The sequence below is a fragment of the Taudactylus pleione genome, unplaced genomic scaffold (genome assembly GCF_031769625.1).
Source record: "Taudactylus pleione unplaced genomic scaffold, aTauple2 ptg000746l, whole genome shotgun sequence".
Lineage (NCBI taxonomy): Eukaryota > Metazoa > Chordata > Amphibia > Anura > Myobatrachidae > Taudactylus > Taudactylus pleione.
The window spans coordinates 349491-471386 of record NW_028285148.1 but is presented as its reverse complement, the minus strand read 5'-3'; the positions used below and the strand labels follow the sequence as shown (position 1 = coordinate 471386).

Sequence of the window (121896 nt, the reverse complement as noted above, 5' to 3'; positions counted from 1 at the left end):
TAGTGTTCCCTGTAGTAATCCCCCCCTGGTAGTTCCCCCAGTGGTAATCCCCCCTTTTAGTGCCCCCTGTAGTAATCCCCCCCTGGTAGTGCCCCCTGTAGTAATCGCCCCCTGGTAGTGCCTCCAGTAGTCCCCCCCCCCAGTAGAGAGAGACGTAATAAGAATAAAAAAAAAAATCACTTACCTGAAACTCCCGCTCCTGGTCCCGCCGCTAACAGCTCCTCCGGCCGCTTTGCATGGGAGAGACGATTATTCATGACGTCTCTCCCATTACCCACTGCGGGAGCTGGAAGATGGCTCCCGCAGTGGGAGCAGCAGCCGCTGAGAGTCTGACAGACTCTCAGCGGCTGCTGATTACAGCAAACACACAGCTGCTGGCTCCGGTGGCTGTGTGTTTGTGCTTGTAGCGCTGACCAAACTCCGTCCGGTCAGCGCTACACTTCACTCGAGTATAAGCCGAGGGGGTACTTTTTCAGCACAAAAAATGTGCTGAAAAAGTCGGCTTATACTCGAGTATATACGGTACCTGTATCCACGCTCCTGCTCCCGCCGCCGTCCGCACGTCCATCTTCCCGGGCCGGGCTGCTCTGCATTATGTGAGAGATGTCGTGACATCATGACGTTTCTCTCATTACCACTGCAGGAGCCGGACGGAAGCCCGGCTCTTGCAGTGGGCGCGCAGCAGTTAATGAGAGTCTATCTGACTCTCATTGGCTGCTGATTCACACACATGTCGCTGCCGCTCGGCAGTGATGTGTGTGCAGCAGCAGCAGCCAATGAGAGTCTGTCTGACTCTCATTGGCTGCTGATTAACACACACATCACTGCCAGTGCTGGTGGCGATGTGTGTGTTATGATATCACTTTCTGACACAGATAAAGACATTTACTGACACAGACACAATTACTGACATCCACCCCTTACTGACACAGATACAACTTGCTGACACAGACAGTACTTACACCACTTGCTGACACAGACAGTACTTACCCCACTTGCTGACACAGACAGTACTTACCCCACTTACTGACACAGACAGTACTTACAGACACAGACACCACTTACAGACACCACTTACAGACACCGACACCACTTACTGAGACACAGACTTATTTATTATGCATTCACATAATGCATAATAAATACCAATGGCACTCACCTTTCGGTCAGCATTGAGGGCTCCTCTCTGTGGTCACACACAGCACAGAGCAGTGGAGAGGAGGGCTGGCTGCGAGACAGAGCGGTAGCTGGCAGCTGTCCAACAATATGCTGACACTCGGCCGGGGCTGGAACTATGTAAGAGAGCTCCCCTTCCCCAACCCCAGCCCCGATTGTCTCCTCTCCTGGCTTCTCCAGGTTCCCCTCTAGTTGTACTAACTAGTAACCAGGTCCCTGAGTCTCCCAGGCAGCCAGCCCCGATTGTTTGCTCTTCACTCTGTCCCCTCCCCAGGCTGTACGGTTACAGTTTAACTTCGCAGCCTCGATAGCTTATTCACATCTCCCCCACAATCACTATCTCTCTATCCTGTGCCCTCCGGAATGCCAGGTCAGTCTGTAATAAACTGGTCCCCACCCATGACCTATTCAACTCCAACTCCCTACATCTCCTAGACATTACTGAAACCTGGATTTCACCCTCTGACACCATTTCTCCTGCTGCTCTCTCCTCTGGGGGCCTTGCCTTCTCCCATACACCCCGGCCTGGGGGTCACCATGGGGGTGGTGTTGGGGTCCTTCTATCTGCTAATTACTCCTACCAGCTAATAGCCTCTGAACCATCCCTTACATTCCCCACATTTGAGGTTCATGCTATACGCCTCTTCCAACCAGTAAAACTCATAGTAGCTGTCATTTACCGTTCTCCTGGCTCTCCCTCCAAATTCCTTGATAACTTCGCTTCCTTGCTCCCTCACTTTCTCTCCTCAGATCTTCCCTCCATTATCCTAGGTGATTTTAATATTCCTATTGACATTCCCACAGAATCCTCTGCCGCTAAACTCCTTACCCTCACCTTTTCCTTTGGTCTCGCCCAATGGACCTCATCACCCTCCCATGTGAGTGGGCACTCACTTGATCTGGTCTTTACTCACCATTGTGATATCTCTGATTACTCCAATTCCCCATTCTCCCTCTCTGACCATCACCTTCTCTCTTTTAACTTATCCCTCTCTCCTTCCCCTCCTATACCTCCTAAGGCCACCATTACTAAGTGTAACATTGAGGCTATTGACACTGTTACTTTTTCCTCTCTGCTGGGCTCTCTTCTCTCCCCTATCCTTTCTCTCTCCTGTCCTGAACAAGCTACTTCCCTATACAATTCCTCCCTTACTTCTGCTCTTGACTCTGTTGCTCTGGCAATAACTACTCACCCTCACGGATCCACACCACAACCCTTACCATCTTTCTTTCCTCTCACTCCCTCCTTGACTCATTTTAATCTGGCTTCCATTCTCTCCACTCCACTGAAACTGCCCTCACGAAAGTCAGCAATGACCTCCTTGCTGCCAAATCCAAGGGCCACTACTCTCTGTTCATTCTCCTTGACCTATCTGCTGCTTTTGACACTGTAGACCACCCTATCCTCCTGCAAATACTTCACTTTCTTAGTTTCCATAGCATTGCCCTCTCCTGGCTGTCCTCCTGCCTCTCTGATCGTTCCTTCTCTGTCTCCTCTCAGGACTCCTCTTCCCCCCCACTTCCACTCAGTAGGAGTTCCCCAAGGTTCTGTTCTTGGACCTCTCCTTTTCTCCCTATATGCGTCCTCTTTAGGTGAACTCATTAACTCTTTTGACCTCCAATATCATCTCTATGCTGATGATACTCAAATTTACCTTTCCACCTTTGCCCTCTCCCCCTTGCTTCTTACCCGTATCTCCAACTGTCTCTCTGCTATCTTTTCATGGATGTCCCAGCGCTTTCTTAAACTTAACATGTCTAAGACTGGGCTGATCATCTTCCCACCCTCTTCCATTACCTCACTTCCCACAATTTCTTTATCTATTGATGGCACAACTATCTCCTCCACCCCCAAAGTGCGCTGTCCTGGAGTTATCCTGGACTCCTCCCTCTCCTTTAAACCAGAAACTCAGCACCTTTCACAGTCCTGCCGCTTCCACCTATAAAATATTTCCAGGATTAGACCCTTCCTCACCCAGGATGCCACTAAAACCCTCCTTGGTCATCTCCAGATTGGACTACTGTAACCTTCTCCTAGCTGGCCTCCCAGTCTCCCACCTCTCTCCACTACAATCAGCCCTCAATGCTGTTGCTCGGCTCATCTTCCTCTCCAGACGTTCTACATCTGCTTCCCCTCTCCTTCAAGCCCTACACTGGCTCCCCTTCCCCTTCAGATGCCAATTCAAGGTTCTTACACTCACCTACAAAGCCCTCACCAAATCCTCTCACACATACATTTCTGACCTTCTCTCCCTTCACACTCTCGCCCGTCCACTTCACTCAACAAATGAATGCCACCTCTCTTGTCAACTGACTACTTCCTCCCACTCCGCCTCCAAGATTTTGCCTGTGCTGCTCCCTACCTTTGGAACTCTCTCCCTCTCCCTATCAGACTCTCCACTTTACTGCATATCTTCAAACGGGCTCTCAAGACCCACTACTTCATCAAGGCCTTTCAGCTCTCATCCTAACCCACATAATACACTCTCCTCCCTATCTTCCCCTTCTGTGTCACGCCTGTCTGTCTGCCCCTCCCCTTCTGTGTCACGCCTGTCTGTCTGCCCCTCCCCTTCTGTGTCACGCCTGTCTGCCCCTCCCCTTCTGTATCACGCCTGTCTGTCTGCCCCTCCCCTTCTGTGTCATGCCTGTCTGTCTGCCCCTCCCCTTCTGTGTCACGCCTGTCTGTCTGCCCCTCCCCTTCTGTGTCACGCCTGTCTGTCTGCCCCTCCCCTTAGAATGTAAGCTCTCACGAGCAGGGACCTCTTCCCTCATGTGCTTCTCATTACACTTTCTTATACTCCTTACTCCCCATTAGGGCACCTAACACGTCTCTGCCAACTCCCGGCTGCTTATTGTGAGTGTTTTAATCACTATTGCAGCAATGTATATAATGTCCTTCACTGTACTGTAAGTTACTTGTTTTTCTTTGTTCACTTATTAGTTTATGTACTATGTAAGGCGCTGCGGAACACTTGTGGCGCCATATAAATAAAGGATTATAATAATAATCCCAGGAGGGTGACAGTAGATGCCCTAGAGAGGGGAAAATGCTGTATTATTATGGGTTTTTTCCATTTCTTTTATTCGTTAGAGCAATAATACATTACACATCATATATCAAAAAAATAAAATAAATAACAAATAGAACAAAGACCTATTAAAGTTTTATGTATAAAAATAATAGTGTATTATTCAGAAAAACATTTCCATTAAAAAACAAAAGCCAAAAAATGTCACATTATAGCCAGTACAATCTACACATGGCAGGTACATCCCCTTGAGCAAAAATCTAAATTAATTAATTGGCGGTAAAATAAACAAATAAAAAAAGAAAAAGGGGACCAAAATGCTGGATTACAAAAATAAAGCAATTTTTCATTTGCAAATTATATTAAAATATTATTTTTATATTTCAGAATTGCTTTTTACAATTTTTTTTTTTTTTCACTTATGGGCAAATCTGCTAGTGGGAGCCTGTGTCCAGACATCCAGTGCAGTGTACATGTGACAGTCAGCGTAGCATGCGCAGAGGGGGCCAGGATTGCTTACTACCACCAGCCAGTATCGCCGGGGAGCTGAGCTATGCAAACTTTTATTGGCCATTGTGGCTTCTTCCAGCGATTACTACAACTGCACTTCAAAGTTTTGCTTCTGTTACATAGTTGCTGTTAAGAGTATTCACTTTACCCGGTGATCTCAGGGACGCTGTGGTGAAAATACAACTTTTTTCATAGAGTTTAAAGTCAACGTTAATGAGTGGTAACATGATGGATGATTAACCTCCGACAGCAAAAAGTCTGTACATGTGTGAATTACTGCCACTCCCTTATATTACTGTCACCCTCAGCCCTTGACTGGCAGGTTGCTGATTTCTTACACATTTCATTGCATCAGACTCGTCTCTGCCAAATAATAAAATAAATATAATAAAAAGGCCTGCCCGTCACTGACACTGCCTGCAATGACATTGGTACAGTAATGTAGGGTTCTCATCACACTGTGGCAAAGTCTGTGGGTTATTAAACAGCATTCAACACCGCTGGTCTATGTATAGGCAGAAGAGAGTGCTACCTTGGGGGTGAAGCTGTACTAGGATCCTGATTCAGAGACGCTCGCTATTTGCGAGCGCTAATCAGGGTGGATTTTTTTTAAACCATTGGGCTTGCGACGAGACCCTTGTGGTAGGGTCTCGTCCACCGCAAGCCGCAGTGAACTTCCTGCTCTAATAGAGCAGTAAGTTCACTACTGACATCACGAGTGATGTCAGTAGGGCCGCCCACAAACGGCAGGCGTTCCTTTGGGAACGCCTCCGTTTGTGCAGCCACCCGACCCGCCTACAAAACGGGGCGAGCTGCCGATCAACATCGACAGCCGCCCCGTCTTGCTGCGAGCCCCGAGCGAGTGAAGTTCTCACTCGCTCCAGGGCTCGCACGTGCGCACTGCCCGTCCATCGACCTGCTTGCGAGCGCTATGCGCTCACGAATGGGTCTGAATCAGGCCCTAGGTCTTCTTAGGTTCATTTCTACCTTTCAGTACATTCTAAAAGGGGAATTTGCAAAGCCGCTAAATTACAGGCGATCCGGCCGATATCCCGGGACAATGGATGACGATGCTTAGACTCCCGATGCTGGCATCCTAAAAGTAAGAAGTGGTGTTAGGGGGTGGGTTAGGCACTAGGGGGCTTGGGTTAGGTTTAGGGTGCAGGGAGGGGGAAGTTAGGTTTAGGCACTACGGGGAGGTTAGGTTTAGGCACTAGGAGGAGGTTAGGTTTAGGCACTAGGAGGAGGTTAGGTTTGGGCATCGGGGAGGGAGGGTTAGGGATAGGGGTGGAAGAAGGGTTAGAATACCTACCGACAGGTGTCAGTATCATAACCCTGTGGGGATGCCGGTGTTGGGATTTTGATGGCTGGGATCCCGAGCCGCTGGCATCCCATACCCACCCAAAATACAGTTCTACCTTCCCTTACACTATTATAGTGTCCTACTCCTGTCTCTGTGCCATGCTGCCTATATATAAGGGCATGACTCATGGAGCAGAGTGATGCAGAGCACTACGCCACTTGGCTTATATCTTGAGTGTTGCTGCACTGCACGTGACCAGAAAGGGAGCACATGTAAGTGCTGAGCCAAACACACCTGGCACATAGATGAATAATACAGCCGGGGAGAAGGAGCTCTTGTGGGAAGGGGCAATGTAACGCAGTACAGTAACGGTGTATTTAATCTATGGAGACCTGCTGAAATACGCAGCAGTTAGGTGGTGTATGTTTTACACGTTACCGTACATGCTAATGAAGGTGACTGGTCATATACCAGGAGCTTGTGCTGCCAATGTGTATGACTCTGTATACAGGCAATAATATGTTCTGTGCTCTTTTTTTTTTTTTTTTTTTTTACTAATTACGTTCAATTTATTCCAAATGTATTCTTCATCAGACTCAGGGGTCTGTTCATCATTACATAATTATCAATTGTGATAATTATGGTTTGAACCTGCTCAAAGAACCATTTAGAGGCATTCATCATGCCTCATTCATCATGCCTCATTCATCATACCTCATTAACTAAAGTATCACTTCCGAAAAGCTGCTCTTTCTACGGAGTCATGATACTTTTCCCTTTTATCTATACTGTCTCCACTCCCAGTCTGGGCCCCTGCCCCGTGTCTCCCCTCTCCCAGCCCGCAGCCCCTGCCCGGTGTCTGCACACTCACAGCTCGCAGCCCCATGTCTCCCCTCCCCCAGCCCACAGCCCCTGCTCGGTGTCTGCCCACTCACAGCTCACAGCCCCTGCCCCGTGTTTCCCTTCTCCCTGCTCACAGCCCTGTGCCTCCTCTCTCCCAGCCCGCAGCCCCTGCCCGGTATATCCCCTCTCCAGCCCGCAGCCCCTGCCCGGTGTATCCCCTCTCCCAGCCCGCAGCCCCTGCCCGGTGTCTGTCCACTCACAGCTCACAGCTCCTGCCCCGTGTCTCCCCTCTCCCTGCCCGCAGCCCCGTGTTTCCCTTCTCCCTGCCCGCAGCCCCTGCCTGGTGTCTGCCCACTCCCAGCCCGTAGCCCCTGCCCCGTGTCTCTACTCTTCCAGCCAGCAGCCCCTGCAGGGTGTCTCCCCTCTCCCAGACCACAGTCCCTGCCTTGTGTCTCTGTTCTCCCAGCCCGCTGCCCTTGCCCCTTGTCTCCTCTCCCAACCCACAGCCCCTGCCCCATGTCTCCCCACTACCAGCGTTGGGTCTCCCCTATCCCACCCCGCAGCCCCAGAGCCATGTTTTCCCTCTCCCAGACCCCCACCTCACCGCTGGTGTATGTCCCAGCTTAATCTTCCCCCTCACTGCTGTGTATAACCACTTTCGCCCTTCCACTGCCCCAACACCCCCCCTGCGGTCACCACTGCCACTGTGTGTAACTATCCCCTTTCTGCCCATGTCTGTCCCAACCCCCCTGTGGCCACCCTTCTTCAGCTGGTGTCTGTCCCACCTCCCCTACAACACCCCCGCCTCCGGCACTGCCTTTCTGAACCCCCCCCTGCTGGTGTCAGTGCCAGACACCCCCTCTACATCTGTCCTACTTGCATCTGCTGCCACTATCTATAGTAAAAGTTCCCCCTGGCGCCCTTGCAGGAGAAGTGAAGCACAGGATTACCTATTTGAGCCCAGAGCCGTATGAGGTAAGAAAGAAGACACAGCTGGAAGGATCTGAAAAGATCCCTCTGCTACAAAGGCTGCCATGTAAACGACAGCCTGTGAAGATTATCGGGGGACTGTACGCCATCTCAGGGTGGTGTACAGTAACACCACCAAGTTCCACAATAAATGCTGTTTTGTACCTTAATGAATGGCCCTGACACTTAATTTATACAAAAGTAGATCAAAATGTTAATTTTCACTTGGTTTTGTAAAAATTACTGTAAGTGAAGGTCTGGGAGTGGGGAGACACAGGGCAGGGGATTGCAGGCTGGCAGGTGATGAATAGACCCAGGGGCTGTGCAGCTTCCGTTTGGGTCCACTCCTCTCTGTCTGCGGCTCAGCGGCACTAAGCTCTGTAGAGTCTCCAGGAAAATGGAGGCCGCGGCTACTTTCATGGGGACATCTTTTCTGCGCATGCGCAGATCACTGGGAAAATGGCCGCCACCATTTTCCCAATGAGTGTTTGCTGCTCTGCCCTGGTGCTGATCTCGTGCTGTCGAGCAGCATTTCGGGAATCGGTGGAGAGGTTAGTATAATTACCTATGGGGGCTGGTTGTGTGGTGCACTGCACACCTTGCACCCATTATAATGACGCCTATGAATAGACCCCATAATGGTGGTGACTGTGGGCTGCAAAGTTTTGCTCCAAAGGTAAATTCTGGGAGGAATGGGATGCTGCTCTCTGAATGAGCGCATGTCGCTGGCAGAGACACACTGGGTCAGCGGGAAGTGTGAGTGTGTGGATTGTATAGAGGGGAGGTAATTGAGTAGGTTTATGTTTATTTAGATACTGGATTAGATTCATCTTGCAGCCTTGAGTCATAACAACCTCTGTGATCTGGTTCAAGTAGTTTTGTTAGGAAAGGATGATTTTGGCAGGTGTGGTGTCCGCATAGAACGGCTCTGCTTTCAGGCCAGCTGGCTAACGGAACTTTTACAAATATTTTCTAGATGGTTGTACCAGGACTCAGAATGTTAGTGGGTGTGTAATCAGATCATTTATTCCTAATCAATGGTATAATAAAATATAAACTAGATTATGGATGCTGATACAAAGGTCTGGATGGTATCACCACATGGAGGATATAGTATGTAGCTATTCAAACAGACAGATGAGGTAAATGAACAATGTAACACTAATGACAGCAGTATGCAGCCTGCCAGATGGTAAAGTCATGAGCCAGGATTGCGGCTAAAGTTGCTGATATATTGGAAGTTTAAAGGTAGTTCATTCTCGGTCATAGATGAAATTGCGCGCTCTCGTTGGTGGGTGGACAAATCTTTCAATGGGAGCTTTGCCGCTGAAGAGTAACTCACAATTTATGTGATGACAATATAGCGCTGGTCCAGGTCACTATTCACGAGCTACGTGCAGGATGTTTTTATTTTGTTTGGAAGTACCGACTGGTGTGTGGATATGTAGTGAAGTCATTCATGTAGGTCCAACGCATTTCGTTGTGAAGTACAACTTCCTAGTGTGTGTGTATGTATTTGTGTGTGTATGTGTGTGTGTGTATGTGTGCGTGTATCTGTGTGTGTATATGTGTGTATGTATGTGTGTGTGTGTATGTGTGTGTGTATGTGTGTATGTATGTGTGTATGTATGTGTATGTGTGCATGTATGTGTGTGTGTATATGTGTGTATGTATGTGTGCATGTATGTGTGTGTGTGTATATGTGTGTATGTATGTGTGTATGTATGTGTATATGTGTGTATGTGTGTGTATGTATGTATGTGTGTATGTATGTGTATATGTGTGTATGTATGTGTGTATGTATGTGTCTGTATGTGTATGTATGTGTGTGTGTATGCATGTGTGTGTGTATGTGTGTGTGGGCTTGTATGTTAGGGAATTTAGACTGTAAGCCCCAATTGGGCAAGGACTTGTATGAATGATACATATTTGCTGCACAACACTGCATCAATCGGTGGTGCTGTATAAAATAATAATAATAATAATAATTATTATTATTATTATTATTATTATTATAATAACTGTGTATGATAAATGGTGCTCCAGCCAATCAGCTCCCAACTGTCACTGTGTATGATAAATGGTGCTCCAGCCAATCAGCTCCCAACTGTCACTGTGTATGATAAATGGTGCTCCAGCCAATCAGCTCCCAACTGTCACTGTGTATGATAATGGTGCTCCAGCCAATCAGCTCCCAACTGTCACTGTGTATGATAAATGGTGCTCCAGCCAATCAGCTCCCAACTGTCACTGTGTATGATAAATGGTGCTCCAGCCAATCAGCTCCCAACTGTCACTGTGTATGATAAATGGTGCTCCAGCCAATCAGCTCCCAACTGTCACTGTGTATGATAAATGGTGCTCCAGCCAATCAGCTCCCAGCTGTCAACTGTGTATGATAATGGTGATCCAGCCAAACAGCTCCTAACTGTCAACTGTTAGAAAAATGACAGTTGGGAGCTGATTGGCTGGAGCACCATTTATCATACACAGTGACAGTTGGGAGCTGATTGGCTGGAGCACCATTTATCATACACAGTGACAGTTGGGAGCTGATTGGCTGGAGCACCATTTATCATACACAGTGACAGTTGTCACTCATTTTGGAGATAAAGCTCGTTAATAAATGGGGGCCAAGTGTGTGTTGCATCTACCCCTCTCATAGTGGCACCATGCAATTCTGCAGATATTCCGTAAACCAGCCGCAAATGGAGGTCTAGCACCTGCGCATGGATCAAACCGCCCACAACTATCCATCCATTAGCACAGTCGCCTTCACTAATATCGTCACTTATACCTACCTCATACATAGTACAAAATGTATCACTGGAAATGGCGTCCGCTCGGCACTTGTACAACACAGAATAGGCTGAAACTCTAGTTACACACCCATGACCCAGATATTACATCATGGCTACTGTTCACCCAAGACATTCCCCAGGAAAACGTTTTTCATAAGAATCCTGCATTCAGGATAGATGTAATCCTGACACAGGGGTCTATGTACTAAGCAGTGTCAGGAGACAGAGTGAAAAGTGATAAGAAAGGTGCCAGCCAATCAGCTCCTAACTGTCAGCTCACAGGCTGTGTTTGAAAAATGACAGTTGGGAGCAGATTGGCTGGCACCTTATCACTTTCTTATCACTTTTCACTCTGTCTCCTAACACTGCTTAGTAACTAGACCCCATAATCTGGTGCCATCAGTAGTATACATGCAGTCCTGTTTGGCTTCTATACAGCTCATCCCAATCAGGCTTGTTCATTTCTAAAACAGCTACAAGGTGTAAATCCCTCTTGTTGGAGTGCACAGCTCATCTCTCATTACAGCAAATGACCAGTCCTATTAAGGATCTAGACAATGCAAGTTAAATTAAACAAGGACAATGACACATCGGTGTGCCAGGACGTCTGGTGCCACTACAGAGCAGGGATTAAACTGCTCTCGCCCTCAGTGAAGCCCTCGCTGGGAATCTCGCACAGTTTCTCAGATAAGTGCCAGTTAATAATTCTGCTAATAAGTGACCATCTTCCCCTGTAATGTACAAGACAAGTGATCATTCTGCCACAGTCCAGTCAGCACCCAGCAGTGTGGCGTCTGTTTGTGTCTTTCTGCAGCTTCAGCAAGATGTATCTCCAGCTGTGGGCCGTCGCTGTTCTGGGAATCCGGATCCTGCAGGTGCTGGGCATGAAGATAAACTGTGACAGGTAAGGATTTATATCCTTCTCTCTGTTGTATCTCAGATGGGAAGCATTACTAGGGGGTCTATTTACTAAGCAGTGTTAGGAGAAAGAGTGAAAAGTGATAAGGTGCCAGCCAATCAGCTCCCAACTGTCATCTCACAGGCTGTGTATGAAAAATGACAGTTGGGAGCTGATTGGCTGGCACCTTATCACTTTTTACTCTTTCTCCTAACACTGCTTAGTACATAGACCCCTAGATGTTTTATGCCATAGATATTCATTATTAGTCGTGCTTGGGATGGGATGGGGGGGGGGATCAGGGGTGCAATAGCAATGGAAAACTTGGAACCTGTTTTGTTAAAGTTTTCATTTGTGGTATAAATCCTGGGGGAATAGTAACAAACAAATGGGGGTCATGTCATTTTTATATAAAACGATTATTTATACACCACTGGATGCACATTTCCAAATATGTATACGGCTGCATGACATGTATGTCTAATACCACATTACACTTCTGTCCCAAACCATCTGTCACTATGCTGTCATGTGCGTCCTTGGCAGCAGGTTCCCCTGGCAGCTAGATAGTGCGTGTGCGCTGCAATGAATATTGTTGTAACCTGTCCAATAAGAGCACCATACGTCGCTTTCAATATAGATATTACACCATAAGTCGCTTTCAATATAGATATTCCACCATACGTCGCTTTCAATATAGATATTCCACCATACGTTGCTTTCAATATAGATATTCCACCATATGTCACTTTAATTATAGATATTACACCATACGTCGCTTTCAATATAGATATTCCACCGTATGTCACTTTAATTATAGATATTACACCATACGTCGCTTTCAATATAGATATTCCACCATATGTCGCTTACAATATAGATATTCCACCATATGTCGCTCTAACTATAGATATTCCACCATATGTCGCTTTCAATATAGATATTCCACCATACGTCGCTTTCAATATAGATATTCCACCATACGTTGCTTTCAATATAGATATTCCACCGTATGTCACTTTAATTATAGATATTATACCATATGTCGCTTTCAATATAGATATTCCACAGTATGTCACTTTAATTATAGATATTACACCATACGTCGCTTTCAATATAGATATTCCACCATATGTCGCTTACAATATAGATATTCCACCGTATGTCACTTTAATTATAGATATTACACCATACGTCGCTTTCAATATAGCTATTCCACCATACGTCGCTTTCAATATAGATATTCCACCGTATGTCACTTTAATTATAGATATTACACCATACGTCGCTTTCAATATAGATATTCCACCATATGTCGCTCTAACTATAGATATTCCACCATATGTCGCTTTCAATATAGATATTCCACCATACGTCGCTTTCAATATAGATATTCCACCATACGTCGTTTTCAATATAGATATTCCACCATATGTCGCTCTAACTATAGATATTCCACCATATGTCGCTTTCAATATAGATATTACACCATATGTCGCTTTAATTATAGATATTACACCATACGTCGCTTTCAATATAGATATTACATCATACGTCGCTTTCAATATAGATATTCCACCATACGTCGCTTTCAATATAGATATTCCACCGTATGTCACTTTAATTATAGATATTACACCATACGTCGCTTTCAATATAGATATTCCACCATATGTCGCTTACAATATAGATATTCCACCATATGTCGCTCTAACTATAGATATTCCACCATATGTCGCTTTCAATATAGATATTCCACCATACGTCGCTTTCAATATAGATATTCCACCATATGTCGCTTACAATATAGATATTCCACCGTATGTCACTTTAATTATAGATATTACACCATACGTCGCTTTCAATATAGATATTCCACCATACGTCGCTTTCAATATAGATATTCCACCGTATGTCACTTTAATTATAGATATTACACCATACGTCGCTTTCAATATAGATATTCCACCATATGTCGCTCTAACTATAGATATTCCACCATATGTCGCTTTCAATATAGATATTCCACCATACGTCGCTTTCAATATAGATATTCCACCATACGTCGTTTTCAATATAGATATTCCACCATATGTCGCTCTAACTATAGATATTCCACCATATGTCGCTTTCAATATAGATATTACACCATATGTCGCTTTAATTATAGATATTACACCATACGTCGCTTTCAATATAGATATTACATCATACGTCGCTTTCAATATAGATATTCCACCATACGTCGCTTTCAATATAGATATTCCACCGTATGTCACTTTAATTATAGATATTACACCATACGTCGCTTTCAATATAGATATTCCACCATATGTCGCTTACAATATAGATATTCCACCATATGTCGCTCTAACTATAGATATTCCACCATACGTCGCTTTCAATATAGATATTCCACCATACGTCGTTTTCAATATAGATATTCCACCATATGTCGCTCTAACTATAGATATTCCACCATATGTCGCTTTCAATATAGATATTACACCATATGTCGCTTTAATTATAGATATTACACCATACGTCGCTTTCAATATAGATATTACATCATACGTCGCTTTCAATATAGATATTACACCATAGGTCACTTTCAATATAGATATTCCACCATACGTCGCTTTCAATATAGATATTCCACCATACGTCGCTTTCAATATAGATATTCCACCATATGTCGCTTTAATTATAGATATTACACCATCTGTCACTTTCAGTATAGATATTACACCGTATGTCACTTTAATTATAGATATTCCACCATACGTCGCTTTCAATATAGATATTCCACCTATGTCGCTTTCAATATAGATATTACACCATACGTCACTTTCAATATAGATATTCCACCGTATGTCACTTTAATTATAGATATTACACCATATGTCGCTTTCAATATAGATATTACACCATATGTCGCTTTCAATATAGATATTCCACCATACGTCGCTTTCAATATAGATATTACACCATATGTCGCTTTCAATATAGATATTCCACCATATGTCGCTTTCAATATAGATATTCCACCATATGTCGCTTTAATTATAGATATTACACCATATGTCACTTTCAATATAGATATTCCACCATATGCCGCTTTCAATATAGATATTTCACCATACGTCACTTTCAATATAGATATTCCACCATACGTCGCTTTCAATATAGATATTACACCATATGTTGCTCTAATTATAGATATTCAACCATACGTCGCTTTCAATATAGATATTTCACCATATGTCGCTTACAATATAGATATTACACCATATGTCGCTTACAATATAGATATTCCACCGTATGTCACTTTAATTATAGATATTATACCATACGTCGCTTACAATATAGATATTCCACTATACGTCGCTTTCAATATAGATATTACACCATACGTCGCTTACAATATAGATATTACACCATACGTCGCTTACAATATAGATATTCCACCATATGTCGCTTTAAGTATAGATATTTCACCATATGTCGCTTTCAATATAGATATTATACCATATGTCGCTTACAATATAGATATTCCACCGTATGTCACTTTAATTATAGATATTATACCATATGTCGCTTACAATATAGATATTCCACCATACGTCGCTTTCAATATAGATATTACACCATATGTCGCTTACAATATAGATATTCCACCATACGTCGCTTTCAATATAGATATTTCACCATACGTCACTTTCAATATAGATATTCCACCATATGTCGCTTTCAATATAGATATTCCACCATATGTCGCTTTCAATATAGATATTCCACCATATGTCGCTTTCAATATAGATATTCCACTATACGTCGCTTTCAATATAGATATTACACCATATGTCGCTTTAAGTATAGATATTTCACCATATGTCGCTTTCAATATAGATATTCCACCATACGTCGCTTTCAATATAGATATTACACCATATGTCGCTTACAATATAGATATTCCACCATACGTCGCTTTCAATATAGATATTACACCATATGTCGCTTACAATATAGATATTCCACCATACGTCGCTTTCAATATAGATATTTCACCATACGTCACTTTCAATATAGATATTCCACCATATGTCGCTTTCAATATAGATATTCCACCATATGTCGCTTTCAATATAGATATTCCACCATATGTCGCTTACAATATAGATATTACACCATATGTCGCTTACAATATAGATATTACACCATATGTCGCTTACAATATAGATATTCCACCATATGTCGCTTTCAATATAGATATTCCACCATACGTCGCTTTCAATATAGATATTCCACTATACGTCGCTTTCAATATAGATATTACACCATATGTCGCTTACAATATAGATATTCCACCATACGTCGCTTTCAATATAGATATTTCACCATACGTCACTTTAGTTATAGCTATTCCACCAATAATCCATAAGAAAACAGCACTTGGGATGTGATGTAAAATCAAAGATAAAAATAAAAATATATTGAAAAATAAATTGGAATGTCTGCAGACCAAATAAAATGTAGCAATAGTTAATCATACATATATTGAATAATAATACATAGCAATTGTATAAATGTGGATATATCACAGGAAACGCGTTAGTTTGCTGTACAGGTATACTCCCAGGATGCACTGCTTTCACCACCAAAGGCGTTTAGTTCACTAGCTACATTGGGACTTTTATCCAGTTTCATCAGTCCAGGACTAGCTAAGAGCCCTTCTTCAGTGAGGGACCTCTTTGCCTATGGGACTCAACCTGGACACTATCCATTAAGCATCACCCATTCCTTATAGCTGGACATATCATCGTCATAGTTGAGGTGAACTGACTATATCTGTCTTTAAGGGCACTGCTAATTCCTGTCTTGGGTATTAAAACAGAGTACCTGATAGTTGTTTTGTTGCCATTTGTATAATTTCTATGTATTTTATTTTGTTCAATTTATGTACAATTAAATATTACTACATTTTATTTAGTCTGCAGAAAGTCCAATTTATTTTATTTATTTTTATTTTATTTAAGTTTTTTAGTATTATCTTTGATTTTACGTACCATCCCAAGCGCTGTTTTAATTTTTATGGTTGTTTGGTTTATCCCCAGTAGATAAAATAGAAGGTACCACACTACATTCTTACAGCTGCTGGTGGGTGTGCCTGGAAACATCCCTTTTTATCCCACCATACATCGCTCTACTTATAGATATCCCATCATACATCGCTCTACTTATAGATATCCCACCATACATCGCTCTACTTATAGATATCCCACCATACATCGCTCTACTTATAGATATCCCACCATACATCGCTCTACTTATAGATATCCCACCATACATCGCTCTACTTATAGATATCCCTCCTTACATCATGTAAATGTAGATTTTTACCATACATAGCTTTAATTATTTATATTCCACCATACATGACTTTAGATATACTGTAGATAGTATAGATGTTAGTGATGGGCTGGCAGTTGGCCCCCATCTAGGCATTGAGTTGTTGGTGATGGGCTGGCAGATGGCTCCAATCTACACCTTTAATTGGATTATTTGGAAAAGATGGCAATGGTGTGTGTAGGGTCATTCTGTTTTCGCCATATTACATTTCCCTCCGTTTAATAAGCTGACCTCTTACCTTCATGTCTTTATTGTAGATAAGCTTTTTCTTTTATTCACCTGGTTTGGAGATATCGGCTGACACCAGCCAATAGGAACACGAGCCTGGGTAGTGATGTAGTATCTCAAAGCCAGGAGGGAAAGGGGTGAAGATTGCAATAAGTACAGTATAAGACATGGAAATCCAATAAGATGAGTAAATAACTTTGTGGTTTGAGAAAAGATGAGTGTTGTGGAAAGAATACAAAGAGGGAGACCAAAATTAAAGGATGAGCAAGTCAAAGAGGGAAATCAGAAAGGGGTGTTCACCTACTTAAGGTGCGGGAAAGGAATGCTAACTACAGTACATTGGGCCATTGGAGAATTGGTGGCGGCGAGAAGTAACTGTAACTTCTCTACCCTTTGTTACTTGTTAGTTATGAAGCACTCACATGAAGAGACTTGGAGTATTTATAATAAAGTAAGGTTAGTTTAATCTTATGTACAACTACTAAATATCTGTAGTTAGGGCAGTGTGTATGGGAGCTGCAGCAGACTGTCATGGTGAAGACAGTACATCCATATTTTACAGAACCTGTCTAAAGATGCTATAAAATCTTTAATTTGTAAAGACCACTTAAACCGTATTCTCACTGGCAGATGCCTCAGATTTAACACTAAACTTTAGTGCTGCGTATTAAGCACTTTAATTGTTCCCTTAGAGGGTTAAGGACTCTTCTCTTTTTTGAAAATAAAAATCAATTCAAGCAGAGATTACGGTGCCTGAGAATTTAAGATCTGAGGAGAGATGAAAAGGAATCGTGTAGAAATTCTCAAGGTCGTTAGAATTATTACATAAGTAAGGCATCATTCATAAAGGATTCGCTATCATTAGCGGTTACTGGGGAGGATCCACCATAAAGTTCTTATTCAGACTATGGCGTTAAAGGACTCTCATTAAATCCTTTCAGTACAAATCAGCTTTCCATGACAAAATGCGTAGATGTACTAATAAATAGATGTATTACCTCTGCACTTACAATGACTTTTACTTTTTAGGGACCAGGTTTTACAAATCATCCCACAGAACAAGGAGCAAGTTCATTGCTTACAGCAGATATGTCAGTCACCACAGGTCAGTAGTAACAATAACAGCTGGAAATTCAAGATGCAAAACGTAGACATTTACAATCGACTAAGAGGCTGCTGCAAAAAATGCTAATTGGTTTTGCATATACGAATATTAGGTCACATCTGACACTTGCAAGAGCTTGAGAGGTGGGATAGGGGAGAGAAGGGACCTTATAACTAGACCGAGTACAGTAAGGGGTGTTTTCATAATTGCAGAACTGCACAGAGATGCATATATGTTAGTCAGAACTATAGCAATAGCGGGTGCCCGAGGGCAGGTGCAAATACGTGCTACTGCTGATTATGATGATTGGCCAGTGCAAGTTATTGTTGCCCTACGCAAAGCCACAGCCTACCTTCCGGACCCTCGCATGCCTGCTTTTTGTAAATGAAAAGTAATGATCTTACCTGGCTGATCTAAATGGCTGCAGTACGATGCACTGATGTCTGATGTAAAATGCTGTACAGGTTCCACTACTGCCCAGGGGCAAACACATGATTGCTAGATGAGGGAGAACCAAAAGTTACATTTGAGAATAAAGCAACAAAAATACTTGTTACAATAAGCCAACACTCTTTGTGTTGAGTTGTTAGATTCTTGTGTATATAATATGCATTTGTTTAACGGCACTGTGAAATGCCTATACTTGCACAACCCATAAAGTGCACTTCCAATTTTCTTTCGCCTCTGTTCTCATGCGGAAGACTGTGGGTGCAAGATTGGCTTCAGGGGACCATGTTTACTGTTTGTATGTTCTTTCCAGAATTGTGGGAGCTTATTACAGGTGCTCTGGTTTCCTCCCACAATCCAAATACATTCTGATAACTGGATTCTGAAAAAACTTAACTCCAATGTGTGTGTGTGTCCATGTGATAGGAAATATTGATCCTGATTCACTACGGATCGCTATTCTGCTTATACGTACGCAACGCAGTTGCTAATATCAGCAGTTATATGTAAAGGTTTGCATTCGCATTGCGATCGCAGCCTAACATAATGACGCCCACTTCCCCTTACTCACATCCTTACACTTTAACAATATAGAGGAACAATTGGTAACATCGAGAAACATCGGACAGTTAGAGAAGCCCAGACCTTAGTCGGGAATTGCTGAATTCAGCGCACGCTATGAGTCTTCAGGCAGCGTATGGGTTTCGCAGCGGCTAATTTATGCACACCCATGCAATGCCGTTGAAACGCACTGGCACGCCTGCGTTCGCCCGACCACCCCCCCAAAACCACCCCCATATGGAACATGGGACTTCCTTTCAATAACTCTGCCATGCATCTGCATATCCTCTGCATTCGCAGTCCCGAGCGCAGTGGCTACTTCACGCACACTGCGATGCATTTACATGCGCAGTACGTAACAATTGACCACTTGCGTGCGTATAAGCAACTGCGTTCCCTGCTGAATCAGGCCCTTACAGTGTAAGCTCTGATGTGAGTGATATACAGTAAGCTCTGATGTGAGTGTAAGCTCTGATGTGAGTGTAAGCTCTGATGTGAGTGATATACAGTAAGCTCTGATGTGAGTGTAAGCTCTGATGTGAGTGATATACAGTAAGCTCTGATGTGAGTGTAAGCTCTGATGTGAGTGATATACAGTAAGCTCTGATGTGAGTGTAAGCTCTGATGTGAGTGTAAGCTCTGATGTGAGTGATATACAGTAAGCTCTGATGTGAGTGTAAGCTCTGATGTGAGTGATATACAGTAAGCTCTGATGTGAGTGTAAGCTCTGATGTGAATGTAAGCTCTGATGTGAGTGATATACAGTAAGCTCTGATGTGAGTGATATACAGTAGGCTCTGATGTGAGTGTAAGCTCTGATGTGAGTGATATACAGTAAGCTCTGATGTGAGTGTAAGCTCTGATGTGAGTGATATACAGTAAGCTCTGATGTGAGTGTAAGCTCTGATGTGAGTGATATACAGTAAGCTCTGATGTGAGTGTAAGCTCTCATGTGAGTGTAAGCTCTGATGTGAGTGATATACAGTATTCTCTGTAAAGTGCTGCGTAATATGTATGTGCTATACACAGAACCAGTGAGATAGCACAGATACTCATTCATTGCTTGTCATGTAAACCTATACTGTATGCATGTACATTTTCATTTTGCAAACGAATGAACATTAACTGGCGGCATCACGTGCTGTGCGCTGCGCTCATTTCATACACTGAGTATCGTGTGAGTCATTAATGTTATGACTGTTCTTTAATAACAGCTGGACCTTTGGAGGCCACTGCAGCCGGAAGAGATCACTGTCAGGCGTGTCGTACATGTCAGGATCCCATCCAATGATTTACAGTCCGTGAAAGAGGACCTGCTTCACTGTGCTCTATCTTTTCAGTAAGTGGACTGACGCCAGCTCAGTGTATATAGCAGTTCGCTAGTTTAAATGAGATGTCAGTCATGCGGAGTGACACATTGACGTAGAGAGATTATATCGCTGCTGTGCTGGCTGTATGGGGGCTGTATGGGGCTGCACAGCACACAAGTCACTCTTACAGGCTCTGCAATATTGTGTTACTGGGTGTCCTGTGTTGTTCTTAAAATGCATAAAGTGAAATATTAGAAGGTTTCTCATTACATCCGATTAAAAAAAAAATTGGACGATTTGTTCCTACAACACAATTTATAATTATCCAAAATTATTATTTATTATTTTTTGTTCAGAGAGACTGTGGGCCTAATTCAGACCCGCTCGCGAGCACTGAGCGCTCGCAAGCGGGTCGATGTTGGCCAAGTGCGCATGCGCACGATGGAGCCGGCTCCGTCGTGCGCATGTGCGAGACCGGATGGGTCTCGCTAAAAAAGGGGGCGTGCTGTCGAAGGTGAGTGACAGCACGCCCCCTTTGGTGGGCGTGCCGGGGGCGTGGCTGCCCAGACGGAGGCATGGGAACGCCTACCGAAAGCACTCCAGGGCTTGCGGCAACGAGACCCTACCACAAGGGTCTCGTCGCAAGCCCGAAGGTCGCGATGGTCTTGACCATTGCGACCATCTATTTGGCCGCTCACTATAGCTGTGGGTGGTCATCCACAGCTATGCGAGCGGCCAGGAGGCCGCTCTAAAATTAGGAAGGACGGCCCTGATTCAGAGCAAGCGCTCTGTCAGAGCGTCCGGCTCTGAATCAGGGCCTGTGTGTGCAACGAGTACCTCTCATGTACGCTTATACGAAGTACGCTAATCAAACTATCAGCCTGATTCAGGGATTTACGCTTATGCAATCGCAACTGCGATCTATGACGGATTGGAATTTGCAAAAAAATATGCTAATATCTTCCAAAGTATAATCCAGCATAGGGACGCCCACTGCTGCCTCCTCATATCCGTACAGTGTAAGCACATCCCAGCATAGGGACGCCCACTGCTGTCTTCTCATATCTGTACAGTGTAAGCACAGCCCAGCATAGGGACGCCCACTGCTGCCTCCTCATATCCGTACAGTGTAAGCACATCCCAGCATAGGGACGCCCACTGCTGCCTTCTCATATCTGTACAGTGTAAGCACAGCCCAGCATAGGGACGCCCACTGCTGCCTCCTCATATCCGTACAGTGTAAGCACAGCCCAGCATAGGGACGCCCACTGCTGCCTCCTCATATACGTACAGTGTAAGCACATCCCAGCATAGGGACGCCCACTGCTGCCTTCTCATATCTGTACAGTGTAAACACAGCCCAGCATAGGGACGCCCACTGCTGCCTTCTCATATACATACAGTGTAAGCACAGCCCAGCATAGGGACAGCCACTGCTGCCTTCTCAAATCCGTACAGTGTAAGCACAACCCAGCATAGGGACGCCCACTGCTGCCTTCTCATATCCGTACAGTGTAAGCACAGCCCAGCATAGGGACGCCCCCTGATGCCTCCTCATATCCGTACAGTGAAAGCACAGCCCAGCATGGGGACGCCCACTGCTGCCTTCTCATATCCATACAGCATAAGCACAGCCCAGCATAGGGACGCCCACTGCTGCCTCCTCATATCCGTACAGTGTAAGCACAGCCCAGCATAGGGACACCCACTGCTGCCTCCTCATATCCGTACAGTGTAAGCACAGCCCAGCATAGGGACGCCCCCTGCTGCCTCCTCATATCTGTACAGTGAAAGCACAGCCCAGCATAGGGCCGCCCACTGCTGCCTTCTCATATCCGTACAGTGTAAGCACAGCCCAGCATAGGGACGCCCACTGCTGCCTTCTCATATTTATACAGCGTAAGCACAGTCCAGCATAGGGACGCCCACTGCTGCCTCCTCATATCCGTACAGTGTAAGCACAGCCCAGCATAGGGACGCCCACTGCTGCCTTCTCATATTTATACAGCGTAAGCACAGTCCAGCATAGGGACGCCCACTGCTGCCTCCTCATATCTGTACAGTGTAAGTACAGCCCAGCATAGGGACACCCACTGCTGCCTCCTCATATCCGTACAGTGTAAGCACAGCCCAGCATAGGGACGCCCACTGCTGCCTCCTCATATCTGTACAGTGTAAGTACAGTCCAGCATAGGGACGCCCCCTGATGCCTCCTCATATCCGTACAGTGAAAGCACAGCCCAGCATAGGGACACCCACTGCTGCCTCCTCATATCCGTACAGTGTAATCACAGCCCAGCATAGGGACGCCCACTGCTGCCTCCTCATATCCGTACAGTGTAAGTACAGCCCAGCATAGGGACACCCACTGCTGCCTTCTCATATCCGTACAGTGTAACCACAGCCCAGCATAGGGACACCCTCTGCTGCCTTCTCATATCCGTACAGTGTAAGTACATCCCAGCATAGGGACGCCCCCTGATGCCTCCTCATATCCGTACAGTGAAAGCACAGCCCAGCATAGGGACACCCACTGCTGCCTCCTCATATCCGTACAGTGTAATCACAGCCCAGCATAGGGATGCCCACTGCTGCCTCCTCATATCCGTACAGTGTAAGTACAGCCCAGCATAGGGACACCCACTGCTGCCTTCTCATATCTGTACAGTGTAACCACAGCCCAGCATAGGGACGTCCACTGTTGCCTTCTCATATCCGTACAGTGTAAGCACAGCCCAGCATGGGGATGCCCACTGCTGCCTTCTCATAGCTATACAGCATAAGCACAGCCCAGCATAGGGACACCCACTGCTGTCTCCTTATATCCGTACAGTGTAAGCACAGCCCAGCATAGGGACGCCCACTGCTGCCTTCTCATATTTATACAGCGTAATCACAGCCCAGCATAGGGACGCCCACTGCTGCCTTCTCATATCTGTACAGTGTAAGCACAGCCCAGCATAGGGACGCCCACTGCTGACTCCTCATATCCGTACAGTGTAAGCACATCCCAGCATAGGGACGCCCACTGCTGCCTTCTCATATCCATACAGTGTAAGCACAGCCCAGCATAGGGACGCCCACTGCTGCCTTCTCATATCTGTACAGTGTAAGCACAGCCCAGCATAGGGACGCCCACTGCTGCCTTCTCATATCTGTACAGTGTAAGCACAGCCCAGCATAGGGACGCCCACTGCTGCCTTCTCATATCCGTACAGTGTAAGCACAGCCCAGCATAGGGACGCCCACTGCTGCCTTCTCATATCTGTACAGTGTAAGCACAGCCCAGCATAGGGACACCCACTGCTGCTTCCTCATATCCGTACAGTGTAAGCACAGCCCAGCATAGGGACGCCCCCTGCTGCCTCCTCATATCCATACAGTGTAAGCACAGCCCAGCATAGGGACGCCGACTGCTGCCTTCTCATATCTGTACAGTGTAAGCACAGCCCAGCATAGGGACACCCACTGCTGCTTCCTCATATCCGTACAGTGTAATCACAGCCCAGCATAGGGAAGCCCCCTGCTGCCTCCTCATATCCGTACAATGTAAGCACAGCCCAGCATAGGAACGCCCACTGCTGCCTCCTCATATCCGTCAGGTGATGTGCGACAGCATAACGCAGATCGGGCAGCCACTGAGCATACATGTCTACCCTCCCGGAATTCACGGGAGGCAACTGATTTTTCGGGTAACCCCCCGCACCCCCTGTAGAGTAGGCATTTCTCCCGCATTCTGCCCACTTCCTAGTCAAGTGGGCAGAATGGGAAGAATTTCCGCGGTGATCGCGGGGTCCCCGTGTAGGGGGTGTGGCTTAATGATGCAATTCTTTATTAATCGTGTCATTTAGTCCCATCCCATATTTAAGTCTGCACCAGTTCACCATGAAGGGGCAGGGCTTAATAACGCAAATTTAATTTTTGACCCTATGGGCCAAGTGCCCGAACTCAACTCATCCCATGCGCCTAATGCCCTAACACTATTGACTCCTCAGGCCTAGTGCTTCAATTTTATCACCCACGGGCCTAGTGCCAGTTATGGCAGCCATGGGTCCAATGCCCGCCTACCATGCCCATGGGACTATTGCACAACTACTGTACATAAGGGCCGAGCCCCCATATTATTATACTCCCTTAGGAGCTTGTGGTGTATGGGGGTGACTGTCAGTCACTGACTGATAATAAGAAAGATGGGCTCTAGTGAGTCTTTTCTTATGCAGAGAGTTGTAACTTCTGCGCTGGCCGTTCCCCACCGGGATTAGCGCCGCTCCACAGCTGGGCCTTGTCATCTTGACAAGTCAGGGCTAGCGGGAGATCTTTTGCGCGAGCCCTCCGCTGACCACAGGGCTTAGGCACCAACCACCCCTTTGCTTATCTGCCACTGAACCGCCCTGGCGAGCAGCGTCTTCCATCGTCATTCTTCCCGTGGGACTTGTTCCTCCGCTAGCTCGTCTTTCTTCTTTTCTTTGGCAGATCTTCTTGCTCGCAGCTGGTAATACAAACCGCCGTGAGGGGGCAGAGCTATGACTCAGCAAACAATGGGCCTGATTCAGACCCACTCGCAAGCGGCTGTCTGCTCGCAAGTGGGTCGATGGTGTGCACTGCGCATGCGCACGACGGAGGGAGCTCCGTCGTGCGCATGCGCCGGACGCGACGAGCGAAGGACTTTCCTTCGCTCGTTGTGTCTGATCAAAGGGGGCGTGCTGTCGATGGTGATTGACAGCACGCCCCCTTTGGTGGGCGTGCCGGGGGCGTGCCTCCCAGACGGGGGCGTTCCCAAGGGAACGCCTACCATCAGAAGCCGGCCCCACTGACATCACTAGTGATGTCAGTGGGAGTGATTTTGGCTCTGATAGAGCCAAAATCACTCCAGGGCTTGTGGTCGAAAACCCTGACCACAGGCTTCTGGTCGCACTGGCAAGGGTCGCGATGGTCAAGACCATCGCGACCATCATCCTGCACGCTCGTATGTGCTGTGGGTGGTGACCCACAGCTATACGAGCGTCCAGGAGGACGCTCCATTTTTATGGAGGACGGCCCTCATTCAGTGCGAACGCTCTGCTCAGAGCGTCCGGCTCTGAATGAGGGCCAATGGGCGATGAGTCCCTTGAGGGACACACCTCTACACCCCCAAACGAAGTGTCATCGACTGATTTGAAGGAAGACTCACCCCTGATTATTCAGCTCAATGATGAGACTCACCCCTGGTTGCATTGCCCATATGTACCATGCTCCAGAATGCGATACTTTCCAGAGTTTGGACCCTTTAGGACAATGGCATATATAGGGGCATATACAATTGGGCGCAAGGTTCAGCGAGTTAAAAACCTCACACAGCTCGCGCCCAATTCGTATGAACTGCTCGCTATTCTTGTGGTTGGTTTTTCCTACCACAATTTTGCGAGCAGTTCTGACTATAAAATAACCCAGTGACGTGGTCAGTGACGCTGCTGTATAATTATGCACACCCATAAAACGCCCGTTTTGACCTTTAATCACGCCTGCGTTCTGATCTCCACTCCCCGTTTTCAAGCACCTTCCCCTGTTACCACCCACATACGCCTCATCCTGTCACTCAAAGTAGCAGGCATTCGCTATATAGCGAACAAACGTTTTTCGGCCGCACTGACTGGTTCGCGCATGCGTATTATAAACTGTACGCATGCGCAGAAGTGCGAACATCGCTCGGAACGAGCGTACAGCCGCTTACGAGCGGCTCTGAATCAGGCCCTATGTGCTTCTGTTCGCAATGTTCATTGATCCGTCCCAGTCTCTCCCGCAGTGCTTGCGTCACCCGGCGTTTGTGTACAATGTTTCCCAGGGAGCTTCTGCATAATAAACCCAGACATCCTATCATCGCAAAGGAAAGCTCTTTTCGTAAGAACTGTCTTTTGAGATTTTAATCGCAATGCTAAGTGCATACCATCTTTATTAACGCTGATATGCCCCCGATAAGTGGTGAGATGTACCTCATCCAAAATGCAATGTGTACAGTTAGAACATCCTCTTCAGTGAGGTGTTTGCTGCAAATTAGTGTATTATTGGGCTGATTCAGAGATGGGCGCAAATCCCTTTGCGACTGCAATTCAGTATGCAGCGGACCTACGAAAATATGCAAAGCTGCCGTCTTGGACACCGAGACGCCCACCGCCGGTGTCTTGCATCCACCGCTTACATGCAAAAGCAGGAACATGGGATACATTAGTCGCACACTGAACCTCTAAATAAGCCTACGCTGTCTCGGACAGAGCGATCTCCTAAGACGTCGGGGCCGCTGCTAGCTCACTAGAGCGCGCCCAGACAACGGTCCTGACACGCCTGCGTTTTTCTATCCACCCTGTAGCCTCCCCAAACGCTGACTACCTGTCACTCACTTTGCAGAGAGATCATCTCTGCGACCACCATCGCCACGCGTTCGGCTTTGACGCATGTCCAGTGGCAAAAAGCCGCTCCGCTACGTCCAGCATCAACACTGCGTCTGTCTGAATCAGGCCCTGCATTCCACAGCGAAGTTCTATGGTGAAGACAGGAGAATTGTTACATATTACGAATGCTCATGAAAACAAACGATGCGTCTGGGAGCAGGATCCATGATAAATGAGATGTGTAAGATTTATCTGAATGACACGTATAAACGGAGAGCCGCGAGGCAGGCTGGGATCTTACTCGGGCCCAGGAATTTTTGCGCGCACATTACACGGGGTGTCAGGGGAAAGCTTATGCTAGATGGAGCATTTTCCATTTAACAAGCGCCACTCATTTTAATAATAACAGATTTCTGCTCCTCGGTTTCTGGGAGGCATTTATGAGCTGAATTATTGCGTAAATTAAATAAAAAATAAAAAAATGAACCCTAGAAGAGAATAGACATTCGTATTATACAGCAAATGCCTCAGCAGCGCCCATGAGGATGAAGGGGATGATGATGATGAAAGAGTTAAAATGAAGCCAGTGCAATCTTTCACAAGCTTGTGCTTTGCTGAATATATAAACATTTATTTCATTAGTTTCAATTTACTTGTCAGATCTTTAACTGCGATATAACTGCAATATAATCGCTGATGCTCAAACGTCGCTACCTCCCGTATTAGGAGAGGCCATAAAGCAATTCAGAACTAACGGGCACTGAGGGAATTACCCTGTATATAAACGCTGGCTCTAGATATTTATGTATGTATAGCATGAGAGTAAGGGATGCATTGTAGAGTCAACTGAGGAGTCATTACGAGTATATGAAATCTCAAATCTGTTATTTCTCTGTATGTACTGAGCTTTGGGAAGAGGCTGCGGAATTTAGAACCTTGAACAATACTTAAATGTTTCTGCAGCATTTACATATTTCTTTACAATATACTGTATATATATATATAATATATATGAATATGTGTGACAGTCGAGTACCACTGTCAGCACTAGTACAGAATCCCGGTGGTCTGGATGCCAGTGGTTAGAATACCGACAGCGGCATCCTGACAGAATCGCGACACAATTAGGTAAGTGTCCTAACCCTAACCCTCTCCCTAGCCCTCCCTAACCCTAACCCCGCCCCTCCCGCACCCTTATCCTAACCGCCACGCAACCTAACCCTCCCTCACCCACAGCCTAATCCTATCCCTTCCCCTAGTGCCTAATAATTACCGCCGGGATGTCAGCGGTCGGGATTCTGGAGCCAGTATTCCGACCATTATGCTGGGACAATGTTGTTGAGATTGTATAGATCAGTGGTTCTCAAACTCGATCTTCAGGACCCCACACAGGTCACATTTTACAGGTCTCCTGGGCAGGAGCACCGGTGTATTCATTACTCACTGACACATTTTTTTAAAAATCCACAGGTGGAGCTAATTATTTCACTTTTGATTCTGTGAGGAGACCTGAAAAACATGCACTGTTTGGGGTCCTGAGGACCAAATTTGAGAACCTGTGGTATAGATGAAACAAGTTTATTAAGGACAAGATTGTGGTGGACATGGGGATTATGGCCGATTGAGTTTAATGAGCCTGAGTGAACTTAAACACTTAATAGACAGCAGAGACTAATAAAAAAACGGAGAATCTAGAGGAGAGGTCTTCATCTATAACAGCTGCTGTTCCCAAAGAGCTATATACTCTCACCAGTACTTGGATGCCGCCAGGACTTATAGTAGGAGCTTATGTGGAAAACCAAGTGGTTATGGAGGGTGAGGCTAGAGTAGTAAACAGGCAGCAGGACACTTGAGGTAGGTGGCTAATGGTAGGAACAAGGAGGAATTGAGACAAGGAGCAGCATGCAGACTGTATCTACCAGTTGCTGCATACTGTATTGATAGTTGCAGTGGTAATGGAAGAAATCCTAGCGGGTATCTGAGGAGCAGGGTACAGCCAATAGACCAGCATGGCAGGAAACTCAATAGAGAAACAAGGGTCCAGCAGTATACAGAGATTGGCACAGACCAGACTGGAAACAGAATACAGTGGTCAAGAACAGAAGCATGGCAGGTCAGGTCAGCTGCTTTCAGGGCAAGGACACTAACTGGCAGGGAGGCTAAGTTCTCCCTGCCTTCTACCTTTACAGGGGCCAATCAGGTTGTACGCTGGGACAAGCCCCCTAGTTATGGAGAATGTGCAGCAGCTGCTGGCGTCCCGACTGCCATGGCAACCACCGGGAACAGAACCCCCACGACTGATAAGAAGCAGCATCACGTGGTGTTCCGGTTGCCTAGCAACGTCCGGGACCGGGCAGGAGAATATGAGCTGCTGCAGCCAGTGCGGCGGCTCGTAACAGAATGTACCCAAATGTTGATTAACTAGGCACTGACTCTAGCCCTGGATCCAAAGCCCGTCACACTGGGTGTTAAACCTCCTCACAATGGAGCTCATTCAGACCCACTCGCTAAGATGCATACTCTCGCTGCTATCGATGGTTTGCAGTGTGTATGCATTTTGCGCATGCGCATACCTTAGCAAAAGTTCACAATGCGTTCATTCGCTGTGTATAGTCAGTCCAGCAGAGTGAGTGACAGGAGAAGCTTTTTGTAGGTGGTAACAGGGGCTGGCCATTAAAAATGGGGGAGTGGAGGTGCAAACGCAGGCGTGCCTGAGCATCTCAGCGGCGTGTTAGAGGTATGCATAATTATAAGACAGCGTCATAGTACATGTCACCTGGCTGGTTTTTACACTGAAGTACTCGCAGTGCTTGCGGCAGGGTGTGGTCAACCTCAAGCGCTGCGATAGCATCCGATGTACCGGTGGTTGCATACACTTCCTGGACATGACGTGCACAAGTGGGCGTCTTATAACAGGCTGGTGGGTGTCTGCATACACTATGTGATTGCTCTATAAGAAATACTGGGCATGCTAATGCATTGCTGTGCGATAGCATTGCCTACACAATTTGCGAGTGGCTCTGAATCAGGCCCAATGTTCCTTGACCTGGATGCATGGAACTGGATGCTGGATAGCCTATTGGAACCTGGTCTCCACTGGAAGTTGAACATCCTTTGGACACCACTTCTATTGAGACTGTACCCCCACCAGACACTGAAGACACTAAACACCGGATTCCAGATTTATGCTAGACATGGACACTGGATACTCCCTGTGCATGGGCGTAGCTATAGGTGCAATTGATATGGGGCCTAGAGGCTTAGGGGGCCATAGAGCCAGCTCATGTAGTTGCCTACCAAGTTCCCAAAATTGCTTGCTAAGAAATTTGGTTTGGCCTATTGCCCATGCTGTAAAGGGGGATTCGTCAGTGGCGATCTCTTTCTCTCCCGATCACTAAAGCTTCACAACGTCGTTATCGTTCAATCACGTGCAAATCGTGCATGCATCAGGCACATTTATGTCGGAAACAACCAGCGATGCATGCGCCCACTGGTCATTTCCGTCATCTATCATCGCCCGTACAAGCGGGTCAACTTGACGATCACGTCAGGTTCAGCAAGTACGGGGATGATGAATGTACCTACCCTGACCGACTGAACGTTCAGTGTAGGCACATCACAGACGGAGAAACGACAGCACGATTACAATGTCATAATCATGCTCTCGTTCCTCCGTCTAGTAATGGATACGCACCTTAAGTCCAGCACTGCCGGAGAGTAGGCTTCTATCCTCCAAATTTACAGCCATTGTGAAGCTGTGGAGGGGCAATTGAGCTCAGAGATTAGGACTGTCCCATAAAAAGACAAAGGGCCTGATTCAGAGCCGGACGCTCTGACCAGAGCGCTCACTCTGAATCAGGGCCCTCCTCCATTAAAATGGAGCGTCCTCCTGGACGCTCGTATAGCTGTGTATAGCATATACGCTCGTATAGCATATACGAGCGTCCAAAAAGATGGTCGCGATGGTCTTGACCATCGCGACCATCGGACTTGCGAGGGAAACCCTGCGGTCGGGTTTCCCAGCCACAAGCCCTGGAGTGATTTTGGCTCTATCAGAGCCAAAATCACTCCCACTGACATCACTAGTGATGTCAGTGGGGCCGGCTTCAGACGGTAGGCACTCCCATGGGAACGCCTCCGTCTGGCAGGCACGCCCCCGGCACGCCCACCAAAGGGGGCGTGCTGTCAATCAACATCGACAGCACGCCCCCTTTGGTGCGAGACCCGGAGCGATGGGAAGCCCGTCGCTCGCCGGGTCTCGCGCATGCGCACAACGGAGCTCCCTCCGTCGTGCGCATGCGCAGTGGGGAACATCGACCCACTTGCGAGCGTACTGCCGCTCGCGAGTGGGTCTGAATGACCCCCAATGTGCCTAAATTAAGAAGATCTCTACTCGAGGTGGAAAGTCCTTCATTAGGAAGTATCCCCATCAGGTAGGTGCTGGTTGGTCCTTGCCCCCTGTGTGGTATAATGTGAACTGGAGACACTGTATGGCATAATGTGTACTGGCAGCTCTACAATGGGGCATATTGTGAACCGAGGGGAATACAGTGTGGCATAATATGAACTGGTGACACTGTGTGGATTAATGTGAACTAGAGCACTTCTTTGAAGCATAAAACGAACTAGGGAAATATTATGGGGCATAAAATGAACATCCACTGTGAAGAGCGGTGACTCTCTAGAAGCATGGGGAATAGGCCCCTACAAAATGTTGCTATGGAACCCACAAGGTTCTAGGCACACCCCTCCCTACGTACGGGATAATCACTTGACAGCACAGTCTGGATTAAGGCTGATCGCTTGACATTGGCAATGGAACCACTTTGGCCCTGGACATCGTATGCATTTGATAAACCATCCACTAATTGCTTCTCCCCCAGCACTTTCTCCCTCATCGTCCATCTACCAGGACCAGCCACTCAGGGGAATGTAGTCTAAGTTATCTAAGGTCAGCCAGCACTGCCCGAAGAGTCTAGCCCCTTCTCCTCTTGTAGCCAGCCCTGGACAGCCTCCACCCAGTGCAGGTGAGCACCGGACTCTGGGTTATATATGGAAAAGGTTTTACAGCTGAATGTTTGAATTTCAGAATATTTTTCGATATTTATGAAAAGTTCTTCTTCCAAGTGGACAAACAAGAAATGAGGCTTGAAAAATGAAGGAACCACTTCTTCCATTTCCCAACTTACGCTGTAGATGATTATACCATCATTGCTTCCTCCTGTTGGCCACTTTACACAAACCTCTTTGCAACCATCTTGCCCAGACTGGGGTGTGGTATGATATGTCGACAGTCTTCATGTGGACAGCAGTGAAATTTTGATACGTTAGAATGTTGACACATCGTTCCTGGTGGTCCAGCAGTGAGGTGGCTGCAGTTGCTCTAGCACGTCTTCCTGGTCCAGCGGTCATGTGGTGTCATTTCCAAGACAGACCTGATTTAGCAACCGCAGGGGGGTTAGGCACCCTAGGGGAAGTTAGGGTTACACACTAAGGGGGGACGTTTAGGTTTAGGCACTAACGGGGAGGGTTAGGGTGCAAGAAGGGTGGGTTAGTATACTTACCCGACCCCTGTTGGGACACCGAGCTTTGGAATGCCGCTATCGGCATTTTCACAGCAGGCATCCCGACTATACCCAACCCTATAGAAAGTGTTATTCTTTATGTTGTAGAAAGTGTTATCTCAGTGTTTACATTGTTGCAGCAATCTTAAGTTGCGTACACACTGGGCAATTAAAGTGGACGACTGAACGATAACGATATCGTTATCGTTCACTCATCCACTTTATCGGCCATTTTTCAAACCAAAACGATGAACGATAATGACGATGCGCGATCCCGATTATCGTTCATCGATATCGTCAGGTTGCTGCATGTTGGGGAATGGGGGAGAGAGCCGGCGCTGAACAATATCGTTAATGATATCATTCAGCGGGTGTGCTCAATGTCATGAATGACATAGAGCACACCCTGCCGGGGACACACTAGACGATATCGCTCAGGGAGCATATCGTCTAGTGTGTACGCTCCATTATGTATTGTTTATTGCTTGTAGTTGATGTTACCATTTGGAAGATGTACATCACAAATAAAATGTAATATTTTTAATATTGTGCTGACATAATGTATTCACCACGTCATATATGTCACTTGTTCTTGTAGGCTTTTGTTGGACAACGTAACTCCGTTTATGGGCAATGCGGATGGAAGAACGAGAAGACGAAGTAAGCGATCAACAACCAGCTACAACTACACCAAATATCATCCAATGGAAGATGTAAGACAAGGATTTACTAAATATTGGTACTACATTATAAGAGTTCATACAGAGTATAGCATGAAATATGCATCCATCTTATGGGCACAAACAGCAACAAGACTATGGGGCTTATCTAATAGAACGGCAGGTGCAAGCAGGGACAAGATTCAGGAGAGTCTGGAGCTATTTTTGAAGCGACAATGATTAAAAAAGGCAAAACCAACATCACCACCATTAGAGACATAGGGGTCTATTTACTAAGCAGTGTTAGGAGACAGAGTGAAAAGTGAATCAGCCAATCAGCTCCCAACTGTCATCTCACAGGCTGTGTTTGAAAAATTACAGTTGGAAGCTGATTGGCTGGCACCTTATAACTTTTCACTCTGTCTCCTAACACTGCTTAGTACATAGACTCCCTCAGGCCCGTATTCAATTAGGGAGCATCAGAGCTTTTCCTGGGATAAAGTATCGGGCGCGCCCGATTTATCCCCGTATTCAATTAGGAAGCAGCGAAAACGGGAGCCTGCGGAAAGGTATCGCTAAAAATTACGGAATTTTCGGGTTTTGTTCCTAGGACCCCCCTAAAGATATCCAGGCATGGGGGTTCATTCTGGGTACCCCCGTTTAGCCCTGCAGAATGTGTTCTGTATTTTTAAATAGCCGCAGCAGGTGTTTTTTCCCGACATTAGAACAAGTGATGCAGAAGAGCGCTTAGGTTTTTGTTTTTCATTTTTTTAAGTGGTCCAATCAAATTTGGGATACATGAAAATGGGTACTAGCATATTTTTAAGTCCCTAATGTCATTTTTTAAAAATTCTGCAAAAATGCACCTGCCGCTAATAGCCTATTCTAGAATACACCTGCCGCTAATAGCCTATTCCTGAAAACACCTGCCGCTAATAGCCTATTCCTGAAAACACCTGCCGCTAATAGCCTATTCTAGAATACACCTGCCGCTAATAGCCTATTCTAGAATACACCTGCCGCTAATAGCCTATTCTAGAAATCATCTGCCGCTAATAGCCTATTGTAGAAAACACCTACCGTTAATAGCCTATTCTAGAAAACACCTACTGCTAATAGCCTATTTTAGAATACACCTGCCGCTAATAGCCTATTCTAGAAATCATCTGCCGCTAATAGCCTATTCTAGAAAACACCTGCCGCTAATAGCCTATTCTAGAAAACACCTACCGCTAATAACCTATTCTAGAAAACACCTGCCGCTAATAGCCTATTCTAGAAAACACCTACCGTTAATAGCCTATTCTAGAAAACACCTGCCGCTAATAGCCTATTCTAGAATACACGTGCCGCTAATAGCCTATTCTAGAAAACACCTACCGCTAATAGCCTATTGTAGAATACACCTGCCGCTAATAGCCTATTCTAGAATACACCTGCCGCTAATAGCCTATTCTAGAAATCACCTGCCGCTAATAGCTTATTCTAGAAAACACCTACCGCTAATAGCCTATTCTAGAAAACACCTACCGCTAATAGCCTATTCTAGAATACACCTGCCGCTAATAGCCTATTCTAGAATACACGTGCCGCTAATAGCCTATTCTAGAAAACACCTACCGCTAATAGCCTATTCTAGAAAACACCTGCCGCTAATAGCCTATTGTAGAATACACCTGCCGCTAATAGCCTATTCTAGAATACACCTGCCGCTAATAGCCTATTCTAGAAATCATCTGCTGCTAATAGCTTATTCTAGAAAACACCTACCGCTAATAGCCTATTCTAGAAAACACCTACCGCTAATAGCCTATTCTAGAATACACCTGCCGCTAATAGCCTATTCTAGAATACACGTGCCGCTAATAGCCTATTCTAGAAAACACCTACCGCTAATAGCCTATTCTAGAAAACACCTACCGCTAATAGCCTATTGTAGAATACACCTGCCGCTAATAGCCTATTCTAGAATACACCTGCCGCTAATAGCCTATTCTAGAATACACGTGCCGCTAATAGCCTATTCTAGAAAACACCTGCCGCTAATAGCCTATTCTAGAAAACACCTGCCGCTAATAGCCTATTCCTGAAAACACCTGCCGCTAATAGCCTATTCTAGAATACACCTGCCGCTAATAGCCTATTCTACAATACACCTGCCGCTAATAGCCTATTCTAGAAATCATCTGCCGCTAATAGCCTATTGTAGAAAACACCTACCATTAATAGCCTATTCTAGAAAACACCTACTGCTAATAGCCTATTGTAGAAAACACCCACCGTTAATAGCCTATTCTAGAAAACACCTACTGCTAATAGCCTATTTTAGAATACACCTGCCGCTAATAGCCTATTCTAGAAATCATCTGCCGCTAATAGCCTATTCTAGAAAACACCTACCGCTAATAACCTATTCTAGAAAACACCTGCCGCTAATAGCCTATTCTAGAAATCATCTGCCGCTAATAGCCTATTCTAGAATACACCTGCCGCTAATAGCCTATTCTAGAAAACACCTACCGTTAATAGCCTATTCTAGAAAACACCTGCCGCTAATAGCCTATTCTAGAATACACGTGCCGCTAATAGCCTATTCTAGAAAACACCTACCGCTAATAGCCTATTGTAGAATACACCTGCCGCTAATAGCCTATTCTAGAATACACCTGCCGCTAATAGCCTATTCTAGAAATCACCTGCCGCTAATAGCTTATTCTAGAAAACACCTACCGCTAATAGCCTATTCTAGAAAACACCTACCGCTAATAGCCTATTCTAGAATACACCTGCCGCTAATAGCCTATTCTAGAATACACGTGCCGCTAATAGCCTATTCTAGAAAACACCTACCGCTAATAGCCTATTCTAGAAAACACCTGCCGCTAATAGCCTATTGTAGAATACACCTGCCGCTAATAGCCTATTCTAGAATACACCTGCCGCTAATAGCCTATTCTAGAAATCATCTGCTGCTAATAGCTTATTCTAGAAAACACCTACCGCTAATAGCCTATTCTAGAAAACACCTACCGCTAATAGCCTATTCTAGAATACACCTGCCGCTAATAGCCTATTCTAGAATACACGTGCCGCTAATAGCCTATTCTAGAAAACACCTACCGCTAATAGCCTATTCTAGAAAACACCTACCGCTAATAGCCTATTGTAGAATACACCTGCCGCTAATAGCCTATTCTAGAATACACCTGCCGCTAATAGCCTATTCTAGAATACACGTGCCGCTAATAGCTTATTCTAGAAAACACCTACCGCTAATAGCCTATTCTAGAAAACACCTACCGCTAATAGCCTATTCTAGAATACACCTGCCGCTAATAGCCTATTCTAGAATACACGTGCCGCTAATAGCCTATTCTAGAAAACACCTACCGCTAATAGCCTATTCTAGAAAACACCTACCGCTAATAGCCTATTGTAGAATACACCTGCCGCTAATAGCCTATTCTAGAATACACCTGCCGCTAATAGCCTATTCTAGAATACACGTGCCGCTAATAGCCTATTCTAGAATACACGTGCCGCTAATAGCCTATTCTAGAAAACACCTGCCGCTAATAGCCTATTCTAGAAAACACCTACCGCTAATAGCCCATTGTAGAATACACCTGCCGCTAATAGCCTATTCTAGAATACACATGCCGCTAATAGCCTATTCTAGAATACACGTGCCGCTAATAGCCTATTCTAGAAATCACCTGCCGCTAATAGCTTATTCTAGAAAACACCTACCGCTAATAGCCTATTCTAGAAAACACCTACCGCTAATAGCCTATTCTAGAATACACCTGCCGCATACTTACAGAATACCCCTGAACTGAGGGTCTCATTCAGATCCGCTCGCGAGCGCAGGACGCTCGCAAGCGGGTCGATGGTATCCAAATGCGCATGCGCACGACGGAGGGAGCTCCGTCGTGCGCATGCGCGAGACCCGAATAACGATGGCCAAGCCGTCGTTATGGGTCTCGCACTAAAGGGGGCGTGCTGTCGATGGTGAGTGACAGCACGCCCCCTTCAGTGGGCATGCCGGGGGCGTGGCTTCCAGACGGAGGCGTTCCCATGGGAACGCCTACCGTCTGGGTCCGGCCCCACTGACATTACTAGTGATGTCAGTGGGAGTGAATTTGGCTCTGATAGAGCCAAAATCACTCCAGGGCTTGCGGTCACCGAGACCCTACCGCAGGGTCTCGTCGCAAGCCCGATGGTTGCGATGGTCTTGACCACTGCGACCATCATCATGGACGCTCGCATAAACTGTGGGTGGTAACCCACAGCTATGCGAGCGTCCAAGAGGCCGCTCCAAGTTGAGGGAGGAGGGCCCTGATTCAGAGCGAGCGCTCTGGTCAGAGGGTCCGGCTCTGAATCAGGCCCAGATTTCCCTATTTTTAAAAACTGTTTCCCCCTTTTTTTTCACCCCAAATTTTGAACTCATTTTTTTGGGGTGTCCCTATTTTTTTAAAAACTTTTTTTTACACAGTTTACTTTTAAATGGCATTCCCAGGGGTGCAGGCTATTTGTTTTAAGCCTGCGCCCCAAAACCCCAATTCTGCACTTTTTTTTGCCATGTAAAACATGGTGAAAAATTATCCCCATTGTTTTTCAAAGACTTTTCGAACCTGTGAAAAGTCTTTGAAATTGAATACGGGGATAATTGAAATAGGCGAAAATGATGTCATCGGCGATAAATTACGCGACTTTTCGCAGCCTAATTGAATACCCCTCTAAGGGGCAGATCCAATCTGCTGCGTTACAGTGCCGGTCCAATTCAATTGCCTGGGGATTCCTCCAGCGGGAGTCCCCGAGACCACCCGCGTGCGAATCCCCGCAGTCGGACTTTACCTGTCGCACCAGCGGGCCGCAGTGCCCCACAGTGGGGGGGATGTTGGGGGGGAGCACAAACCACTGCTCTGCTGCGTACGGCATCTGTTCACTAGTGTAGAGAGAGCCTGGGGTCTGCCCAGAATCTCGGGGTGCTGGGCATGCCCCCACAGTGACAAAAATGGGGGTGCCGCGAGGCTCCGTCCCGTTTTCCCACCAGACTCCGCCCCATTTTCATTAGTGTCCGCCCCTTTTGTGAAGTCCCACCCACATCATAAAAGTTGGGAGGTATGACAGATGTGAACTTGGGTTTCTGTGTGTCATTGTGTGATCGGGGGGCACATTTGGGGTGCTGGGAGTATTTACACATTATACTTTTTAACTTTTATTGGTAGGAGCCCCCACAAGTTCGTTACTCTGGGGCCCCCAGAAACCATAACCCAGCCCTGGAGCACAGGCTAACAATTCTGTGTAATTGGATGATATAATCCACCATAACTTTTTATTCTTGCAGTCTGTCTGCACCAATTTGCAATATGGGGAACCTAACCCCATGTACTAAACGGTTTATATCCTAGAGATAGCGAGCAGGGCCCTCTTACCTCCGTCTGTCTATAATACCCGGTCTCTTTTAATCACTTTGTTCCCAGTTGTAAAGTTATATTAGAGCTATATAAATAAATGTTATTAATGAATAAAATATATCCCGTCCCCAGAAAGGGCCTAAAGTACTTTCCCTTTATCCATTTCTTTTACCCCCCCAAACCATAGTTGCCGACTTTCTGCCTGCTCCTTCCGGGAGGGAGCAGCCAGATCGGCAGGGCAGCAGGGGGGCGTGGCCAAAAAAGGGGGCGTGTCCGGACGGGTGCCTGACGTTTGTAGGCGTCACAGGGGCAGGATCACGCGATCGCGTCATTTTGGCCCCGCCACCGCTACACAATGCCGATAATACTGGCATTGTGAGGCAGGGGGCGGGGCCAAAATTACGCGAATCGCGTCACTGGCTGCCCTCGCAGCGGGGGTTAGGAGTAAATTGCAGGGGATGTCAGGGGGATCGGCGGCCGCCGGGAGGCTTGCCTGCCTTTCTGGGAGGGCGGGAGCTGCACCCGATTATCAGGAGGCTCCCGCCCAAATCGGGAGGGTAGGCAACTGTGCCCCAAACACCACGTGTCAGTTCACCCCATAACTACCTATTACATATATTTGGTAGTTTTAAGCCTCCTGCCCCAAAAAATATAATAGCAATACAAAATAAAATAATGGTAACTATAACTACCCAGTCACAAGAGAGTCGGGTGCCCTCCCTTCTATAGCATGGCATCACCAGGCACTGACTCCCTAAACTCATTAGTCTCGCCACACTCTTATCCGTCTATGGCAGGGGTTCCCAACCACGGTCCTCAAGGCACACCAACAGTCCAGGTTTTAAGGATAGCCATACCTGAGCACAAGTGTCTTAATCAGTACTGCAGTTATTTTGATTTGAACATCTGTGTTCAAGCATGGATATCACTAAAACCTGGACTGTTAGTGTGCCTTGAGGACCGAGGTTGGGAAACACTGGTCTATGGGGTCTACAGTATGTACTAAGCCTTGGAGAGATAAAGTGGATGGAGATAAATTACTAACCAATCAGCTCCTGACACTGTACATGCTGTGACAGGACAGGAGCTGATTGGTTGGTACTTTATCTCCATTCACTTTATGGGCGGGGTGTACTAAGCATCGCATTTGTGACGCTGCTCATTCTGCCACTTATCGGGTACATACTGGCGGGGTTAAGGTTAGGCCCTAGGGGGAAGTTTAGGGTTAGGCACTGAGAGGGGAGTGTTAGGATTATGGTGCGGGGAGGGGGGGGGTTAGGTTTAGGCACATGGGGGGGAGGTTAGGGTTAGGATAGGGGTTAGGAAAACATTTACCGTTAGTTCCTATGAGTGTCGGGAATCTGGCTGCCGGTATTCTCACCAGTTGCATCCCGACAGACGGGATTTCATACCCAACCCGTTTTAATGGTACAAACAGTAACTTGCTTAAAAGTACTAGCAATAACGAATGTATCACTTTTCGTTGCAGATTTACCATTGGATTAATGTGATGTCAGAAAGCCACAGTGACCTGGTAACGCAGCACTATCTGGGCTCCACGTACGAGCTTAGACCAATGCACTATCTGAAGGTGGGTCAGAAACTATTTAAAAATTCCACGTACAAAGCTAAAAAGGGCGGCTAAGGAAAATAGTTTTGTTATGGGGCATTACCCAATTTCTTTGATGGTACTAGTAAGCCAACCTGCATGTCATAGTGACCCTCTACCGGCACCGTCAGACTGCCGGTGAGGTAGAGAAAGTCCTCACAGAGGTTTGGGGTTAGTAAATAGCTGCACTAACAAAGTCTGTTTTACTGCGATAGGGATTTTGATCATCACCTGTTATTAACAAATAGACCAGTTGATGTGGTGACTTCTCCTTATAATCCATGATTTCTACTCTACTGGCCCACACTGTATTGTGAGCAGATTATCACACAGCAGTAAGGGGTCTATTTACTAAGCAGTGTTAGGAGAAGTGAAAAGTGATAAGGTACCAGCCAATCAGCTCCCAACTGTCATTTTTCAAACACAGCCTGTGAGATGGCAGTTAGGAGCTGATTGGCTGGCACCTTATCACTTTTCACTTCTTCTAACACTGCTTAGTAAATAGACCCCTAAGTCTTAGAGGAGAGTTCTATGTGACTCAGAGATGGACAATTATCGGTGGCTGAGACCATTAATTACCTCAGTAAGACCCTGTCCCTAAGTTTACTCCTGTCTGTCACAGAGGGATAATAGAAAGCCATGACTAGTGCATATATTCACTTGTGTTACTCTGACAGATCAGCAAACCGTCAAATGATCCTAAGAAAATGATCTGGATAGATTGCGGAATTCATGCGCGGGAATGGATAGCGCCAGCTTTCTGCCAGTGGTTTGTGAAAGAGGTAAACTTTACAGTATATTAACGGTTATCATTTCTGAACAATAACCCTCACAGCCTCAATATGTGGCACTTTCTTTTTCTGGAGAATAAAAATCATTGGTGGCTGGAAGCCCTCTGGCAAGTCCACGTCCCATACACAAATACCCCCTATACCCTCAGATGGATGCCCTGCTTTCCCTTACATGTGATGGGCTCTCAGCTCCCCTGGCATCCTATACTGTTCCCGTCACCTCCCTTCTCTTCTTACCAGTTAGGCACCACGGTTGAAGGAAAAAGGTTTCGGGGTTCTTTTTTCATGTAAAATAAACCCAAGCAATAAACACGGGGTTCCTTAACAATTAACACTGAAACCTGTAAACGTCATCTTACATACTGCAGCGAATTGTCCACAGTCAAACAAACATTTTTACTCCTCTATTAGTTTGTACAGAACCATCGGAAAGATTCTCGGATGCAGAAGATTCTTAAGAACTTAGATCTGTACGTCCTGCCCGTACTAAACATTGATGGCTACATCTATACCTGGACCACAGTAAGTGCTATTTAAGACTGTTGTTGTCAGTGGAACTTCTTGTGCTACTTTATTTGAGGAAGGAAAAAAACTATGTTACTTGGTGTTTCCTGCTTGATCTATATTTGTATAGAGGTGTTGGCCACTTAATGGTCCTCTTGACAAGTTAAATTACTTTGTACACATTACAGGCCTAATTTGCTGGTTTCTGTTACTACTTTGGTTGTATCACGATATGCTCTTAATTGTAGATCCGACATATAGGCAAATGCCTTGGTTGAAGTTAAAGTGATACCAGCTAAACTTTTGCCTAGGACGCCCAATTGGTCAGGAATGGCTGTTTTTTTTTTTTTTTAAAGCATGGCCCACTCCCTTAATGTTGGGTCCAATTCAGAGATGGATGCATTTTTTTAGTTTTCTTTTTTTTTTTAAATGTATGGCCTGTGATGTTTTAATTTTGAATGTTAGTGCTGCTGTTTGTTTGTTTATTGGTTCTAGAAACAATGGGCCTGATTCAGACCCACTCGCGAGCGGCTGTCTGCTCGCAAGTGGGTCGATGGTGTGCACTGCGCATGCGCACGACGGAGGGAGCTCCGTCGTGCGCATGCGCGAGACGCGACGAGCGAAGGACTTTCCTTCGCTCGTTGTGTCTGATCAAAGGGGGCGTGCTGTCGATGTTGATTGACAGCACGCCCCCTTTGGTGGGCGTGCCGGGGGCGTGCCTCCCAGACGGGGGCGTTCCCAAGGGAACGCCTACCGTCAGAAGCCGGCCCCACTGACATCACTAGTAATGTCAGTGGGAGTGATTTTGGCTCTGATAGAGCCAAAATCACTCCGGGCCTTGCGGTTGAGAAACTCAACCGCAGGCTTCGGCTCGCAGTGGCGATGGTCACGATGGTCAAGACCATCGCGACCATCATCCTGCACGCTCGTATAGGCTGTGGGTGGTGACCCACAGCTATACGAGCGTCCAGGAGGACGCTCCATAATTATGGAGGTGGGCCCTGATTAAGAGCGAGCGCTCTGGTCAGAGCGTCCGGCTCTGAATCAGGGCCAATGTTTTTATGTAAGAATTTGTTTTAGAATATATCTTTATATACATTCTACTTGTTACATTATTTAAAGCTTTGCGAGGAAAGAAATGAACACTCCAAACTTAGTTGCTGCAATAATTACCCATGGACATTTTTGTCACTGTTTCTGGGCGTGAAGGAACGAACACCCCCGTAAATAATACATTTACTTACTAAAATGTTTTTCGTTTGGGCTTTTTGCCCTATTCAATTCCAAAGGACGCGAAAACGGCACCCGGCAAAACTTGAACAGGCGGAAAGTCCTGTTAAAAATGGGGAAATCAGCCTGACACCCCCCAAAAGATGCACTGACATGGGGGTTCACTATGGGTAACCCCGAATAGCTCTGCTGAAGGTATTTGGGGGTTTTAAATGGTCTCAATCGGTGCTATTTAGCATTTTTACATTAGTGGTGAAGAATAGCATTTAGAAGGTTTTTTTTGTTGAAAATAACTATTCCCAGCAAATTTGGGGTACCTGAAAATGGGGGGCAACTTATTTAAAAGTTGCTAGAGTGAAGTTTAAAAAAAACGTGAAAAATCCACCTGCCGCAAGCACCTGCAATCTTAAAAACACCCGGGGCATATTGGGGATCCCCCTGGAGTCTATTTCGCTAGTTTTTAAGTTTGTCCCCCAACTCTTTTTTTTTTTTTGCCCCTAAAGTGAAAGTACTTTTTTGGGGTCTTCTTAAGTATTTTTTTTATTTTTTTAACACAATTTACCTTTGGGGGGCTGTCCAAAGGGTGCTGGGTGGTTTTAACATGTTTGCACCCCAAAACTCCAATTCTGCACTTTTTTCCGCCTGCTATTCATAGGCAAAACTTTTTTGCTGGGTCCATTGCATTGACTTTCCGCCTAGGCGAAAAGGATTTTGAATTGAATACGGAGATAAGTTGAAACCGGCGAAAATTATGTCATCGGCGAAAAAGTATCGCCGAAACGGACTTTTCGCTTCCAATTGAATACGGGCCCTGGCGGGAAATAGGAGAAGACTGATCAGATTATGCAGCTTCTAAAGTGCCTGTATGTATATAATCAAGGGCAATCTGGGGGCTCAGATTTCCAAAATGGCAGCTCCTACACCTGCTGTTACTCCTGCGCACCAGTGGAGACTCTCAGATCGGCAGTGTGAGATACAACATGGCAGCACTTTGCTGATCCTGGCTAAGGTTGCACAAGTGATTTGTACTGATCTGTGGAGGCGCCCCCTGCTTGTGAGTCCCCTCGCTGCAGATTACTTAGGGCCTGATTCTAAAATGTACGCTATTTCTGCCGCAGCTGACATTTTTTTCAGCAAAGGATTTACAAAAAAACGGAACTTGCAATGAAACGCCGACCTGAGCCATCGCAGCTCTCCTCAACTGCGCAACAATACGCAGCATTGGACGCAGATCATGCAGACCGACTCCTTGAGTAAGTCTATGGTCACTCAAAATGGCCACCGTAACCGAGACGCTGGAGCCATGTTTACTGTGTATAGGTTCAAAGACGCAGGACGTGACACGCCTCCAAAATGGTCAATATTCCTGCGATTTTAGCAGACGCTCCCCGTTTCCACCCCCAAAAGTCTCCAGAGTTTGCGGGCATTGTATTGCAGGGGGCACCCTGGAAGAGTAGGCAGCCCTCCTGCATCTTGCCCACTTCCTAGTGAAGTGGGCACTATGGGGAGGATAATCGTGGGTATACAGTGAAGGAGCGGAGCCAATATGACGTGTTTAAGAAAATTGTCATATTGGCCCCGCCCCTCTAGATTAACCCACGATTCGCCCCATTCCCGTGTGAGGGGCGGGCCTTAGTGATGCATAGCGCCGCGCTCAGCCCCCACCTCAAGTCAGCTGCGTCTCCCCTCTGGGCTGCTCCCGGAGGGCAGACTCAAAATGTAGGCAAGTATGCCCCGATGGCACATGCTGGCTGCAGTTCTTGCCCATTTTTCGGGATTGCCTTTGTGCAGATGCTGTAAGTGACCCTTAGTGACTCTCCAGTGCCTGAGTGAACCAAAACTTTCCTTTATTTCCTGCAAAGAATTACTTGTTGAAACCCTATTTATATCTTAAATATATCATGAGAGCACGCGTCTATAATGGCAGACTTTATTACTTGCATCACAGTTACACATAATAATGTTTTTATTGCACCGATATTACCGCGTGTAAATGCGCTTTCCCCTATAAACTATTGCTGGATGGTTCTAAACATGTCCTAATGAAAGCAATGGCCAGTGTTTCATCGTCTCTGCCTCATCAGAGGACATGGAAAAATAGAATTATTTTTCCTAACGTAAAAGCCTCTGCAGCCTCCCCTAGTGGCCACATAGAGAAGTCACAGATTACAACTCTGGCACAGGGACAGTAGAGCGCAATTCCGGACGTCAGATTTGCCCAGGGATCCTGTGTCATTGCTCTGGTCTCCTGGACCCTCTTTGAGAGCAGTGTGGAGACCTTGGAGGTAGTGGACTTGGCAGTGCCAGCCGTCCCTCACTTCTGGGAGCCGTAGCAGGTGAAGCTTCTGCAGTTCCACCACTGCGCAGATGTCGAATGCACGCACTCCAGGAACAAATGGAATCGCCACCCTCGAGTTTTGAAGATAGTGACCCATCATTAGGGACCTTTGTCCCAAGAGTGAATTTTGGATTGGTGCCTTCAGTAAGTACATGAGAAATGTTAGTGGGGCAGATGTATGAAGCTCTCGAAAGTGATAAAGTGGAGAGTGATAAACGACCAACCAATCAACTCCCAACTGTTATGTTACAGGCTGTATTTGAAAAATGACAGATGGGAGCTGATTGGTTGGTCGTTTATCACTCTGCACTTTATCACTTCCCAGAGCTTCATACATCTGCCCCAATATATGCTATTTGTTACGTCAGATTAGCTCTAATCTTAGGAATTGGAAAATCACACATCAAACAAACTGAGTGCAAGAATACAGGTCACTAAAACATGCTCCCAAACGCTCTCTATAATCACTTTATTTGGTAATAACATTGACTCTAAATCATCTCCTAGGATCGGCTATGGAGAAAATCTCGCTCTAAGCACCAAAATGACACTTGTTATGGGGTGGACCTTAATCGGAACTTTGACGCTAAATGGTGCAGTAAGTATTTCTGTTTGCAAGTATTTATTAGGGATTGGGTAATATTACTACATTGTTAAACTTTCTACACTATGTAGACAAAAGTGATTGGATAGATAGCACAAGCGAAATGGTGCGCTCCTGCAGCAGACACGTGTTCGTGAAGATATAAAATGAGACATATAGAGATTATTCTCGATAACTCTGTGCTCCCTACGTTGTGGCAGGTTCTACGGGAGTAACAAAAGTTTTATCAGGATGACAATGCCACCTGTCATGTTTCCAGGGTGACGCTGGACTGGTATACAGAAAATTCAGTAACCCGAAAGGACTGGCCAGCTCAGAGTCCAGATCTTACCCCCATAGAGAACCTCTGGGATGAATTGGAGGGGAAGCAATCGGGAAGCCTATATACCGGCAGCCGGCTTCCCGACTGTCTTATCCCGGCAAGGGTGAAATGCCGGGCGTCTAGATGTAGACGCCCACATTTCCCCGACGCCGGGAGACCGGCGCCCGGTATCACGATTGTAGTGATGCCGGGCGCCGCGAGCGGACAGCCGCGGGGGGGAGGGTTAGGTTTAGGGCTCCCGGGGGGGACTTAGGGTTAGGCACCCCCCCGGGGGACTTATGTTTAGGCAGCGGGGAAGGGGGTGGTTAGGGTTAGGCACTTAGAGGAGGGATTAGGGTTAGGCACTTGGGGGGGAAGTTAGGGTTAGGCACCCCTAAGGAGGGTTAGGGGGGTTAGGTTAGGTTAGTGGATACTTACCTATCCACGATCGGGATTTCCAGCGCTGTCGGGCTTCCGCTGCGTCGCACTCTGCTCCTGTCGGGCTGCCGCTGACGGGAATCAGCCGGCGGTATTTCATACCCATTCCGAATTGGAGTGACGGGTGTTTTCTAGGTCGACTCGACCTTCCTCAGTGTCACAGTTGGTCACTGTACATAAGGCGTAATGGCAGAACATACCGCCTGCTGCTGTCGGGGAACGTGTGGAACGTTTGCCAGGAAGGGTGTTGTAAGCACATGAGATACTGTATGTGTTAAAAATGTATTTGCAGCATCTCAGTCCCTGCAGCGATTAATTAACTTTTTAGCCCTTTGTGTTCCCCTATCCGTCTGCTAGTGTATGTGTGTTCATTGTCAGGACTTATACTTTTGCAGTAGCACGTATATTATATACTGTAATAATGTAAGTAAATGTTATTTTTAATACTTTGTAAGCCTTGATATTTAGCAGTGTCCATATGTCTGTTTTATTAATTACCAGTAGAGCAATGTAACACCTCATAGAACAAAATACCTTACATTTAGCCTTGTGCATATCTCTTTTGTATTCATAACCAGCAGAACAATGTAACACCTCACAGAACAAAATAACTTGTGGGTTAATTCCCACCTCCACAGGGGACATTCAGGAATTACACCTCCTTCCATTTGCCTCTCTTTGTCCCTCACTGGAGTCTGGCAGACTATACGGAGCCAACCCGGCATGTGTTCGTCAGGGAAGTAATATCTGGGGGAGGTAGGAGAAAGTTACAGCATAGGGGACTCGCACCAATCAGGAAACGGTGCAACTCCCCTGGGTGGTCACAATATCGTGGGAAATTTGAATGTTTCAAAAGAAGTCACCGAAGGCAGCTCCTCATGTTAGTCACTGACCTTGGCTAAGAGGTAATCTCTGCCCCGGTGCTTAGTGGAATGCATCGCCAGTCCTGTGTGGATGTACTGTATACATTTGGAAATTCTGTGTGGACGAAGACTATCACTGCTGTGTGATCTGTGATAATTTCTACTGTGTGTTATCCTGGAAACGCTGGGGTGGACCCATACTCTATTACTGCTGTGTGATTGGTGACAGTTTCCCCTGTATGAAACTGTGGGTCTTTAGCTATTTGTGGACTTGTCCTGGAACTTTGGGCCTGATTCAGGCCCGCTTGCAAGCGCATAGCGCTCGCAAGCGGGTCGATGGTGGGATACTGCGTACGCCTTTTGTAGTGAGTCCCGGTGCGGTGCACTCCGGGACTCACTACAAAAGGCGGTGAGGGGGGGTGGCTACACAAACGGAGGCGTTCCCGAAGGAAGCACTGTTAGAGCAGGAAGCTCTCTGGGGCTTGCGACGGATGCTTACCACAAGGGTCTCGTCACAAGCCGCGATGGTCGCGACCATCGTGACCATCACCTGGCCGCTCGCAAAAGCGGTGGGTGGTCACCCACAGCTTAGCGAGCGACCAGGAGGCCGCAACCAAAAATATAAAAAAAACACCCTGATTCAGAGCGAGCGCTCTTCAAGAGCGTCCGGCTCTGAATCAGGCCCTTTATACGCTGCTGAGACCGGCCCTATCTGGACTGCTACCTGCAAATTGTCTGTTCCCAGTATTTACCCCTTTGCCATTGCATATTACCTATTCCTGTGTGCCGTGAGAAGTAAAACAAAACACTGTGGTTTCATCTGCCCGGTGTCTAGTTGATTGATAGAACCCCGTATCCTCACAGGTGTCTGCAGTAATCACTACAAAGTTCTGACGTCAATAATATCTGTGATCTATTTGCTGTCAGTGTTTAATCACTTTTGTCTACATAGTGTACTACAGTACATTATATACTTAGACACATATAACACAACATAAAGCCCAGCATTACTTTTTTTTTTACAGTGCCTCAATACAGAAGAAAATCTAATGTTACCCATAGAGCTAGATCATGCGTCCAGCAGTGGCCCAGTGGAGAAGTTGTCTATAACAACCAATCAGCTACGAGGTAGCATTTATCAAGTACATTGTATACAATGATCGGTAGAAGCTGATTGGTTACTATGGGAAACTTCCCCACTGGTCCACTTCTCTACGCTTTACACCGCTGATCCATCAACCCCTTTAGTCTTGTGTGAATACACATTAAACCCCCATTGCCATCGCTCATCCTCATTGCTAAAGAGTAGACCTGGCAGAGCCTCACTAATGGCCAGCCGGTATACCATGCACAGTCCCATAGGATTATACCATTACTGAGTTCTGACCAGTAGCTCCTACCCCCCCCCATTGCTTTCCACAACCAGTAATCGCAATGAACAGACCAAGCTGCAGCCAATGTGATCAACTGCTGATGTATGAGTAAAAGGTGCTTATTATGAGGACATGAGTGGCAGCGAGAATAGACTCCATATGCCAGGGAATGGGCAAAGAGTGTGCAGAGGGCTTCTTCAATACAGATGTGTCCTCATACACTTGTCGTTTTTGCACCATATGGCACGAGGCACCTGGCGCTTCTTAAACTCTCCACCACGGGTAGCGAGTCCCGTAGTTTAAATACTTTTTCCTGAATTTTGCATCTTAATCGCATTGTGGCCACCTACAAATTCTCTTATAGTATCCTGAGGGGCAAATTTACTAAAAGTCGATGTTGTGTTTCTGGGGCTAAATCACATTTACTAATAATTAAAAAAAACATACACTGACTGTTATACACCTTCTACACTGGCCTAATAACCCGGGGTATTGCCATGTCAACCTGGGTCGTGGCTCAGTGTAAACAGGTCCTCGAAAAATAACCTTGGCTGAGTGACCCACCAATCCAACCCGGGTAACGAGCAGGGTTGGACCCAGGTCCCGTCAACAGCATAGCAACAGCTGGCTCATCGGCGCTCGGTGATGATGTCATCTACAAGTGCCAGCAGGAAAGTTAAAACTGCACCCATGTGCCGTATAAACAGCCCGACCTGGGAATAACCCGAATCGGGGTCTGTCCCATGTTGGAACCTAGTTACGAATCCCATGTCAGGCCAGGGATTTTAGCGTAAAATGGGTATTAAAATGGACCGTTGGTAAATATACCCCTTAGTATTAGTAATTTTTTTGTCATAAAGGAGTTGTGACAAAGTGGCAGATTAAGCTGAATGATCCATGGCCCGTGGCATGGGGAAGATCACTCGTATCGTATCCCCATCTTTTGCCCTTTTACCCAGATCAGTGACTAAGTCGCACACAGAAGCTAAAATAAAAACGCCAGCATCCGTATTACGGGCACCCGTGCATGGTACTTTTGTTGCATCAGTGATGCGAGGAAAATGCGTATTTTGTGAGAGTGTCTCTGGCAGGGCGCATGGCGTGGCTGAGTCGCAAAGTCCGTGGCGTGCAAAACGGGGCTATTGGAGGATAGATGTAGATAGATGTAGTGTGGACACGTCTGTGACTGGTGCTGGGAGGGGTGATGCAGCAGAGGGGGCTGGGATAGAGACCGCTGGAGGAGGAGTGTGTTATGTTCTTTTATTTTTAATTCGTATTTAAGTCTCTTTTATTGGCACTTGAATTTTGATTCATAAAAATTGCGCAACGCGCTGAGGACATGCTGAGGTATTCTGAAATACTTGTGGAGCACATAGTAATAAAATAAAATGCAGGCAAATATATTACAAGAGAAGCCCCAACATTATTTGTTTTGCAGAATCTGAAAAATAACAGAGGAGACAATAGAGCAGCTGAACACCCGTTATTATTAGTTATTAGTTATTGTAGTGTGACCAATGGCGAGAGCAGACAGCTACAGATCTACCCACCAACTGTGCCTAATTGTAACATGTAGCCCAACACACGTACAGCGGAGATTAGCTGGAGCCAGTGATGTCACTCACCTATGTGACACCTGGTACGGAATATTGGTAGCGGATAGCAGGACGCGCTTCACAGTGCGCCGGTTAAAAGGGGGCATGGCCTCGTGGGTAACTGACAAGGGCTCGCAGGCTATAGATCAGGGCCATAGTTAGGGTAGTGCGGCCGGTGCCATCGCACAGGGCACCACAGGTCAGGGGGCGCTGTTTGGACCTGTCAAATTTCTGTTTATTATCATTCTCACTTGTAGCTTCCTCTTATTTCATCCCCAGCATCTCCTGGACTCTCCTATCTCTTCCCTGGCCCTTCCCCATGAGGCCATGGCCCTCTCTCAGGTGCACTATATTATGTCCCTATTTATCCCCAGCATCTCCTGGCCTCCCCTATCTCTTCCCTGGCCCTTCCCCATGAGGCCATGGCCCTCTCTCAGGTGCACTATATTATGTCCCTATTTATCCCCAGCATCTCCTGGCCTCCCCTATCTCTTCCCTGGCCCTTCCCCATGAGGCCATGGCCCTCTCTCAGGTGCACTATATTATGTCCCTATTTATCCCCAGCATCTCCTGGCCTCCCCTATCTCTCCCCTGGCCCTTCCCCATGAGGCCATGGCCCTCTCTCAGGTGCACTATATTATGTCCCTATTTATCCCCAGCATCTCCTGGCCTCTCCTATCTCTTCCCTGGCCCTTCCCCATGAGGCCATGGTCCTCTCTCAGGTGCACTATATTATGTCCCTATTTATCCCCAGCATCTCCTGGCCTCTCCTATCTCTTCCCTGGCCCTTCCCCATGAGGCCATGGCCCTCTCTCAGGTGCACTATATTATGTCCCTATTTATCCCCAGCATCTCCTGGCCTTCCCCATCTCTTCCCTGGCCCTTCCCCATGAGGCCATGGCCCTCTCTCAGGTGCACTATATTATGTCCCTATTTATCCCCAGCATCTCCTGGCCTTCCCCATCTCTTCCCTGGCCCTTCCCCATGAGGCCATGGCCCTCTCTCAGGTGCACTATATTATGTCCCTATTTATCCCCAGCATCTCCTGGCCTCCCCTATCCCTTCCCTGGCCTTTCCCCATGAGGCCATGGCCCTCTCTCAGGTGCACTATATTATGTCCCTATTTATCCCCAGCATCTCCTGGCCTCCCCTATCTCTTCCCTGGCCCTTCCCCATGAGGCCATGGCCCTCTCTCAGGTGCACTATATTATGTCCCTATTTATCCCCAGCATCTCCTGGCCTCCCCTATCTCTTCCCTGGCCCTTCCCCATGAGGCCATGGCCCTCTCTCAGGTGCACTATATTATGTCCCTATTTATCCCCAGCATCTCCTGGCCTCCCCTATCTCTTCCCTGGCCCTTCCCCATGATGCCATTCCCCTTTTTGGGTGCATTATGTCCCTTTGAAAAATGAGGGGGACGCCAATGCTCTTTCTGGCACAGGGCACCAAAAAGTCTAGCTACGGCTCTGCTATAGATGTATGATGTATGCACGCAGGCTATAGATGTATGATGTATGCACGCAGGCTATAGATGTATGATGTATGCACGCATTGTCAAAAGAACAGAATATGACACAAGAGCTGTGGCGCTTTATATGATGTTACACAAATTTAACTGTGCAAATGAAATATCTGTATACATAAATATGTCTAAATAACGTCCTAAATGGAAACTTTCATGTTGAAATTTTTCTTTGATGAATTGGCGTACCCCAACTCACTTCTTCTCAAAGGTTGTGTAAACATATAAAGGTATCTTTCCTTATGAACAGCCTTTCAATGTAAACACTTTTTGAAAAGTCACGTACCAAAACTCACACTGTATGGTATGAGTATAATCATATAACGGTTTCTTTCAAATGCTCATCTGGAATTTTCTTATGAAATGTGGGGGTACGTACCCCAACTTACGTGGAGTGGTGAAATAATAATCCTAAAAGGTGCACATGAGGCACCATAGAAAATACATACAGTCCAAAAAAGTCAAATAAAAAGAAAAAAGAAAAAGAAAATTAAAATGAAAAAAATTCCTTCTGGTAGGGTTACTCACACCTTCAGTAATATGTCAACGCGTTTCAGTCCTTTGGGACCTTTGTCTTGAAAAAGGTCCCAAAGGACTGAAACGCGTTGACATATTACTGATGGTGTGAGTAACCCTACCAGAAGGAATTTTTTTCATTTTGATTTTCTTTTTGTTTTTTATTTTTTATTTTTATTTTTTATTTTTATTTGACTTTTTTGGACTGTATGTATTTTCTATGGTGCCTCATGTGCACCTTTTAGGATTATTATTTCACCACTCCACGTAAGTTGGGGTACGTACCCCCACATTTCATAAGAAAATTCCAGATGAGCATTTGAAAGAAACCGTTATATGATTATACTCATACCATACAGTGTGAGTTTTGGTACGTGACTTTTCAAAAAGTGTTTACATTGAAAGGCTGTTCATAAGGAAAGATACCTTTATATGTTTACACAACCTTTGAGAAGAAGTGAGTTGGGGTACGCCAATTCATCAAAGAAAAATTTCAACATGAAAGTTACCATTTAGGATGTTATTTAGACATATTTATGTATACAGATATTTCATTTGCACAGTTAAATTTGTGTAACATCATATAAAGCGCCACAGCTCTTGTGTCATATTCTGTTCTTTTGACATCGATTGTTTTTTAGAATTGTGGTGATATTCTTGTTAAGAATAAGATATTAGACTACTGGCAGCTGTTTGTTGCGCCCTTAAAATAGCATCCTCTTTCTTCTTCCATGATGTATGCACGCAGGCTATAGATGTATGATGTATGCACGCAGGCTATAGATGTATGTTGTACGCACGCAGGCTATAGATGTATGTTGTATGCACGCAGGCTATAGATGTATGATGTATGCACGCAGGCTATAGATGTATGATGTATGCACGCAGGCTATAGATGTATGTTGTACGCACGCAGGCTATAGATGGATGATGTATGCACGCAGGCTATAGATGTATGATGTATGCACGTAGGCTATAGATGGATGATGTATGCACTCAGGCTATAGATGTATGATGTATGCACACAGGCAGCTTTGCAATGCGATCCCTGCAATAAAGCAAGTGCAGCTGGAGGCGTATAACACCCACCTGCTGCATTTGCAATCCCAGCACTACAACAGAGGTCGCAGGGCTGGGATAGCCATTGTGACCATCGGTGGTCGATGGTCGCGATGGTGGATGGCGCTGGGCGGCCGGCCAGCTGAGTAAGCCTCAGCTTACTCAGGTTGGCTGGCTTGCGAGCCTAGCAGACTGCGTACGTCCACGCAGTCTCTGGGCTGGCCTCTCCCGGAAAACGGGACGGACACGCAACGTTTGCGGGAACACCGGCCAACGCTCACCCTTAAATGCTTCGGCCTGTCAATCAGGCAGAGGCATTCAAGGGCTAGCGTGCGTGTTAGCAGGACCCATTCTGCACTCGCAGAATGGGTCCTGCGCAGATTGATTGATAATTTTGAATTTGCGTTCAGCAGTGCAGTTGCGTGCACTGCTGAATTAGCCCCTCTGTGCAGTGCTGGCTCCCTCACTGTGTCAGGAGCCGAATGCTGTGGTGTCACCCCTCGGCAGGTGACACCCGGGTGTGGCCCGCACCCCCCCTTGTGACACCACTGGCTGGAACCACCAACACTGCGCACAATGTGTCAGGCAGACATGGGGCCGAATTAAGAGTTGGATGATAATACCGCCGCCACCACCACTGTGTATGTGTGCGCAGCTGCAAAGCGAAAATATGCAAACATCACAGCCACCGGGAGATGTAATGAGACGCCCACATGTGCGATTCCAAGTATCTGTGTACATAGACTCAGCATCGGTCACAGATCATTTGATTGTCGCAGTCCCGAGTAAGCCTACGGTCTCACAGAATGCCCATGAGAAATGAGACGCCAGAGCCATATTTCTTGTGTACGGGATTGCAGACGCAGGATGTGACGCACTCCTGAAATCGTCACGCGACACGCCTGCGCTTTTTCCACCACTCCCTGTTACCTCCCCCGAACACTCCCTGACTGTCAGTCACACAGAGTAAATAGTCGCTACGAGCGCATACGGCAATGTACTTTGATACATGCGCAGATTGCCAATTATCGCTCAACTGCGATAACATCGGCATAGCGTACAAATCTGTCAGGCCCATGACTGTGTGGTGATCCATGTGGGGGGAGAAGGGGACGTATGGATGGGAGAGGGCTTTCCAGTGTATTATTCATGGTTACTGATGAGATTGCTGAAGCTAAATACACTGTTCCCAACCCTCAATGCACCAATCCACTTACAGCACAGATTATCTATTATGCCCTGACCATTATTTCTGTGTGTAAAATTTCAGACAAAATAGCATTGTGTCATAATCCTTACCCTGTTCAAGCATGCAGTGATTACTCCCATTCTGAAAAAAACAATATTCTGACCCTAAAGCTGGCCACACACTAGACCAACTTACATCCAACCAGTCAACTAGTTGATTGGTTGGAATGAAAATCTGGTAACGTATGGGAGTAACTGATGATCAGCAATTTGCTCCTAAATGACAGAAAACAGATGAAAATGGTCGTCAGACAAGTTTGTTAAATGTTTGATCTAAACTATTTGTTCAAACAACAATTTTGGTCCATTTTCCAGCATTTGGGAGCAAATTGCTGATTGTATTCCTTACCAGATTTTTATTCCAACCAATCAACTAGTTGGCTGGTTGGACAGATAATCTTTAGATGTGTGGCCAGCTTAACACTCTCTCAAATTACCGTCCCAGCTCCCATGCCCCTCCAAGCTACTTGAGACACTTGTCTACACCCGCCTCACACACTTTCTAAACTCACACAACTTATTGGACCCACTTCAGTCCGGCTTTCGTTCCCAACACTCCACACAGACAGCACTGACTAAGGCAATAAATGATCTGGTCACTGCCAAGGCTGAAGGCCATTACTCCCTCCTAATTCTTCTAGATATCTCTGGTGCATGTGACACTGTTGACCACTCTTTTCTCATACAAACACTACAGTCCCTAGGTGTTAAGGACACAGCTCTTTCTTGGTTCTCTTCCTACCTATGTGATCGCTCTTTTACTGTTCGTTTTTCTGGCTCTGCCTCCTCTTCGCTACCTCTATTAGTTGGAGTACCGCAAGGCTCTGTCATAAGTCCTTTACTATTCTCAATCTATACCACCTCTCTTGGCAAACTAATCCACTCTTTTGGATTTCAGTACCATCTGTATGCGGATGCTACTCAAATCTACCTATCCTCCCCAGATTTATCACCATCTGTATTGGTCCGTGTCACTGAATGTCTTTCTGACATTTCATCTTGGATGTCATCTCGCCACCTGAAACTTAATATTTCTAAAACAGAATTAATTATATTTCCACCGGCCAATAACAGTTACCAACCTGATCTCTCTATCACTGTTGATAACTCAACAATCCACCCTGCCCCACAAGCTCGCTTCCTAGATGTCATACTTGACTCTGATGTGTCCTTTGTTTCCCACATTCAATCTGTCTCAAAATCATGTTACATACATCTAAAAAACATATCCAAAATTCAACCATATCTCACACAAGACACACAAAAACTCTAATCCATGCACTCATTATTTCCCGCATTGACTATTGCAATAGTCTCCTTACTGATCTTCCCAAAAACAGGCTATCGCCATTACAATCCATTATGAATGCAGCTGCGAGGCTTATCTGCCTTGCCAAACGTTCATCGTCTGCTGCCCCGCTCTGTCAGTGCTTCCATTGGTTGCCGGTTTTCTACCGTATTCAATACAAAATAATGTTACTTACACATAAGGCTATTAACCAAACCACACCAACATACATCTCTTCACTCATCTCAAAATATCTCCCAACCCGGCCTCTGCGCTCAGCACAAGATCTGCGTCTCTCATCCCCACGCATTACTTGCCCCCATTCACGGTTACAGGACTTTCTTCAGGCTGCACCCACTCTATGGAATGCCTTACCACACACAATAAGACTTACCTTTAGTCTCCAATCCTTCAAGCGTTCCCTGAAAACTCACCTCTTCAGACAAGCTTATCAGATTCCAGAACCGCCCACATAAACTTAATAGCTTCCATATCTAATTACATCCCCTTACACAGTCCTCACACATCGTCTTTCTTTCACATCCTACTGACATTTGGCCGACGTTCCTGTGTAACTGGATCATGCAGCCCACCAAGAAACTCTGCATTCTGGCTGGACCAAAACTGCAATATATAGCACCTATCCTTGTGTATCAATGCCTTTTTCCCTATAGATTGTAAGGTTGGGCAACAGAATATGCTGCGCTATATAAGAAACGTAATAATAATAAAATAATAATTATAGGGCTGTACTCTTACAGAGATCACTGGGTCTATTTTACAAGTCTATATAATGCTTTTTATATTTGCAGCTTCTGGGTCATCCACAAACTGCACAAGCAATTTATACTGCGGAATGTCACCCATGTCCGAGCCGGAGACTAAGGCAGTGGTCGATTTTGTGGAGAGTAGAAAATCAGACATCATTTGCTTCCTGACAATGCACTCGTATAGTCAGTACATCCTGACGGCATATGGTTACACTCAAGAACTACCAAAGAGCTACAATGAGACGGTAATTACACTATACATAAATGATTATACTGTACTTGTATGGGCTACAACTTACCACCAATCAGAGTTGAAAGATCATGAAGAATCTCTGTGCGTGCTGGTATTTTACCTATAAACAAATACAAAAGACAAGCGCTAAATCGCAAACACGGAGACCTCTTGTAGTAAATTAGGACTGAGTTAATCTCAAAGTATTGGTTTAGTTAAACATATTATGCATTTACTAAATTTTTTCACATAAAATGCATCATCAGCATTACACGTCTGACAATAGCAAATTTTATTATGTGTAAGTTATATAATTAACAGAGTTATGGTTATTTAGAGATGTTGATTCAAAAATACTGTAATCTCTGTTGAAAAAGGGACATTCAAGAATCAGATGAAACGCGTCAGTAACAGAAAAAAAAAAAATCCAAGCCTGAGACAAAGAATTGGATCATATACTATTACCTTATTTTCATGAGGAGATTAGACAGTCTGGTAGTTCTGTAATTGAAGCTGAATTGTTGAGCAGAAAAGACTTTTGGACAAACGTATCTACTTGGTAAGGTGGCTGCAGAATGTAGGGAAAGCTATTTTTCCCATGTGAAATAAACAGTACGTTACCAAAAGCCATAAACTGAACAAGAAAGTGGAGATATAGGTTTATTCCTAAGCAGCTCTTTACTGTGAAATATTTGTATGTCTTCTGCAGTGTGCATTCAGTAAAAGGTCTGCCATTGAATCTGTTAGTCCATTAATATTTGGGGGCCTATGTATTAACGAGCTGAAGTATCCAGCATTGCCAGAGTTTAAATCTTCAGGTTATTACATTTTATTATGTGAAGTTGTCCAAATCCATCCAGTGGAAAACCCAGAACAGGCTCCCCGGGTCAAAGTTCTTCTCGACGCACTTCGCCGTGAGGTCCGACTGGGACCCCAACCACTCCATTAGGCATACCAGACCAATTGCCACCCCTCTGTGAATTTTTCATTCAAATCCATCCAGTAGATGGCCCAGAACAGGCTGCCGGGGTCAAAGTTCTGCCCAGCGTACAGCAACGGGAGTTGCGACCAGGACCCTAACCCCCCTCCCCCTAAAAACTGGACAGGATCCAGCTGAAGCGCCTTGTGTTAATTTCATTCCAATCGGTGCAGGGGTGTCCGAATACATAACAGGACAGGCAAACCAAGGAATTTTATATATAAGATTTGTCGCTTTGTTACAATGTCACTAATAGCTATTTAGTATCGAAAAAGTACAATTTGGCAGCTTTACCTTCATAGCTGTGGAAGATGTTCACACACACACATATATATTTATATATATATATATATATATATAAATAATATGATAATCGTGGCACTACGATGATTATCTATCAGTCTGTATCGCGATGGAATTTTTCCTTTTTAACAAAATAATATCCCTTCTATGTACTAAAATTAAGGGAGAGCAGGTGCGAGAATCACTGTCCCTGCGAGTTAGGTCCGAGGCACATCAGAGGAGTCTTTCCCATGTTTGAAGGACTCCTCCGCGCACTGTGGGGCCGATTCACTACCGTACGCAACTGCGTATGCAATAGCAATTATGCGTGCAGTTCAACTGCGATAGTATGCTAATTCATTGCGATCGCTATTCTCTCGCAGCACTACACAAGGATGCCCACTTTACTTAGCACACAGCCGTAATGTTTAGAAAGACTGCGAAACTATTGGTACAGTAGAGTACCAAACGCAGCCTCAGACTGCGTAGGCCAATGCAGAGGCTAATTTATTTACGCCCCTGCAATGGCGTGCGAATGCACTGGCACGCATGTGTTTCCTGGACCACCCACAAATGGCACTTCCCATCAATCACTCTGCAATGGGTCTGCGTAGCCTCTGTGATCGCAGTCCTGATCGCAATAGGTATTTCGAACACTGCGATGCATACGCATGCTCAGAACGCAACAATCGGCCGATTGCGTGCTTATTCGCAGTTGTGTATGGTAGTGAATCAGCCCAAGTGTCTGTTACCTGAGCGGGACGGAGGCTGCCGGAGGAGGATCATAAGATTCCTCACCTGCGAAAATGCCTTCATGGGTATAAAGCGATATATGCCATCTGAGGATGGTGAAAACCAATGGGACCAAACTCTGACAAGCTTATTACATAGGGGTCAGACCATAGTCCCCATTGATAACAATAGGGACTTCGATCTGCAATGGTAATTAGCCCTTTGAAAGCTATTCGTACTGTGATAGAAGCACTGGGGAAGTGTGGAATGGCTTCTAGATTTGTCCCAGATTCCTGTCTTATGTCTTTTAAAAAACCCCAGTAGAAGTCTGTTAGAAAAGCAGACTAGTAATGTCGGCTTCTGTGAAAAGCCGGAATGGGACCTGGGGGTGTGGATGTGAGGACAGGGAGGGCTCCATCCACAGGCCACTCCAGGTTTTGGGTCTTTTAGCCTGGGAGCAGGCCAATTAGTGGTTTCACCTGGAAGTGGCTCATAAGAGCTGTGTATTCTCTTGGTGCAGTGTCTCATACCTTGGGGGAGCTGGCAGTCTAGCCTGTTCAGAGACAATTGGTTAAATCCCTGTAAGTACTGTGCAAGTGTTTTGTTGATGGGGAGGGCAGTAGGCCCTACCATTGTTTAGCAAGGGAAACTGTTGTGTAGTTAGTGCCCAGCCGGGCTAGGACTTATGTTTATGCTTATGTGTGTGGCATAATAAAGACTGGCGCCGACCAGTTTGTACGAGATACCCAGACTTGTCTCCTCTTTCTATGGCTGGTGTGTGTAGAAAGGGAGTCCATCTACCCCCGGAGAGGGACCCCTATCCCAACTGTGTCACAGTACATAGCAACAATACATAAAACTATGCAGAAGCTACTGTTTCTACATAATTTTATTGACAAATAAGGGGCCCAAATGGTTTACACCCATAGGCTAAACATGGAAAATTGGTAAAACCCAGTTAATTTTTGTTTGTCCGGCGGCCTGCCGTGCCACCAGCAGCGGTGGCCATCGAGGGGGTGTAAATCATTAATGGTTCACCATAAAAAATTTTGCTTTGGGGCTGTCCTAGGTCTAGCTACACCCCAGGTGCAGTGATTAGCCAGTAGGAGGTATGGAGCCTTCTACCTTCCAAATATGTCAAAGCCTAAAATGTTAAAGTTAGCAAAAAGAAGATTACCTGTGCCGTCTCAGTCAATCAGAACAATCACATACAGTCTTCCTGCACTAGTGAAGGCTTCTGGGCCGGTTTTAAAATATATATTTCTCTTTCACAGATCAAAGTTGCTCAGAAGGCAGCGTTGGAGCTGAAGAAGCAGCACGGCACAGTCTATGCAGTGGGCAGCTTCGCCAATCTCCTCTGTAAGTTTAAGCATTTACAATCTTGTAGCCCACTGAAATGTGACGCAGCCGAGAAGGCTGCTACTTTACATGCAGAACAAGTAGTATGACAAGCTGCAACTTGTGCTCATCTAATGTTGGGAAACAGAGTTGTGTGGAGCTAACTTGCTATGCCTACTCTGGGCCTGATTCAGAGCCGCTCACTCTGACTGATCGCTCGCTCTGAAACAGGGCTGGGCATTTTTTTTTTGGATCGGCCTCCTGGCCACTCGCATAGCTGTGGGTGACCACCCACAGCTAATGCGAGCAGTCATGATGATGGTCGCGATGGTCAAGACCATCGGGCTTGCGATGAGACCCTCGTGGGAGGGTCTCGTGGCCGCAAGCTCCAGAGAGATTTCGGCTCTAACAGAGCCGGAATCTCTCCACTGACATCACTCTTGATGTCAGTGGGGCCGGCCCCAAACGGCAGGCATTCTCATGGGAACGCCTCCGTTTGGGCAGCCACCCCCCCGGCCCGCCCACCAAGGGGGGCGAGCTGTCACTCAACATCAACAGCTCACCCCCTTTGTTGCGAGACCCGGAGCGACGGATTGCCTGTCGCTAGCCAGGTCTCGCGCATGCACACGACGGAGCCGGCGCCGTCGTGCGCATGTGCTGTGGGCCACCATCGACCCGGTTGCGAGCGCTCAGCACTTGCGACCAGGTCTGAATCGGGCCCTCTATTCCTAATGGCGTGTGCACACCTGTTAGTAGCTACAGCAACGTAGCTGTGTTGCATGGATGGCTGCTACAGACAACCATGGCAGCCATGAGATTAGGTGCTTCTTGAAAGTTCCGTGCACAGCAATGTTAAAAGTTCTAGCTTATAAATGGATTCGAGGAGGTCAATTTACCAAGCAGAGATTTTGTAAGATCAACTCTTTCTAGTGTGTCTTAGGGCTGGATATGAACCGCCGGATTCATTAACGCAAAACCCGACAGACATTTGCTGCAGAACCAAGCATGTGCAAATGTAAAAAAATACTACACGTAAAATTAACCAGCGGTTTTACAAACAGAGGTAGTTGCAAAAGGCAAGATAGCTCAAGCCGCTAACATACACTGTAAAAATGTATTCTATTAAAATAAGCTCCCCTGCACTAGAAAATAGAACAATAATTTCTCCCCCTATATATTAATATATATCTTTAAACTAATTATTATGGCTCCCTATATATTTATAACTATTCCTATGACCCCCTAAATATTTACAATAATTCTTATTGTCTCCTCTATGCCCATAAACCCAGAGCTTACATCAACCAAAGGACAAATAAAAAATAAATAAATAAATAAAGTGTGAAAAAGTAATTGGCATACCACTACAATACAGAACATTTAGGATGCAATAGGTGGCACCCAATATTATAACATAATAATGGGGGCCATAAGAATTATTATAAAGAATATAGGGGATCAAAAAAATAAGCTGACCATAAGAACTATTATAAATATATAAGGAGTCATAAAAATTATTATAAAAAAATAAGGGGACCGAAAAAAGTATGAATATATGTAGTGGTGTCCATTAAAATTATCTTATAGATATAGTGGTCCATAAGAATTATTATAAATATATATAGGGCTATATTATTTGAAAATTATAAGTTCGCAATAAAATTTCCATACATATTCAAAAAAAAAATAAAAAAATGTATATATATATAATATATATATATACATATATATATATATATATATATACACACACACAATTTTTGAGTTTTGCCATCAGCGCAAAAACAAAATATAAAATTAACATATAGTAATAATATAAAACAATATACTGCAAATCTTGGTGTATCTAGCAAATAAAAACATGGGGATTTTGTTTATATTTTGATCCAAATATTTAAGCTTGCAGAGATTGGGATTTCTTGACGATCAGCTGCAAGCTTAATGTTTGGATCAAAATATGAACAAAATCCCCATATTTTTATATGCTAGATACACACAAATTTGCTGTATACTGTTGTTAGCGTCGATGGAAAAAGGTCTTTCTTCAGCTGGAACCGCGTACATGATGAGTAAAACTGAGCACGGCATATTTATTTTCTGTATTATTAAATTTTTACTATACTGGGGCACATATTTTATTGAAATACAGTATAGGACACTATGAAGGGGAGGGAGGAATATTCTCTTAATGGAACGCTGAATGCAATTGGGAGGTTAAACACCACCACATATCGCCAGCCATTTCAGTTTTATTACTCCTAACTCCTCGATGATAAATCTGGTGGTTTGGAGCGCAAAGTTCCTGGCGATGAGACGGGGGTTTAAACACTCCAAGAAAAAATGCAGGAGAGATGACAGCTCATATTGATGTGTGATTGGCTATTACAGTGTTAATTTTTTGTAAGTAGAATTGTTTTTAGAAATAAATTTTAATAATTACTTAAAAAAAAGATTAAAATTTTTTTTGTGTTTTTAAGCAATATTTACATTGCTAAGGGATGCCAAATTATGTCATAATCTGTAACTTGTCCTTCAGATGAAGCCTCTGGAACCTCCCAGGACTGGGTCCATGATCTGGGCATTGACTTTTCATTCACAATTGAGTTAAGAGACAATGGCACGTACAAATTTGTACTGCCGGAGGACCAAATCCAACCAACGTGCGAAGAAACCATGGCGGCGGTGATGGCAATCATAGAGTATGTCAATGACAAATATTTCCCAAACATGGCATCTACACCCATCATGCCTCATCCAGCTTCTCTCCTCTTTTATACAGTCCTGACCGTTGCACATTTGGTAGGGCTTTAAGGATGGACAGAGGCTGACAAAACTTTGAGACTTTTCTATTTTTGCCAGGACAATGAAAGTGCTCAGCTACTGTAATGTGGCCTAAAGAACAAGTTTAGAACAGTAATTCTGAACATTAGTTGTCACATTGTACACCGTCATATTCCCCCTATTGGCGACTTTTTGCACCGCAGAATCCTGATTCCTATGCCCTAATTAGTCTCCCTACCCGATTTGGTGACATTCTGGTTTTTAGATCAAGTTACTGATAGCTCTGAGTAGGGGAAGTTTAACTATGGCCACCCTATAAGTGACGCCTGGGGTATTTTGCTCAGTAGAGTGGTCAGTGGTGCAGTATTCGGGTGCTCAAATAAGGGTCAACATACAGTTTGTATGGGTTAAAACAAACAATATGGTGCTTCAATATAGTCAGCCTACAGCAGCAGAAGACACAACCCAGTTCCCATATGGGCACTACCACATTTCTTCAGCTCCATCACGGGCAGCTGGTCTGCACACAACTCCATGCAATGGCCACCCACACACAACTATTCAGTGGCTCAGCCACGGCACCTAGGTTTCCACTATAATATCTAATATATAATATATATATATGTATATATTATGTATGTTGTTTCAGTAGATGTGCCATTGCTTATATTATACCATTTCACCTTTTAGTATATTTCTGTTAGTGAAGCGTTATCAGTATATGTGTCAGCAACATTTGGAGCACAGAAAGTGATATCTTTGTAGTGTTGCCCAAAGCAAGTGTATCAAGTTCCAAATGTTTTTTTTTTTTTTTTAAGCGTTTCCCAGCTCTGACCTTTTCGATAGCAGGATTGGTTATAAGCTTCCTTATAACCAATAATGTGTCACTACGTCAGTGTCTGTATGTGACGGTCACTGTATTGTGTCACTAGGTCAGTGTGTTACATTCACTGTATTGCGTCACCCTGTCAGTGTCTCTGTGTGACAGTCACGGTTATTGTGTCACTATGTCAGTGCCTCTGTGTGACAGTCACTGTATTGTGTCACTACTTTATGTCAGTGTCTCTCTGTGTGACAGTCACTGTTGTGTCACTATGTCAGTGCTTCTGTGTGACAGTCACTTTATTGTGTCACTACTTTATGTCAGTGTCTCTCTGTGTGACAGTCACTGTTATTGTGTTACTATGTCAGTGCCTCTGTGTGACGGTCACTGTTATTGTGTCACTATGTCAGTGTCTCTGTGTGACAGTCACGGTTATTGTGTCACTATGTCAGTGTCTCTGTGTGACAATCACTGTATTGTGTCACTACTTTATGTCAGTGTCTCTCTGTATGGCAGTCACTGTGTAAGTGTCTCTGTGTGACGGTCACTGTTATTGTGTCACTATGTTAGTGTCTCTCTGTGTGACAGTCACTGTTATTGTGTCACTAGGTCAGTGTGTTACATTCACTGTATTGCGTCACCCTGTCAGTGTCTCTGTGTGACAGTCACGGTTATTGTGTCACTATGTCAGTGCCTCTGTGTGACAGTCACTGTATTGTGTCACTACTTTATGTCAGTGTCTCTCTGTGTGACAGTCACTGTTATAATGTCACTAGGTCAGTGCCTCTGTGTGACAGTCACTGTTATTGTGTCACTATGTCAATACCTCTGTGTGACAGTCACTGTATTGTGTCACTATGTCAGTGCCTCTGTGTGACAGTCACTGTTATTGTGTCGCTATGTCAGTGTCTCTGTGTGATGGTCACTGATATTGTGTCACTATGTCAGTGTCTCTGTGTGACAGTCACTGTTATAGTGTCACTATGTCAGTGTCTCTGTGTGACAGTGACTGTTATAGTGTCACTATGTCAGTGTGTTACATTCACTGTATTGCGTCACCCTGTCAGTGTCTCTGTGTGACAGTCACTGTTATTGTGTCACTATGTCAGTGTCTCTGTGTGACAGTCACTGTTATTGTGTCACTACGTCAGTGTCTGTATGTGATGGTCACTGTTATTGTGTCACTAGGTCAGTGTGTTACATTCACTGTATTGCGTCACCCTGTCAGTGTCTCTGTGTGACAGTCACTGTTATTGTGTCACTATGTCAGTGCCTCTGTGTGACAGTCACTGTATTGTGTCACTACTTTATGTCAGTGTCTCTCTGTGTGACAGTCACTGTTGTGTCACTATGTCAGTGCTTCTGTGTGACAGTCACTTTATTGTGTCACTACTTTGTCAGTGTCTCTCTGTGTGACAGTCACTGTTATTGTGTTACTATGTCAGTGCCTCTGTGTGACGGTCACTGTTATTGTGTCACTATGTTAGTGTCTCTCTGTGTGACAGTCACTGTTATTGTGTCACTAGGTCAGTGTGTTACATTCACTGTATTGCGTCACCCTGTCAGTGTCTCTGTGTGACAGTCACGGTTATTGTGTCACTATGTCAGTGCCTCTGTGTGACAGTCACTGTATTGTGTCACTACTTTATGTCAGTGTCTCTCTGTGTGACAGTCACTGTTATAGTGTCACTAGGTCAGTGCCTCTGTGTGACAGTCACTGTTATTGTGTCACTATGTCAATACCTCTGTGTGACAGTCACTGTATTGTGTCACTATGTCAGTGCCTCTGTGTGACAGTCACTGTTATTGTGTCGCTATGTCAGTGCCTCTGTGTGACGGTCACTGTTATTGTGTCACTATGTCAGTGTCTCTGTGTGATGGTCACTGATATTGTGTCACTATGTCAGTGTCTCTGTGTGACAGTCACTGTTATAGTGTCACTATGTCAGTGTCTCTGTGTGACAGTGACTGTTATAGTGTCACTATGTCAGTGTGTTACATTCACTGTATTGCGTCACCCTGTCAGTGTCTCTGTGTGACAGTCACTGTTATTGTGTCACTATGTCAGTGTCTCTGTGTGACAGGCACTGTTATTGTGTCACTATGTCAGTGTCTCTGTGTGACAGTCACTGTTATAGTGTCACTATGTCAGTGTCTCTGTGTGACAGTCACTGTTATAGTGTCACTATGTCAGTGTGTTATTCACTGTATTGCGTCACCCTGTCAGTGTCTCTGTGTGACAGTCACTGTTATGGTGTCACTATGTCAGTGCCTCTGTGTGACAGTCACTGTTATAGTGTCAATATGTCAGTGAGTTACATTCACTGTATTGCGTCACCCTGTCAGTGTCTCTGTGTGACAGTCACTGTTATTGTATCACTATGTCAGTGCCTCTGTGTGACGGTCACTGTTATTGTGTCACTATGTCAGTACCTCTGTGTGACAGTCACTGTATTGTGTCACTATGTCAGTGTCTCTGTGTGACAGTCACTGTTATTGTGTCACTATGTCAGTGTCTCTGTGTGACAGTCACTGTTATTGTGTCACTATGTCAGTGCCTCTGTATGACAGTCACTGTTATTGTGTCACTATGTCAGTGCCTCTGTGTGACAGTCACTGTTATTGTGTCACTATGTCAGTACCTCTGTGTGACGGTCACTGTTATTGTGTCACTATGTCAGTGCCTCTGTGTGACGGTCACTGTTATTGTGTCACTATGTCAGTGCCTCTGTGTGACGGTCACTGTTATTGTGTCTCTATGTCAGTACCTCTGTGTGACAGTCAGTTATAGTGTCACTATGTCAGTGCCTCTGTGTGACAGTCACTGTTATAGTGTCACTATGTCAGTGCCTCTGTGTGACGGTCACTGTTATTGTGTCACTATGTCAGTGCCTCTGTGTGACAGTCACTGTTATTGTGTCACTATGTCAGTACCTCTGTGTGACAGTCAGTTATAGTGTCACTATGTCAGTGTGTTATTCACTGTATTGCGTCACCCTGTCAGTGTCTCTGTGTGACAGTCACTGTTATTGTGTCACTATGTCAGTGCCTCTGTGACGGTCACTATAATTGTGTCACTATGTCAGTGCCTCTGTGTGACGGTCACTGTATTGTGTCTCTATGTCACTACCTCAGTGTGATGGTCACTGTTATAGTGTCACTATGTCAGTGCCTCTGTGACAGTCACTGTAATTGTGTCACTATGTCAGTGACTCTGTGTGACGGTCACTGTATTGTGTCACTAGGTCAGTGCCTCTGTGTGACGGTCACTGTATTGTGTCACTAGGTCAGTGTGTGAGTCACTGTATTGTGTCACCATGTCAGTGTCTCTGTGCGACAGTCACTTATTGTGTCACTAAATACATGCCTATCCTCAGGATAAGCCAATGAGTAATGTAGTGTAATGGGCAGTAGTGATATGCCCCTGAGCACATTTATTGGTGGCGGTTACCTGGTCGGGAAGCCCAGATAATGCCCTCTTGGGCTCACTCGCGGGCCAGCACCAATCTGAAAGCACAAATGGGGCTTCCCTTGCTATGCGCTGCCGCCACTGGGAATGAAGCTAGGAACCCTTTGTTCTGTAAGGTCACCGTATTACTAACAGCTGGCATCCATGGTCGGGCATTGGTGTTTCACCCACACGTCCATCTACAGCACCGATGGCACCGTGCGAGGCGACAGGGGATCCGTCGTCAGACATATCGGGAGGCCCGCACACATGGTGCGATCAGGTGGCCGCCCGCCCGATATGCCGGCTCCCCCCTCTCACCCGCATAGCAATCCATGTGATCACACATCGCATCCCCCAATCCTATGACTATGCAGGAAGACCAGGGGGTGCGATGTGTGACCCCGCGGGAGCGTGCTAGGCCCGAAATCAGGGCCATACACGGTGCGATATAGCAGGCAAATCGCACCAATCAGTTGGATCGCCTCCTATATCGCCCCGTGTATAGGAGCCATTAGATCCCTGAGCTTGAACACAGGACGGCCTTTAGTAAAATACCTCCTATAAGGGGTTAGTTATAAATCCCATAGTGTGTCAGGCAGATTCATTATCATGTAGTTAACTTGAATATTGCATTGTTCTGCAAATAGTAAATACTGATCATTTGTCTTTAGAAGTAGAATTTGCAGAGTAACATACTAAATTATCTATGCCCTTCATATAAGTTTGCATACTCCCCAATCTATATCGCTTACACATTACCCTCAGACGCTTAGGACACAATCAGGGCCATTTACTGCAGTGCTTCCACACATTTTGGAGCATGCCTACAGAATAGCACTATAGGGAATGAATATCTGCCACCAGCTTCCCTGACTGCTGAGCAGTTTTTTTCTTCATAAAGGAATTTTCATAAACAGATTGAAACCGGCTGCAGTGGAGGTTTCGTCTATTATTACTCAGCTCATCTCAGGAGTCTGCGTTTTCAGTTTTACATCTGTGCAAAGAATATTACAGAGTCCGAGACTGTGCCTGTATCATGCAAATTTCCCAAACACATCCTGCAAGCCCCGGGGTTAATGGATGGAGCCTCTGCGGAGTCAGACAGGCGCAAATTAACAGAATGATGTTAAGAGATTCCTTCCCTTATTTTGCTCGCCAGGCCCTTTCCCAGATCAGGGATGAATCTGATTAATACATTTGTCCCTGTGGCTGATTGAAGTATTAATGTTGTTTGGTGTGTACAGTCACGACACTGATGAAGCTGAATATTCAGGCCGTCTGTATCTGTGCGCATTTATATGGTAAAGTCTAGGCCTTCTAGGCAATGTGTGGGGTGTACTGCAATATTAGGGCACTTATCGGTACCCATGGTAACTAATAGATTATAAATATCCTTTATTAGAGATGTATTAAAATAACAGACTATGAATCACCTTTAAAAATTCATAATCAAAATATCTGTTACAAAAAGCGGAGGAAAGTGTATAAGAACATGTCGGCATTTTACTGCTGTCAGGACACCGACAATGTCAACATTACTGTACGATTGTTGACATTGCGACCGCAGACATGCTGATTACATGCAGGGAGAAATATCTGCACATTGTTCATTTGTCTCATTATAATAATAGCTGCATATAGTAACATAATACTGTAGTGTGGGGGCGGTCCTTCCATTTGCACTTTTCACAGAGGGAAATCTAGAAATCCCGGCCTGTTGAGCATACTTAAGGAGGGGTTAGGAAACCGGATGTAATAAATGAATGTATGGCATTTGCGCCAATGCTGGCATAAGGGATGCCAGACCTTCGTCATCTAGGACCGAACACCGCTATTCTTAGGTATTACTCTATTACATGAAGCACATACATTAGTGGTTACCAAACCCTGCCCTCAAGGCACCCTAACAGTTCAGGTTTTAAGGATATCCATGGCTAAGCACAAGTAACCCACAGCCTAACGAGCGGGCAGGAGGCCGAATCGTTTTTTACATGCGGCCGCCCTCATTCAGAGCGAGCGCTCGCACTTTGCTAGCGGCTCTGAATGAGGTCCTGAATCTCTTTCATTAACATTGTTGTCTTAGAGGAGAGAACGCTATTTCTGATACATGTTACTATGGTATACTGGCTCAGCACAAAATCATCATTCAATAGGGATTTTGTCTTCCAATGTGAGATACAGAAAGTAAATCGAGTTGTGTAAAACATTTTCAACACTTGAAAAGCTGGTGTAAAAGTTCCACTGTGTACATACCTGAATTAGGCACACTGACAGCCTCATTTATCAACGAGTTTATCACTTAAAACTAGTGATAATTGTCACTGTGTATGATAAATGGTGCTCCAGCCAATCAGCTCCCAACTGTCACTGTGTATGATATATGGTGCTCCAGCCAATCAGCTCCCAACTGTCACTGTGTATGATAAATGGTGCTCCAGCCAATCAGCTCCCAACTGTCACTGTGTATGATAAATGGTGATCCAGCCAATCAGCTCCCAACTGTCACTGTGTATGATAAATGGTGCTCCAGCCAATCAGCTCCCAGCTGTCACTGTGTATGATAAATGGTGCTCCAGCCAATCAGCTCCCAACTGTCACTGTGTATGATAAATGGTGCTCCAGCCAATCAGCTCCCAGCTGTCACTGTGTATGATAAATGGCGCTCCAGCCAATCAGCTCCCAGCTGTCACTGTGTATGATAAATGGCGCTCCAGCCAATCAGCTCCCAGCTGTCACTGTGTATGATAAATGGCGCTCCAGCCAATCAGCTCCCAACTGTCACTGTGTATGATCAATGGCGCTCCAGCCAATCAGCTCCCAACTGTCACTGTGTATGATCAATGGTGCTCCAGCCAATCAGCTCCAAACTGTCAATGATAATGGTGCTCCAGCCAATCAGCTCCCAACTGTCACTATGTATGATCAATGGTGCTCCAGCCAATCAGCTCCCAACTGTCACTGTGTATGATAAATGGTGCTCCAGCCAATCAGCTCCCAACTGTCACTATGTATGATCAATGGTGCTCCAGCCAATCAGCTCCCAACTGTCACTGTGTATGATCAATGGTGCTCCAGCCAATCAGCTCCCAACTGTCATTGTGTATGATAAATGGTGCTCCAGCCAATCAGCTCCCAACTGTCACTGTGTATGATAAATGGTGCTCCAGCCAATCAGCTCCCAGCTGTCACTGTGTATGATAAATGGTGCTCCAGCCAATCAGCTCCCAGCTGTCACTGTGTATGATAAATGGCGCTCCAGCCAATCAGCTCCCAGCTGTCACTGTGTATGACAAATGGCGCTCCAGCCAATCAGCTCCCAACTGTCACTGTGTATGATAAATGGCGCTCCAGCCAATCAGCTCCCAACTGTCACTGTGTATGATCAATGGTGCTCCAGCCAATCAGCTCCAAACTGTCAATGATAATGGTGCTCCAGCCAATCAGCTCCCAACTGTCACTATGTATGATCAATGGTGCTCCAGCCAATCAGCTCCCAACTGTCACTGTGTATGATAAATGGTGCTCCAGCCAATCAGCTCCCAACTGTCACTATGTATGATCAATGGTGCTCCAGCCAATCAGCTCCCAACTGTCACTGTGTATGATCAATGGTGCTCCAGCCAATCAGCTCCCAACTGTCATTGTGTATGATAAATGGTGCTCCAGCCAATCAGCTCCCAACTGTCACTGTGTATGATCAATGGTGCTCCAGCCAATCAGCTCCCAACTGTCACTGTGTATGATAAATGGTGCTCCAGCCAATCAGCTCCCAACTGTCACTGTGTATGATAAATGGTGCTCCAGCCAATCAGCTCCCAACTGTCACTGTGTATGATAAATGGTGCTCCAGCCAATCAGCTCCCAACTGTCACTGTGTATGATAAATGGTGCTCCAGCCAATCAGCTCCCAACTGTAATTTTTCTAACAGATGACAGTTGGGAGCTGATTGGCTGGAGCACCATTATCACACACAGTGACATATATCACTAGATTTGAGTGATAAACTTGTTGATAAATGAGGCCCTCAGAAACCTACAAATGTTCTGTCTTTTTTCCCTTAATATTGAGAGAATGTTCACCGTAATGTGATTTAGTATGGGGGAGAAGTACCAAGCCTTGGAGAGAGAAAGTGCAGACGTTTCCCATAGCAACCAATCAGCGCCTGTCATTTATCTAGCACAGTCTCAGAAATGACAGTTGGGAGCAGTTTTGTTGCTTTGGGCAACTTCTCCAATGTATCACTCTCCACAGCTTGATACATCTCCTCCTGTGTGTTTTATCCTTCACATCTGGCAAAGGACGTGATTGCTAGGATCCAGCTGGCGTCTAAGCACCCATGTCTACATACTTGGATGGTGCTGGACACTGAGCACGAATGGTAACTTGAACGAGATCCATAAATGTAACAAATTCTGGGATTATTGGTGCCAGACTTGTTCTCACCTTGATCATGAGAATGTAACCTCTTCGGGTGTTTATCGTTGTCCCCCTGTGATGTCCTGCACCCACCCCTCCCCCCGTTATGCAGCTTTCCCCTGTTCTGGTTTCCTGTATGGGTTGAGGCTCAGTCCGTTTCATTATAACCCTTTCGGATGCAATATAGCACCTGCCCTGTCTGAGCTCACTGGTAACATGCTGTATTCATACCTTATTCCGAACTGTAGTTTACAGGTCCTATAACCTCTGCACCACTGATTTGTAGCTGTACGTCAGTTTTGTTTTAGTTGTTTTGTCTCTATCAACCAATAAAGATGTTCAGGTGCATCGAAGGCTCATCCTCACCCACCGCCAAATCTAACGCTTTTGGGCTATTCATAGGCCAACATTAGTGAACGTTATTTTCCTGCAAAGAAACCCGCAAAAATCATAATTATTTATTTTCAGTAGAATTTAATTTTTTTTTTAAAGTTCGGTATTTTAGTGTTTAGATTCCGCTTTCAAAAGGTGGCAGAACGGGAGGAGGCCGAGGTGCTATCGAGAGCCTCACCCCACTCCGAGGTTACCATTTCCTTCCCAGTGTTAGGGGCACCTGCAGATTCCCTGTGATGTCATCGCGCAGACACACTACACGGTCACCAGCTCTGCCACTGTCACCCATTGGTGGCGAATCACACACCGGGCCTGATTCAGAGACTGCCGCAATGGCGGTACTGTTTGGCATTATGCATGTGCGAATGCAGCACAACACACGCACGTTTGTACAGGAGAACCAATCACCATGGTGACAGGTATTGTGTGTTTAGGGGTAGTAACTGGGGGGTTAGAAAAACGCAAGTACCTGACCGTTTTAACGCCGTTACATGGGCCTGCATAAATATGCCGATGCGATATCCATCGCAGCATGAGAGCTCTAAGGTACGGATATGAGTAGGCAGCAGTGGGTGTCCCTATGCTGGGCTGTGCTTACACTGTACAGATATGAGAAGGCAGCAGTGGGCGTCCCTATGCTGGGCTGTGCTTACACTGTATGGATATGAGAAGGCAGCAGTGGGCGTCCCTATGCTGGGCTGTGCTTACACTGTACGGATATGAGGAGGCAGCAGTGGGCGTCCCTATGCTGGGCTGTAATTACACTGTACAGATATGAGGAGGCAGCAGTGGGTGTCCCTATGCTGGGCTGTGCTTACACTGTACAGATATGAGAAGGCAGCAGTGGGCGTCCCTATGCTGGGCTGTGCTTACACTGTATGGATATGAGAAGGCAGCAGTGGGCGTCCCTATGCTGGGCTGTGCTTACACTGTACGGATATGAGGAGGCAGCAGTGGGCGTCCCTATGCTGGGCTGTAATTACACTGTACAGATATGAGAAGGCAGCAGTGGGCGTCCCTATGCTGGGCTGTGCTTACACTGTACGGATATGAGAAGGCAGCAGTGGGAGTCCCTATGCTGGGCTGTGCTTACACTGTACGGATATGAGGAGGCAGCAGTGGGAGTCCCTATGCTGGGCTGTGCTTACACTGTACGGATATGAGGAGGCAGCAGTGGGCGTCCCTATGCTGGGCTGTGCTTACACTGTACGGATATGAGGAGGCAGCAGTGGGCGTCCCTATGCTGGGCTGTGCTTACACTGTACGGATATGAGGAGGTAGCAGTGGGAGTCCCTATGCTGGGCTGTGCTTACACTGTACGGATATGAGGAGGCAGCAGTGGGCGTCCCTATGCTGGGCTGTGCTTACACTGTACGGATATGAGGAGGCAGCAGTGGGCGTCCCTATGCTGGGCTGTGCTTACACTGTACGGATATGAGGAGGCAGCAGTGGGCGTCCCTATGCTGGGCTGTGATTACACTGTACGGATATGAGGAGGCAGCAGTGGGTGTCCCTATGCTGGGCTGTGCTTACACTGTACGGATATGAGGAGGCAGCAGTGGGCGTCCCTATGCTGGGCTGTGCTTACACTGTACGGATATGAGGAGGTAGCAGTGTGTGTCCCTATGCTGGGCTGTGATTACACTGTACGGATATGAGGAGGCAGCAGTGGGTGTCCCTATGCTGGGCTGTGCATACACTGTACGGATATGAGGAGGCAGCAGTGGGTGTTCCTATGCTGGGCTGTGATTACACTGTACGGATATGAGGAGGCAGCAGTGGGTGTCCCTATGCTGGGCTGTGATTACACTGTACGGATATGAGGAGGCAGCAGTGGGCGTCCCTATGCTGGGTTGTACTTACACTGTACAGATATGAGAAGGCAGCAGTGGGCGTTCCTATGCTGGGCTATGCTTACACTGTACGGATATGAGGAGGCAGCAGTGGGTGTCCCTATGCTGGGCTGTGCTTACACTGTACAGATATGAGAAGGCAGCAGTGGGCGTCCCTATGCTGGGCTGTGCTTACACTGTACGGATATGAGGAGGCAGCAGTGGGCGTCCCTATGCTGGGCTGTGATTACGCTGTACGGATATGAGAAGGCAGCAGTGGCGTCCCTATGCTGGGATGTACTTACACTGTACGGATATGAGGAGGCAGCAGTGGGCGTCCCTATGCTGGGCTGTGCTTACACTGTACGGATATGAGGAGGCAGCAGTGAGAGTCCCTATGCTGGGCTGTGATTAAACTGTACGGATATGAGGAGGCAGCAGTGGGTGTTCCTATGCTGGGCTGTGCTTACACTGTACGGATATGAGGAGGCAGCAGTGGGCGTCCCTATGCTGGGCTGTGCTTACACTGTACGGATATGAGGAGGCAGCAGTGGGTGTCCCTATGCTGGGCTGTGATTACGCTGTACGGTTATGAGGAGGCAGCAGTGGGAGTCCCTATGCTGGGCTGTACTTACACTGTACAGATATGAGGAGGCAGCAGTGAGCGTCCCTATGCTGGGCTGTGCTTACACTGTACAGATATGAGGAGGCAGCAGTGGGCGTCCCTATGCTGGGCTGTGCTTACACTGTACGGATATGAGGAGGCAGCAGTGAGAGTCCCTATGCTGGGCTGTGATTACACTGTACGGATATGAGGAGGCAGCAGTGGCTGTTCCTATGCTGGGCTGTGCTTATGCTGTACGGATATGAGGAGGCAGCAGTGGGCGTCCCTATGCTGGGCTGTGCTTACGCTGTACAGATATGAGGAGGCAGCAGTGGGCGTCCCTATGCTGGGCTGTGCTTACGCTGTACGGATATGAGGAGGCAGCAGTGGGAGTCCCTATGCTGGGCTGTGCTTACACTGTACGGATATGATGAGGCAGCAGTGGGCGTCCCTATGCTGGGCTGTGCTTACACTGTACGGATATGAGGAGGCAGCAGTGGGCGTCCCTATGCTGGGCTGTGCTTACACTGTACGGATATGAGAAGGCAGCAGTGGGAGTCCCTATGCTGGGTTGTGCTTACACTGTACGGACATGAGAAGGCAGCAGTGTGTGCCCCTATGCTGGGATGTACTTACACTGTACGGATATGAGGAGGCAGCAGTGGGCGTCCCTATGCTGGGCTGTGATTACACTGTACAGATATGAGAAGGTAGCAGGGGGTGTCCCTATGCTGGGCTGTGCTTACACTGTACGGATATAAGAAGGCAGTGAGCGTCCCTATGCTGGGCTGTGCTTACACTGTACGGATATGAGAAGGCAGCAGTGGGTGTCCCTATGCTGGGCTGTGTTTACACTGTATGGATATGAGATGAGGAGGCAGCAGTGTGTCCCCCTATGCTGGGCTGTGCTTACACTGTACGGATATGAGGAGGCAGCAGTGGGCGTCCCTATGCTGGGCTGTGCTTACAATGTACAGATATGAGAAGGCAGCAGTGGGCGTCCCTATGCTGGGCTCTGCTTACACTGTATGGATATGAGGAGGCAGCAGTGGGCGTCCCTATGCTGGGCTGTGCTTACAATGTACAGATATGAGAAGGCAGCAGTGGGCGTCCCTATGCTGGGCTGTGCTTACACTGTACGGATATGAGGAGGTAGCAGTGGGCGTCCCTATGCTGGGCTGTGCTTACACTGTGCGGATATGAGGAGGCAGCAGTGGGCGTCCCTATGCTGGGTTGTACTTACACTGTACGGATATGAGAAGGCAGCAGTGGGTGTCCCTATGCTGGGTTGTGCTTACACTGTACGAATATGAGGAGGCAGCAGTGGGCGTCCCTATGCTGGGCTGTGCTTACACTGTACGGATATGAGGCAGCAGTGGGTGTCCCTATGCTGGGCTGTGCTTACACTGTACGGATATGAGGAGGCAGCAGCGGGTGTCCCTATGCTGGGCTGTGCTTACACTGTACGGATATGAGAAGGCAGCAGTGGGCGTCCCTATGCTGGGCTGTGCTTACACTGTGCAGATATGAGGAGGCAGCAGTGGGCGTCCCTATGCTGGGCTGTGCTTACACTGTATGGATATGAGGAGGCAGCAGTGGGTGTCCCTATGCTGTGCTTACACTGTACAGATATGAGGCAGCAGTGGGTGTGTCAGAGTTCAGCCAGGGATCGGCCGTCCCTTACCGTCCCGCCGGCTTCCTCTGACTTCCCGGGCAGTCGTGCGGCTGGCGCGGTGACGTGGGAGGAGCTGAGCATTCACCCTGTAGCTGTGGTGTCAAGCGACCCGGTGAGCGGGGATCGCCGTTTCCATCATGGGCGCCGCCATGACACTTTCCCTATGTCAGTACTTCCTTCCCTGAGTGGCCCGGCTGGTCAGCTGATGCTGTGGGCCTATCAGCAGGCTTCCAGGGGTATATATCCGGCTCCTGTGCTCCAGGTAGTTGCCTGAACAATCATTGTCGCCGCTAATGTAACTAGAGGAGTCTCGTTCCAGGTTCCCGTGCTTCCAGTGTGTTTCTTCCAGAGCTTCTGAGCTATCTCATCACAGCGCCTTTACTATCAGCAGCCTGTGTGAAAGCTAACCTCCATCTCTCCACAGTGCCTTTACTATCAGCAGCCTGTGTGAAAGCTAACCTCCATCTCTCCACAGTGCCTTTACTATCAGCAGCCTGTGTGAAAGCTAACCTCCATCTCTCCACAGTGCCTTTACTAATCACCAGCCTGTGTGCAAGTTAACCCTCCATCTCACCACAGTGCTTTTACCATCACAGCCTGTGTGCAAGTTAACCCTTTATCTCACCACAGTGCTTTTACCATCACAGCCTGTGTGCAAGTTAACCCTTCATCTCATCGCAGAGCCTTTACCATCACACCCTGTTTGCAAGTTAACCCATCATCTCATCGCAGTGCTTTCACCATCACAGCCTGTGTGCAGGTTAACCCTTCATCTCATTGCACCCTAGTGCATGATCTCCGGCCGGCAATCCGGTATATACTTCGTGGGATATCCAGCTGTTACCTCAGCCTACCAATAAATCTCCACACCTCTCTAGCCAGCACCTCAAGTGCTTTTCTCCAGCCAGGCGTTCTATCCCACTCCCCACGTGCCTATTCCAGGCATTACCCTTGGGCCACGGGTGTTTTTGATTCTGTTTTTCCTGCAGACCTTGGTCACCAAGTCAAAGGACCGCGACCTACTTACAGGGAGCCACACAAGCCCATATCCCGCTTGGAGGGGTCACTGGCGAACACCTCCTTGTGAGTTAGACTCCGCACCATTGACTAGGTCTAGCCAACGACCAAGACTTGTGGATGCGGAGATCATATGTACAGGCCCCTCGCCTTCGCCTCCTCCCGCAGCCTCAGACCTCGGCTTTCAAAAACCCGCTGCCCAGCGTGACAGTTTGTTCAGGCCCATTGGAAGCCACAGGTGCCCAAGGTACTGGGACTCTTCAAGAGTTAACAAGCCGTATGGATAACCAAGAGACGGCACAGCGACATGTGGCTCAGTACCTGCAAGAATTGTCCGGACAGTTAATGACAATACAAAATACACTGGCATCTATGTCCACGGCCTCGCCACCTGTCGTTCCTGCTGGTTCTCCAGGGTTACCTCAAGGGGCTACGCCACAGAAGTCTCGTCTCCACTTGGCCACCCCTGAAAGGTTTGACGGTACTCCACAACGTTGTCGTGGTTTCATAAATCAATGTGAAATCCAGTTTGAGTGCCTCCCCCAGAATTTCCCTACCTCCCGGTCCAAGGTCGCCTATGTAATTTCATTACTGACTGGGGCTGCATTGGACTGGGTTCCCCCTCTTTGGGAATGGGCTGATCCGTTAGTTTCTAGATACGAAGACTTTGTGACAGCCTTCAAATGGATTTTTGATGAGCCCGGCCGATCGGTTTCTGCTTCCTCCGACTTACTCCGTGTGCGCCAAGGTACTCGCTCGGTGGGAAAGTACGTGGTGCAGTTTCAGACCCTTGCATCGGAACTTAGATGGAACGAAGAAGCACTCAAAGCAGCCTTCCTCCATGGGTTGTCCGAAAGGGTGAAAGACGAATTAGTCTTTTTCTGAGACTATTTCCCTCTGCATAAGGATTGATTTACGCCATAGAGAGCGGTGGGGTAATAGAGGTCATGGGGATCGCCCTCGAGATCGTCCGTCCTCAGGAAGTCAATCCTATTCCCCCACCTCCAGGGTGAGGAACCTATGCAGATCAACAGAACCAGGCTAACCACGGCCGAACGCAATCGGCGCTTTCAAAATAAATTGTGTCTTTATTGCGCTGCCCCTGAGCACATGTTAAAGAATTGTCCCCTGCTGGTGGGAAATGCGAGACCCTAGTTGATGTCAGGAGCATTCAATTAGGGGTCATTTTTAAGCACTCCCAATTAACTGACAGTTTATTGCCTGTATCTCTTTCCCACCAGTTTAGGACAAGGGATGTTAAAGCCCTTATAGATTCCGGTGCTGCAGGAAATTTTATTTCCAAATCTTTAATCCAGTCCCTTGGTATTTCAGTGGTACCTTTACCTGACAAACTACTGCTCTCCGGTGTAGATGGTAAAACCGTGCTAGGTGAATCCATATCCTTGAAATCCCAGCCCGTGACTCTCAGAGTTGGTTGCCTGCACCAAGAGACCATTGAATTCCTCATACTTCCTAACTCTGCTTACGAGCTAGTTCTGGGTTTACCTTGGTTAAGGAAGCATAATCCTACCGTTGATTGGTCCAATATGCAAATTGTATCATGGGGACCAAAAGGTTTCCATCGGTGCCTAACCCAAGTACTTCCTGTACGTACCCACTCGGTGCACCCCAGTACAGGTGCAAAGTTCCCCCCGACCGACAAGCCAAAAGATCCTTCTGTCTCCAGTCTACCACAAGCATATCAAGATTTTGCCGATGTCTTCTGCGAGCAGGCTGCTGATCAACTCCCTCCTCATCGGTCGTGGGATTGTGGAATAGAACTTCTCCCGGGGAAGATTCCCCCTCGGGGCCGGACCTATCCTTTGTCAGTTCCAGAAACAGCCACCATGGCAACTTACATTAAGGAAAATCTAGCCAAAGGGTTCATACGGCCTTCCACCTCCCATGCAGGGGCAGGGTTCTTTTTTGTGAGTAAGAAGGATGGAGGCCTCCGCCCCTGTATAGACTACCGTGGCCTCAACCAAATGACTGTAAAAAATCAGTATCCTTTACCTTTAATTCCTGAGCTTTTCGACAAGGTCCGTGGAGCTAAAGTGTTCTCTAAACTAGATCTTCGTGGGACCTACAATTTGATACGAATCAAAGCTGGGGATGAGTGGAAGACCGCCTTCAATACCAGAGATGGTCATTTTGAATATCTAGTGATGCCTTTTGGACTCTGCAATGCGCCGGCTATATTCCAAGGCTATGTAAATTAGATCTTTCGGGACATTCTCTACAGCTTTGTCATCGTCTATTTAGATGATATTTTCATCTTTTCTAAGGATCTCCAAACTCACCGCCAACATGTTCGAGAAGTTCTAGCTCGCCTTCGAAAACACCCCCTTTATGGAAAGTTATCCAAGTGCCTCTTTGAACAAACCACAGTTCCTTTCCTAGGACATATAATTTCTGGGGAAACCATTCAGATGGATCCAGAGAAACTGAAAGCGATTTCTGAATGGCCATTACCAAAATCTTTAAAAGCTACCTTTTTTTTGGGATTTTCAAACTATTATAGGCGATTCATACCGAATTTTTCCACTGTGGTGTCTCCCATTACTAGTCTCACACAGAAGGGCGCTAACCCAGCCCAGTGGCCAGACTCAGCCATACAGGCCTTCCAGAGATTAAAAGAGGCATTCTCTACTGCCCCTATCCTTTGCCAACCCCAACTGGATAAACCATTTTTTGTGGAAATGGATGCCTCTTCGGTGGGTGTAGGGGGCGGTATTATCCCAAATTTCCAGTGACGGGAAGAATCATCCATGTGGATACTTCTCTCGTAAATTTTCCTCTGCAGAGAAAAACTATGCGATTGGAGATCAAGAACTCCTGGCTATGCGTCTGGCGTTAATGGAGTGGCGTCATCTTCTGGAAGGTTTCCAGTTTCCAGTTACCATTATTACTGACCATAAAAACTTAATTTATCTTCAGACGGCTCATCGCTTAAACGCCAGGCAGGCCTGCTGGTCCTTGTTCTTCTCAAGGTTTAACATTAAGCTTCAATTTCGCCCCAGTAATTTGAACATAAAAGCAGATGCTCTCTACCGGTCTTTTCTACTCGACACACAGGAAGAAGATCATCTAAGATCTCGCCCAATCCTGGATCCTATGGTCTTCGCTTCAACTCAAATATTGACTCCGCCTCCGGGGAAAAATTTTGTGACTCCCGAATTACGGAAAAAGTTGTTAACCTGGGCTCATAGTTCTCTATTTGCTGGGCATTCTGGTATTTTCAAAACATACAAGTTTCTTCAGCGTTCTTATTGGTGGCACTCGATGAGAAAAGATGTTCAAGAATTTATTTTGTCATGTGTAAAATGCTCACAGCATAAAATTTCTCTCAAAAAAAGTGCAGGTCTTCTACGCCCGTTACCCGTTCCTACTATCCTTGGACCCATATATCCATGGATTTTATCTCTGAGCTTCCTCGCTCCAAAGGACATAACACCATATGGGTAGTGGTGGATCATTTTTCAAAAATGGCGCATTTTATACCATTAGTAGGCCTGCCATCTGCTCCCCATATGGCAAAAATTTTTGTTAAAGATATTTTTAGGTTACATGGTCTTCCTAGAGAGATTGTTTCCGACCGAGGAGTCCAATTCGTAGCCAAGTTTTGGAGGGCCTTATGCAGCGCTTGTGGAACCAAATTAAAATTCTCATCAGCTTACCACCCACAAACTAACGGGCAAACCGAGAGGGTTAATCAGGAACTGGAGACCTTTATAAGACTTTTTGTGTCCTCTTCACAGGATGATTGGGTGGACTTACTACCTTGGGCTGAGTTTTCACATAACTTCAAGTACCACACTTCCTCCAATTCCACACCTTTTTATACTGTGTTTGGTAAACATCCCCGGATTCCAGATTTCCAACATTTACCTTTGGTGGAGGTCCCTGCAGTTACTGACGACGTAGAATCTTTTTCAGCCATTTGGAAGAAGATACATGCCTCGTTGAAACAATCATCCAAGAATTATAAAAGATTCGCTGACAGACGACGGGTCGCGGTTCCTCTGCTGAGAGTTGGAGATAAAGTCTGGGTATCGACTAGGAACATCCGACTGAAAGTTCCCAGTATGAAGCTGGTCCAACGCTTCATTGGTCCGTACCGCATTCACAGAGTGATCAACCCTGTTGCGTATAAATTGGAACTGCCACCTCAATTGAAGGTATCTAATACCTTTCATATTTCTCTATTGCGACCTTTGGTGTTAAATCGGTTCCAAACCACCTCTCTTAAATTACCTCAAGTACAAACTTCTCAAGGTGCAGAATTCGAAGTTGGGAAGATTCTGGATTCTCGGTTCAGATCCAACATTCTCCAATACCTCAATGATTGGAAGGGTTATGGTCCTGAGGAGAGGGCCTGGATCAAAGCCACAGATGTTCATGCACCTCAATTAATGCGAGCCTTCCACATCAAATTTCCTGGTAAGCCTGGTGGGTGTCCGGTGTCCACCCTGAAAGGGGGGGTACTGTTAGAGTTCAGCCGGGGATCGGCCGTCCCTTACCGTCCCGCCGGCTTCCTCTGACTTCCCGGGCAGTCGGGCGGCTGGCGCGGCGATGTGGGAGGAGCTGAGCATTCACCCTGTAGCTGTGGTGTCAGGCGACCCGGTGAGCGGGGATCGCAGTTTCCATCATGGGCGCCGCCATGACACTTTCCCTATGTCAGTACTTTCTTCCCTGAGTGGCCCGGTTGGTCACCTGACGCTGTGGGCCTATCAGCAGGCTTCCAGGGCTATATATCCGGCTCCTGTGCTCCAGGTAGTTGCCTGAACAATCATTGTCGCCGCTAGTGTAACTAGAGGAGTCTCGTTCCAGGTTCCCGTGCTTCCAGTGTGTTTCTTCCAGAGCTTCTGAGCTATCGCATCACAGCGCCTTTACTATCAGCAGCCTGTGTGAAAGCTAACCTCCATCTCTCCACAGTGCCTTTACTAATCACCAGCCTGTTTGCAAGTTAACCCTTCATCTCATTGCACCCTAGTACATGATCTCCGGCCGGCAATCCGGTATATACTTCGTGGGATATCCAGCTGTTACCTCAGCCTACCAATAAATCTCCACACATCTCTAGCCAGCACTTCAAGTGCCTTTCTCCAGCCAGGAGTTCTATCCCACTCCCCACGTGCCTATTCCAGGCATTACCCTTGGGCCACGGGTGTTTTTGATTCTCTTTTCCCTGCAGGCCTTGGTCACCAAGTCAAAGGACCGCAACCTGCTTACAGGGAGCCGCACAAGCCCATATCCCGCTTGGAGGGGTCACTGGCGAACACCTCCTTGTGAGTTAGACTCCGCACCATTGACTAGGTCTAGCCAACGACCAAGTCTTGTGGATGCGGAGATCATACGTCCAGGCCCCTCGCCTTCACCTCCTTACCGCAGCATCAGACCTCGGCTTTCAAAAACCCGCTGCCCAGCGTGACAGGGTGTCCCTATGCTGTGCTTACACTGTACAGATATGAGAAGGTAGCAGTGGGCGACCCTATACTGGGCTGTGATTACACTGTACGGATATGAGAAGGCAGCAGGGGGTGTCCCTATGCTGGGCTGTGCTTACACTGTACGGATATGAGAAGGCAGCAGTGGGCGTCCCTATGCTGGGCTGTGCTTACACTGTATGGATATGAGAAGGCAGCAGGGGGCGTCCCTATGCTGGGCTGTGCTTACACTGTACGGATATGAGGAGGCAGCAGTGGGCATCCCTATGCTGGGCTGTGCTTACACTGTACGGATATGAGGAGGCAGCAGTGGACCTCCCTATGCTGTGCTTACACTGTACAGATATAAGTAGGCAGCAGTGGGCGTCCCTATGCTGGGCTGTGCTTACACTGTACAGATATGAGGAGGCAGCAGTGGGCGTCCCTATGCTGGGCTGTGATTACACTGTACAGATATGAGGAGGCAGCAGTGGGCGTCCCTATGCTGGGCTGTGCTTTGGAGGGCATCAGCATATTTTAGCAACTGCGACCCGTGAGATAATACAGTTGCGATTACATTACAGTCAGTCTCTAAATCAGGCCTGTGGTCTGCAGCTGCGTGGTCACTGAGGCCTCCCATTCCCACTCACTCCTTACGTATGAATCAGATCTGACACTCGCAGTCATCAGGTAGATCTGCAGGTGAGTAGCAGCAGGATACACATTGGGGTGTTTTATAGATGTGTGAAAATTGCACGGTTACCATGAAACATGAACAAAGATCTCATTTGTTGGTACAAAATGTACCTGCAAATAAACAGGTAATTTAAATTTACTTATTCATATTTACCTGCCTAGTGCTCCGAATGGAGTCATTGTGGGGTATTGCTGTAACATTGCAGGAGCTCTAGACTGTGGCTATAGAGTCACAGAATAAACTAAACACCTCTGCACACAGGGCTATTAGGATAAGGTTTTAGGGGTCTGCTCTGACTGTTGTCCACATCTATGAAACAATGGGCAGTATAATTGATAACATACCAGAACCTAGTTTCGGTTATGCAGTTAAAAAAAAAAAAGTTAGGATAATTACATTTGTTTTAGGCCATTTGCCAGGACACCTACAGTATTTGCAGGGTGGGGAATCATTTCACCCAGGAGTAGGGAAGCAGATCCAAGGGATCCTGGGATTTAGCCGCAAAAAATTCAGGTTTTTAATCCCAGGACTGGAGGCTTCTAGATATTATATATAGAGTCTTCATTAATAAACCTGTATGGACTGTGCACTCTAAAATGAAACTTCTAAGCGAAAATGAAACTTCTAAGCGAATGCATCATTGAACTCTACCCATCTTATTTCTGCCAAGAGAGGAGAATGAATAACCTACTGAGGAGTTGGACCAGCGCAGTGATATTCAATTAGTCTTTTTGGACTGGGTGTTGTAGCGGTATCCTCTAAATTAAGGGGACAGCTGAACCTCTACCGTTTAGATCTGTAAATTGCCGTGTTAGTGGTAATCCCTGTACCTCATTCGAAAAATGAGACGGAATTGGAAGTTTGGGTATACGTCTTTCCTGGCCCTATATACATGAGTATGAACAATATGAACATTTCCTGTCTTCTGAAAAACCCATAAAGGAGCCATTCCATTACTAATGGGAATTATTTTCTATTGCAATCAGAACGTTCTCATGCAAGAGACAGTATGTTCATTTTAGTGGAGTAGTACATTATGTATTGAAGCATGTTCTGTTTTAGATATTATTTGTGGTTTTTGATGACTTGTCGGATGACGATAATGTTTTATCTCCAAGTTATTGGTACAAGATCTAGTGCCGTCTAGTATTCAGAGTAAACAAGTGCTAAATGGTGGTATGTAAGCATAACATTAATCACCAAGTAATGGAATAATAAAAAATGTTTAAAGCTCTTTGGTTGACGTGGTGAAGCGGGGATGGTGGAATTTCCAGTCTTTGAACCGCTCTATGGTTAGGATTTAGCGCTAGCCGCTATCCCTATCTAACACTACCTTGTAGCCGGTGTGCGGGTACCGTGAGTGTGGCCTCCTTGTCTCTAAGCCAATTATGTTCACAGAATTAAACCATTACCATATAAGGCACATTTCCTTTCAAACTACATCTTTATTTAATAAAGGTGAGGCAGCGCCATCTAGTGGTGTAGAAATATAATGCAGACTTTAAACAAGATAATTCCTTCTGCGTAACTAGCACTTAAATCCAGCTATCCGTGCTTCAGTGAAATGAGCTTGGGTGGATGGTAAGACCATTAAATCTGTGGGGTAAAACCTTTTCTACAAGATTAACTAGGTTCAAATACATACATATTCCAAAAGTATGTGTGCGAGAAAAGCATAAAGAGGTAGGGGACCGAAAAGAGGAGGTTGGAGAAATTAGTCTACAAATCCTAAAAAGCCAGGAACTGGAGACGCCTTTAAAATGTAAAGCAATTTATTCCATTCAGCGACGTAAAAATAAAATAGCCAACTATGTATCATGTGGGTCTCCATGCCGGCCCCCCTCATCTTCTGCTGCGACGTCAGTCCCCCTGTGCCGGGATTCTCTAAATATATTTTTCCTCAGAAATTCCTCTTTCTCCTCCTGGCTCATCCTGAAAAACATGTGTACGGGAACCTTGGGGAGAGACGGTAAGGTTAGCCAGAGAACGCAGCGGAGGCTCATTGGGCCGTCGTCAAACCACCACACATGACGGGCAGCATTTATACAGCTAGACATTTACTGCCGATGTGTAAAGGCGGCAGCGCGGAATCTCACATCGTATCTGACCGACCGCGATGCCACGTACGGCAGTCACATAAATCACTGTATCCATTTATCGAATGCTGAAATGAGGCAGAGGACTCATTCAGAGATGTGCGCAAACCCGATGGTTTATGCATAATCTCCGATGGTGAGAGATATGCGCATATGCCGCACAGTTATCACACTAATGTGTGTGTGTGTAATATATATATACACATACATACTATATATATATATATATATATATATATATATATATATATATATATATATATATATATATATATACATACATATACACATATACACACACACACACACACACACACATACTATATAATTAAATACACACACACGCAGTGCCCCCAAGCCGAAGCCTGACTGACTGACATGCTGCGGCCGTTTGTGGGTATGGACGGAGCAGCAATGGCCAATCTACAAAATGAGGCTAAGGTCTGCGTCTTCCGACAAAGCTTCACTGGTCCCGGCAGCATGAAAATCACTGGATATCCTCAGTAATGTGGGGGTTACTCAGGCGGCCGATCTAATGATGCATCCTCGGGCGCAGCAGTGGATCCCAAAGTCAGCAGGAGGAGTCTAACACAGGACGCCTCCTGCAGCATATTGCTGCTCATCCGCTGCGCTTTGCAATAGCGCAATCGGTGAATCAGACCCACAGTTTCTTATTGTGCCTCCAATAGATTTCTAAATCCCTACCACAGTCCTCCCATTCTACCTCCCTCTGCTGTGAGGTCCTCAGTCTGCCCCCCCCCCCGCTTGGGCCAATGCTGTCACCATCTTACATGAAAACATTACAGAAAATGGTTCTAAATTGGGATGTAATGAAACGTCATATCTGGCTGTAACAGTAACTGGTGAGCTCAGCGTCAGGGCCAAGACTGCGCACTGCACAATGCAGAGACCCCCAGGGCCAGTCCAAGAGCTTTCACCAAGCACCACCACTACTTGGGTAGGTCCTGGGGTCCTGCATCACATAGGAGGATCAGCATTCTAAAATATAGAAATAAAAGGATGTCTGCATATTTCTACTCAGCGTTCATACAGATGTGACCAGAACGTGAACGATGGCCAGGCCTGGGGGCTTAGAATACGTAACTATAATACTCTACAACACTTTCTTTATATATATATATATATATATATATATATATATATATATATATATATATATATATACTTTTATGTTCAGAAATCATTTCAGGTCATTGTAGAATTTAAAAAGTAGTGGTGGTGGGGAGGGGGGGGGGGAATATATTACTCGCCTGAATGACGTCGGCTTTGCCGACACACAGTCTACGAGAGCCTATCAAAATAGACCATGTGACATATGTGGGCAGATCCATTTTCTTGATCCCATTTCAATGTCACACATCAGAAAAGCGATTGATTCACGCCGGATTCCAGAAATAACAATCGGATATGGATTGGGAACACTCAGAGGGGCAGATGTACTAAGCTCTGGAAAGTGCTAAATTACCAACCAATCAGCTCCCGTCAATTTTCAAACACAGGGGGTCATTCAGACCCGCTTGCGAGAGGCAGGACGCTCGGAAGCGGGTCGATGTTCCCCACTGCGCATGCGCACAACAGAGGGAGCTCCGTCGTGCGCATGCGCGAGACCCGGCGAGCGACAGGCTCACCATCGCTCCGAGTCTCGCACCAAAGGGGGCGTGCTGTCGATGTTGATTGACAGCACGCCCCCTTTGGTGGGCGTGCCTGCCAGATGGAGGCGTTCCCATGGGAACGCCTACCGTCTCAAGCCGGCCCCACTGACATCACTAGTGATGTCAGTGGGAGTGATTTTGGCTCTGATAGAGCCAAAATCACTCCAGGGCTTACGGCAGCGAGAGGGTCTCTGTCGCAATCCCGATGGTCAAGACCATCGCGACCATCATCATGGACGCTTGCTATAGCTGTGGGTGGTAACCTATAGCTATGCGAGTGTCCATGAAGACGCTCCAAAAAAAAGGTAGGAGGGCCCTGATTCAGAGCGAGCGCTCTGGTCAGAGCATTCAGCTCTGAATCAGGCCCACAGCCTGTAACATGACAGCTGATTGGAGAGTGATAAAGTGCCAACCAATTTATCACTTTTCAGAGCTTAGTTCATCTCCCCCGGAAACATTTAGCGCTCCTGCGTTTTGGCTGTAATTATTGTGTCATTATAATCTCGCCTTTAGACAGTTTGGAAGCAACTGGTGTTATACTAATGCATTATAGTTACTAGAAGAGTCGTCTCTGGGTGGCCCCTTTTATATTATGTGGCAACTATGAATCGGAGATGGAGTAACCAAACAAACTCACCAGCACAACATCAAAGCCCTGAGACTTCACCATCCTCTGTTTCGCAGCCACAGTTCCAGTTGGATGAAGAGACCCCACAGTAAACGCACTTTTAGCGAAGCACAGTACAGCAATTCTACATACAAAAAAAAAAAAAATACAAAAAAAAAAAAAACTGAGAAACTTTTGCCCAAACATGACAAGTAAAAAATTATATATCTATCTATCTATCTATCTATCTATCTATCTATGGAAATGCCATTACAGCACAGTGTTGAAATAGAAAACCCAACTACAAGAAGCCTATTTCACACCTATAAACCCTCAGTGCAAAGGGCTTTCTGGCCAGCATGTGAAACTTAACAGAAACAGGGGCCTATTCATTAAAAAAATTCAATGGAGATAATTAGCTTTAGAACTCTCATGGAGTTCTAGCTAATTATAGGTGGAATTCATCATTCCCTCTCTCCATAAGTATCTATTCCGAAAAGCTGTCATTTTTGCGATGACAGCATTTCGGGAAATAGATACTTTTCCTGCCTACACCACCTTATCGCGTCTGGAAACAGTGCTGCGCATGCGCTGTTACATCTGTAATACCAGCGCATGCGCAGCACTGCCTACAGATGCGTTAAGTTTGTGTACCCCCCCTCCGCTCACCTTCCCCCCCCCTCCCCCCACCTTCCCCCCCCCCCCCCAACTTACCTGTCCGCGCAGCAGCCTCCGGCTCCGTCCTGCTGGTCTGTCATGTGGTTTCCCAGCAGACCACATGACAGATTAGAAGGAAAAAAAAAAAAAAATTTTTTTTTCTTTTTCCAAACTTTCTTGTGCTCTGCTGGGGAGCACACATGTCCGACCAGCCTCCGGAGCCTGAGGACAGAGCAGAGCGCCGGAGGGACTCGTCGGGGGACCTGCACACACTGATACAGGTAAGTCGATTCTGCTATTCGCCACCTCACAGTGGCGAATAGTAACTGCATCAAATTCCGAAAATTCATAATTTTCGGAATTTGATGAATACCACAATTTCCACATCCCCATACTAATGTACTAATACTAATGTACTAATATACTAATGTACTAATATCCCCATACTAATGTACTAATATCCCCATACTAATGTACTAATATCCCCATACTAATGTACTAATATCCCCATACTAATGTACTAATACTAATGTACTAATACTAATGTACTAATACTAATGTACTAATATACTAATGTACTAATATCCCCATACTAATGTACTAATACTAATGTACTAATATACTAATGTACTAATATCCCCATACTAATGTACTAATGTATGGGGAGTGTGGAAATTAATGCAGGGGACTTAGCAAGGAGATATCTGTGATATCTCCTGTGTGAAGTCTGTTCATGAATACCAAAATAACGTTATTTAAGGAAAATGTCCTTAAAAACGTTATTTTAGGGTTGATGAATAGGCCCCACAGTCTCGTTGGGGGGAAATAAATTGTTTTTTTTCGGGCTCGCAAGTCCAGTCTAAAGTGGGTGTGTTTGTGCTGCTGGCGCACATTATTTTTGCTTGCATCCGCCCAACGTCAGGCTTCTTGGTGCCCAAACTGCAGTCTGAGCGTCCAGCAGTTTGCATGACGTTAGCCACTTTACACGGCTAATCGCGAGGCGTTTGGGCATGACAATTAATGGGCGCCTGCGGCCCTCGCATCCAGCGGTACAAACAATTATATATATCACCTGTCACTTTATACAGGAGCTGCAGGCAGGAGAAAACAATTGAATTCCCCACTATTGAAACAATGAGAAGTTAGAGTTCTTCCATATGAACTGGTGTCGTAGAGGCTTAACCGACCATCACCACAATATCTATATTTACTAAGACGGACATAAACCAGCAATCTGTGTAATGAAGGGGATGCTGGTTCGCACTGCTTTATATCAGCGATATTGGGGATACAGAAGACGTATCTGGCTCTGAAGAGATCTGCAGGACTATCTCTCATTCACCACACAAACGAGCCATAAGTGCACCTCACCACATACAGATGTGTATTTTTACCATTGCTTCAGTCGTACCAAATAGTCCCTCTCGGCGCGTCAGGTCCCTGCGACAGGCACCGCGTATTTTTTTTTTGCTCAAAATGTGCGTCTTATTCGCATAAAACACACAGAAATAAACTACATGGAGCTTGCACTGATCAATGGGGTGTGCGACAATTGTACATCTGTGTGCAACCGAAATGTGAATCAATGTAAAAAGGGCTCCGATGGGAGCGGACGCGGCTTTTCCTCACGCCAGGTTCTGTTGCGCTTTATCTGCGACTGTGGCACATGTAAAACCCATTCCTGAGCGGTTTAAAGCCTCAAATCAGCGTCTCTTGTACACTTTGAGCGTTTTCGGTGCAACCAAGATGCAAGATTGAAATGAAATCCTGGTACCGTGCTCCTCTTGTAGAGTCTCATCACGCTGAACATCTGATGCCACAGGGCACAGAGACGCCCAGTAAGTGAGGACACATCTGTAGATGGAGCTCATAGGAGCAGGGAGAAATAACAGGATTCAGAATTGCGACGCCGGCACCCGGCAGGGTTAGGATACCAACACTTGTCGGTCAGTATCCTAACCCTCCCTGGTGCCTAAACCTAACCTCCCCCACCCCCCTTAGTGCCTAACACTAACCCTCCCCCAAGTTACTAATCCTAATCCCAGTACTTACGGTCGGGATTCGGCGCCTGGATTATGACAGGTGTCGGGATTCTGGTGCCAACATTCTAATCGCTGGCATCTCGACTGTCGGTATTTTGACCGGATCCCCTTTGAACCTATTTCCAAGAATGCTGCTACGCAGTTGACAGCTCGTGACGCAATTTTAAGAGATGAATCTTCTAATAGCGGCAGCCTGGTTTTCATAGCTGTACGTTTGTCATGTGCGCTACACCCAAAGCAATGGTCACTCCGCAGTGTTATGGTCTCCTTCAATCAAGTAATGTAATCACCTTGAAGACACATTGCCCCATACAGTGTAACAGGGTCAGTGATAAAACGCTCTTCTCGTAGACATGGGGCGCTCACCGACATCGACAATACACAGACTGGCGCTGCTTCAGGTGATTATATTCATGAGTGTAATCACATAACGATGCATAAAATGATGCAACCACATTGGGGTTTCTTAAGTGATCAAATCTCGTGACATTGAATCTTCTGTGATCCGATAGCAGAGACGGAGAATTAGTCAGTGTAGCGCTATAGCCTGTCCTTGCCTGACCAGAGAGAGACGGAGAATTAGTCAGTGTAGCGCTATAGCCTGTCCTTGTCTGACCCAATATCAGAAGGAGAACTAGTCAGTGTAGCGCTATAGCCTGTCCTTGCCTGACCAGATAGCAGAGACGGAGAATTAGTCAGTGTAGCGTTATAGCCTGTCCTTGTCTGACCTGATAGCAGAGATGGAGAATTAGTCAGTGTAGCGCAATAGCCTGTCCTTGCCTGACCAGATAGAGACGGAGAATTAGTCAGTGTAGCGCTATAGCCTGTCCTTGCCTGACCTGATAGCAGAGACGGAGAATTAGTCAGTGTAGCGCTATAGCCTGTCCTTGCCTGACCTGATAGAGACGGGGAATTAGTCAGTGTAGCGCTATAGCCTGTCCTTGCCTGACCTGATAGCAGAGACGGAGAATTAGTCAGTGTAGCGCTATAGCCTGTCCTTGCCTGACCCGATAGCAGAGACGGAGAATTAGTCAGTGTAGCGCTATAGCCTGTCCTTGCCTGACCCGATAGCAGACGGAGAATTAGTCAGTGTAGCGCTATAGCCTGTCCTTGCCTGACCTGATAGAGACGGAGAATTAGTCAGTGTAGCGCTATAGCCTGTCCTTGCCTGACCTGATAGAGACGGAGAATTAGTCAGTGTAGCGCTAGCCTGTCCTTGCCTGACCCGATAGCAGACGGAGAATTAGTCAGTGTAGCGCTATAGCCTGTCCTTGCCTGACCTGATAGAGACGGAGAACTAGTCAGTGTAGCGTTAGCCTGTCCTTGCCTGACCTGATAGAGATGGAGAATTAGTCAGTGTAGCGCTATAGCCTGTCCTTGCCTGACCCGATATCAGATGGAGAACTAGTCAGTGTAGCGTTAGCCTGTCCTTGCCTGACCCGATATCAGATGGAGAACTAGTCAGTGTAGCGTTAGCCTGTCCTTGCCTGACCAGATAGCAGAGACGGAGAATTAGTCAGTGTAGCGCTATAGCCTGTCCTTGTCTGACCTGATAGAGACGAAGAACTAGTCAGTGTAGCGCTATAGCCTGTCCTTGCCTGACCTGATAGAGACGAAGAACTAGTCAGTGTAGCGCTAGCCTGTCCTTGTCTGACCTGATAGAGACGGAGAATTAGTCAGTGTAGCGCTAGCCTGTCCTTGTCTGACCTGATAGAGACGGAGAATTAGTCAGTGTAGCGCTAGCCTGTCCTTGTCTGACCTGATAGAGAGGGAGAATTAGTCAGTGTAGCGCTATAGCCTGTCCTTGCCTGACCTGATAGCAGAGAGGGAGAATTAGTCAGTGTAGCGCTATAGCCTGTCCTTGCCTGACCTGATAGCAGAGACGGAGAATTAGTCAGTGTAGCGCTATAGCCTGTCCTTGCCTGACCCGATAGAGACGGAGAATTAGTCAGTGTAGCGCTATAGCCTGTCCTTGCCTGACCCGATAGCAGAGATGGAGAATTAGTCAGTGTAGCGCTATAGCCTGTCCTTGCCTGACCCGATAACAGAGACAGAGAACTAGTCAGTGTAGCGTCAGCCTGTCCTTGCCTGACCCGATAGCAGAGACGGAGAACTAGTCAGTGTAGCACTATAGCCTGTCCTTGCCTGACCTGATAGCAGAGACGGAGAATTAGTCAGTGTAGCGCTATAAGCCTGTCCTTGCCTGACCCAATAGCAGAGATGGAGAATTAGTCAGTGTAGCGTCAGCCTGTCCTTGCCTGACCCGATATCAGATAGAGAATTAGTCAGTGTAGCTCTATAGCCTGTCCTTGCCTGACCAGAGAGAGACTGAGAATTAGTCAGTGTAGCGCTATAGTCTGTCCTTGCCTGACCCGATAGAGATGGAGAATTAGTCAGTGTAGCGCTATAGCCTGTCCTTGCCTGACCAGAGAGAGACAGAGAATTAGTCAGTGTAGCGCTATAGCCTGTCCTTGCCTGACCTGATAGCAGAGACGGAGAATTAGTCAGTGTAGCGCTATAGCCTGTCCTTGCCTGACCCGATAGCAGAGACGGAGAATTAGTCAGTGTAGCGCTATAGCCTGTCCTTGCCTGACCCGATAGAGACGGAGAATTAGTCAGTGTAGCGCTATAGCCTGTCCTTGCCTGACCTGATAGCAGAGACGGAGAATTAGTCAGTGTAGCGCTATAGCCTGTCCTTGCCTGACATGATAGCAGAGAGGGAGAATTAGTCAGTGTAGCGCTATAGCCTGTCCTTGCCTGACCTGATAGCAGAGACGGAAAATTAGTCAGTGTAGCGCTATAGCCTGTCCTTGTCTGACCCGATAGAGACGGAGAATTAGTCAGTGTAGCGCTATAGCCTGTCCTTGCCTGACCCAATAGCAGAGATGGAGAATTAGTCAGTGTAGCGCTATAGCCTGTCCTTGCCTGACCCGATAGAGACGGAGAATTAGTCAGTGTAGCACTATAGCCTGTCCTTGCCTGACCCGATAGAGACGGAGAATTAGTCAGTGTAGCGTTAGCCTGTCCTTGCCTGACCTGATAGAGATGGAGAATTAGTCAGTGTAGCGCTATAGCCTGTCCTTGCCTGACCAGAGAGAGACTGAGAATTAGTCAGTGTAGCGCTATAGCCTGTCCTTGCCTGACCTGATAGCAGAGACGGAGAATTAGTCAGTGTAGCGCTATAGCCTGTCCTTGCCTGACCTGATAGCAGAGACGGAGAATTAGTCAGTGTAGCGCTATAGCCTGTCCTTGTCTGACCCGATAGCAGAGAGGGAGAATTAGTCAGTGTAGCGCTATAGCCTGTCCTTGCCTGACCTGATAGCAGAGAGGGAGAATTAGTCAGTGTAGCGCTATAGCCTGTCCTTGCCTGACCTGATAGCAGAGACGGAGAATTAGTCAGTGTAGCGCTATAGCCTGTCCTTGCCTGACCCGATAGAGACGGAGAATTAGTCAGTGTAGCGCTATAGCCTGTCCTTGCCTGACCCGATAGCAGAGATGGAGAATTAGTCAGTGTAGCGCTATAGCCTGTCCTTGCCTGACCCGATAGAGACGGAGAATTAGTCAGTGTAGCGCTATAGCCTGTCCTTGCCTGACCCGATAGCAGAGACGGAGAATTAGTCAGTGTAGCGCTATAGCCTGTCCTTGCCTGACCTGATAGCAGAGACGGAGAATTAGTCAGTGTAGCGTCAGCCTGTCCTTGCCTGACCCGATATCAGATGGAGAATTAGTCAGTGTAGCGCTATAGCCTGTCCTTGCCTGACCCGATATCAGATGGAGAATTAGTCAGTGTAGCGCTATAGCCTGTCCTTGCCTGACCCGATAGAGACGGAGAATTAGTCAGTGTAGCGCTATAGCCTGTCCTTGCCTGATCCGATAGCAGAGACGGAGAATTAGTCAGTGTAGCGCTATAGCCTGTCCTTGCCTGACCCGATAGCAGAGATGGAGAATTAGTCAGTGTAGCGCTATAGCCTGTCCTTGCCTGACCCGATAGCAGAGACGGAGAATTAGTCAGTGTAGCGCTATAGCCTGTCCTTGTCTAACCTGATAGCAGAGACGGAGAATTAGTCAGTGTAGCGCTATAGCCTGTCCTTGCCTGACCTGATAGCAGAGACGGAGAATTAGTCAGTGTAACGCTATAGCCTGTCCTTGCCTGACCCAATAGCAGAGATGGAGAATTAGTCAGTGTAGCGTCAGCCTGTCCTTGCCTGACCCGATAGCAGAGATGGAGAATTAGTCAGTGTAGCGCTATAGCCTGTCCTTGTCTGACCTGATAGAGATGGAGAATTAGTCAGTGTAGCGCTATAGCCTGTCCTTGTCTGACCCGATAGCAGAGATGGAGAATTAGTCAGTGTAGCGCTATAGCCTGTCCTTGTCTGACCTGATAGCAGAGACGGAGAATTAGTCAGTGTAGCGCTATAGCCTGTCCTTGTCTGACCTGATAGCAGAGACGGAGAATTAGTCAGTGTAGCGCTATAGCCTGTCCTTGCCTGACCCGATAGAGACGGAGAATTAGTCAGTGTAGCGCTATAGCCTGTCCTTGCCTGACCAGATAGAGACGGAGAATTAGTCAGTGTAGCGCTATAGCCTGTCCTTGCCTGACCAGATAGAGACAGAGAATTAGTCAGTGTAGCGCTATAGCCTGTCCTTGCCTGACCTGATAGAGATGGAGAATTAGTCAATGTAGCGCTATAGCCTGTCCTTGCCTGACCAGATAGAGATGGAGAATTAGTCAGTGTAGCGCTATAGCCTGTCCTTGCCTGACCTGATGGAGAATTAGTCAGTGTAGCGCTATAGCCTGTCCTTGTCTGACCCGATAGAGATGGAGAATTAGTCAGTGTAGCGCTATAGCCTGTCCTTGTCTGACCAGGTAGAGACGGAGAATTAGTCAGTGTAGTGCTATAGCCTGTCCTTGTCTGACCTGATAGAGATGGAGAATTAGTCAGTGTAGCGCTATAGCCTGTCCTTGTCTGACCAGATAGAGACGGAGAATTAGTCAGTGTAGCGCTATAGCCTGTCCTTGTCTGACCCGATAGAGATGGAGAATTAGTCAGTGTAGCGCTATAGCCTGTCCTTGTCTGACCAGATAGAGACGGAGAATTAGTCAGTGTAGCGCTAGCCTGTCCTTGTCTGACCAGATAGAGACGGAGAATTAGTCAGTTTAGCACCAGCCTGTCCTTGCCTGACCCGATAGCAGAGAGGGAGAATTAGTCAGTGTAGCGCTATAGCCTGTCCTTGGCCAACTTGAGAAACAACAAATTACCGACATTTTGGGAGAGCATACAGAAGCAAAGGTCACTGTATTCTGTCGCATTAAGATATCCCTCACTGGCACCAATTTCTTATATATTTACTTGTATAGCGCCAGCATATAGCAATGCGTTTTACTATGTGCCTAGGCTGAATCATGAAAAACCAGCCTCATCCGCTAAACGTTACAATTAGCTGTAATCCAGATCTGCACGCCTGATATAGAATACAAACATACATTAATTACTAGCTGAAGTACCCATCATTGCCCAGGTTTAAATCTTCAATTGCCACCCCTCTGAAGTTTTCTCCCAAATCCATCCAGGCTCCACGGGTCAAAAGCTCTGCCCAGCGTACACCAACGGGAGGTCCCACCGGGACCATAACCCCCCTAAAACCTGGCCAGGATCCATCTGGACCACCTTGCATTGGTTCATCCCAATCGGTACAGGCGTGTCAGAATGCATAACCAGACAGACAAACCGACCAATGAATTTCATATAGAAGATATTTTCATGGATTTAAAATGATGCCACAATTGCTCCTTACATAGGGGTAGATAGAAACATGCAATTTTAATAAACCCATTTTGCCCTAGTTATAAAAATCTACTATGAGGTAGTAAAAAAAATAAATAAAAAAAACCATGGTGGCACTGTACACACAAGGCAGTAAATGGAGAGATAAACCCGCCCTGCCCCTTGTTGTGAGGACTAGGTGGGAGAGCGTTACAGTCCTTACCTTACAATATTTTGGGAGCTGTCACCTGTCTGTAAGTCGCCTCCTACCGGGACCAACTTCTTCTGTTCTGTATCCCAAGCGAACACAAAGTCTGCAAGAAGCACAGAGAAGCCAAGTCACTCACACTCCGCGAAAGGGACGGGGTAAAGGCATGCACGCTTCATTACAGGATTACAAACACCCCACTTAAAAGGATCGTTATGCAATTAATAGGCCCTGTCTATCCACCAAGGTGACCAAAACTGGAAAACCCGTCAATGTATTCATTGCAAATAAGAGAATGTCATTCAGGATGAGCTACACGTGTCTCTCAGCAGAGGCCAGAGAGAGGCGGCCCTTTAGGAGGCCAGAGAGAGGCGGCCCTTTAGGAGGCCAGAGAGAGGCGGCCCTTTAGGAGGCCAGAGAGAGGCGGCCCTTTAGGAGAACAGAGAGAAGCGGCACAGAGAGAAGAAGCACTTTAGGAGAACAGAGAGAAGCGGCACAGAGAGAAGAAGCACTTTAGGAGAACAGAGAGAAGAAGCACTTTAGGAGAACGGAGAGAAGAAGCACTTTAGGAGAACAGAGAGAAGAAGCACTTTAGGAGAACAGAGAGAAGAAGCACTTTAGGAGAACAGAGAGAAGAAGCACTTTAGGAGAACAGAGAGAAGAAGCACTTTAGGAGAACAGAGGGAAGAAGCACTTTAGGAGAACAGAGAGAAGAAGCACTTTAGGAGAACAGAGAGAAGAAGCACTTTAGGAGAACAGAGGGAAGAAGCACTTTAGGAGAACAGAGAGAAGAAGCACTTTAGGAGAACAGAGAGAAGAAGCACTTTAGGAGAACAGAGAGAAGAAGCACTTTAGGAGAACAGAGAGAAGAAGCACTTTAGGAGAACAGAGAGAAGAAGCACTTTAGGAGAACAGAGAGAAGAAGCACTTTAGGTGCGTTACATGCTCCCTCTTACCAACTGTTCATTTCCCCTTTGACCGTTAAGAGAAATAGCCGACCAGGTTGAGCCCCTGACGGGTACTTATCAGTGCCACTAGGAAGAGAGGAGAAACAGGAGGACTTTGGGGTCCTCACTCTAATTTGTCATTTATTCCTACAATAAATCTATTACTCCTACAATAAATCTATTACAGACCCCTGATGAATCTGTATGGACTAAAGGCCACATTCAATTTGGAGCGAAAAGTCAGTTATCGGCGATAATTTATCGCCGGTGACGTCATTTTCACATATCCCCATATTCAATTTCAAAGACTTATCGCAGGTGCGAAAAGTCTTTGTAAAAAAAAAAGCGGGGATAAGTTTTCACCACTGTTTAGGTGGCAAACAAATACGCAGAATTGGGGTTTTGGGGTGCAGAATTTAAAAAAAATAGCCAGCAGCCTTTGGAATGTCCCCTTAATGTAATCAGTGTGTAGTAAAAAAAAAAAAAAAAAATAAAATAGCATAGGACACCCCAGAAAAAGGAGTTTCATTTTGGGGGTGAAAAAAAAAATAAAAATTGAGAGACAAACTTGAAAACTAGCGAAATTTATTCGGGGGGTGTGTTTTCTAGAATGCAGGTAGTTGTGGCAGATGGATTTTTGAAGAATTTTAAAAGAGCCACTTTAGGGACTTAAAAATATGATTGTACCCATTCTCATGTACTCCAAATTTGATGGGACTAGTTAGTTTTACAAACCCCAAAAAAAGCTAAGTGCTATTCTTCACCACTTCTTCAAAGCCGCATCAATGCACATGCCGCAGCTGCTTACAAACCCCAATTACCTTCAGCAGGCCAAATCGGGGGTACCCCATAGTGATCCCCTATGTCAGACCATCTTCTAGGGGGTGACAGGCTGATTTCCCCAAAAGTGACAAAACTTTGATACTTACCTTTCCGCCGGGCTCCGTTTTCGCTGATTCCTAATTGAATACGGGGATCAGCGGGCACGAGCCCGATACTTTATTCCAGGAGAAAATGCAATAATGGCGAAAAGTCCGACCTCGGAAAATTCGCCTCAAATTGAATATGACCCTAAATGTAATTATCCGCGATTTGAAGGAGCCAGTGTGACTCCGGTGAGATAGTAATTTAGATAATTAGTTTATAGGCAAAAGCAGGTTTGTTTTGCCTTCAAACTAATTGCCACTTTAAATCTAGTGACTATCCCGATGGAATCACGCCTGTTCCCGCAATTCGAGTGCTATGTTGTCCTTAGATCTCTCAGTTGACAGCCGACAGAACACCAGAGAGGGGAGAAGCAGAGGAAATCCTAGTATCAGAGAAAACCTGAACGTGGAGATCTGAGAAAGCGGATTACGTTGGTGGTGAAAAGCGTCAAGGAGTATTCTATGAAAGGAGTCCAGTGTATATTACATTGTTACCACTTTGATGGAAGTCCGGATGCAAATCGCTATATAGGTTACAATATACCTTGGGACTGTGGACTTTATAACATGGTTGACTGATTTAGTCAGTTGTAGGGACAAATTACTGGATGCTATTACGGTTCTTTTTAGGGACGTAGTAAATTTGATACACTGGCCACGTACTTTATATTAAGTGTGTTCGGTTAATTATTCGTATGTTTATTAAATGTTGGAAGTTTGATAGACAGCGTCTTTTTGTCATTTCACTTGGATTATAAAAATCCTACATCCAGAACGTGACGCCACTTATATCATTTTCCCCCTGGTGGCTGAACCCCCCTCGTCCCTGAAGATGAAACATTCCTAGTGTTATATACCAATATAGTAGCTGTTGGGGATCTGCATGCTAAACAGGTATAAGTTGGGGTCTCCTATATAGTCTTGCAGATAAGCGTGGAAGCGTTGGATTGAAGTCGCGCCCATTACTGGAGCCTTCCTCAAACCCGGTACCGAAACGCGTTCCTGAGACAACGTGTCCATCATCCAGCTCATCTTAATGTGGTTCCACATTGATCTCTCGTTATCTGCACCTGAATAAAATACAATGTAAAGAATTAAATTATCTATATGTATAATTCGCAGGTACCTGTAACTGTCAAAGGAGATCTGCACTGATAGAAAAGGTGCAGGAACCAAATCAACCTGTTTCCCTTCCTCCTCCTACAGCAACATGACGGAATCTAATACTCCGATGTTTATTATTCTGATTAGTATGTCTAGCTTCTAAAGTGTGCGCTTTGCCCTTGGCCTGGATATAACATACTACTGGTATTTTCTGCACATTGCTTGATCACTATTGCTGGTCTCATCATATACACTCAGTAACTAACTTCTGCTACTTCCTTGTAATCACCCACATCACATCACCTGCTCCCAGTCCTGGGAATGCCCTCCCCCACACACTAAACTAGTTTGTCTTCTAGTCTCCAAACCTTCAAGCGTTCCCCGACTACACACCTCTTCAGGCAGCTTCTTATATTCCAAAACCACCCACATAACCTCCAAAGGCTATCCTACCCAATTACATCCCCTCTATACAGCACACACATATCCTCCATAAGCTATCCTACCCAATTACATCCCCTCTATACAGCCTACACACATATCCTCCATAAGCTATCATACCCAATTACATCCTCACTATACAGCACACACATATCCTCCATAAGCTATCATACCCAATTACATCCTCACTATACAGCACACACATATCCTCCATAAGCTATCCTACCTAATTACATCCCCTCTATACAGCACACACATATCCTCCATAAGCTATCCTACCCAATTACATCCCCTCTATACAGCACACACATATCCTCCATAAGCTATCCTACCCAATTACATCCCCTCTATACAGCACACACATATCCTCCATAAGCTATCCTACCCAATTACATCCCCTCTATACAGCACACACATATCCTCCATAAGCTATCCTACCCAATTACATCCCCTCTATACAGCACACACATATCCTCCATAAGCTATCCTACCCAATTACATCCCCTCTATACAGCACACACATATCCTCCATAATCTATCCTACCAAATTACATCCCCTCTATACAGCACACACATATCCTCCATAATCTATCCTACCCAATTACATCCCTCTATACAGCACACACACATCCTCCATAATCTATCCTACCCAATTACATCCCCTCTATACAGCACACACATATCCTCCATAATCTATCCTACCCAATTACATCCCTCTATACAGCACACACACATCCTCCATAATCTATCCTACCCAATTACATCCCCTCTATACAGCACACACATATCCTCCATAAGCTATCCTACCCAATTACATCCCCTCTATACAGCTCACACATATCCTCCATAAGCTATCCTACCCAATTACATCCCCTCTATACAGCACACACATAACCTCCATAATCTATCCTACCCAATTACATCCCCACTATACAGCACACACATATCCTCCATAAGCTATCCTACCCAATTACATCCCCTCTATACAGCACACACATACCGCCTCCAGCTTTTGCCATCACTACAATAAGGCTACCAGAGCTCAGAGGGCATCAGTCTGGCATCTCACTGGGCTCAGGTACCACCATGATTGACAGTGTGCCCGATTCAGGAATGTGCGCAGTGCCAACAATTACGCAGCTGAGCGATCATTAAACTGCGCTCCAGTAGTACTGCGGGGGGGCCACATGGGGGCATCTCCGAGCATTCCCCAGTGTCTGCAACACTGGCATATGGTGGCACAGCAGCTGCGTGCGGGATGGCAGCTGCTCTAGCCTTAGTGCACGTCTGACAGCGTTACGGGATGGCAGCTGCGGTAGCCTTAGTGCACATCTCACAATGTGCGGGATGGCAGCTGCGGTAGCGTTAGCGCACATCTTACAGCGTACGGGATGGCAGCTGCGGTAGCATTAGCGCACATCTGACAGCGTACGGGATGGCAGCTGCGGTAGCATTAGCGCACATCTGACAGCGTACGGGATGGCAGCTGCGGTAGCATTAGCGCACATCTGACAGCGTACGGGATGGCAGCTGCGGTAGCATTAGCGCACATCTGACAGCGTACGGGATGGCAGCTGCGGTAGCATTAGCGCACATCTGACAGCGTACGGGATGGCAGCTGCGGTAGCATTAGCCCACATCTGACAGCGTTACGGGATGGCAGCTGCGGTAGCATTAGCGCACATCTGACAGCGTGCGGGATGGCAGCTGCGGTAGCATTAGCGCACATCTGACAGTGTGCGGGATGGCAGCTGCGGTAGCATTAGCGCACATCTGACAGTGTGCGGGATGGCAGCTGCGGTAGCATTAGCGCACATCTGACAGCGTTACGGGATGGCAGCTGCGGTAGCATTAGCGCACATCTGACAGCGTTACGGGATGGCAGCTGCGGTAGCATTAGCGCACATCTGACAGCGTTACGGGATGGCAGCTACGGTAGCATTAGCAACGCGGCTATTGTAACGGAGCGGCTCGTGCGACATGAGACTTGATAGACTCTGCCAGTGATTGGAGCTAAGCGATCGTTTTGGGGGTCAATTCAGTTACCCACAAATTACTCGCAGCCTTGCGTAAGTGCGGCTATGCGTGGTACCGCCAAACTCGCGAGAGTTGCAGCGCCAAGGACAGTGCATAGCCTACACGGGTAATTGAATCGCCCCCTTAGTATTTCTGGCATGTGAATATCACAGGCTTGGTACTTCCCGGCTTAGAATGACTAAATCCTACAAAAGTGATAAATCTTCTTAGATCTCCCATTATTTCACCAAATGTCTCTCACAGCTGCTTTGTATAACAGTTCTCTAGCACCGAATCTGGCTGCTCCGTCCCCAGGAATCCTACTAATCACCCCAGGGCCAAACTCCATCTCTGCAAAACTACGGCTTCAGCTAATGGAGCATACACACGGTCAGATTTGTCAGATGAACGACTGAACGATTTGAACGATTTTACCAAAGTTTTGAACGATTGAACGATTTTTGACTGCATTACAATGAATGGAATCGTCCAAGTCTGACTGCAAACACATCAGATGTCAGATATCGTTATCTGACAAACGGGAACGCGCATCGTTGATCGTCCATCGTTCAGGCATGTCAGATATGAACGATTTTCCTTCAGATATGAACGACTGAACGATTTTTAAATCGTTATCGTTCATATCTGAAGGAAAAATCTGATCGTGTGTATGCACCATAAGATTTCACATTTAAAATTTGCCAGCACTCAAAGTAATTTTTGCGGCAACTACTGATTGCTCAGTATCCATTTCCTCGGCATTAAATCAGAATTGTGAGTGTTTGGTATATGTTGTCGACATGCATCGAGGAATCAGTGTGTCCTAATGCAATGGCTACTTACCGGTAACATAGACACGAAGGATAATCATGAGGTACATGAGGGAGGCTGTCCCCTGCATCCTTTACAGAACACAAAGGAAAAGGCTGATATGTAACAAGCCTAGCTAGTAACAAGCACATACTGACCAGCCCCACATGGCTTCCAAGGTATCGTACAGGGGTACAATTTAGGGAATTTGTGTAGCTTTCTACTTTTGTTACTAAAGGCTCCCTTATCCTCCCTACACCTTAGAAAGCGAGGACAAATGGGATTTGTCATTAGCGATGGTTAAAGGCTCCGCTACATCACGGACAAGTATAAATGCAACAGAACGCTATGAATCGCACATGACCTGGGCACACAACTCACTGAAAACGCTTTCATCCATTAGGAGCTGGTTTATTGCAGAAGGAGGTAAATATCCAAGTAACCAGAAGCTGTACACGATCCCCAGAAGCTGCGAGTGTGTGATTACATCCAGATGCAACGTCAGAGATTTGTTCAGAGTCTCTAGGAACCTTAAAATGCAGAGCACAGAATAAAAGGGAGTCTCCATCATTATTAAAAATGTGAAATCCCCCCCCTTGAACTTTCTATAGACGTTTTATTACGATGGTGAAACGATCGTCATTCCGCGCAACAATTATGCTGGGGCCCGAGATGCGATATGGATGCTTCTAAATACACTGGATCACCAACAGTACGGTCTTTAATTATGAATAGTAAATATTTCAAAGTAAATAATGAACTTGATATTTTAGCGTATTGTCCTACACTAGCAGTGTTAGTAGTTTAAGATCAGTCTAAAACAGAACACTGCAATTTATCATGTATATTAAAATGTGGGGACCAGTGTAAAAAATTACTTACCTGACTCCAGGAACCGGTGATCGGGCCTCCGGTGATGACTCCCCTCCGGTCAGCTGGTCTCCCACAGTGCACTGCTGCCCGGTCATCAGGTGATAGGGCCCCAGTGCAGTATGGGAGATCACCTGACCGGAGGCCTGGAGCATGCAGGCAAGTGCTATCAAGGGAGGGGGGGGGGGGTCGCAGGGGGTCCGCGATTGCGGGGGGCGGGGCTTAGCACCGCACCTTAGCATCGGAGGGGGGGGTAGCTGCGGCAAACGGTCAGCGCATGCGCGGGCACTTAATCACGGTATTTTTTGCAAAAATACAGTGATAAGACTCCGAAGGGGATTAGCAGGGACAGAGCTTTATCGCAAGCTCTGCCCCTGTAAGGGATTTGTAGTAAATCCCTGTGATATTGCCTGAATTCGCAATGCGAATTCACTCGGTAATATCACACTACAATCTGCATTACCAATGCGGATTGTAGTAAATAGAGCCATAAGACAGCTATGTTCAAAACTTATTCTTTAGTAATGTCATACAAGCTCTCTTTAATTGTTTAAGACCATTTGTCCTCTTGGTGGCGCTATTCCACAGGCAGCCATAAACCTTGGTACTTCTCACTCATATGGAATATTAAAAAAAATTAAAAAAATCATAAAAATATATATATATATACATACACACACACATATATACAAGATTATGCCTGTACCTTAATACAGGAATAATCTATGACCTCACATTTGTTCCTGTAGTTGTTCCGTGTAATACGCCGACAGAGAAACTTACTGATCAGCCTTCCCGTCAGGTAAATGGTTTACAGATGAAAAGACTCTGATAGTCTTTGATAAATCCTGTACACTCAGGAAGCCAGAACGTTGCATCACATCCTCAGCTAAATAATCCAGCAGTGGGACATGTCGATAATGAAGCTTTGTTAGATTTTTAAGAATTGCGATGATCTATAGAGGAGAAGGAAATGTTACATTACTGCATTTGCCGCCGCCACCCCCTACGTAACAATTTATACACGTTTTATTTCATTAAAACCTACCTTTCTTTTAAACTACTTAAGTGACTTGTGTACAACAGCCAATCACAGTCTCTGCTCTCACTCCATTGGCGACTGAATTCGGGACTTCGGCCCCTAACCTCCCACTGAAGCTGCACTCACAAGGTGATCAATGATCTACTTACAGCAAAGACTAAATGTCATTTGTCCATGCTCATCCTCATGGACCTCTCTGCTGCAGTCCGCCCAGCTGGTCACCCTTCTGCTAATGCAACACCTTTCACGCCATTGGCCTTCTTCAGACATTGTCATACTTCTTCCCGCTGCCTGGGACATCCTCCCCTCCCCTCCATCTATTCATTGTGTGTACAAGGCCGTGTTCTTTACCCTAGTTCTCACTGTGCCCCTCTTCTCTTGGGGAACCAATTTGGTGACTTGGCCTCCAGTACCTCCTCTATGTGGACAACACCTAAATTTACTTCTCATGTAACCGCATGTCTCTGCTATTTCCACATGGATGGCCTAATGCTACCTAATACGCAGTACGTCCAAGGCAGAGCTTATAATTTTCCTCCTCCCCTCAAATCTCCCTCCGAACAGCAATAATTCCTGGTCTCCTGAGCCGCCCCCTCCTCCATACCCTCCCTCTCCCAGTCCTGTAATCTCCACAGTATCACTATTAGCAGAATGCTCCCTTTTCTTACCCTAGACGCTCAACTACCGTCCTCACCTATGCCCACTTCAAACCATGCGACATGCCGTAGCCATGCAGGTCTTCTTCTCATCGCAGCTCCACATCTGCTTCACAATTAGCAAAACCATAAACCTGGCTTCCGGTGTCCTGCCGTATTCAATTCAAACTTGCCGACAAAGGCCGCAATAATACCAACCCCCACGCAGAACGTCTCAGATCAAAACTACTCTCCCGCGCAGATCTACCCCTGACCTGCCCCACGCCTCTGCTAACCACCCGTCAGTCCCGCATACATGGCTTTTCCTGTTCCACTACCCCAGGGGTAGCCAACCTTGGTCCTCGAGAGCTACTAACTGTTCACGTTTTCCAGGTCACCTAGCTGGTGCACAGGTGGAGCTAATTATTACACTTGTGATTCTGTGAGGAGACCTGGAAAACATGCCCTGTTGGTAGCTCTCGAGGAGCAGGGTTGGCTACCCCTATACTAGTAAAGAGACCAGGCATTGCCAGATGACCTCAGTTTGCCCACTGCTCTACCCCACCCCCCTATTCACTGCCCTGCACCTAATTATGAATTTGAACTGTAAAGGGCAGTGACAAAATACATGTTACATATAATATATGGCTAATCCTGATCATCATCCACTAGCTGTGGAGGATGATGATCAGTTGTCTTTTTTATGCTTGTACAAGATTTTAGATATTGTCCGGGTCAGTATACAAACAACCTTTAATATGTCGGCAATCCAGCTCAAGCATTAAATACTGCGCTGCAAGTTGTTAGAACTAAGGACCTTATTCAGAGGCGGCCGTACGGTCTACCACCGCCTCGATGTTTGGCCAGTGCGCATGCACACGAGGGAGCCGGCTCCCTCGTGCGCATGCGTGAGACCCGCTACGACCGACAGCGCCGGTCGTAGCGGGTCTCTTTCCAAAGGAGGCGAGCTATCGATGTTGATTGACAGCTCGCCCCGTTTGGAAGGCGGGCCGGGGGGGTGGCAGCCCAAACGGAGGCGTTCCCTACCGTTTGGGGGAGGCCCCACTGACATCACAAGTGATGTCAGTGGAGAGCTTCCGGCTCTGACAGAGCCAGAAGCTCTCCGGGGGTTACGACAAGTGAGACCCTACCCTAGGGTCTCGTCGTAAGCCCCGATGGTCTCTGACCATCGCGACCATCACCCGAGCGGTCGTTAGAGCTGTGGGTGTAAACCCACAGCCTAACGACCGAAACAGAGGCGGGCGGTCAGGATGCAAGCGGCCGCAAAGTTTCTGAGCGACCACTTGCATCCTCCGACCGCCTCTGAATGAGGTCCTAAGCCCCTCCCCCCGAATAAATGAAGCTTCATAACACAATGAGGACATCCCCACCGTAATAAGCAATCTGGGAACTCTACGTATGAGGACGTCCCCACCGTAATAAGCAATCTGGGAACTCTACGTATGAGGACGTCCCCACCGTAATAAGCAATCTGGTAACTGTGCGTATGAGGACGTCCCCACCGTAATAAGCAATCTGGTAACTGTGCGTATGAGGACGTCCCCACCGTAATAAGCAATCTGGTAACTGTGCGTATGAGGACGTCCCCACCGTAATAAGCAATCTGGTAACTGTGCGTATGAGGACGTCCCCACCGTAATAAGCAATCTGGTAACTGTGCGTATGAGGACGTCCCCACCGTAATAAGCAATCTGGTAACTGTGCGTATGAGGACGTCCCCACCGTAATAAGCAATCTGGTAACTCTACGTATGAGGATGTCCCCATCGTAATAAGCAATCTGGTAACTCTACGTCTGGCGCTCTAATGAATGAGTCGCTCCGCACCAGGCAGACATCTTACTCTTATCTCCTTCCTTCCATATTTTCCAGCGTTAATTTCAGCTGGGTTAGGAGGCACAGGGCGAGCGGGCGCAGAAAGGGGTTCTCTTTCATCTCTCCTCATTTCACCACTGTGGGCTTTTTTTAAATGTTTTTTTTTTTATAATTTGCTAAGATTTAAGTTACTAAACAAAGCTAATAAAAATGTGGCTTCATTAATAGATTGAAAGAAAGTCATAAATTAAATTAGGGAAAGTAGAAATACTTCTACGTAGATATACGACGGCCAATAACAAGAGATATGGTAAGAACTTACCTTTGTTATCTCTGTTTCTACGAAGTCCATAGGGTCCACAGGGTTGACCTTGGGGGTATAGGTTGGGAACCAAATCCGGGCACCACGCAGTTAAAGCTTTTAGCTCCCAGGATGCACTTGGGTCCACTCTCCCTATAACCCCGCCCCCCAGCCAGAGGCACCTCAGATTGTAAGTAGCCAAAGGCCGGAGGAGGAGAGAAAAAGAGAGAGAAAACTGGAACACTCTAGAACCATACTCACAGAAAAGGAGACGGGAAGCCGGTGACCAGTAACACAGCCCATATGAAGCCAGGTGCGTCAGGGCGGGCGCCCTGTGGACCTTATGGACTTCGTAGAAACAGAGATAACAAAGGTAAGTTCTTACCATATCTCTTGTTTTCTACTTCAGGGTCCATAGGGGGTCCACAGGGTTGACCTTGGGGATGTCCCAAAGCAGTTCAACCAAGGGTGGGGACGCTCCTGTGCTGAGAGGAGAATCCGTCGCCAAAAAGGAAGCATCCTGAGAGGCAAAGGAAACCAATGCCTAGAACCTTAAAAAGGTATGGACAGAAGACCACGTGGACACCTAGTAAGGCAAAACAGCCGAGGCGCCACGACGAGCCGCCCACGAGGGTTACACGGCCCGAGAAAAAAACAAGCCTCAACGACAGAAATGCCCACCCATGGGTAGGCCCCTGAGGAAGACATACGAGGCCATCCAGTCAACATTTCATTATAGGCCGGCCATCGTTTCCTGTTAAAACCAGAAACCGCAGACCACCAATAAGGAGTCCGCTTACCATAAGGAACTTGAACGGATCACATAAAGCCAAAGAGGCCGGACCACAGTCCATGAGGCCACAACAGCCGAGAGGACTGGGAACTGAATGGCCATACCATAAGTTCCAGAATAATATGGAACCTAAAAACCACTTTAAGAAGAAACACAGGGCGAGAGCAACTCACACCCTGACATGATGCCCTCCAGAAGAGGGAGCCACATGAGAACGCTCCCCATTCAGACACTCTCCTGGTTGATTTAAACACCCTGAGAGAGAGAGAGAGAGAGAGAGAGCTTAAACAATAGACCATGTAATGGCTATCACAACCAGCGGTTCCATTGACTGTCCCCGGAGGGAACAGAGAACCACTACTAACTCCCCAGGAGTCCCTAGGGAGGACAAGTGGAGACATAATCCAGAAAACACTCCAAAGGATGAACTGGATACCAGAGCGGAGCAATTCCATATCTTAACCATACCGACAGTGTAGAGATCCGCACTGTCAGGAAGGCCAGGCCAAGGGTGAAACCCAAGCCAGCTGGAAGGAATGCCAGAATATCTGGAAATCCTGGACACCGGAGGATCGTATCGACAGGTACGATACCATAAGAATTATGTACGCCACAGTCCGTGGCCGATCCCAGCAAAGTCTGGCCTATCTGCTCTAAACATCTCAATGAAGACAGAGCCAGGGGAGCCCGAGGACCACAGTAGGGGCGCAGTTAAAGACAAGCGATCCAGATCCAGGGAAAAACAAGGACCCTGAGACAACAGGTCCAGATAGTGAAGCAGTAGGAACGGAGCATCGAGGAGGAGACTCCGAAAATCTTAGTACCAGTGATGTCTGGGACGACCTGGAGCCCCCAGAAGGAAAGCCCCTCCGTCTCGAATTAAACTTCCGAAGACCTCGAGGAAGAAGGGAGACCGGAGGACACAGGTACACAAAGTGGAAGGACCACTTCACTGACAAAGAGTCACTGAAGGTAGCTTCAGTACTCCTAGAGCTGGACTGTAACACCGGTAATGTGTGATCGAGTCAGAAGGCCATGGGGATCAATCCCCTCAGGGAGGCCCCCTCTGCTCACCAGGAGTTGAAACCTCTCTTGGAGAAGAGACTAGTCCCCGGGATGCACGCCGTGACGGCTGAGGAAGCCCGCTTCCCAATGGAGAGCTCCGGGAATAAACACCGCAGAGTTGGCCAGGAGAAGACCCTTGGACTATGTCAGAATGGGTGACATTCCTAACATTGCCACCCAACTACCAGTGTTGCCTAGATGGAAGCCACTGTTGTGACACTGTCGGACTGAACCTATTCAGGTTTACCGTGACAAATGGGTTAGGCCAGAGTGAAAGTCCAAGACAGCTTAAAGTATCAACAAGTTAAGTGGCAGGGCAGAAGCGACAGACGTCCAACTGCCCCGAAATGAATGCGGACCAGACACTGTCTTTAGCAAAGAACACCCTGGACGAGATGGCCATAGCCACCCGGACAGAGACCAACTCGCCTCCGGAGAAAGTATCATCGTTCGAACAGCGATCCGATGGAAAAAACTCGATCCATCTGGAGGGGAGTCAATTATGGCAAGGCCTGGAATGGAACTGAGCACATTCCACCCTACCAAAAGGTAGACACTCTGGTAGACCGCGCATCACAAAGAGTAATGACATATGTCGACTGCGTAGATATCCGCACACTCGAAGTTGAAGAGTGGAGATCTTGTCTTACGCCAGAAAAATTCTCAGATTCTGAGAATCCAGCAGTGCTCCCAGATGAAGAAAACCCTGTGAGGGATGCAGGGAGGACTTTTCCTCCGTTGACTAATTATCTGTGCCGAGAAGAAGCCCCGGTTATCCTGACCTGGCGGTAAAGTACCTTGGTGATCCTGCTAAAAGCAGGAGACCGTCCAGAGAAAGGAGCATTCGGATACACTGAACAGGTGAACTGTCAGAAAATCCATAAAGCTGGTAAACCCCGGTGGAGTTGAGGACAGCCCCAAAAGGCAGAGCCCGAAACTTACAAGTGTTGCTGTGGCACAGCAAACCTGAACCCATGCTGATGAGAGGGCTCTGTATGTACCCGTAGGTACGTATCCTGAATACTCGGATATACCATAAAATCCCCAGGTTCCAAACATCGGATGATGGAACATGGACGATTCCACCTGAGTCAAGGCACCGTTGGAATCTGATTCAGGGATTTGAGACAGAGTATAGGCAAAGGAGGACCAGTCGGTCACCGCCCCAAAAAGAAAGTAGAACAACCAGTCCCTCACTGAAATAGTGAGGTTGGCCGAAATAGCTCTGCTTACCACAAAGACTGTATAGCTTTCTGGGATTGTAAGGCCCTGATCAGTTCTGAAGAAGGGCCCATGTAACAATGCCTGTGAGGAGGCTGCATGAGCAATGAGAGGCCGTTGAGAATCAGTACCTCACTCTGGAAATTCCCCAGATGTAGACCTGTCCCGTCAGGCTGAGGGTATATCCTCAGGTGTAGAAACAGGGTCGTCCGGAAGTCCAGGACTGCTCGGTACTGGATATGGTGGCCCCCGTGGAGGCCGACAGCCTAGGAAAAAACAGGCCTTTAGGCTGACCCTGAGGACAAAAAGACTTAACAGAGTTAGTCCGAATGTAGTGGGAGTAGCTAAAGACGGTATCTCCCCATTAGTGATACTGCCAATGATGCAACGATCTTGTCAAGGACAGGACCAAACAAGAACTTCCCCCTGGAAGGAGTGTGCACCTCTGCTTTCCCATAACGCAGCCATAGGGTACTGCGGCGGATATAGCCGCCGCCGAAACCCTGAAAGTTAGAAGACCGGCATCCCATGAGGTAATCCCACATATGACCACTGCATATTTTGTGAGCGGCAAAAAGATATTTGAACCTCAGACGTGTTGGAGGGGAAAAACGTCACAAAAGCATCACCATGCGATGGCCATGGTAGGACGGGCAACAGGCCCTGAAAACGAGTACATTGATTTCAGGCAAAGTTACCACCTACGGATCCGTAAAATTCGTCCAGGCCGGGATGGGAGGCGTATTAATGCCTGTAACCCGATGATTAACATACAAATCCATCCCAGAAGGGGATTTCCATTACTTGTGAGGACCCTCAGGGAATGGGAAACAGGAGGCCTTTGTGACTCCTCGTATCTGGGGACAGCCAGACTCCCGCTATGAGATCCACCCGCTGGGCAGAAAACGGGAGATGTATGATACTGGTGCAGGATCGACATTCTCTATATCCAGAATGAGCCTGGCTACCAGCCCCAAAGCAGGGATAATAATACTTGAGATCGGCTCCCCCCATGTGAGAGGGAAAGAGCCGAATATACCATCCAGTTCACGGCAGAGCCACTGGTCAGTAACCACAGGGCGTATATCACGCCAATTAGTATTTCGTATAAAACGACATCCACCAGGGTGGCCGTTGTGGTAATCCCTGCAAGGGGAATGACAGACCGATGTGGTATCGGAGGTAATTCATGTACTGTGAAAAACCCCGGCAGGGAGCGATAGTCTGTGACACAGGGGTAAATTGCAAGAAATTGCGAGATACCCCGAGTTCCAAAGGGCAGTATGGTGAAGTAACTCCAAGCGAGTGACGACAATGGGGCCCGCCCGGCGATCCTCAAAGGAGAGGATCCTGAGAAACAACGCCCTTTAAGGGGGTCGTGCAAGGGGCCCGGCACCAGATGGTGCCGCATACGTAAACCTTTCTGAGTTAAAATCCTCCGCACTAATTCCTGCAGGCTATGACTTGCAGGATAGCAATAATGGGTGCAGTATCGTGTGCAATCTCCTGGTCAGATATATCTGACTATCTTGACGGAAATATTAAGCAGCGCCATACCGGTCCTGACTGACGCTAAGATTAGCTGCAGGAACCCATTATCAGCGTACGCAACTCACAGTTCCATCTAAAATATGGCAACGTGCAGCACGCAACAGTATGTGACAAACCTCACAGATATTAACAAATATATATATGTGAGGTCTCAGAACCACCCCAGGTACACCTGTATTAGGGCAGATAAAGAAAAGGGATAGATATACACTGACAGGTGAGAGAAAAAGCAGACAGTCAGCACTAGCAAAAGTCACATACAATGCAGAAAAATATATATACATACATAAGCATGACATATAATATACTGCACAATGTCGCTACATTCAACTGCCCAGATTCAGTGTCTGGGAAGGCTATAGCGCTGTGTACACTCACCCAAAATGGCCAGGTACGCAGGGGGACTGGGCTCACTGACATCCTAAGAGTTCTGCAGCACTACAGAGAGAAAATGGCCACTGGAGACCTCAGAAGAAGCGTGGCCCGCGGAGGAAGCAGCTCAGCGACGCCAGACTGTAGTATTGAAAGGCGCGCTGAGCTGAGGGGAGGAGCCGCTAGACAGGGAAGGCTTCCTCCCCTGGCTAGCAATTAACCCCCCGGGATGCCGGCTCCCGCTGCCGCTATAATCCCTGGTGGGCTGTGGACACGCGGGGTATGCCTCCATGGAGGGGGACCCGCCGCCACCGCTAGCGCCTCCGGTCTGTCCCCAGAGACCGGAGGCATAAGGCTGCATATTCACACGTGGATCACCGCAAGCGGTGACCACGCGACTTACCTGTCCCCGTCGATCCGGCAGCAGCCCAGGGATTCCTCCAGAGCCCGGCTAGTACAGACTCTGGGGTCCCGCTGCGATCCCCAGATCTGTACTGGCGTCGCAGCGCCGGCGGGGTGTAGGAGCGGCAGCTCAGACGTCCATTGGACAGTCTGATGCTGCCGCTCTGAAGAGTAGTAAAAAAATAATAAAACAAAACTCTTTTAAGCTTAGAGGCTGCTAAGCAGCCCCCCTGCAGTAACGGTGACCCGACTCCGGCCGGGCACCAACTTAAACTGAGGTGCCTCTGGCTGGGGGGCGGGGTTATAGGGAGAGTGGACCCAAGTGCATCCTGGGAGCTAAAAGCTTTAACTGCGTGGTGCCCGGATTTGGTTCCCAACCTATACCCCCAAGGTCAACCCTGTGGACCCCCTATGGACCCTGAAGTAGAAAGGAGCAGATAGTACATTACCTGCCAGATTTTCCAGATGTCAATGGTACGCATCACATAGTCACCAATTGCTGACAGCAGCCTTTCCTTGTAATACGACAGGATATAGCAAGAGTTGAGGACAACGTTAATGTCCTCATACGTCAGCTCACCTACACCATCTAGGATGAAATAGACGGAACGCACGATCATAATGGGAAGAGCAGCTGAGACATAACAGGTCCTGGCCCAATACACCTCTGCCATTAGCGCTGGCCACGCTGAGCGTTCAAAAAGAACTTAATGGTGCCAGGTATAATTGTATGTGTTAGACCGTATTAGGTTATCCCTCCATATACATTACAGTACGGTCACTCTTACAGAGTGTGTGTCGGTATTTACTGGAGTTACATGACCTGTCAGTGTGCGCCAGTGACATCATGCCCCACCGCCAATGATGTCACACATCGCACTCCCGACCTAATGTATTGTGATAGCTTGTGTATACAGTAATTCTGTATTAATAGGAAACATTTGGTAAAAGACAAAAAGGAATTATGGACAAATATTTGCAATTGTAAAATTGTGAGCTCCTAGAATCATTAGCGCCAAAGACATATCACAAGAATATTTTTATACATGCCTAAAATATTTACACAAAATACAGATGAGAAATAAAAATACAGTATTAGAACAATATACTTCTGCGGGGTACACACTGGCAGATATAGTGATGAATTGATCATTGGCCAGTGTGTACCAGCGATAGGTCTGAACGACATCATTCACACACATATTGCTGGTACACACTGACCAGCGCACATAAGATATTTTGGCCAATCAACTGATCGGCCAATATATCTGCCAGTGTGTACCCAGCTTTACATCATCTGTCTTTACCTTCTACACAAGAAAATAACTATAGCAGAATCATGGCTAAAAGGAGATTTATTTACATTAAGATGATTTGTTTTAAGAGATTACTGTTGCAAAATGTGAAATAACTGATCAAGTACGATAGTCAACAATAACGATATTGTTGAACGATCTTCCGGGTGTGCTGGGTGATTGATATCAATCATCCAGCACACCAGCAACGAGCTGCGATCAACGTTCGCGGGTCCCTATAGTAAGCTGGCCTATATCGACCAGGTTGGCCTGCATGCACGGGCCGTGGACGATATCTTTATCATCCATACGTGCCCGCGCATCGAAGGTCGTTGGCGGGTTGAAGGCACTGAAAAATGCACAATAACGATATGATCGATATCGATCATATCGTGCATTTTAATCGTACCGTGTGTACGCACCATAAGGAAACCTTAATTATCATAGCAGCGTCCAGTCTGTAAATCCTGAACGTTACAACTTTTACAAGCTGCCATAAATTACAAGTTCAAAACTAACAAATGTCTGTATAATGTACAACAAAGTAAGTAACAGTATGTAGAACAGTTACACATTGTATAAAAACATGTATTGCCTTCTAATTAGTATCTCCCATTGCAGAGGTACTGGAAGCCATGTGCAAAGGGTTGGAGTGATTATCTGTACATCAGACTGGGATGGTTCTGCAGCGTAATCATGTAACGAGAGACGGCACATATATTCCATCATGTTCTGCCAACACTAGCGCTAAAGCTTAATCCTCCTTACTATTACAGCTGCCCCCAGACATCAGATCATACCGGTATCATACCTACGGTACCACATATCTGGTGGTTCCATGCTCAGGCTGAAATGCAGAACATGACACAATCATCTTCTGTCAGGTCCATTCATGGTAGATCTGATTCAATATGACAATATTTCATTCAGACAGGGTGGATACCGAATTTGGAGAGACTCCGATAACCGGTCCAATATAAACGTCCTGTAAGGTGATCTCTAGTTCTAGATTAGCGGTGCGGTAACTGTACATGGGGGTAGCGGGGGTAAGGTGCGCTCTTCCTGCTAGTAGTGGTGATGGTGATGACTTGTGTGTGTTTGTGAGTGGGGTTAATTAGAATGTTTCTTCTGGTGGTGGCGATGTTTTGGGAGTGAGGAGGGTGTGATTGGGTATGGAGTGTAGTTAGGAGTAATGTGAAAAGGGGAATGGAATAGGTTCAAAATGAGGCCAGCGAGAGACAGTAATTTGGGGCCAAATCTTTTATTGAGTAGTCACAATGCTGCTCTGTTAAGATCCCGGGCAGGTGGGTGGGGTTCAGTGATGAGTGGTGATGAGACTGGGGAGGTAGGTGGACCCTTTTAGGGGGCTCCTTCCCGTGCGGTTCAGTGACCTTGCACGTCACCCCTGCTGGACCTATGGTCGACAGTCTAGGAAGTCTCGGGGGTGGGGGGATATGCAGAGTGGGTTGGAACACCTGTGCGGCGTCCCGCGTGTTGGTGTGAGTCTTGCCAGTAAATACCTACCGGTAGGTTTTTTGTTATGGTGATGTAGGTCGACGTTGCGGCCGTTGCAGATAGGTTGGAAGCTGCAGGTTTGTTGGTGAGCTGGATCAGCGTGTTGCTGGTGTGCTGTAGGTGCACGGCTGTTCTGATTGGTCTGCGGAGGTCAGCGACCGGAGTATGCAGCTGAAGTTGGCTCTTGGTCGTGCCGCTGGTGGTGCGGAGCCAGAGGTGTGGATGGGTGAGCCACTGGGAGGCTGGGTTGCAGCGTGTGTGCTGGGACCACCCCTGGGGTGTGGTCTGCCCAGGATACTGATTCAAAAAAAGCCAGGGAGGATGGGGGATGTGGAAAGTGTGACCGGGATGGAGCTGGTCACTGGCGATGTTGGCTGGGCGGACTTGCGGCCGGATGTGCGGGATGCTCTTATCACTGACGGTCCCTCGTGGAAATGGGGATCGACGGTGGAGACACCCCTGGCCAGGAGTGAGTTGCTGAGCACGCCTGGGAGCAGGGGGGGAGAAAGGCTGGCCTGGGGTGGAGCCGGTCACTGGAGGTGTGAGCGGTGCGGACCAGCAGGCGGGTGGGCTGAGAGCTTTCTGCACTGGTGGTCCCTGGTGGGGATGGGGATCTTTAGTGGAGGACAGCCTGGATCGGTGTCGGGTTTGATGCGAGGGTCACCAACGCGTTTCGGCACAGGTGCCTTCTTCAAGGAGGTGTTTGGCGAGGGATTTGGAGAGACTCCGATAACCGGTCCAATATAAACATCCTGTAAGGTGATCTCTAGTTCTAGATTAGCGGTGCGGTAACTGTACATGATGATACGCAGCAATCTCTAACGGGTAACTAATGATTTAGCAAATGTATATTGCAGTGCACTTACCAATGAGCCGGTGACTGCAGGCATTGAGAAGACCGTACGCTTGTAGGTTACCGTCAGCTAGGATGGAGAACATATTACTGCACTGGGAGACGCTGAACTGGTCAATCATCTGTAAAGCTTTTCTCTTCATAGAAAGAAAACAAACAGAAAAGAGATCTTAGCAGCAGACATGCCAATAGCAGAAGGTGCAAGCAGTCCTATAAATAACGCAAGTGTCCATGATACAGGTTATATAATCTACAGAAGGCTGAATACAAAGGACCAGAGTCATGGGACACAGCCACTTGTGCATTATTGCATCAGTATTAAATGGCCAATGGCAGGGGGGTGGTCTAGATACAGGTGACAGCTATATAAACCCTTTACAGTATGTAGTAAAACAGGTTACTCGCAATATGCCTAATAACAGCATCAGTGTTATATCAGCACCCATTACTATCAGAGGATATTTACCAAATAAATCATAATGCTGTAACTTATAGTAAGCGATTATTCTAATAGATAATTTATAGTGCTGATATGCTGGATCATATCAGACGCAAATTATAGGGAAGGTAGAGGTGGCAGTGTGCATATGAGCTTACAGTCTAAAAAAAAAAAAAAAAAGTTTTTCAACTGCTGTGCCAAAGTGGAGATGCCCACAGTGAGGCGGCTAACCTCGGCCCAGGCAGTGCTGGGTTCTTCCGGGTGGCTCAGCTGCTGTCTGAGCTGTTACCAACAGAATGGCGGCGGCGTGACATCATAGGTCATGGTCGCCGTCCCGCCCGTACAGCGCTTACTGCTGAGCAGTGAGTGTAACAGGCTGCACCAACTTCCGCGGCCGAGGAACGCCGAGATCCTCTCTGCGACAGACAGGTGGGGGCCAATGTAGAATATTTTGCCTTCTGTGGGGGCCAGCGTGGTTGTGTTTTTTTTTATTAGGGGGCCAATGTGTAATATGTTGCTTTCTGTGGACACCAATGTGTTTTTATTTTGTTTTCTGTTGGAGCCAATGTATGGGTGTCCTCCCCCATGGACCAATGTGTTTGTTTTTCGATGTGGCGGACTGATGATGCGCCTAGGTGATTATACATTAATGTTTCGTGTGCCGCAAGAGTCATCAAAAAAAAAAAAAAAGGTATGGGGAACTCTTAGTACATAAGGTTGGCAAGTAATTGTAGCTGCTGGAGGGGGGAGTACTTGAGGGTACTGAAGCAGCTGCATTATATAAGGTCTGGCTGGAATGACGAGAGACCGCACAAGGTGGTGACAGCAACTTTTATACAAAATAATAACCAGCAGACTGAATGTGATTAGTTTCACAAAGATACTTAGAATCAAATCGATTTGTAAAACACCAAAGTGATAAATGGTTATATTTTGTAATAAGAAAATCTGTTTTTTTTTGTAACATTCACATTCAACCATATTGTAAAAAATATAGAAAGCATGGCACAGGCGTTTTAATATTCCTGGTGTCAATGGTCATAATACTTGTGTATTAAATGTATCATTCAACAGTTACAAATTAGTAGCTACAAACAGCAACAAACTATTACCCTTAAGCTGCCCATCCACTAGGTGATTAAACCTAGCGATTACGACCGTCGTCATCGTTCAATTGCTTGGAAATCATCCGCCAATCGTACAGTAAAATGCGATTCGCGATCCCGCCGATCGTTTGCCTCATCCTGTTTTGCCCGTCAATTAGTTATTGGACATCATTATCGTTCATGCATCGGTGCACGTTTTCAAAGCCGAAATGACCAACATATATAGATTTAAATAAATATTTCAGCCCACTTTTATTAACAACTGCTTTGAAAATTGTTGGTCTTTGGTCGTTTTGTGCAAACGTTCAGAAATCGTTCATGCACATGAACGATAACGATGATCAGGAATTAATGAACGATTTGTGAAGATCTTACATCTTTCAGGGACAAGTCTGCTAGTGGACGGGCAGCATAATACTGAGCATAATTATGAGATATATGTGAATGGGTTGATGGTTAAACAAAAGAGAGCCTTATAACCAGGGGTAAGATACCCTGAGCCCCCACGGTCTTTATCCTGATTAGTAAGATGAGTAAAAGTTTCGATGAGAGGGCATTAATAAAAACAAACATAACATTTCCGCAGATGAGAGGTCTGTGTCAGGAATAAATTTACATCCATCAGTGAGGGCACTGTGTACATGTGCGATATACTACGAGAGCTATAGTAAGGTGTAATTATCCGATCTATATAATCATCGATGGCGATAGACCCCCTCTGCAGTCATGCGCCCTGTAGACCAGGTGTGATCGCCTCAATGGCTCCCGCCGCAGTGACGGAAACGGGACCAACCAGGATAAGAGAGGACGACCACTCCAATACCCACGGGCACAATTTAGCGGGCAGGGGTGACCTAACATATGCAGGGTCCATATCACTAGTAAAAGAGATATAGGCTGGTACATATAAGGGCCAAAACCTTGTTGGAGAGCATACACCAAAAATATGGATTATGGGCCTGATTCAGAGCCGCTCGTAAGCGGCCGCTCGTTCGTTCCGAGCGATGTTTGCCCAACTGCGCATGCTACGGATTTTAATACGCATGCACGAACCAGTCAGTGCGGCCGAAAATCGTTTGTTCGCTAAATAGCGAATGCCTGCTAATTTGAGTGACAGGATGAGGCGTATGTGGGTGGTAACAGGGGAAGGTGCTTGAAAACGGGGAGTGGAGATCCGAACGCAGGCGTGCTTAAAGGTCAAAACGGGCGTTTTAAGGGTGTGCATAATTAATTCAGCAGCGTCATTGACCACGTCACTGGGTTATTTTATAGCCAGAACTGCTCGCAAAATTGTGGTAGCAAAAACCAACCACAAGAATAGCGAGCAGTTCATACGCTGGTCGATGTACTCGATTAATCTAATAAATAGCGGACATGACGAAGGATGAGAGCGGCCAGGGGGCGTATTTTTTAAAAAAACGACCGCAAGTTTTGTTCGCTCGTTCAGACAGAGGCGTGAACAGACCGCAAAGAGCGAATGGTTCATTTGAATAGCCACCCCTATTTTCTGAACGAGCGAGCGCAAATAGCGTCCGGCTCTGAATCAGGCCCTATGTGCTGAAAACAATATTCACACTTTTACCTTAAATTTGAGTTTCAGCTGTAATGGTGCCTCTGTCCCCAGGCTTTTCATCAAGTTCTGAAGCGATGCCACGGTCTCAATGTCTTTCAGTTTAAATTCTATCAGAAGCCTAGTATAAATAGAGTGTTTTTCAGTCCACGTGTATAATCAGAAGAGCTAGGTACAGGGTTCATTCTCCGAATCTGCAGCCAGTACCTCGGACCATTATTAGTAATAATAAAAATAAGAAAAGTGCGGCTTGGCACTGAATGCAGAAGCTATAACAGAGCCCACTCACCGTAGACCAGAGTTTAAAATATCCACATTTCTGTCACTCTCCATCATTTTCAAGCAGTCGGCCAAGGCAGAAATGTTTCCTTCATTCAACGTACTGAGACGTTTCTAAGGATAAAAGTGCAGTCAAGGTGTCATTAGGCAAAACTTCTCCACACTCCCAGCAATAATGTAAGGAAGAGAACATGGCCTAATTATGGCCATACTCAATCATATTAGTAAATACAAATATATAAGAGACAGACAGAGTGTGAAAAATAATGAAAATAAAAACTGCTTATAAATTGGTTACATCAGGGACGGCGAATTACAGATCACCCCCTGCTGGAATCCGGTCAGTCAGGATTACTATGGACAGCACTGAAATGGTGCTGGACACTTTCGGCAGCCGGGCCGACTTCGATGCCGGACCGGCCCTCTCTGCTGCTGGACTCCAGTCTGGTCCAGGGCAGTCTACCCGTTTTAAAATGTATTATTCCTACCATAGAATGACAGCCTTGAGAATATAGGTGCTCACATCACCGGAAGGGGCTGAGCTGCTTGTAGAAAGGTCATTATTTTGGTTAGATGTAGACATGACAAAAACTGTATTATCAGGAACAAAATAACCCCAATTAATGTCAATACCGCTGGTGCTACAGAGAATGATTATGAAATCTAATATGCCTGATGAAAGAGTATGATGAATAAAATGGTCCTTCCATAATAAGAAAATGAATAAACAGATAAAAAAAATCGGGCACGGGTGGAATTCACCATATGGAAAATTACAACCGTGCAGTTTCAACATGGAACGATCTGATAAAAATAAGAGTTATGGTAGACTTACCATTGATAACTCTTCAAAGTCCATAGGGTCCACAGGGATACCATGGTGAAAATGTGGTTGGAGTGATCCAGGCTCCCAGGATGCCTCATGTTCCTCCTCCACATATACCCCGCCCCCAGGCATTCAGTTCTGTAAACAAGCCCAAGGCAGGAGAAGGAAAGAGGAGAAGGAAACCAGAAACACTCAGAAAAATGAGAGAATCCGTGCCCGAAAGAAAAATTACCCAATGAAGGGAGGTGCGTCAGGGTGGGTGCCCTGTGGACCTCAAAGAGAAAGTTATCAATGGTAAGTCTACCATAACTCTTATTTTCTTCTTCCGAGTCCATAGGGATCCACAGGGATACCATGGGGATGTCCTAAAACAGTTCCCACCTAAGGGTGGGGTACGCTCCTGAGAAGAAAAGGAAATCTCATCACCCAAAAGGAAGCATCCTGAGAGGCAAAAATATCAAAGGCGTAGAACCTAAGAAAAGTGTGGACAGAAGACCAAGTGGTTGCCTTGTACAAATGTTTACCATAGGCACCACGCTGAAAACGCCCACGATGGTTCCGCACAGTAGAAAATGCTGTCACCGTGTTTGTGACAGGAAGATCAGCCTTAGTGTAAAGCTGGTAGATCGTCATATGTAACCATCGAGCCGGAGTTTGTTGGCTGGCCATCCTCGTTTGTGAAAACCAAATAACACAAAACATTTTAGGTTTATGAACATAAAAAGAGCATCTGAAATTCTAAACAGAGTTTGTACGCTCCACGTAGATACGGAGAGCGCGAACCATGTCCAGGGAGACTGAAAAAAAAAAACTGGAACCACAATTTCTTCATTCACATGAAGACGGGACACTACCTTAGTTAGGTAACCCTCCCCTGTACGGAGGACAGCTCTAACCCGGTGACAAAAATCCAAAAATGGGGAGCGACAATAAAGTACTGCCAGAGACTCTGCTTGCAGAAGAGATAGCGAGGAGAAAATAAAGAAAGTATGTCTTCGCTGTCCACCTCTTCTAATCTACAGAGTCCAGAGTCCTTGAGAACCAAAGACCATTTCCACGGTGCTACAAAAAGGTGGCTGAACTCTGAGAACCCCCTGAAAAAAAGATTTCTAACATCCGGCAAAGAAGCAATTCTCTTCTGGAACCAGACTGACAGCACAGAAACCTGCACTCCCTGGGTGGCTAGGCAGGGACCAAAGTCTAACCCAGCCTAGATAAAATAAGTACACGGGAAAACCTAAAAACCCTAGGACCTGATTCAGACCCGCTCGCTAAGGCGCGATCGCTCGCTGTGAGCGATTTTTGCCCAT

At 46.4% G+C, this 121896-nt stretch overlaps 2 protein-coding genes across 2 annotated transcripts in view; one reads left to right on the top strand and one right to left on the bottom strand.

Moving 5' to 3' along the window:
• Positions 1-11455: 11455 nt before the first annotated feature.
• Positions 11456-63020, top strand: CPO (carboxypeptidase O). Its single transcript, XM_088457201.1, has 11 exons — positions 11456-11535; positions 18196-18271; positions 20494-20618; positions 33117-33231; positions 40087-40188; positions 40884-40988; positions 41409-41519; positions 45577-45667; positions 56689-56891; positions 60146-60230; positions 62746-63020. The coding sequence occupies exons 1-11, from the start codon at positions 11456-11458 to the stop codon at positions 63018-63020; spliced, it is 1368 nt and encodes a 455-aa protein (XP_088313327.1).
• Positions 63021-85079: 22059 nt separating this feature from the next.
• Positions 85080-121896, bottom strand: part of FASTKD2 (FASTK mitochondrial RNA regulator 2) — a 50169-nt gene continuing 13352 nt past the window's right edge. Inside the window, exons 3-12 of the mRNA XM_088457207.1 lie at positions 119771-119874; positions 119494-119602; positions 116380-116503; positions 113153-113292; positions 104271-104443; positions 102999-103147; positions 99104-99316; positions 96389-96479; positions 87732-87846; positions 85080-85280 (exon numbers count right to left, since the gene is read on the bottom strand). Coding sequence (XP_088313333.1) covers positions 85134-85280; positions 87732-87846; positions 96389-96479; positions 99104-99316; positions 102999-103147; positions 104271-104443; positions 113153-113292; positions 116380-116503; positions 119494-119602; positions 119771-119874 — 1365 coding nt within the window. The 3' untranslated portion in view covers positions 85080-85133. The remainder of the gene's footprint in view (positions 85281-87731; positions 87847-96388; positions 96480-99103; positions 99317-102998; positions 103148-104270; positions 104444-113152; positions 113293-116379; positions 116504-119493; positions 119603-119770; positions 119875-121896) is intronic.

Bases quoted from the DNA above. Each gene is read 5' to 3' on its own strand.
- CPO (XM_088457201.1), top strand. From the start codon at position 11,456: ATGTATCTCCAGCTGTGGGCCGTCGCTGTTCTGGGAATCCGGATCCTG. The intron at 40,189-40,883 runs GTGGGTCAGAAA...TTACTCTGACAG, and splicing joins GACCAATGCACTATCTGAAG to ATCAGCAAACCGTCAAATGA. The intron at 41,520-45,576 runs GTAAGTGCTATT...ATCATCTCCTAG, and splicing joins ACATCTATACCTGGACCACA to GATCGGCTATGGAGAAAATC.